Consider the following 144,179-nt stretch of genomic DNA (forward strand, 5'->3'; position numbering starts at 1 on the left):
TAGGCAGATTTTACTAACTATTTTTCTCTTTTGTGCAGATTTAAATTAGATTAAAGAGTAGATTTATATTTTTTACTAACTTGTTTTTGAAGTTGGTTTTAAAAATGAATTCACTTTTTATTTTGGTTTAAAATTAACTTCACATTTCAAATTTGGGCTTTTGAAAAAGAATCACACATTTGTTTGGGGCTCTTAAAAAGAATTTCATTGTTCAAAGGTAAAAAGAACCACAAACTTATACAAAAACAACTTTTTTTTTTTTTTTTTTGCAAGTTAGGAAACAAACTTCGTTTTGGTGCTTAAAATCAACAAGGCAAATTTTATTTCTTGCATCAAGATAAAACTCACAATCCACACTTCCATTTTTGGTGCAAATAAAATTCACAATCAACTTGTCTCATTTTCAAAGCAATTTTACTTCATGCAAACGTGTTTTTCATTAAGTTGACCAGGATTTTCAAATTCTAGTTTACTCAAACAATTGCCTTTGAAAATTAAAAAGAACACCATTGTTGTTGGAGCAACATCTCCAAATAGTTAGATCACATTGCAATGATAGATTAAAAAGAACAAGTGTTTTTCGTGCTTGGCACACTTGTGCAAAGAGTTGGTCGAGTGGTCCTACCTCTAACACACACTATCCTCTCCCTTGGCTCTCGTGGTCCTAGGTGCAAGAGAAAAGTGTTAGTAACACTCAAATTTTATCTTTTTAAGAGAGGCCTGCCAAGGGATCGATACTCTTGGGAACGACCTCGAGCGGTAAATCCTTCGAGCCGCTATAGAAATCAGGTGTGAGCGAAAGCTGTAGCCTTGGGTATAGCTGTTCCTACAGTGTAACTGGCCGAAAGGACAAATGGGCCCCACCACCAGTTACAAGGCTCTTAAGTGAGTCACTGCAGAATGAACTTATGTCCAAAAACATCGAACATGACTAAACACCTTTAAGTAGTAGCCCACCTGTTCTATTGATTGAGGATATTTGAGATATAATTTAGTGCAAGAGCATAGATGGTTTTGCTCCCAAGATACTCACCATACATATTTCCTTGAGTAGAAACATAGCTTTTTGAAAAGTCACTTGTGGCTTGATAAAAGTGGTGACTCCCCCATCATAGGGATCATCTATTTGTTATGCTCGTGAAAGATTTAGTATATCACATCCTTACCTGCCACGGCGGGATTCATAAGGTATGTAGTACCAAAGTCGAAGAAATATCAAGATGTGGGCTAAATTTATCACAACTGGCCATTTGACCATAGGGATAAAGAGTGTTTGAAGTGTGTTCGTTTTACAGACCTAGTGCAAATTGAGCCGACTTCAGGCTTTGGAATTACACCTTAAAATAAATCTAAAGGAAGGGTCAAAAACAAGTCCAAGGATTGGGTTGATCTAGACCCATACTCATTTGTGCCTTTGAGGCAACATTCTTGTGTTTGTGTGCTTGCTTTGTTTCCTTGTCAAAGAAAAATCAGAAAATCAATCCCAAAAACAAAGTATTCATCCAACATCTGTCAACACAACCAAAAATACCAAAAACAAAGTGCAAACAAACAAAGAGTCAAAAATTTATGACCATTCTTCACATCTTGCAAAAGAAGAAGTGTCATCAGAATATTACCTTGAAAAGAAGACCATTAAGCTCAAAGGCTTTGATCAAAAGGAGGAAATTCTTCTATCTCAATAGACAAATCTTTGTCTCACATAGAGTCTTTCTACATCGCATGCGTCTCTATCTTCAAGGTAAAACAAACGAGTTTGATTCCGAATCATTGAACCGCAGAGCTTTTATGCAATATAGAGCTCTGAGTTATCACAAAAATCAAGGAGGAAAGATTAATCCCAACTTCTTCCCAAACATCTGTATCACCTACAACACAGCTCGAGAAATGCCACCAACGCCTGAAAGAGAAGAAGTAGAGTTTGTTCCATTTGTAACACAAAGTTTTTATTAAAGTTGAAAACAAAACATCCATCATCTCATTCATACATCATTTTTCCATCATCAATTCATCCCAAAACTCTCAAAACATTAAGAGGTTCTTGTCCCAAGATTCTTTTTTTAGATATTGCTTGAAATCAAACACATCACATCACTTTTAGATTGTTTCTACATCTAGGATAAGCTCATCCTAAGAGACACATCTACGCAGGTTAAAACTAGTTCATGAGTGAATCCTCTCATTGCTAGGTAGTCAAAATCTGTAACACATCTCAGATTTCTCTACACCTTATCACATCCAAAATCATCAAAACAAACAAGCAATTCAAAGAAAGAATTCTGGTTACATTTACCTTTAGAGTGCTAGAGATCTACAATCCACCAACCATCAATCTTTCATTTCATCACCAACTCATCATCATCTTCAATCAACTTCAAAACAAACTTGCAAACAAAATGGCTCAAACCCGATCACGATCAAGGCAACGAGAAATAGAAATTGAGGAAGAAGAGGACAACCTCAATGAATTTCAAGAAGCACTTGGAGGAAATGTGAATGATGAAAACCCAAGTACTCCCACTCCTTCAACAATTGAAAGGGTTCAGCATAACCCTCATTTTAACAGATTATTTGATGAAATACTAAGGAGCAATGCGGATGCTCACTTCTTAAGACTTGCTCAAGAAGGAGCCAAACTCCCCTCAGACTTTGATCTTGCCCAATTAAGACAAGCATCAGAAAGACAAAGTCACCATGAGGAGGAAAGGCGTAGAGATCCCATCAGATATAACATTCCTCGAGGTAACCCACCACCTCCTCCTCCAAATGAAATAGAGATGTTGCGGCAACAAGTCGAGAATCTCGCCCAACAACTTCATAGTGGTGTTAAGACCAATCAATTCTCACTTAACGACATCTGTCCCTATCCGTTTGACAGGAATCTTTATATGCCACCCTTTCCACGCGGGTTCGAAACACCAAAATTCGAAAAATATAGAGGAAAGGGGGATCCCCGTGATCATGTCCGAGAATTTCATTCTGCTTGTCTTGAAGTAGCTTATGAGGACACATACCTAATGTGCCTTTTTCCCCAAAGCTTGGGAGGAACAACCACATCATGGTTTTCCCGACTTCCAGGTGGCATTAGAACATTTGAGGAACTCATCCAGAAGTTCCTATCTCATTACTCTTATAATATTGAACGCGACATCACCATGGCTGATCTATGCAACACCAAACAAAAACCAGGTGAATTATTCTCAGTATTCCTGCAACGATGGCGCCAAATGTCTAGCAGACGTTCTCTTCAGTTACCTGAACGAGAACTAGTGGAAATTTTCATTTCCAACTTAAACGAAGAAATGGAATTTCACCTGGATGTCAAAGATATAGACTCCTTTAACGATATGATCACCAAGGGTATAAAATGTGAAAGGGCACTCATCAAGAAAGGGCTCATCAAAATCTTTAATGAACCAAAAGATGGTCCTCGCCCGTGCTTCAATAGTGACAAACCAAACTTCTGGAACAAGAATAAGAATATCGTCAATGATGGAGTTGTGGATGCCAGGACTGTCCAAAATGCACAACCTGTGGTTCGGTTTGCAGGACAAAATCCTCCACCTCAAAATAATACACATGGTCCTCCTAATCAAGGTCGCATCACATCTCAGGATGAACCAAGACCTCGTCCACAAAAACAAAAACGCACTTACACTCCCTTAGGGGAACCCATTGAAACAGTGTTGCGACAACTCATTTCTCAGAATTTGATCACTCTACCTAAGCTATCCAACTATGAACCTCAGGTCAAACCGGCATGGTGGAGAGATACTGAATACTGTGAGTTCCATCAAGGAAGAGGACACAAGACAAGTAATTGTCACCGATTGAAAGATCTCATTCAGGATCTCATTGATCGAGGAGAAATTGAGATTGAAGGACATGACCCAAAAACAACCAATAATGATCATCAGATGTTCAAGAATCCACTTCCATCACAAGATCAAAGGGGTCCTTCCACTTCTAGACGAGGTCCTGATACCACTGATTATACGCAGGCTGCGTATAATTACACTGTCAATCACCTGTATGATGCCAGTGAACAAATTGCAACTATCACCTTCAAAAATCCCACCTCAAATTGCAATGTTGTTACACGTCGCGGCAAAGTTACCATAAAGGCAGCTCCACAGGGCACCACCTCTGTCCCAAAGCAGTACAATCTTGTGGAACAATTAGACAAAACGCCTGCGCTTATATCCATTTTAGAGCTATTACGCCTGTCACCATCTCATAAAACTATCTTGGATCAAGCACTCCAAGAGGCATCAGTCCCTGCAAACTTGAATACGGACCAATTTCAAGCCATGGTTGGAAATCTAAAGTCATCACCTTGTCTCACTTTTTCCGAAAGTGACAACTCTTCTTTCCAACAACCTCATAACGCTTCACTACACATTGAAGGCTTTATCAACCAACACAGGATCAAGCGAGTCTTGATAGATAATGGAGCAGGCCTAAACATTTGTACACTACAGTTGGTCACGACATTGGGATATGCACTAGAATCAGTGGATCCTCGCAAGAAGATCACCATCAAGGCCTATGATGATGCAGAGCGTTCATCCAAAGGAGCGGTGGTGCTACCAATCCGAGTGGGCCCTGTGGTAAAACACATAATTTGTCAGGTTCTGGACCTTCCTCTGCCATATAATCTATTATTAGGGAGACCTTGGATACATGCCATGCAAGTCGTTCCATCTACCTACCATCAATGTATCAAGTTCCCACATAATGGTGCAGAGATCACAATCCTGGGCGACGCAAATCCCTTTGCATTTTGCCATAATATCAGCCATCAACCAGAGATTACTGTTCCTAATAATAGGGAAGCCATTTCCTCCACATCATATGTAAATCCCGCCTCTCTTGCCAGTTCAAACACCCCTATGCCCAAGCAAGAAAAGCTAAAGATGAAAGTAGCAGAGGAAGGTCCTGGAGAATATAACTTAAGTCAACTCTTTTGTGTGGGACAAATGCCCACTTCTCCTAGAACACATGGTAAACCACAGCAGTTACTCCAGCAACGACTAATCACGCCAGCATGTGCCTTAACGCCTTTCATCCTTGGAAAGAGTCAAGAGGAAGAAACACAAGATGAGGACCTAGCGGACTGGATCTATAAAGATCCCATCACCACTGACAAACCGCAAGTTACACTTCCTACGGAACAATATGGCAAAGGCCTCCTCATTATGCAAAGAATGGGATATGATGGTCAGAGTGCTTTGGGATACTGCAAACAAGGACGACACGAACCTCTACTACCAGAATTCAAGCCCAAAGGTAATACAGGCCTTGGCTTTGAAAAAGAGATCCTTCCTAAACTCAGATTCAAAGGAAAACCCAGCAAACCATTTTGCCCACCTACTGCAAAGAGGATACCTTTCATAATCAAAGCACCATCAAGCACTATCCCCACTGCCCCCTCAAGGCTCACAACTCCACCATCACCAATGTCACTCATCCCATCAAACGAACCAGTAATCCTATCAGCAACACCATTTGTAGCAGCAACTATATTGGAACCCGCAGCAGCATCTATGGCACCAGTAGTTCCAGCAGAAGCCACTGAGTCACCATTACCGATACTTCCAGTGACAAATCCATTAAACCCCATCACAATTCCTGCAGCACCAATCACCACAAAGATACATAAACCAATCACACCTGCCGTATTTAACTCAAAAGATATCCCAGTATGGTATAGCAATCGGATGCTGGAGAGTGATTCAGAGACCGACTCACATGAGTGGGAATTTGATTCAGTGCAACTTAACACTTCAGATGAGGAAGACACGTCACCACCTCCGCCACGCAAAGACATTCCTGTTTACGGAGAAGCACAGATAAAGACTACTTGGGTACCTGAGCTGGAAACATCTTCCACAGACCCTACGTCTCATCCTACGCCTGATTCTGGCAGGGAAAGTGCCATCAACTACCTTCACCACACTGTCTTAACCCTCACTGATACAGCTCCCGCACTTAACCTAATTGATGACGTAATGCCCATTGTTCACCCTGAACTCATCGAATGGAACCAACCAAATCCCCCATGTCTTGACCTCTTCCAAAACGATGAGGCTATCATTGACTTTTTGGAATTAAGGGATAATCTACCAAGCGGGGATCACAAAGCTGGATTCGCCATTGAACTTAATAGCGCCGCATACTTCGGAGCGGATGCCAAACCCTTCAGCTGCAAAAATATAACAATAAAACATGGATCTTCCAGTGAAAACCACACTGTGGCACTGTTTGATCCAACAAAAGTAAAAAGAAAGAGCGTATCCAACGGTGAAAACCTCTCTGAGGCGCCGGAGGATGAAGGGTTTGACATTCTCCCTGCTAGTACACAACAGGAACGATCGACGATTCTCATTGAGGAGACTAAAGAATACAATGTGGGGACTCCTGAAAACCCTCATATCATACATCTGGCATCTCTTCTCACTCCAGAGGAACAACCTCAATTTATAGAGTTCTTCCAACAGTGTCAGATCAACTTTGCATGGTCATATGCAGACATGCCTGGGCTTGATCCTGATTTAGTCATGCATCATCTCACAGTAGCAAAAGGAGCCAAACCTGTCAAGCAGAAGCTTCGTAAGATGCATCCTCAGATTGCCGTGCTAGTCAAAACAGAACTCAAGAAACTCCTGGATGTTGGTTTCATTAGACCAATTGATTATGCAGAATGGATCTCCAACATTGTACCAGTTGGCAAACCAAAAGGGGGCATCCGCATTTGTACAGACTTCAGAGATCTAAATAAGGCATGTCCTAAGGATGATTTCCCTCTACCAAATATCGACATCATAGTAGATTTGACAGCAGGACATGCCATGCTTTCACTCATGGATGGCTTTTCAGGATACAATCAAATAAAGATCGCACCAGAGGACCAACATAAGACAGCCTTCACATGTCCATGGGGCACATACTGCTGGAATGTAATGCCTTTTGGTCTAAAGAATGCAGGAGCGACCTATCAAAGAGCAATGACCACCATCTTCCATGACATGATGCATACTATAATGGAAGATTATGTGGATGACTTACTAGCAAAATCACTCACTAGAGATGGGCATCTCCACATCTTAGATGAAATCTTTGATAGACTGGAACAATACCATGTTCGACTCAACCCAAAGAAATGTGTCTTTGGAGTGACCTCCGGGAAGCTTCTAGGATACATTGTCTCAAGCAAAGGCATTGAGGTTGACCCAGCAAAGGTAAAAGCTATCATGGACATGCCACCTCTAAAGAATATCAGTCAGCTAAGAACACTACAAGGACGGCTTCAATCTATCCGCAGATTCATTGCACAATTGGCTGATAAGTGTCACCCATTCACACACCTGCTACACAAGAACATCCGCTTTCAGTGGGATGACAGATGCCAGCAAGCATTTCAGGCGCTTAAAGACTATCTCATAAATCCACCATTGCTGATGCCACCAGATCCAAGTAGACCGTTGTTACTTTATATCTCAGCGACAAGTACAGCATTAGGTGTATTACTGGCACAACATAATGCAGAAGGAAAAGAGTGTGCTATTTACTACATCTCTCGCACACTGGTGGGCTATGAACTCAATTACACACCTATTGAGCGAGCTTGCCTAGCAGTAATCTTGGCAGCCACTAAACTGAGGCACTATCTGTTAACACACAAGGTGCAACTCATTGCAAAGATTGATCCACTCAAGTATTTACTCAGCAAAGCAGCATTGACAGGCCGCTTGGCCAAATGGGTGATGATTCTAAGTGAATTTGACATTGAGTATGTGGACCGTAAAGCTATCAAAGGTCAAGTTATTGCAGATCAGTTGGCCGATGCACCTCTCATAGGCGATCATCCTCTCATTTCCAATTTTCCAGATGAAGAGATATTCATGATTACAGAAGCACAGTCATGGAAACTATATTTTGATGGGTCATACACTAGGCACGGCTCGGGGGCAGGCATTCTGTTTATCACACCTCAAGGTGACAGCATCCCAAAGTCTTACAGGCTCACATTTCCATGCACAAACAACATAGCAGAGTATGAGGCCTTGATCACAGGACTCAGGTTAGCCGTACAATGGAAATTAAAAGAATTGCAAGTATATGGCGATTCCCAACTAGTCATTCGACAAGCAACCGATGAATATCAGACCAAGGATGATAAACTCATGCCATACAAGCAAATGGTGGACAATCTAAAGACATCATTTACTACTATCACTTTTGAGCAGATACCAAGAGATCAGAATCGAGCTGCTGACGCTATGGCTACCATCGCATCTCTACTAGATCTTCCACAGAATTCAACACGCTACGAGTTCTTGGTAGAACAACTTTGGATCCCCGCTTATGATATCCCCGAATCTGAAATGATATGTTGCCTTGTTGGTTCTGAATCCCCATGGTACGGTGAGTTCTACACCTATCTCCGCGATCACACCCTTCCTCCCAACCAATCAAATAACCAACGTAAAACCTTCATTCGCCAAACTGCTCGATATACCATTATTGCCGAAACCCTATACCGACGCAGTCTTGATGGTACTCTCCTTCGATGTCTAGAACAAGGTGAGATAACAAAGACTTTGGAAAAGGTACATGAAGGAATTTGCGGGACTCACTCAAGTGGTCCATCACTAGCCAAGAAGATCATGCGAGCTGGATACTATTGGCCATCTATGGAAAAGGATTCCTACTACTTTGTCAGGAAATGCAAGAAATGTCAAGTTCATGGCGACCTAATACATGCACCAGCTCAAGAACTGCAACCAATCACAACACCATGGCCTTTTTGTCAATGGGGTCTTGATCTTGTGGGTAAAATCCATCCATCTTCATCCAATGGCCATAAATTCATTATTACCACCACCGAATATTTCACCAAGTGGATCGAAGCTGTTCCACTTACCCAAGTCACCGGCAAGCAGATCGCCTCATTCATCCTCAACTACATCATCTGCCGGTATGGTGTGCCCATGTCCATTGTCACAGATAACGGTCTTCCTTTCAAAAATCAGGATGTTCGTGAGCTTTGTGAGAAATTTCATATCCAACACCGCTTTTCCACTCCCTATTACCCACAAGGCAATGGTCAGGCCGAAGCATCCAATAAAAACATATTGAGGATCCTAAAGAAGACAGTCAATGATGCCGGCCGTGATTGGCATGTTCAATTGAATCCAGCGCTATGGGCATATCGAACTAGCATTCGGACCCCTACAGGTGCAACTCCTTATTCATTGGTCTATGGTGCTGAAGCTATCTTACCTATTGAGGTCGAGATACCATCCTTACGAGTTTCATTGCACAATCTCATCGATGATGAAGCATACAGAGTATCTCGTCTTCAGGACTTAGAGTTACTAGATGAGAAGCGACAAGCTGCATACAATCACCTCAAAGCCTATCAGCAGCGCATGAGTAGAAGCTACAATCACCGAGTTAGATCTCGTACATTTGAGGTAGGTGATCTTGTTCTTCGAGAAAATCCTCGCAACCAACCAAACAGAGAACATCAAGGCAAGTTTGAATCAAACTGGTTGGGCCCATATGTTGTCACTGCTGTATTCGGGTCCGGGGCATATCAGTTGGCTACATCAGACGGAGAACCGCTCGCAGATCCAATCAATCGCATGCACCTCAAACGGTTTTATACCTAAGGTGTACAAGGCATCAGGCTCCCCTGCATATCAGAAAATACCAAAAACATTCAGAAAAATGTCCTAAAGAAAATACCAAAAACATTCAGAAAAATGTCCTAAAGAAAATACAAAAACATTCAAAAAAGTAAAGAAAAATCATGCATCCAAACGGTGAACAACCACTCCAGTGGCACCTTGGGTAAGTACGATGGCGAAAACCTGGCAAACAGGCGCCACTCGTAAAGGCAATGGCTCCAGTATCTTTCAGGCTCGTTGCGATCACATTCATACATACACACATCCATCCATCTAAGCATGGCTTGTTATTTGATCTGTAATCCAAGAAAGTACTTCATGCGTCTCGCATCCCGCTTTTTCATAAATCATGTCCAACTTGGGGGTAATGCCCTTACAATCTAGATGATGGAAGTGGATTCTACATTACTAGTGATTCATTGGCAAAAACATTCAAAAATGTCTCGCAAAATACAAAAACATTCAAAAATGTCTCGCAAAATACAAAAACATTCAAAAATGTCTCGCAAAATCCAAAAACATTCAAAAATGACTCACAAAATCCAAAAACATTCAAAAACTATTACACAAAATCCAAAAACATCGAAAAACCCATCGAAAATCACACAAAAACATGGCAACTCCTTGTACATATTCATTCAAGTAGATGCAAAACCAACATTAACACAGTACTCACACAATGACCATTTATCAATCGACCACACAATCCACATCCAACAAATCAGAAACTGTCTTTAAAAACAAGGATGCATCCTTCCTTACCAAAACAAAGACAAGATGACATTTTCTTTGACAAGAAAATTCTGTTAGGCTATCAAATACTTGGTTGATTTGTGAGTACAATTGTTTGTTTATCTGTATCAGGATCTTTTAGCATTGTTTTGTATCGTTTGCGCATTATTTCCGATGAAGTTCTGGGGCATGTACTAATGGTGTCTACGTGGGAAGTTCACCAAGCTACGTGATCTTATGCAAAAATATAGTCATAGATCACTACGGCTTGCTGACTACAGCGTATACCTCGACCATATGAGCATGAACCATTACCAAGGATCCTTATTCTTTATTCTTTATGTATATACTGTTTGTTTGCAGGTACAATGCTTTTTCTTTGGTTCCTCCTACCTCATCCAAACTGGATAAAGGTTTTATCTCTTATTACGGTATGCACTTGTCTCAGGATCTGATCAACCTAAGATCAAGGAGGACGATCCAAGTCATGCATGAACGGTGATAATCCTTGTCTGTTCCGCAAGCAATACTCTGGTCGACTTGATCCATTATATCAAGTTGCTTGTATTAACTTGCTATATAAAAATCCATGTAAGAAATACTCTGGTCATCTTGAATCTTTATGTCAAGTTGCTTGTATTTTCTTACAACATTTTAAAGCTCAATGATGAAAAATAATGCACTATGAATCGTCATTTCATCTCATCTGTATATATTGCATTCCGTTGCATTCCATCCATCCATACATTCATAAATAGTTGTATATCATTCATACATAGTAATGACAATGGATACTCTATTTTCCTCTTCTTCCATAGGAATGTAATAGGTCCTCCATTTCTTCTATCTAACATTGCACCCCCCCCCCACCCTCCCCATCTCAATAATCAACATCAGATACCCTACATCGTGTCCCAATCAGCCTAATCAAGCCACGTTCATCACCATCCATCTCTAACTAGGAGGGATTGTGTTTCCTATCCTAAGTCATCCAATAAGTCAAGAAAGTTACTCTATCTACACAGATACATCGACTCCCACACACCTAGACTATCAACAGATACTCTGATCACGTATCTTCGGGTCTCAACAGGTAATCGATCATGGTAATCCTAGACTACATCAGGCATTTATCATAATGACCTAGTCTCAACGGGGCTGCTATGATTCCCCACAACCATCCATCACACGCACATACTATCAATTGATCAACCAATCAAACACAATCCAACGGACAATTACATCAATTGTCTACGTCTCAACGAGTATTTTGCTTCATATACCTTGACTTCATCGGGCAATTACATCAATTGTCTAAGTCACCATCAGGTCACTTTGATTCACTTACTCAGACTTTATCTTGTCCAAGCGACCAACTGACATCAACTGTCACGCTTTGACTTGACCGGGGCAATTAAACCGATTGCACCAGATTGTCCAAACAATTTTGATCAATTGTATAGCATCAATCCAAACCCCACACTACATCTGCTATGTATCTCTTGCATGACCTCAGGGTACTCGTTGGCTTGTTGTTTCTTCATATTCACTCCATTTTCTCCCATTCTTTCATCATTAGTTCTAATTTCTTCTATTCTACCTCCCCTCCGCTTTTCATTCTTTTTCGAGAGATCGCCCGATTTTTCAAAAAAATTCGGCCCATCCCTCGAGGGGGCATACCACCCATTAAATTTACATTTTATGGGGCATTTCTTCACACCTATTTTTCTTTCTTTGAAACGACGCGATAAACCGCACCGTCTCAAAGAGGGGCAAATGTAGTCACATAAATCTGTCCACTTAATTAAATGAATACTTAGTATTTATTTGATTATTTAACCATCAATTAATAATTAATTAAATTAATATTTAATTAATTCATCTTAACCCTATTCTCCTATTAATTAAATAAATTATTCAATTTATTTGATTTAATTCACTTAACCAAATTCAGACCATTAATTAAATAAATAAATCATATTTATTTAATTAAATCTTCTCTCACATTTAAATAAATTAATATTTATTTAAAACCCCCAAAATCCCACCTCTCACATTTAAATAAATAAATCATTTTCACTCCATTTTCTTCATATTCACTCCATTTTCTCCCATTCTTTCATCATTAGTTCTAATTTCTTCTATTCTACCTCCCCTCCACTTTTCATTCTTTTTCGAGAGATCGCCCGATTTTTCAAAAAAATTCGGCCCATCTCTCGAGGGGGCATACCACCCATTAAATTTACATTTTATGGGGCATTTCTTCACACCTATTTTTCTTTCTTTGAAACGATGCGATAAACTGCACCGTCTCAAAGAGGGGCAAATGTAGTCACATAAATCTGTCCACTTGATTAAATGAATACTTAGTATTTATTTGATTATTTAACCATCAATTAATAATTAATTAAATTAATATTTAATTAATTCATCTTAACCCTATTCTCCTATTAATTAAATAAATTATTCAATTTATTTGATTTAATTCACTTAACCAAATTCAGACCATTAATTAAATAAATAAATCATATTTATTTAATTAAATCTTCTCTCACATTTAAATAAATTAATATTTATTTAAAACCCCCAAAATCCCACTTTTCACATTTAAATAAATTAACATTTATTTAAAATCACCTTTATCCTCTACCCACTTGCATTTTCCTACAAAAGCAAGTTGCACAATTATTTTAAATAAATAATTTATTTAAAATCACCTTTATCCTCCACCCACTTGTATTTTCCTACAAAAGCAAGTTGCACAACTATTTTAAATAAATTATTTATTTAAAATCCTATTTATCCTCACCCACTTGAAACCTTTAATGGTTTCCCTTAAAGTATTCAAACTTGATGGCTTTAAAGTCTTCAAACTTGATGGCTTCCTTCTATAGTCTTCTTAAAGACTTTAATGGTTTTCCTTAAAGTCTTCAAGCCTTTAATGGTTTCCCTCAAAGTCTTCAAGCATTTTAATGCTTTATCTTCTTTTTTCTCATTTAAATAAATTAATATTTATTTGAATATTTATCCAAATGCAAATTACACCATTTAATTGAAATAAATGATTTTATTTTAATTGAAAATACCAAAATTTCTCCCACTTGCATTTTCCTACAAAATCCACTTGTATGCCTAAACCCCTTCTAGATTCTTCTAAACCCTTCCTAATTAGCCTAATCCATCCCCTAAATATTGTCACATTCCTAAGCAAATTGGAGTCACTTCTCAAAGACTCCAAAGTCTTTGAAAAGCAATTAATGCTTTGTGTGTTCAACAAATTAACCCTCAAAGTCTTGGATAACCTTTGAAAGCTTCCAACCTTCAACCACTAAATGGCTCAAAGTCTTTGATAACCATTGAAGGCTTTCAACCTTCAACCACTTAATCCCCAAAGTCTCCAATAACCATTAATGGTTACCTCAAACCCTCCCACATGGTTAAAACATTTGTTTTGACTCAACCTCTACCCAACCCAAAGGTCTCATCAAGCCTTTAATGCTTTGACCATGATTATCTCTTAAACATTTGCACAAAGGTTTATCCTTGGATTAACTCTTAATCCAGTGGGTAATCTTAATTTAGACTTGACCCTTACCTTCTAGATAACCATGAGGTCTTCTCAGGCCTTTAATGCCTCCAACCTCTTCTCTCAACCCAATCCTATGTTGAAACTTGTCACCATTTTATTGGTGCCAATTGTGCACATGGATCCCCAACTTTCAATCCTAACCCTTGTTAAGATTGCTCAATCTTAACCCTTCATTTCCCTATTTCTTCTATAAATAGAACCCTTCTCCTCAAGCAAAAGGAGAAGCATTTTAGAGTATTGTTGTTATACTGGCATTAGCATAGAGCTTTTTCATAGCATCACTATCTACTCTTGCATAGTATTTGCTTATCATATTCAACCATCTTGAATCTCCATATGGCATCCATGACTAGTGCTAAAAGCTGAGAGCTACACTCGTTTGGGACTTGGAGAGGAGAGGAACAAGGGAGGAGCAACTATGAGCATCTTGATTAGCTATTTCATTTTATGTTTATATGCTTTCTATTTCATGCTTAATATCTCTCTTGATATGCCTGTTTAGGATAATCTTTTGTTGCTAACACTAACGTTTGTTTCTTGTGCTCTTGTGTGTGTTGCCATCAAACAGATTTTCTAATCCTTTTTGCAGAGCATCAACATTTATCTAGCCAAGTGGGAATGTTTTATTATTATTATAATTTAATGTGTTCATACACCCCACTTAGGAAATGAAAGTCAAACTATTAAATAAACATAAGCTATAAATAAATAATCCAAATGAGGATTAGAATTAAATAAACCAAACGCTAATAAAATAAATTAAAGAAACCCAATAAGTATTAAATATCAAATAAATAATTAAATAATCAAATACCAATAAAGATTAAATCACAAATATAAAATAAATATTAAACAATAATAAATCTCACCAACAAATATTAATCAACATTAAAATATAAAATCACTATTAAACAATAAATAATAAATAATAAATAAATAAACATTAAATACCAAATAAGTAATTAAACCATAAACATTAAATGAATAAATAATTAATTAATTAAATATCAAATAAATGATCAAACCTCAATAAAGATTAAACAATAAATACCAAATAAATATTAAAAGCACACAAAGTAAATAACCATAAAATATCAAATAATTAAATACTCAAAGCCAATAAACTAAATGCATTAAAATAAGCATTATTAATTATAAAATCACACATCAAGGATCACATAATTAATCTAAACAAAATCAAATAAATCAACCATCTCTAAACATACTCACAATACTGAAAAGATCAAACTCACTAACTAACATGGCGAATTACGCCAAGACGCCACGACACATGGTGCACATCTTAGACCTAGAGTAAGTGGAGGGAACTTGTGTCATCTTTGAACCACATAAGCCATTGGAATTAAAGACACGCTCAGACCTGTGAAGCCAGGTGGAGTTGATTTCTGGTACCTGTAAGGTCTTGCAACCACAAAACGATAATACAACATATAAATATATATATCATAACATGCAAGTAATAGAGAGTCGCAATGACACATCCCACTCGCAATGAGTGATGTGGAATCATCTCTATCACAAAGAGATTCAAACAATAGTGAAACACAACTCATAAGCATATCATCAAATGTAATCATGAGATAGGGTAAATGTAATCATAATCAACATCAAATCTATGATCAATATAATCTATTGATAATCTATCACATAGTAAGCATATAATATCCATTAAATCAAATGATCAATAATGATAGTATCAACATCATATAAATCATTGAAAATAGCATATGCCCAATAATGTCTATCATCACAATTGTAACTAAAACACATGAATAACCATAATCAAAATCATCATAAATAGTCGAGATAAGTCTATCATGCATGAAATAAAAGTCAACTCTAATCAAAACAAGTCAAGTCATGGGTGGACACTACAACCGGTAAGATTGTGGAAAGTGCAAATGTCAGAGTATATGAGTTCTCTGAGAAAAATGAATAGGACAACAGGAGTGAACCGGAAGATTATAAAGGATTCAAGTACACTATACTGGTTGAACCTGCTGAAGAGAATCCTATTGTAGTGGAAAATGAAGAAGCTTGTGAAGTAGAACCTGCACAACTGGTAGAAGAATCTCCAAGAAATAAATCGACACTAGCAAAGTATGTCAAAAAAAATCACTCCACTAAAAATATCATTGGTGACAAAGATGTAGGAGTACTAACTAGAAGAAGAGAATGAGAGAATGCATGTCCGCTCTCCATAATTGAGCCCAAAATAACAAATGAGGCTCTAAAAGATGATGACTGGATCAAAGCCATGGAGGAGGAACTGGAGCAAATTGAGAAAAATGAAACTTGGAATCAAGTGCCCAGACCAGAAAAAAGAATGTAATAGGTACCAAACGGGTGTTTAGAAACAAAATGGATGAAATCGTTCAAGTGGTAAGAAACAAAGCAAGATTAGTCTGCAAAGGCTGTGCTCAGGAAGAAGGTTTGGACTATGGAGAAACCTTTGCATTGGTGGCTAGGCTGGAAGGGGTCAGAGTTTTGCTGGTCTATGCTGCTTACAAAAATTTCAAAGTTTACCAAATGGATGTCAAATTGGCATTCTTGAACGATGTTTTAGAGGAAGAAGTATACATAGAGAAACTAGAAGGGTTTGCATCTGAAGATGGAAGAAATATGGTATGCAGGTTGCAGAAGGCTCTAGATGGGCTAAAACAAGCACCAAGAGCTTGGTATGAGAGGTTGCACTCATATCTATTAAGCATATGGTTCAAGAGAACCAGTGATAACTGTAACCTGTATCTAAAGAAAGGAGAAGAAAGAAAACATCTAATTGCTGAAATCTTTGTAGATGATATCATCTTTGGAGGAGATGATGAGATGAGTAGAGGCTTTATAGAACAAATGAAGGAAGAATTTGAGATGTCCATGATCGATGAGATAAAAAATTTCATCAGCCTACAAGTCTCACAGCTAAAGAACGACATATTTATCAGCTAAACTAAGTATACAAGGTAAATTTTGAAGACTTTTGGAATGGAAGATTGCAAACCTATTGAAACTCCAATGGTTATAGGTTGCAAGCTCTCCAAAAATTATGAGGCTCATGAAGTTAATGAGACACTATAATGATCCATGCTCAATAAGTTGCAGTATGCAGTACATAGTAGACTGGACATAGCACAAGTTGTTGGCTTGGTTGCCAGATTTTCTGCAAATCCGAAAGAGACTCATATGGTGGTAGTCAAGAGAATATTTAGATACCTAAAGGGGACTGATGAGTATGGTCTCTGGTATCCACATAAAGGAGACTTCAGCTTAAGTGCCTTCACTAATTCAGATTGGGAAAGGAACATTGATGACAGAAAAAGCACTAGTGGAGGTACATTTTTTCTTGGAGATATGATTGTGTCATGGACAAGCAAGAAAAAAAATTGCATCTCTCAATCCATAGCTGAGGCAGAGTATGTTGTTGTTGCAATCAACTGCACATAGATAGTATGGATCAAGCAATTATTGGAAGGTATCCAAGAAAAGGTGACTGGACTGATAGTGATTCACTATGACAATACCAGTGCCATCGACATATCCAAGAATATGGTGATGCATTCCAAGACAAAGCATATAGTTGTCAAATATCACTATCTCAGGGAAGAGGGTCAAGAAAAGGAAGTGAGGTTGGAGTATATACCAACAAAAGAGAAGGTGGCTGATATCTTCACCAAGCCACTACAAAAGGATACCTTTGAATACCTCAAAGGTAAGCTAGGGGTCATGCCCCTACCTATAGTAAAGTAGGTAAAAAGGGCTCTATATCAATCTGGCATGATTTATTTATAAAAAATATCTAAGACTATATTGATAAGTGTGGACTACTCTGGTTAGGGGGAGTAGTCTTGATCAGTGTACTAAAATACATCTTTGGCATTATTGTCAAAGGGGGAGATATGATTATTGTTTGAGCATTGGTAAGTAGTGATTGAGCTAAAGTTGTTAGAGTAGAAGTATTACCAGTGTTAGAGGGAGATATTCATTACTCAGAGTAGAAGTAATGACTGGTACAAAAATAAAGAAAGAAATGAAGAAACTACATGCAACTGATAAGACAGATTTTGAAGTGTTGCCATCAATGCCAAAGGGGGAGATTGTTGCCATTGATAAAACTGGTTAATCTAGAGAATCAGTATATGCACTGAGATTTTTCATTGATGTCTAACACTGACCGGTGGAGTGCAGTAGTAAACGTGATGACTTGTAAACACATGGAAACAACATAAGAGACTGATGACCAAGGTTCAATTAGCTCAAGGGAAGACAGACTAAGCTAACTGGTCTATCACTCAAGAAGATTGGTGTTGAGGTCAGATCTTTAGGTTGGTCATTCTAATAATGATGAAGTCACAAAAGTGACTTAGGAAATAAGGCTTGAGGTTTTATGAAAACCGAAACCTCATTGGCAAACAGAAAAAGAGACTTGATGTAAGAACAACAAATCGAAAATCAAAGGTTGAACCAGTAATGTAGAGTGCAGTGGTATACTGGTACATCGGTGAGGCAGAAGGAAGATAGGTGATCACCATAAATCTTAGAGTGGTGATCGGTTATTCAGTTGTGGTGGCAAAAGGTGAGTTGATGAGATTATGTCTATGCCAAACTAAAGGTTGATCAAGTCAACTTCAATCATCATGCAATTAAGCCATGATTACTTGTGGATTTTCTGGCTTGCATTTATAAGACTGAACTCGACCGAGAAGTCACTATTTTTTGGGGGATGTGGTGGTAGAATTAGTTGAGAAGGCAGAATTTTTGAATGGCATGCAAAGCAAGAGGAGGAGGATTTGAACTCTAAATCTACCAAAATATGTGATTGCATTGATTAAGGAAACACCTGAAGGTGATGACAAAGAATGTATAAAGTATTTTGAGTTCATTCAAAATATTCTTGATCATAAAATTTGCAAATTATAGATCATGTGCAAGTCGATCCAAAAAGTGCAGAGTGTGAGGAAGTGCTAAAAGATTTTAACAAAGTAGAGAGTGTATGACGTAGACCGATAAAGTGCAGAGCTGAGGGTAAAGAGGACTGGCTAATTGCAGAGCTGAGGGTAAGAGGACCGACAGAGTGCAGAGTCAAGGGTCAAAGAACCGATAGAGTGCAGAGCCAAAGGTACAAGCAAAAATATGGTGTTATGTAGAGCAGACACAACCGGTATGAATAGAATATGATTTTCATTGTGATGTAATCAAGCTATTAGTAGCTACTCCAGTAGATCATCTTTATGTTTCTTTCTAACCATTGCAACTCAAAATCCCTTAACCGGGTGGACTTTAATAGGTCCCATTGTAAAATACCTTAACCAGGTGTCATCTTAATTAATGATCCTAACACCTTTAACAAGGTAAAGGAATTGATAGGCCTTAATTAAAATCCCTTAACCGAGTGGCACCTAATAGTGTCTTTGTAATCTCCTAACAGGGATGGCTCTTTACTGGGTGTACTCCAAAAGAGTACAAATTTTGTGAGTTCCTACTCACACCGTGGTTTTCTCCCATATGGGTTTCCACAAGATAAATCTTGGTGTCACTATGTATATTTTCATTCATGCATATTCTTCTGCAGTAATTGCTTATATTGATGAATGTTGAGTTAGTGCAGACTTGAGTTAAAAATTTTATTTGTGCAAAACTGGTAAAGTGTTGATTCACCCCTCCCCTCTCAACACCAATTGGGACTAACACATATCACCTTCTCTACAATTGGATCCTAATGCTTGTAACCTATAACACTAACAACATAGGCACTAAAGATACACTTAGCCACCCTATTCTCTCATTTTAATATTTTCTCACTCACACATGTATATGCCTCATAACCAAAGTATGAGATATATTAATGAAATGACATGCAATGGCTATAGCTTCAACTTAAAACTTTTGTTCAAGTCTTGCAGCACACAACATACACCTAGCCCTCTCAACAATATTTTTTTGTTCATCCTCTTTGCAACTCCATTTATTTGTGGATTTTATGGATTTGTCTTCTTTCTCTCCATCACATGAACCTTATAGAACTTCTTGAATTGTGTTAAACAAAACTCACCACCAGTATCAGTCCTCAAACATTTAATTTTTTTACTAGTTTGGATTTCAATAAAGGATTTAAATTCCTTAAATTGACTATAAACTTCATACTTATGAGGATATGCACAAATGCTATTATACTATATTTATCTATGAAAGCGACAAAATAGACCAATCTAGATATCTATGTAACATTAATAGGATCAAACATATTTTGATGAATAAAAAAAAACCCAAAAGACTTATGAGAATTGTAATAAAAAGAAACATGGTGTTGGTTACCATTAAAAACAAGTTTTAAAAAATTCAAACTTGAGATTATAGTCATCAAGGCCTTCAACAAGGCACTTATTTTTTAGGGCTATAAGACCCTTCTAACCAATGTTATCAAGTCTTTGGTGATACAATATTATCTTCTCAACTGTGAGATTCTTCTCCAAAGAATTTGTACTCTTAGGTACCCTGAAAGCATGACGATCAGATGTAGAAACAATAGTCTTCTTCTATGCTTGATCCAATGGTGATGATGGAGAATCCAAACCTCTTTTATTGAAATTCACAAAGGCACTATTGAACCCAATTGTGCATGCATATAGCCTATACAAGGTGCAAATCCAAACACTTCTAGCAAGAACTATAAAACCTCTTGTCACATTACATCCACTAATCAAGAAAACAACTTGCACACCCACATCATTTATCTTGATAAATGAAAGTAGGTTTCATGCCAGACCAAGGATATCTAGAACACAATTAGTCCGCTTCACTCTGTTGGAATCAGGAATTACTGAGAGTGGGGGGGGGTGAATCAGTGATCTACCAGTTATCAAATTTTCAAACTTAAGCCATCGGAAGCAAACACTTAAAACTGAAATGCAGAAACATGAAAAAAACAACCACAAGATCATAACACTGATATTTTTACGTGGAAACCCAAATGAGAAAAACCATGATGGGATTTTAACCCACAATATTATTCCACTATGGCCAGTAGTAAAACAATATTATAAAATGGGAATGCATAGGCATTCAGGAACACTACCTAGAGCTCACTGCTCAATCATAATAACTCAGAAGGTTACAACCCTTAAGGAAGTCTCTTTGACTTACAAAGTTGATACAGTGATGAATTACAATAATTGAACTCTGAAATAGCATCTACAATGCCTGGATGAGTTCTAGTTGAGTGTTGAATACACTGACTAGATCACCTTCTTTGTTCTCCTCTTTTCTTCCCTGTTCTTTGTCTTAGTCAACTACGAGATCAAGAATGAGCACATGAAAATGCACCAAAATGGATTCTTGATCACCTCTCACTTGCGTACAATTGCACCATACATCAAAAAGATCACCCACACCAAACTTATATACTGACAACCACAAAATAGGTCATTTACCATGTCAGCTTGACCAGATCCAAAAAGATAAGTGTGGATCACCAAAACAATAATAAAATGATGTGTCTAAGTTGACCCAATCAACCCAAACACACTTCAATGCACCACAATCATTAAAAAGCTTCCAGACCCAAAAATGCTCCATTCTACCTAAAATATTGGTTAATCAGCTACCGGTTAACTTCCGCTTCCGGATAAAGAGAATTACAACTGCCAGATCATATTTCTAAGAAGATTTGCCATCAATGACAACCCTAAACCAATAATTAGCCATCAGAAACCATCAGAGACCACCGAATGAGTGTCAATTGCCAACAATCTCCCCCTTTGGCATTTATGGCAACACTCATGAAAAATGGCTAAGAGTTGAGAATTGTACACCAGTTCAAAAGAACCAAAATAATTTCTAAGGCTCTCCCTTAGACAAAGAATTATAATCTCCAATATTGTACATTTTCCACCATTCCTCTCCCCCTTTGACAACAATGCCAAAGATGGGGTGTTGTCCAAAACTTATGTATAAATATATTTACCAAAATTTTACAAGTATTTAAAGAGGTTAGCATAAACGGTCTTCAAAAATCCTAGGTGAGTATCCCACCCACTCTTCAAGTTATCCAAAACTATGATAAATGCACTAAATATAATAGAATGTATTTCTAATTCCCTTAGGTCAAATTGCACAAGTCGAGTCATTTCCTTCTTACAATCCACCTTATTACTTAATATTGTGTCCAACTGGGTGGGAATTAGGTTTCGGAGTTCACCTATCATTCCCAAAATTTGCTTGGAGGCTTGAGATCTAATCATTTAGAGCCATAATCTGCCCTTCAATAGTTCTAGTTAATGTTACATTAGGATCAAAGGACTAAGAAATGCCAACAAGCTTGCCCTGGAAAACACCTATCTTCTTGTCAATATTTATAGTGAATTTAGGCAAAATTAGGCAAGATTTATACAATCTACCGGCTTCTAACAATGTCTTAGAAAAAATCTATAATCTCTTATTTAGTCTCTCTCTATCATCCTCAATCATCTTTCAGAATGTTTGAATTATAATATCCTTAAATTTATCCAAAACTTTCTATGTAGTTGTCTTCTCCAAAGAATCAAAACTGGTATTTACACTGTTAATTAATTGCAATATTTTATCAGAGGGGCTATTATTGGAATCTATATGTACATTTGGAGTCACCTTCTACAATATATCAATTGACATCAAAATTAGCTTTTTATCTTTTGATTTTGACTTCACCAGATCTTGACTAGGCTAGGCTTGCACATCAACTACAAGCATAAGATTCTCTATAGGAGACATCTTTACCAAATTAATAGAACCATCAAGATTAATAAGGATGTGAGGCGGGGTCCTTGTAACTGAAGGAGTGACAATTGTTGGGTTAGCTACTCCTTTACCTTTATCAACCTTAGAAACCTTGGCCTCTGCACTCTCAGCATCCTTCTTTTCTGACTCATCCCCTTTATCTTTTGCACTAATGTTGCCACTTGGTGCAATATCAACCTACTGGATCTTAGGGGCATCAAGTGTAGTGTTACCTTGGTCTTCTAGATGATCCCCAGTCTGAGTTTCAACCTTCTTACTTCCAAAAACACCTTGCTTCTCTTTCAGATGAGATGGTTTGAATGCATCCTTATACAAAGGGTCATTCTGAATTATCTTTTTCCATATCTCCTTTGTTTCTTTCCTCACCTCTTTCACATTTCCAATCATCAATCTGTTAATTTTGTTCTTACTTTAGAATTCCTTCTTGTTTGACTCCACAATTAGTCTCTTGACTTCATCATGAGTAACACAAGTACAGACATTTACTATCTCTCTCTCCTTGATCTCCCTTTCAATCTTACTTGCAGTCATTCTTATTGCATCTATAAGGCTGCACAAATATTTTGGAATGGCCTTGTCCAATTCAATTAATGTTTTACTAAAATTGTGTAAATATAAGACAACTGCTTCTTCAATCTTTCTTTGATCAACTTCATCTAAATTCTCATAGCAAGCTCCAATATTCGTCACATTTTCATCCATAATTATTTCATCAAATAGCTGATCTGTAGATAGTGGAGGAACAATTGTGTACTTAACTTGTATGTCACTAGACTCAAGGTCTTTGTCAAGTTAAATTTTGACCTATCTACCTCTTTTGGATCTTCTGGTAGGAGTAGGATCAGATTTTGCTTTCTTTCTTTGTTGGGCTCCATTGGATTGTAGATTCCTCACTACTCTGACAAATTCACCCTTCTTCTTTGTCTTTCCTACTTCTTCCTCAAACTCAGTTTCTGAAGCCACCGAAGATACTGCAACATAGGTCCTTTTAGGCTTTTCTTTCTACTTCAACACACCTTTCCTAGATGGGCTAGGTTTTGCAAATTGTTCCACTAGAGTAGGAGAAGACTTAGTCTCTTTAGGTTTGACCTTGTAGGGAACCGGATCAACCTTGGGTTTCTTGGTTTCCTCTTTGGCCACTTTTTGTGCATGACATTCTGTTGCTTTCTTCACCTCCTTCTAGGTGAAACCCATGTTAATTTCCACCACCTCTACCATCTTAGTAACTTTTCTGTTCTTGGAAGGTATAGTAAATTGATTGTGTAGTTCAAGGTCTTTCTCCTTGAAAGTTCCAAATCTATCTTCCTTAGGGTCCACTGGTTTATTCAAAAGATGTTGGGCATATGACTCAAGTGTGACAGAGTCAACTTCATACCCCATGAGCATGATCCACACTATCCTGGGCTCAATTGCTTTCATCAGACACTGATCCTTATCAATCATGAAGCATATGGTTTGTTCATATTTTTCAATAGTTTATTTAGGAATCCTTTCCCTTCTTTTCATTGCTAATTGAAAGGGTTTAAAGTATCCCCAGAAAGTAGATATCCTCATTGTTGAATCACCAACTCCCTATAGACACCTAAAATTAATTAAATTAATATTTAATTAATTTAAGCATGTCAACATAATTAATTGATTTAATTGTGTTATGTTTATTCCTCTCAGTGTTAATTAAATCTAATTTAATTAATCCTGACACTATTCTCCAATAATTAATTTATCAAATAAATTAATTATTTCCCTATTCTTCTAAAGTCCCTCCAATAATTATTTCTTCTAAACCAACTCAGTTGATTAATTTTAATTAATTAACCTAGTCATGTGATTCCTACAAATCACTTTTACTAATCCATCCTTAGCCTAATTAATTCTTCTAGAATCTCTCATAATCCCACTTATCATTATTCTTCAATTTTAAATTCCCCCACTCATGTCACATCAATCTTGAACCTCTCAAAGAAATTCAAATTTCTTTGAATCCCCCTATGCATCCTCACTTTGAAATTCAAATTTCTTTCCCCCCTTTTTTCCCAAGGAATTTTATATTCCTTTTTATTTCTCCAATGCATCCTTGATCCATGTCTACTATCTTGAATCAATCTTAGCCCTTCATAAGAAAATAAATCTTGGCCCTCCATTGGCCTCCTCCAATCTATAAATTGGAGCATCTTTCCTTCTCAAATAAATGAGTCTTCCATTCTTCTATCCTTATGCTGCCAATTTATCCTCCTATCATATTTCCTCATAATCGTCTATCAAATCCTTTTATCCATCATCCAAATCCAAATCCTCAATCCATCAATCTTGTTGAGCACTTGAGAGAAATCCACATCCACAACAAGAAAAAGAGCACATCAAGTGGAGCAATCAAAGGGGTGCCTTCACTTCATCACACTCAATCTGAGGAACAAGTGGAGACTCACAAAGGTATAATGGTGTTTGTTACATTTGTATGATATTTTATGCATATTTATATTCAAACTAACCATTTGCCTCTCAATCCTAGTTTCCATATATTGGCATGTTTGGCATAACTAATGAAGTTGAGATGATGGTGGATGACTGTACCGGTAGAGGAAGATGACATGATCAATTATTTATATTGTCATTGATGACAACCAGGTTCAACTAATGTTTTATGATGTTTAAAATTGGTTTTTGGTGATTGACTTGTTGGCTAAGTGATTTGGCCTACCAGAGTAAGAGTTTGGACAGTTTGACAAAGTTTACTGGGAAGACTGCGAATTAGGACCTTAATTGGTAAAGTAGATAAGTTTTGATCGAATCAGGTGATTGGTGATTTTTGATGACTTGTGGTTTGATACATAAGCTTTTATGATGGATTTGAGTATGTAACCAGAACTGCATCCTATGATGGTTATTGGAAGGCATGTTTTAAATTTTTGATGATGTTTTGCCAGGGTTTAAGAAGGGTTTAAGGACCGGTAAAGAATTCTCTTAACCGGTAATGATTTTTGGTTCGGCAGTGATCTACATCTAGTTCAAATGTTGGTGATAATGCAACAAAAACCACGTGATGAGTTTGAAAGATTTTTTAGCCGCGTTTGGAGAATGAATTTCTTGGGAATGTGCTAAGTGTTTGACTTTGTACCAGATCGACTTGTTGTGACAATTTATGATCATTCAACAACCGATATGATTTGTAATTGATAGTAATTATCCCTATGATGATCATTAATGAGTTGTAAAGATCTGTGATGATCTATGTAGTAAGTCTTAAGGTTTTGATGCCAACCTAGTTGTAAAAAGTTATTTATGTCGGCAAGGTTGATGTTTTGAAGTGTTGGTGATTTTGAGAAGTGTGATAAGCCAAACCAGTGTGTGTGAGAAGATCTGCCAAAGAGATGCAGACTTAGAACTTAATTGGATCTGATCAAGCAAGCAGTAGAGTGCTATACACAGATCATTCACTGTTGTTCTCTAATAGTTACATCATCTAAAATCCCTTAACCAGGTAGGTTCTAACATGCCTTAGATTGTAAAATCTCCTAACCGGCTGACTCAATATCTAATTTATAAATCCTCTTGCAAGGTTGATCCTAACAGATCAAAGATTCTAACAAGGCTAAGGTAGATTCCTTAACCAGGTGACTCCTAACAGGGTCTGCCCCTAACATAGCATCATTGTAAGCTTCTAACCAGGCTTGGCTACTAATAGGACGCATTCTGAAAGAGTGCAAAATATTTGTGGGTACCAATTCCCACCATGGTTTTTTCCCTATTTGGGTTTCCATATGAAAAACATGGTGTTCATGTGTGGTGTGCTTTTCTTGTGATGTTCATGTTTTATTTCTGATAACCGGTAAAGACAGTTTATGTTTGTTTATCAGAGATCTTAAAGTGGTTATTGGTATTGATGATTATATGATTGATGAAGCATTCTGATCAGTTAATAAGTTGGTAACTATGTTTGTTGATTTGATAATGAATTGATGGCTGATCTGATTAATAAGTTGCATAAGAGGAAATGATTATCTAGATTTGATAAGGAAATCTCTTATGAAGATTTGGTTTAAGTGTTGTGTTGGTGTAAATAATTATTCATCATGGATATTATTACACCTAAATTAAGTTTACTTAGGAAATGCATTTCATATTAGTTTGGGAATGAGACACTTGGGTGTTTGTGCCACATTGGGATAGTGTGTGTAGGAAAATTTCCACCTGTATGGTGTTGATCTTATCTTGTTGTTACATTCCACCTCATGTGGAATATTATATTGTTTCTCCTACCTACCCACACCTATTTCCTACCTACCATTGTTTCTTATTGAGTCACATGTCATGTTTGTGTGCTCACATATCCATATAGCCTTTCCTATATAAGAAGGCTCATCTACATTGTTTGGACGGGCAGTCATTGAACATCTTGTAATGATCGAGTTAATCATATTTTGCATCTTGATAGAATACAGTTTATTCCTATCATCTATTTTATTCTCTCTTATTTGTGCTTTCCATTGCCTCTAGATCTTGGAAAAATCTCACATGGTATCAGAGCCATTAGAGTGTTATTGGTTTGCCCATTAAGAGAAATTTGAAGCTATTTCAGGTTGTGTATTTTAGAGCTTTCTATTGCAGGTTATTATTGAAGCTTGATGGGTCAAATATGAGGTTACCATTCGATTGAGGAGATTCAAGAAAGTCAGTTTTGCCTTTTGTTTCATCCAAATCAGACTTTAGAGGCCAAATCTAGAGGCATTTCAAGTTTGAAGCTACGACGGAAAGTTTCCATAAATTATAATTTTGCAGACAATTTTCAAATAGTGATATCTCACTCATCCAGACTCCTTTTTTTGAACAATGTTTTTTGTTATGGGGTAGAATTTTGTGATCTATATAGTGGTGTAGGAGTTTTCTATTTTTCGAATACAAGTTTTTCAGAAATCATGAAATCCCAATTTTTACAACTTTGGAGGCTTCATTTGGACTCATATGGACTCCTTTTCAGGTGCCATTTTTTTTAGAGTGCATAATTTTTTGTCTAATTTCATAATATACCATTAGTTTGCAATGATTTTTAGTAGAAATTGTACTTTTAATATTTGGTCATTTTTTGGCCTATTTGGTACTTGTATTTTGTTTGGATCTCAGTTTAGATCACTAGTAGTATTTGTTGAAGTCTCTTATATCTCATTTTGAGAAGTTATAACAATTGAAATTAGAAGTCCACTTTGCCATTATTTGTAAGTGCCAACATGATCTTCTTATGGGGGGTCAGTTGTTCATTTATATCTCTTGGTGAAATTCCATTCAGAGGCATCTTCATCTGCAGTATTCTACAGGGCTTCTATGTTGGTGGCATCATTTTCATGTTTCCACATTTGAATATTTTATCATGATGTATGCTCTTTCTTGAGAAATGTTTTACTCACACTATCACAAAGTGCCACACCTCTTTGTATCTTGTTATTGCTGACTATTTGATATAAGCCACTTGTACATTTAGATTAGGAATATCTTGTGAGACTTGGTGCATGGCTCTAGTTGAGACTTAGATTGTACACATTTATGCATGGCTCCCATGAGACTTGGATTGTACCAATATTTCTGCTATTTATGAGTATCCAGATGATGCTCAAAGTAGGTTATCTTCATGCATGATCTTCATTTTGTTGCAGTTAGTGATTCATCATCATCGACTTGGTACCTGGTTTTGTCACACTTTGACATAATTGGTACAACATTGGCTCTGTTTCTTCCTAATGGGGAGGTATTTTGATCATCATCATTGGACCATCTTTGCAAGAGATTCGACATTGAGGGAGGGCTTCATGGTCTCTTCTTCTCTATTATGGGGGGGGACATATTTTGTTCTTCTCATTCATCATTGAGAGCATTGTGTGCTTTCATCATCTCTCTTTTGGGTGAGGGTTTTTTCCCATTGGTTTTTTCTCTCTTTCCCTCCTTTGTGAGAGATTTCATTGCATTGATTTACATGCATTTGCATTTGTACATGGGTACCTAACATGGCCTCATAGCTAGGACCCATCTTGCAATGCTTAGTTGCATTGTAGAGTTAAGTGCATTCCCCTAAGTTGCACTTAAGGGGGGGTGTTGGTGTAAATAATTATTCATCATGGATATTATTACACCTTACTTAAGTTTACTTAGGAAATGCATTTCATAGTAGTTTGGGTATGAGACACTTGGGTGTTTGTGCCATATTGGGATAGTGTGTGGAGGAAAATTTCCACTTTTTATGGTGTTGATCTTATCTTGTTGTTACATTCCACCTCATGTGGAATATTATATTGTTTCTCCTACCTACCCTTGTTTCTTATTGAGCCACATGTCATGTTTGTGTGCTCACATATCCATATAGCCTTGCCTATATAAGCAGGCTCATCTACATTGTTTGGACGGGCAATCATTGAACATCTTGTAATGATCCAGTTAATCGTATTTTGCATCTTGATAGAATACAGTTTATTCCTATCATCTATTTTATTCTCTCTTATTTGTGCTTTCCATTGCCTCTAGATCTTGGGAGAATATCATATGTTGAATGTTTTTAGATCAGAGATAAGTTTATTTTGGTGTTGAAAGATTTAGTTTTTGTTAATATTGATTCACCCCCTCTTTAGTATTAACCAGATCCTCTAGGTTTATCACCATCATGTTCATTTTGGCAATGCCCAATGGGATCCACATCCCTAATTTGATGTTTTTGCAAGTTTTTATGTTTTGAAAAGTTGCAAGTTACATTTCCAATGCGAAAGCTCATACAAATTTCTATTGTGCATAGGATGATTATGTTTCATCTACTAATTTTCGTACATGCATGTGGGATGCTCGTACGAGTTTGTTTTGTTTTTGTTTTTTTCTGTTAAAACTCGTAGGAGCTTCTTTCTAATCCTATGTGAGTTTATGTTCTGCATCATATGATTATGTAGTTATTCATATGGGTGCCTGAGAAAACTTGTATGAGTTGTTGCTTTCTTCTTACTCTTATGAAAAACAAAGGAGTTTTGTGATATAAATTTGTTAATACTAATCCTAACCCATCTTTGTTCTCTATTTCTCTAACATTTTGACAGCCTCACTTGTGTTTTTTTAGAATGTTAGTCCAAGATTCCACTTTTCAATGAATCTATTGCTAAAACCATTGGACTACTAATCCATTGTTTTGTAGGTTGCCTAAGGAGATACAAACAAACATTGTGTCTTTTCATTGTTTCCTTAGGAACTTAAATCTAATTGGGTAAAAGAACACTTTGCTTTGTGTGTTTGAGGAAAGAGTAGAGGTAGGAGACTATGGTCTTGTTTATATTAGAAATCCAGACCCTTGAAAATTTTCTTATTTGCTTATATGCTTTTACCCTTAGTGGGCCTGCCCTCCCTATTTGGTGAGAGGGGAGCGATCCAAGTGAGTATGGCTACAACCCAAGCATTTCAACTCACTATAACAAATAGGCCTTTTGAGATGAAAATCTCATTGGATGGAGCTATTTGAGTTTATACTCATATCAATCACTTTGTAGGGCCCCTTGAGGTCTAAATCAAGCTTGCATGACTACCAATATGCTTGGTACTTTGTAGGGCTATATGCCTCAATTGCGCTTGCGTGACTACAAGGGGTAGTCTTCAAACAAAAATCCTTACTAAGAACTCTAGGAATAAGAACTACCAGGTTCACCTCCGAAAGGTGGATAATCTTTGTGCAAGGGAGATAGTAACTCCCCCAAGAGACTTGCCATTTCCTGCCCCCATTAGCATTTGGAGTCGGCTAATACAATGTTGAGAATCCATTGTGTGAGACTCAGTGGCCGTATTTTGATTAGCTATTGGGTGTGTACCAAGGTCAGCAAGAAAAGGTTTTCCTCCTCATCCAACTTCCTACGATAGCGCACTATGTGGCCAACATGTATTCATTGCTTGATATCTCTTGCCAAGTCCATCCTTCCTCTAACCAATCAATGCTCCCTCTTTCCAAATTCCATCTTGTCATCATCAAATCCTTAATCTATTTCTATCTATCCAAGAAATTCTCCAATCTTGAATCCACTTTCATCCATCCAAACAATCATCCTTCCTCAACCAACATTTTTGTCCAAATCATTCATCCAACTTTGGGTAACCTTCCCCTTTCTTATTCTTATTATCTATCCATTCTTCCATAATCATTCTCCTTCTAATCCAATAAAATCTCTAAAATTTCAATCAATCCATATTTCTAATCTGGTAATACAATCCCCATCATTCAATCATCCAATCGTTTAATCCAATCATCCCCCAATCAATCATCAACCCTAATCCAAAGTCAATACCTTGTGAGAGTTTTACTTAGACCTTTATTTTAAATCAAATCAATCATCTTGGCTTATGTTCTTAGGAAATCATCTTGTTAGATAGTTCAATTAATAGAAAGACAACTGAGGGGAGGGGGGGTGAATCAATTATCACCAGATTATCGGAACCTTAAGAAATTTAAAACTTTAATATTGGAACCCAATAGGTCAATATCAGAATGCATAAACCAAATACCAAAATAGCAGATAAACTTGTTAGGGGTCCCACAGATATTGAGAGGGGGGGTGAATCAGTATCTAACCGGTAATAAGAATTTCTTAACTTAAAACATGTAGAACATAATATAACAGTGTACTAGTATGCAAGAAATAATGCAATAAATAGAATCAAGAACATCCACATGAAAAGTACACCTTAACACAAGATGTTAATGAGGAAACCTGGTGTGGGAAAAACCTCAGTGGGATTTGTGACCCACAATACTCACTCACTGGCCAATAAGAGAATATTACTTACAATAGGGGCCTGCACATGCAGGAAGGCCAACAGCCTAGAGCTCACTGCTCAATGGGAAGTCACATTGACTTACAAATAAGGATTATACTAATCCAATAACTTGTACTACTTTACAATAGCATCTTCAATGCCAGATTCAGTACCAGTTCCTGCTTTGTTCTTTACATATACCCTTGACCTATATTTCGCACATTAGATCTGCCTAATATTTTTCTTTTTTTCATCTCCAAAAAAACACATACAAATGTCTACAATGATCTCCTTTATATATAAGAGTCATTTTACAATTTGCCAAGTCAGCTTACAATAATAAACAAAATATTATATAACAAAAATCTTGTTGGCCTTTGTGTGAGTATACTTCTTTTCTTTTGTGTCGGTGCCAGTATCTTGAGTGCCGATGTTGAGTGTGATCTGTTGATGCTGGTGCACTATCTTGCCGGTGTAATGCTTTGTTAGTATAATGTCTTGCCGGTGTCATAGGATTGCAAGGTTGTCATCAATGACAAAACCTTCAATCACATACAATGTCTCATTGGAGTGTGCATATGCCAACAATCTCCCCCTTTGGCATTGATGGCAACACTCATGAGAAATTTCAAAAAGTATCCGAAAATGTGTAGTCCAAAAATGTTACCAAAAATGTGAGAGCTCCCCCTGAGCATATGATTCCTATGTTTTGAATTTTCTCATCCCACTACTCCCCCTTTGGCATCAATGACAAAGGTTGTCAAGATGTCAGTAGAGTTTGTAGTTTCAACTATCCATAACCTCAACCTTGTAGCTGGGTAGTTATAATCTAAAAAAGATCTCCCAAAATCAAGTTTATACTATCCATAAACTTCTTACTATCCTTTATTGCTATCTCAGTTCCTTCACTGTACCAGTGAGATGCTGCAAATGCTCTGCCAGTGTTTTGCTTCCCTGTGTTAATGTCTCAGAAATTTCCTTCCGCAGAGATGCTAAATAGTCCAATCTTGGACTTAGTTTAGATCTCAAATGTTTTGCCTTATTTATTATTCTTTCTTTCTCTCTTTCCAATTTGAGTAGTTCTTCCTCAAAATTTTCTATCTTCTCTTCAAAAACTGATAGTGTATCAGGTGAGTTGACAAAGCTGTCTGCAAGTTTATTTATCTCATCCCATGCCTTGCTCATTTTCTTGTCAATATCTATAGTCAAAAAGTTTTTTTTACAGATATCTTTATACAAATTTTTGTATTCTTTCAACAAATTACATAGTTTCGATAGAAGTGTGTCAAAATCTCTATTACAGTTCTTTATTTCCTCATCAAAGAATTTTTGTTTTTCAATTTCTACCTTATCCTTCACTGACTCTTCCTTTATTTTCTCAATTTTTTCTGAGATATATTTACACAATGTATCCAATTGTCCTAAAGAATCTTTATTATCTATATTACAGTTGGGAGAAATTACCTTCAAAATTGGTATGGAATCATTAATTGCTTTGTAAGCTTGTGAGTCAGTTATTTTCTTGATAGAATCAAGTAATACCTCAGTCACATTTGTTGATTTGTATGCTGATGATGATCCAACAATCTAAGTATCGGTGGAAGTAACCAAGCTTGTATTGACCTCTGGTAGGTTAGTTTGTGTCTGTATTTCTTTAAGCACTGGTTTTCCTACTTCACTAGTTACCGGTGGCACTGTTTCCTTATGTACCTATTCCAGTTGATGTTGTTCCAAAGCCTTTAGCTCTGTTGGTTTCTCTGTATGTTGTATTGCCTCAGTCTATGACTCAGTCTCTACCTTTTTCTCTTTATCTTCTACTAGTTTCTCCGTTTCCCCTGCTACCAGAGGCTCATTAGCCATATCTGACTTATCAGTTGTATCTTTGTCTACAATTTTCTGAGACAACCTTACTCTTTTCTTCATTTTGATCTTTAATGATTGAAAGAAGTCATTAATATTGTTTTCCTTGTTCTCACCCATGTTTTTGAATAGTTCAGTCAATTATTTTCCTATCGGTATGTCATATCCAAGTTCTTTGTAACCTATACCGGGAACCTATTTTTTTATGTGTAGCATTGGGCATACTAATAGATTTCCAAATCTGAAAGTTCCTTTCTTTTCCTTCTTGATATTTCCAAGGTTGTCAATTAATTCATCCTTTAACCATTCACATATGTCAATTTTTGCATTATCTGTTACCATATCATAAGCACTCTTAATGCATAAACTTGAAACTAAATTAAGTCTATTAGCATGAGTAGCTTTATAACCTAATATCATACTGATGAATCTCACATTGATATCTGTTACATCATTAACCCTTAAATACCTCTTGTCGAATGTTGCACTAGTTAGGTTTATAACTGGGTTATTGGGAACCTTCTTGGTTTTATCTGGTCTCTTACCAGTGGTCAATAACCCTATGACAGCTTTCACAGCTTCCTTGGTGATCTTATGGATTGCATCTAACCAAAAAAATTCTCCATGTACCCTACTTAAAACTATCCTAATCACATCCTTTGGAAATTTAGGAATGCCAAGGATCTCTATGAATCCTAGGGTCTCAATGATTTTATGTTCATCCTTTACATTGCCGGTATTATCACATATCACAGTTTTATACATGGTTTTAATTTCCTCATCTCCTAACTCTTCAATGTTGTAGTGGATGTACATTCTGGGGTCTTCAGCATATACAACTCCCTTAGGAATTTGAGAAAAAGCACCTAAGGTATCATCCTTCTTTGCTATTTCGGGAACTAACTAAAATACGGGCCTAGGTCTTTTTATTACTTCAACAACAATAGGGTTTGCTATGTATTCAATTGCAGAGGTGGATGCCATGATTAAATACCTTTTACTGCCTTGGATGGATGATTTCTTGCAGTGTTCTTGCTTCTTGCTCGAAATCTTCGCGCTCTCTAAAAATTTGAAATCATGGTGAAATGAAATGGAGCCAAAACCTTAACTTTATAGTGTCTTTTCACCATCTAGCACATTAATTGCATGCTGGTTAAGTATTCACTTAATAGTGTTTGCTGGTAATAGGTAATTTTCAACTTCTTATCTCTAACCGATGGAATAATTAGCACATGTATCAATAGATTGCCAAAACCTCAAGGAAATTTTCTTCAATTAGATGAAGAACTTCCTACTAGTGGAGCACTACTCTATCCTTCTAGTGAAGCATCACTCTATCCTGTTGGTGAAGCATTGGTTTGTTCTACCTGTGGAGGAGTATTCCCAATATTTAGATCAGCTTTTCTAATCCATTGTTTTCAGAATTCTTGCTTAACCTCTTCAATTTTTTCTTTACCTTTCAATCTAGCACTTTTGTTGTCTATCGGTGTTCCTTTACTTCTACAAAATTTAGCAATATGCCCAATCTTGTTACATGCATAACAAGTTACATTATTCTTCTAAATAGCTTTCCCATAACCTATGCCGGTTTGTGTTCTGCATCGATTTGATAAATGTCCAAATCTTCCACAAACGAACATCTCACATTCATTCTGCAGTTTTTAGAGTTGTGACCAACTTTGTTGCATTTTGAACAATGACTGGTGGGTGTGATTATATTCTGATAATTTCTAGATCTACATATATTTTCTTTATGACCATACTTATTATAGTTAAAGCATTTACCATTGAATTTATTAGGTTGTCTTACTAGTTTGTTGTGATCCTGAGTATTTGCAGTACCAGAGCTTTCACCAACTTCAAAGCCAATTCCAGAAGTGTCACCTTTAGGTTTTTGATTCTTCAGCAAGGTGCCAAGTTCCTCTGAGCTTTTCTTGAATTTTTCTTTGTGTTGATTTGCAGTTTCTAGTTCTCTTTCCAAGATTTCTTTTTGTCTCATCAGATCATTTGAGTCATTTTGAGTATGCATCAGATCTATCTTTAACATGTCATTTTCATAGCTAAGTCTTGTGTTCTCATTTGCTGCATCACTTAGTCTTCTGGTCAATTCTTCTTCATTCTTCTTCCTATCCTCAATCTCTTTGCAAAATCTCATAGTCATATCCTACATTTCATTTTTTGTTGTCATGATCTCTTGTTTCAACTTGCTTATCATATCATTAAGTGATTTATTTTCATCATTCTCATTTTGCAATTTTTCACAAAGTTCTCTTCTCTTATTGCTTGCAACAATAAAATTTTCTTGAAGTGCCTGAATGATATCCTGAGCTACCCTTAAATCATCTTCTAATTTGATATTTTTCAATTTTTCTGCATCATAGTCTATAAGAGCTCCTTCAAGTTGCTTCATTAGATTTTCCATCTTTACCGATGTCAAGATCTTCCTCAAGCTATTAGGCTTCTAAAAATAGAGGACCAGGCTCTGATACCAATTGTTAGGGGTCCCACAGATACTGAGAGGGGGGGGTGAATCAGTATCTAACTGGTAATAAGAATTTCTTAACTTAAAACATGCAGAACATAATATAAGAGTGTATCGATATGCAAGACATAATGCAATAAGCAGAATCAAGAACATCCACATGAAAAGTACACCATAACACAAGATGTTAATGAGGAAACCTCGGTGGGATTTGTGACCCACAATATTCACTCACTGGCCAATAAGAGAAGATTACTTACAATAGGGGCCTGCACATGCAGGAAGGCCAACAGCCTAGAGATCACTGCTCAATGGGAAGTCACACTGACTTACAAATAAGGTTTATACTAATCCAATAACTTGTACTGCTTTACAATAGCATCTTCAATGCCAAATTCAATACCGGTTCCTGCTCTGTTCTTTACATATACCCTTGACCTATATTTCGCACATTAGGTTTGCCTAATATTTTTCTTTTTTTCATCTCCAAAAAAACACATACACATGTCTACAATGATCTCCTTTATATATAAGAGTCATTTTACAATTTGCCAACTCAGCTTACAATTATAAACAAAATATTATATAACAAAAATCATGTTGGCCTTTTTGCCAATATACTTCTTTTCTTCTATGTCGGTGCCGGTATTCTAAGTGCCAATGTTGAGTGTGATCTGCTGATGCCAGTGCACTATCTTGTCGGTGTAATGCTTTACCAGTATAATGTCTTGCCAGTGCCATAGGATTGCAAGGTTGCCATAAATGACAAAACCTTCAATCACATACAATGTCTAATTGGAGTGTTCATATGCCAACAAAACTAATTAAGAATAAACAATAAATAGAGAATAAATACCATCCACATCACACCAAGATTTATACATGGAAAACCTGGTAAAGGGAAAAACCATGGAGGGAAGCCTACCCACAGTCAGATAATACTTCTGCAGTAAGTATGCAAATTATAATTGAGGGGCCTACACATGTAGGAATGCCAACAACCTTAAGCACACTTGTCATCACAAAAGGAGTCTCACTAACTACATATAAATCCAGACTACAATCCGAATAAATGAGTGAACTGCAAAGATAGCATCTCCTATGCCTGAGTATAGTGCCAGTTAAGCTTAATAAAAGAGGACTAAATCCTCTTAAATAAACCTAATTCTATCACCAATGATCAACCAAATCCTCTACCTAAATTATTATTACATTATTCACTCCTTACATAACTGTATCCCATTCCATGATGAGCTACAATGAGGTCTGCCATCATATATATACAAACCCTCAACCATAAACAATATGGTCGGCCACTAGACAATAAAACAAGTACATAATTACAAAACATGTTGGCCTAAGACCAAACAAATAATATCCAACCCATAAGATATCCTAGAAACACATCGCCAGGTCCAATCCACATGTTACATTAAGCCAGTCTATAATCTAGATACATCGGGACCCAATTTAGGTCCACACATGCTAAGGTAATAATCCTAATCAACTAAGTCTCAAACATGATCACCATCAGCATCCTAAATATTCATAGGAAGCCACACAAACACCACTTATTTATGCAAATCCTTACCCACACATGTAAGGATAAGCCCAAAAAAGGTTAGACTTTTGACCCCTCAAATGATCAAAAGGGTCCTGCAAGGAAGGACTCCACACCTTGGATGAATCTACTTGCAAATTCATTAGGCTTGGGCTTACTCAAGATGAGTAAGTGCCTTAATACCTACCATAAACCATCCCATGACATCTTGATGCTAATGGATTTGGAATTGGTTCATTTATTTCCATTAGAGACTGGTTCAATCATTGGTCTTGGGGTTACACTCTAATTCCTTATACCTCCTTTAGAAACCTACCCCCTAGTCTAGTAGCCCTTTTTGGCGATAAAATTGACATTAACTCCAAAATGTTCCACACACTCATAAAAAAAAATTACCAATTGGGATACCCTTTAGGGAGTTACACTTATCCCGAAAATGGTTTTCTCAGATCTGCACTTCCAAGGTCTAAACCCTCTAGAGACCAAGAGACCTAGTTAGGGCAATTAAGCCTATTTTAGAAAGCAACTACCAGTTCTTGAATCCAATCAGGAAAATCAACTTCATTAGAATGTGGGGTATGTTTATTAGCCTCTAATTCTAGGGTTGCATGTCTGGAATCCACCGCTATTATGTTTTGTGATGATTGTCCTAGATTATCCTAAGGTAGTCACATAGAGATGCCTACCTAGTTTTTCTTCTTTCAACTCCCAACCAAGTCTTACCTGCAAAAAACCATGAAAAAAATATTTTAAATTGACCAATCTTCCATTCCACCAAAGGAATTAACTTCTAGAGGCAAAAGATGCAAGATATGGTCATTTTCAAGTAAAACCCTAGGCAAACCCTTATTTTCTGAGTTATAGTAAGAAAAATAGAGGGTTCTCACTACACAAACACAATAAAAGCCTCATATCACCACAAAATAAAATCTAGTTCATTCCTCCATCTACTCCATGAATGGTGTGACTCAATTCAATCCATACAACCACGTACAATCACTACAAACTTAGAATTTTTGGGAAAACTTCAATATTTGAGTGTTTTATTGCCTCACAATTTCAAACCACAACATCAACAACCTTAGGAATAATTTCCACAAGATTTATACAACTCTCCAATGTTTTCCAACCAAATTTGGAGGAGGTTTGATCTATTTAAAGGCTTCCCCCAACCGCATTTTGAAAAGTTGCACTTTTGCACTCAAAAGTTGCATTTTCAAAAGTTGCAATTTTGCACAAAATGTTGTCAAACTTTCTAAGGTTGGGATCCACACACTTGGATCAGCCAAACACCCCTAAAACATGTCAAAAACCTATCAAATGAAAAACTACACCTTCTACTACCCTTATTGACCACATTGTCCCAATTGGCTTAGCAAATTGCCTAATTGGTGACATGGGCTTACATGGTGGGGTTTATTGAATACATGAAACAAACTTGCATAAACACAAGACACACTAAGACACTACAATGATCCTAGTCTTCATCCTTAGAGCCATGATTGGAATGTTGATTAGGTGCCCCTACACCATACTCCCCAAAAGAAGAGATCTCAAGCCCACTTGAGATCAGAGTTTGTAAGTCTGCACCATTGTTGGAATTTTTTTTATCTATCATCCAAACCGCCTCAGAGTCTAGTTTGTCTTCGCAAGCCACCAAGTACTCAATGTACTCCTAGTTCCTTGTTTTCTTTATGACTCTAGTGTCTAACACTTTGCTCAACTTAGGTGATTCATGCCTTGGAATGTCATTATCTACTGCAACCTACATTGGTTCATCCACTTCACTATCACTACCTTTGAAAAGTGTAAGATCACACACATTAAAAATGGCTGATAATCCAAGATCAGGGGGAAGTTGGATTTCATAGGCATTTTGTCCAAATTTCTTCAAAATCTGACATGTTCCAATCTTACTTTGCATGAGTTTGGTATGCTTACCCTTTGGGAGTCTCTCCTTCTTCAAATGTACCCATACCAAATCTCCAACACTAAACTGCACATCCCTCTTTTTCTTATTAGCATAAGCATTTTAATTCACTACAAATTGTTGGAGATGAGACTTCACTTGGTCATGCACATCCTTGATGGCTAATGTAAAAGCTTCACCATCTGCACTAATAGGCTCTTCTTTGGGAAAATACCTTAACTCCAACACTCCCCTTGGGTGGATGCCATACACAATTTGGGAAGGAAACTTCCCTATGCTCCTATTGATAGTCTCATTATATGAGAACTCTTCCTATGACAATATATTGTCCCATTTTTCTCCATGTTTCCTTTTCAAACACCTTAATAGGTTTCCCAATGACCTGTTGACAACTTCAATTTGGCCATCTGTTTGAGGATGGTAGGCTAATGAGAAAGCTCGGTTAGTTCCCAACTTCTTCCAAAGGGTCCTCCAAAAGTGACCTATGAACTTCACATCTGTGTTTGAAACAATTCTTAGAGGCAATCCATGTATCCAAACTATTTCTTTGAAGAATAGGTTTGCAACATATGAGGCATCACAAGAAGTCTTACATGGAAAGAAATGAGCCATTTTACTAAACCTATCCACCACTATAAAGACACTGTCAAATCCCCTCCTTGTCCTAGGCAGACCCAACACAAAATCCATACTTGTGCTCTCCCATGGCCTAGAAGGAATGGGTAAGGGCTGATACAAACTTGCATTAGTGGACTTTCCCTTAGCTTTCTGACATATTACACATGTTTCCAAAAACTTCCTTACATCGGTCTGCAACTTAGGCTAGTAATAGTGTCTCTTCACAAGGTCTAGAGTCTCATCAAGGCTAAAATGACCTATCATAGCTCCATAATGCTTCTCTCTAATGATATTTAACCTCATGGAACACTTAGGAATACACAACTATCCTCCTTTGAATAATAATCCATCTTGTATTAGGTATTCATAAAACTCAATATGATACCTCTCACCAAAAGTTTCACATACCTTGTATATCTCTCCAAAGTCTTCATCACCATCATACATACTCTTCAAGGAATCAATACCAACACTCTCCATCTTGATTTGGTTGACAATTAAGACCCTTATGCTCAAAGCATCTGTAACTTTATTCTTGACCCCCTTCTTGTGTTTGAGGGTGAAGGTGAAGGCTTGTAGGGTATCTATCCACTTCATATGCCAGTGGTTTAGCTTCTCTTGGCTATTTATGGAACTGAGTGCCTGATTATCAACAAAAAAATGAACTCCTTAGGCAATAAATAGTACCTAAACTTCTTCAAGGACTAAACCAAAGCATACATCTCTAAGTCATAAGATGAGTATCTCCTCTTGGCATCATTTATCTTTTCACTAAAAAAAGCAATAGGCCTTCCTTCCTGACTCAGCACTGCCCCAATAGCCATGTGGCTTGCATCACATTCCACCTAAAATATCTTGTTGAAATTTGGTAGGGAAAGGACTGGTTGTTCTGTATCCTTCTTCTTCAATGTTTCAGATGAATCATCTGCCTCTTTGGTCCAACTAAACTTGCACTTTTGTCCTCCTTTTATGGATTCAAGCATGGGTATACAAACATGACTAAATCCTCTTATGAACTTCCTATAAAAAGTTGCTAAACCGTGGAAGCTTCGGACACCATTCATAGTCTTAGGTGTTGGCCAAGATAGTATAGCACTTACTATCTCTTTGTCCATTTTCAACTCACCTTGTGAGATTACAAAGCCCAAGTAGATGATCTCCTCCTGCCTGAACAAACACTTATCCAAATCAATCATTAGTTGCTCCTCATGTAACCTCTTGAGAACCATATCTATATGTTTGAGGTGTTCTTCCCTTGTGTGACTGAAGATCAAGATATCATCTAGGTATACTATGATAAACTTGCCTATAAATTCCACCAACACCTCGTTCATCAACCTCATAAAGGTACTAGGAGCATTGGACAACCCAAATGACATGACTTTCCACTCATATAATCCCTCATTGGTTTTAAAAGTTATTTTCCATTCATCCCTTGGCCTTATTCTAATCTGATGGTATCCAATTTTTAGATCCATTTTGGTGAAATACTTAGCACTCTCCAAGCAATCAAGTAAATCCTCTATCCTAGGGATTGGGAACCTATACCTTATAGTTATTTTTTTGATGGCCCTTGAGTCTATGTAAAGCCTCTAAGTGCCTTCTTTCTTGGGTGCAAGGACAACAGGTACTACACATGGGCTTAAGATCTTGCCAATTAGGCTTGATTCAAGCAACTCTTCAATCTGCCTTTCCATTTTTGCATTATGATTTGGAGTAAGTTTTTAGGCTTCTTTATTTGGGAGAGTAGATCCAGGGATTAGATCTATGTAATGACTGATGTCTCTCACCGATGGTAGGGATCTTGGCATTCCATCTAAAATGATGCCTTGGTACTTATCAAGAAACTGTCTGACTATAGGGTCCATGTACTTCTATCCTCATTCTTTCTCTTCTGCAAACTTCTCTTCTCTTGTCACCTTGGGACTAAGCATGAGGGCATAGCAAATTGCACCTTTCTCTACAATCTCCTTCATGAATTGTTTTCCTTCTACCATCAACACTTTGGAATCTTTCCCTTTTGAATCCATCTCTTCCTCTATCAGAGGTAAGAGTTCTATCACCTTACCATCCTTGGTGACTGAGTAGGTATTTCTCACCCCATCATGGTGATCTTTCAAGTCATACTATCATGGTCTCCCGAATAAGAGATGACATGCATCCATCTTTGCTATATCAAATATCAATCTATCCTTGTATGATCCAATCTGAAACTCCACCCAAGCCTGTTCTTCTACCATGGCTTGTCGACCTTGGGTGAGCCATGAAACCTTGTAGGGGTAAGGATGAGATAGCTTTCTAAGTTTAAACTTTTCTACCATTTCAAGTGTTACAAAATTTTCAGTGGATCCAGAGTCTATCAAAACCTTGCATACCTTTCCTCCTGCCTTGCAAGTGGTTTTGAAAAGAGATTTCTTTTGTGTAGGATCCTTGTTAGGTACCTTCATGGTGGTTACTACTCTCCTCATCATCAAAGACTGTCCTCTTTTAGGATAGCCATAGCTATCAGGAGCATTAACACTTTGATAGGTGTTTGCACATGCCACACTTTGACAATCAGATTCCTACACCAAATTGCTTCTCCTTTCTCCCATGGAGCTAGAAGCCTTCTCTGGACACCTATTGGGCATGCACCCTTCTTGGTTGTAGTTATAGCATCTAGGAGGTCCTTTTCCTTGGGATATTCTTATAGAGGGTGGTCTTCTACCCCTAAAGTTCCCTCTTGGATTGTAGCCCCCTCCTTGGGTGTAACTGCTCCCTCCTCTATTACCTTCTTGGCTTGAGTCACCTTGGTATCCAAAACCATTTCCCCTACCTCTAAAAGGGCCTCTTCCCCCTCTTTGTTGTCTCCCTTTACATCTACCATTTTGTTCCTGCCTTCTCTTCAACTTTTCCTCCACCTTGAGTTCCAATTGAAAGCACTTTTGGACTGTCTTCGGGGTGTGGAGATTCAAATCTTCTTGGATTACAAATCTCAACCCATTGAGATATATTGCCACCTTCTCATCTTCACTCTCTTTCACCTTGGTCCTCACACACAAATTCATCAACTCCTTTGTATAGGAACTCACATCCATCTCCTTCTACTTCAAGTTTTGTCTTCTTTTATGCAATTGAACATTATAGTCCATTTGGACATAGGATTCCTTCACCAAAGCCATAATCTTCTTCCATGTAGCCACTCTTCTCTTCCCCTCTTTCCCTCTTTCACCCTCTCATCTTGGATGAAAGTCCACCAAGTTAGTGCAACCCCTTTCATTTGGATTGGGCCATCTTCACTCTCTGGTGCTCTCGTATGTCTTCACTTTTAGAAAAGTTGTCCAAGGAGTGTATCCACTCCATCACTATATCAAGCTCCATCTTGCCTGCAAAAACTGGGAGATACATCTTCACATCGATTGTTCATCTTTCCATGGACTTGAGGACACTCATCAGTGGTCTCTGGTCTATAGGAACCTCTAGTTATTCCTGCCTATGGATCTCCTCTTCATCCCCTTCTTCTCCAGAGTCTCTCTCTCCCCTCTCCACTCAGTCCTTCAATTGGTCCATTTCATTTCTCAAGGCCTGATTCTCAGCCCTAACTTCTTTGCTCTCTACCATCTACTTCTTCACCAGGACATTCAACTCAATATTTGTCATTCTTGGTGGTACATCTTGGGATGCCTCTTCTTCTGACATCTTGTCTTCTCCTTCTATCCAAAGAACACTCCTATGTTCTGATAGCACTTGATGCAGAGCCCTATCCACACACATAAGGATAAGCCCAACTAAGGCTAGACTTCTGACCCCTCAAATAACCACAAGGGTCCTGCAAGGAAGGACTTTACACCTTGGATGAATCTACTCACAAATTCACTAGGCTTGGGCCTACTCAAGATGAGTAAGTGCCTCAATACCTACCATACACCATCCCATGACATATTTCTCCTAAAGGCATTGGAATTGTTTCATTTATGGCCATTAGAGACTGGTCCAATCATTGGTCTTGGGGTTATATTCCAATTCCTTATACCTCCTTTAGAAACCTACCCCCTAGTCTAGTATCCCTTTTTGGCGATACAATTGACCTTAACTCCAAAATGTTCCACACACTCATACAAAAAAATTACCATTTGAGATACCCTTTGGGGAGTTACACTTATCCCCCAAAATTTTTTCTCATATCTGCACTTTCAGGGTTTGAACCCTCTAGAGACCAAGAGACCTAGTTAGGGCAATTAAGCCTATTTTACAAAGCAACTACCAGTTCTTGAATCCAATCAGGAAAATAAACTTCATGATAATTTTGGTGATGGTGATTAGCCTCTAACTCTAGGGTTGGATGCCCACCGCTATTATGTTTTGTGATGACTATCCTAAATTAGCCTAAGGTAGTCATGTAAAGATGCCTACCTAGTTTTGCTTCTTTCTCCTCCCAACCAAGTCTTCCCTACAAAAACCCATGAAAAAATTAGTGTACATTGAACAATATTGCATTACAGCAAATAAATTAACTTCTAGAGGTGGGAGATGCAAGATATTGGCATTTTCAAGTAAAACCCTACCCAAACCCTTACTTCCCAGGTTAATGTCAGGAAAATGGAGGGTTCTCACTACCCAGACACAATCAAAGCCTCAAATCACCACCAAATAAAATCTCTTTCATTCCTCCATCTACTCCATGAATGGTGTGACTCAATTCAATCCGTACAACCAGGTACAATCACCTCAAACTCAGAATTTCTCAGAAAACTTCAGTATTTGAGTGTTTTATTGCCTCACAATTTCAAACCACAACATCAACAACCTTGGTAATCATGTCCATGAGGTTTATACAACTCTCCAATGGTTTCCAACTAAATTTGGAGGATTTTGAAGCCATTTAAAGGCTTCCCCCAACCACATTTTGAAAAGTTTTACTTTTGCACTCAAAAGTTGCAATTTCAAAAGTTCCAATTTTACACAAAATGTATTGAAAATTTCTAAGGTTGAGATCCACACACTTGGATCAACCAGACACCCCTAAAAAATGTTAAAAACCTATCAAACACAAAACTAAACCTTCTACTACCCCTATTGACCACATTGTCCCAATGGGCTTAGCAAATTGCCTAATTGGGGACATGGGCTTACAAGGTGGGGTTTATTGAATACATGAAATAAACTTGCATAAACACAAGATGCACTAACACACTAAATTGATCCTATTCTTCATCCTTAGAGCCATGATTGGAATTTTGTTGAGGTGTAATGCCCACCAAAATACCCCAGAGAAATATAGCTAAATACACACTAATTTAATTTTTCTTTTACAATACAATACATAAAATCACTTAAGTGATGCAACAAGCACACAACAACATTTAAGCATTATGAACATAGACTAATTCACTCAAACTATTTAAACAATTAAGCAAACGGAATACAATAAATCATTACTACTAACTCCCTAGGGTGTCTCAATGCCATTACTTAATCTACCTACATAAGCAATAAGCATTTACTTTCTTCTAGATCAATTCCTCATAATCTTAATCATTATACACACATAGGTGCATCATAGCAATACCTAACACTCATGATATGCAATCTACTTAATCTTTCATTTAACATGAGATTCTATCTTTCAATGCACATCTATTTCCCTTTTCACTTAGATTCATTTTATACACCAAGTCCAAATGTTTCTATTACCTTTAACCAACCTTCGACTATGAACATCACAATCCATATACCAAGATTAACCCTTACATTGCATTAACATATTTTCCATTTATGATTAACTTCCACATAATCATTTATGATTCTATGCTTCTAGCATACTTATTACTTCACATGAATCCTAAAGTACATAAGGCAATAACCACAAAGAATTCCTAAACATTTAATCAATATCCCATTTAATTCTCATAAATTATCTTACACTATATCAATTAATCAACAATCGTTTTATTACAAATCAGGTAACTACAAAAATTCAACTCAACACAAACTAAGATACTATATCCTAATTCCATAACAACTAATAGCATCCACCTAATAAAGATATAATCTTAAACCATAACATATGATACATTCTAATCCTTTTCTAAAAGACAAGCATTCAATTTTCCATCTACCCATACACTTACTAGAAATTTCCATTAATAAGATTAGTAATCCATTCATTAAGAATTTCCATACAATATTTTCGTAAGGAACATTCAGTCACATCCCAAACAGTTATAAGATTTAAATCCAACCATTAGATCATTGTCTATGAAGCATGATATTATAATTTCAATTTCTTTATTCATCAAACATAAACATGTCCTAAGTTATCTTTCAATATTACTCATACTCATACGTCCTTTTGAGGCATAACACTTCTTCTACTTAAAGCATTAGCTAGAGACATCATTTCAATACTATTACAATTATCATAACATTTAGACCATTTCCTTTTAACATGGCTCATCAAGAATACGAAATGCATCATTGAATTCTAAACCACAATACTTATCCACATCTCATGCATCCATTTCATCTAATATAAATGTGTTACAATACAACTCAAGGTTCATCGGTACAATTATATACCATAATCAAAACTATCACTACAACTAGAACAACATAGTTATTTCTCATAAACATGACTTCTTTTACAACCATTACATAATAATTTCATTACATAATTCAAATCATAATTTACATTCTTTCTGCAATTATTATCCATGAACAATTTGAAGAAGCATCCTCATCCACGCAAGAAGAATCCAAAGATAGGAACATCCCAATGACTAAAAAGCACCAACCACCTGACCATGTGGAACCAAAGGAACCACCCCCTATGCTAGGAGATGAAAGGGGGTCCCAACACACACTCTACATCTAGGTTGAAACTTAATACCAAAAGACAAGATTACAAAAAGTCTCTCAAGTCTGGAGCAAATACAACCAACACAAACAACCATAATAAGGAACTCCCTGAGGCTTTTCAATCAACAAGGCATAGTCATAAGATCATCAAAGGGAACACATGTAGGAGTGGAGTGTCATCGCATGGTACAAGCATCCTTACAAGGAACCTCTAGTTATGTATAAACCCCCAAACATCCTTTCAAGGAACCTCTTGGTAAGTGGCACACATGCAGAACCAACTCAACCTATGAGAGATAAAGGGAGTTTGGATTACCATCTTCATAGCCTTCTCATGCTTATCGTAAAACATCCTCCCTAGGATCAGGTCATGAGGCTCACAACTATTCATTATCTTGTTTTAAATGAGTTATAATTACCCATCCCAATTAATTCATTATCAATGTTATCACTTGTTTACAAATAATGGAAAACTCCAATGTGCCCTAGTGGTCTAGACTTCATGCATCCTTACAAAGAACCTCATGCAAGCCTATCTCTCGTGACCCCGATCATCACAAGGAAGCCCACTCCTCCTAACATGGTCTCAAACATGACAACACAAGAGGCTCTAGAATCATAATTAGATATGAGAACATACATAAATTTGAAATCACAAATAATCCATATGAAAACAACAATCTCATCTCATAATCATGAAACATGTGAAAGTTAACATCATGAGAACCAAAAATCAATGAGCCTCTTGGCCAAATAAACATATCAAGGCCATAAGAAATGCCATCAAATCTGAAATGAATCATCAAATAATCTCAGCAAGGCCTATCCACTTGCTGGCTTATAATCACAAGAATCTCAATCTCTCTCTTGGCATATCAATGAGAGAGGAAATGCAAACAACTTAAATGGTGTAAAATGCATACAAAACTCACAAATAAATCATATGAAGGCATCACCAATCATAAAACAACATTAGACAACATCATAAATGCCCTCAAAAAGCGTCTGGTACGGCCCCAAATCCAACTGACATCAAACAGACTTCAAACTAGACAAAACCTTAAAATTACACATAATGGTGCATACAACCTATAATTTAGCACATCGGGGTGATCTCTTAGTGCATAGAAAAAAAGTGTAAATTTCGGCAAAAAACTACTTAAGAGCGGAATCAAAACTGCTCGAAATATAATTAGCCAAATATGATGTATTTATACTCATTGGAATCGGCACAAAATGAACTATAAGAATATACAAACAAAATAAAATAATAAAATTCAACCAAGAAACTCTAATTCAAAACATAACGCAGACTTTTGGAGGAAGAACATCTCCAACACTATCAAAACTAAGGCAATACTCAACAACCTTGAATCTAAAACATAGCAAGCATAATATATGACTCAAATAAATTTGAAATGACATTGTACATAACAAATAACATCCATACACAAGAGGATGAGTGAAATGAAAAGGGGAAAAAGTCCATTGAGTCTCCCCTATGACAAAGCCAGACTGGGAGCTCACAAAGACTCTCCTCTTTCCCAGATTCACAATCTCCATAAGAACTCATCTACCCAGTTAAAATCTCCTTAATATACAATAGAAAACTATGAAAATAATTCATACAAGACATATACAAAATCTGCAAAATATTCCTCATGTCGAACATTCACGGTAATGCATAGGTAGCATTATTTCCAGAACTATAAACCAAGCAAAGAATCTAGAATCCCATGGCTACCCATTCCAAACATAGGAAGGCTAAAGAGAATGCATAAACCAAATCCCCTTTTTTTTAACCAAATCAAACACAGAGCAAACAAGTTTCAAACCTTTGAAAGCAAAACAAGAAACCAATGGAGAGGCCTCCAACCTACAACCTAAGTGATGGTTTGTAGTTGAAGAAGAGCTCCCACAAGCCAAACCAAAATCCAACCAAGCTCCAGGCAAAACCAAGAGTGAAGAAATCCAAAACCAAGGAAGAAAACTTGCTAGAGAAATTTCCAGAGAATCGCCAACCCGATCGAAAAAACCTCATAGGAATGAAAATAAAAAGAAACAATAATCCAAAAACCCTAGCCTCAATTTTGGCCAATCAAAATATTCCATTTTGGAGTATATTTTACCAACCCACCATATAAATATAATTTATTCACCCATTTTGAATTCAACCAATGAGAGTGAAGGGTAGGTAAAGTAAATAAAATATACTTATTCAACTAAGTGGATTTGTTTTTAGTTCTTTATTTAATTTATTGTGCTCATACATCCCAGTTAGGAATAAAGGTCAAACTATTAAATAAATATAAGGTGAAAATAAATTTAATCTAAAAGGAGATTAAAATCAAATAAACCAAAAGCTAAGAAAATAAATTAAAGAACCAAATAAATATAAGATATCAAATAAATATTAAACCATAGAAAGTCAAATAAATAATTAAATAATCAAATACCATTAAAGATTAAATCACAAATATTAAATAAATATTAAACAACAATAAAGCTTATCAAATATTAAAATAATCATAAAATCAATAAATTATAATTATCAAATAAATATAAATATCAAATAATTAAATATTCAAAACTTATAAATTAAATACATTAAAATAAACATTTCCAAATAGAAAACTACACATCAAGAGCCACATAATTACTCTAACATAATCAAGTAAATCAACCGACATAAACTGGACTCACAATACCAAAGAACCAAGCTTACTAACTGACATGGCGAATTATGCCAAGATGCTAACTACTCACGGTGAACAACTTAGACCTAGAGTATGTGAAGGGAACCCATGTCAACTCTGAAACCACATATTACTATTGAGATAAGGACATGCTCACACCTGTGAAGCCAGGGGAGCTCGCACCTAGGAATTCCAGGAGGAATAAATGTCCAGTACCTGCAAGTCCTGCAACCACCAACAATGATACATGTTTTGTATACATATATATATATATATATATATATAACAGACAAGTGGTAGAATTATGGAGTGGCACATCCCGCTTGCAATGAGTGATGTGACATTTATTCTCCACGAAGACAGACAAACAATAGTCAAACACATCTCATAAGCATCTCATCAAATATAATCATGAAATAGGGTTAGTATAATCATTATCAACATCAAATCCATGATCAATATAATCTTTCGATAATCTATCGCATAGTAAGCATATTGTATCCATCAAATCACATGAATAATCACCATCCAAATCATCATGAATAGTCAAGATAGGTCTATTACGCATGGAATAAAAGTCAACTCTAATCAAAACAAGTCAAGTCAAGGGTGGACACTACATCCTCCCCCCCTTGGACTCGACTTACTCTTGGAAGTCGTAAGAGTTAGGGTGACAACCAGCACACATTAATCAAAAGCTTCCTTTTAACATAAACATGTTGTAATATTTTCTATCTCAAGCAAGATAATGGCAATAGAATTTTCGACCTTATACTTCAATTGCTTGACATAAACACATTACCCAAGGGGTAAAAGAATCACCAATTCTTAATATTTACAATACGTATACTAAATTGTTATAATATTTTCAAGGGAAACTTCATTTTAATCACACTTTGCAAACAAAACTATATTTTAGTCACAGAGTTAAGCATCAATAAGAAAAATCACTATATTTCACACAATATTCATAGTAACACTCCTTCAACATCTAGTTGCATGCAAATAAAGAGAGAGATATATACATTTACACAATACCTTACACATATGCACCTATTATATTATAGAACAAGTCATGTCATAAGCCTAAATGAGTGAAAATTTCTTAGAAATAAGCTTCCTCAAATTAAATGTACTCAAGACATCACACCATAACCAAGCATATGTAACCTATTTATTTTAAAGAACAAATTTCATGGCATTCAAATGTCCTAGTTTCCACCATGCTTACACTGCACTACACTTTATACAAACATCAAATGCAATCCTTATCCAAATCAAATCATTCAAAGGGCATCCTTAATCCACTATGTGTACACAAAGATTTTGAAGGCAAGAAATCAGCAACTGCTTTTTGTTTAACTATTCCATAAATTACAAACTTCACAATTCCAAGGCACTTCTATCTACTATAAAATTCAGAAATTTATTGACACATTTCATCTTATTAACACCTTTAATTTACTCAACTAATATCAACATTATCTAATTGTTTACTTCGTATAGTGCACTTCTCTGCAGTGTCCTCCCTTGCACATACTATTAGAGGTTTGAAATGAACATGATAGAGATAACACTTGACTCAAGATAAGGGCCCACAATACATCGACACTCAGAATGACCACCATAGACAACAATAGAAGGTCAAAAGGAAATATCTTCAAATCAATCCATTAAATTACAAAGAAGAAAAGTTGTCGGCGAAATCAATCAAGAAATTTAAGTGTGACAAGTGCCACCACAAGAGAAAAATAAAAGAAAGAAGAGCTTAGTGGTCATCCCAAGAGTAAATAAATCTCAAAAAATATATTAATCCCAATGATACATCACACAAATCCTAAATTAACTCAAGGAAAAATATACAACTCATCCAACCCACATCACAAGGTGACCAACATTAGTCACACCAAAGGGTGTAACTGTTGCACAACATCCAAGGGTATAATGCCTTGAATATGTTAGGAGAGTGCGCACCATATATTTAAGACCTTTATTTTTATTTTTATATGTCCATCTTCTTTTCATCATCTTTAATGCAATACAATCCTTTATGAAAGTCTTAATGATTACTCTTTTATGGGTGATGACATATGCTAGGAAGAGATAAAGCAACTAATGTACTCATACATGCACATGGAATAAACTCATACTATGACTAGAATTCAAGATATCTCATCTATACCATGATCATATTCACCAAGTTATAACATAAATAGAGGTTAGAGCTTCATTTAATCACTTGATAGTAAACTATAACATGCATCATTTCCATTAATGCACAACTATCAATCTATAGAAGATTAGAAAGTCCTTCACAAGGCCTTTAAGAAATTTAGTCAATCATATATTTAAACAATAAAGATAGGTCTCATTACCAAAAGCCAAAGTTTAATATCAATTTCTACTCTTACCAATAATAATCTTCTGACATACTTCTAGTTATCTAAGTTAAGAATATCTCAATCTCACTTCTAGAACTTAGTTTTCTTTTCATCTAATGCCACTTAAATTCCAATAATACATGCATCATTATATTTAAACTCACTTCCTATTATTAATTGATTACTATCATTCATAGACTATGTATTTTCAACATTTCAAGACAAATTGACATTTAGAATGCCAACACAATTTCATGTAACTAATTACCTTTTTATCTCATTAGAATTCGTTAAGGAAGCACTTCTTAGAATTCAAATAAGGCAATGATATAGTAACCTTTCTTATTTATCCATCTAGTTAAGAGAAATATTTATTCAATGCCACACAATTCCTACAAAACTAAAACTTTTATCTTGCCAAACCAATTAAAGACACAATGGTATCATTATGATTTCTACATACAAAATGCACCAATCCTTTCTTCCATAAACATATTTATCTCCCTTTAGTTTTGCAATACATTTCCTTTTTAAATGATGGGATATTTTGCTTAATCAATTCTTCCCTTTAAAGAACAAGGATGATGAATGCAATATCTAAATTTCAGTTTTCAATACAAATTAATTTCATCTAATCTTCCCTTTAATGTATACGAGTCATATTCATCAATCATTATTCAATCCTTCTACTTAATATCAATAACCCCCAAGTTTTTGAATCTTTTACCCCAAAGAGAGAAGAGAAGGGAAGGTATATTGCCACACAAATCAATACACGCAAATTTATGCAAACTCGGTTCGAATTCCCTAGTCATGCCAACTACAACTACCACTTTTAAAGGTATACAATTTCAACTTCCATAAGATCTCCTACCAATACGCGTGCAACTAGAAATCCCAAATCCTTGATAGCTATGATTTCCTCAAACAATATTTAATTACATATAAATTCACACATACACCACAACAACCAATAGATCTTTGGGGGAAATCAATACATTACTAACTAACTTCCTTACATTTCATATAGGAGATTAGAATTAAGGAAAAAGGGTATTATTAAGTTACTTTTATTAAGCACTACATACAATTTATTTGATTTTCACATCATGATCCATACTAAATTATTCCTAATTGCATAATACAAACACTTCATCTTTCATATTCTTAGGAAGGTCAACATAATAGACTAATTTTATGATCATCACACTAGATAAGAGGATACAAACATTATTTTCTCATTCTACAACATAATTGACGCTCAAATGATTTGGCACAAGGATGATCTCAATTTAAATATTAAAGAGATACTCAGAAAGGACCGCTATATGAGGAGAGAAGGACAATTAAATCATGACAAGTAAAAAGCATCATTTACACCTTGCTGGAAAGGCCATCATTACCTGCTACTATGGTAGATCTCCTACTATCTCCAATAAATTGCCGCATGCTTTGTGGGTTACTCAGTGCAAAAATTTGAGTAGGATCGAGAAAGAAGGTCTCAATTTGCAGAGAAACAGAGTAGATAGCCTATATTCGAAAATGGGAGGAGATCTAAGACGCGAAGAACTTGACAATGCGTCAACCTAGAAAGCAATGCCTAAAGTCTGGGTGAAGCTTAAGAAGGGCTCTCTCACCAGCTTCATGGAAAAGCTTGAGGACTATGACAAAGGTAGGGTTAACTTAGCCGTTTCCAAGATTTCCAAAAACTGGTCTAATGGCTCTTTTAAACTTTACAGAGTTAAATTTAAGCTGGACGCTGGGCTTATTTCAACTGTGACTAGAATGCCCCACACTAGGCTTAACTTCTTTCGAGACCTCAAGGTCTCCAACAATGTGGTTACCTTGTTCCCGTGGAAAGAGAAAGAGTGGGCCAAAATAGGCAAGGCTACCGGGGGCTACTACGATGCTGCAAACATCAAGAAGTTGTGGGGCTGGGTCCTAAATGCAATCATGGAGTATATTATAGTTGAAGGTCATTTCTCCAGGGTCCACACCTACCACTTCATGCTCTTAAACCATTTTAGACATGACAAAAAAGTGTCTCTGCCCTACTACCTTTTTCGATCCCTCTCCAGGTCCCTGAACAAACATAAGACTAACCCTTCCAACCCGATTCTCCACTACAGGCTCTTGCTTCTCATCTATGAGCATTGAAAAACCCTCACTCTATAGGAAAATAAGTGGATTTCCGCTTCCCCGGGTAAAAGGAGGATGGAAGAGGGAGATACTAGCAAGGAGAAGGCGTCATCCAGCAAGAAAAGGAAAAGTGCCCCCGGGTTGGAAACTGAGGACATTGTCAAGGAAAGTAGTGGTATGGAGACAGATGACTCTAATGGTGAAGACAGCTAGAAAGAAGAGGAGCTGGGCAACGAGGAAGAAAGTGGAGATTTCGAGCCTGGTCAAGATAGCCCTATTCTAAGTGATCACCTTGGTAAGGACAATAGCCATCTGATGGAAGAAATGGCTCCCAATGATAATGAGGAAACCAAAGTTAATTCTAAGAAGGAAACAAATAAAGGCTCTGAGAAGAACCTGACTGAGGAAAGGGATAGCAAGGACAAGGAAAGTGCTAGTGAGGGGCTTATCTTGGATAATCTCAAGAAGCTCTCAGAGGCCAGAATGGATTTCAACAGATGGACCTACGAAACCTTGAAAAACTTGGAGAAGAAAGGGATAAATTCGGATAAAAAGAGGGAGGATGAAAACAGAGAGCATATTAATTGAAAGCAAGAAATGGAGAACAAGGTAAAATCGCTGGAAGAGGGAAAAGAAGTGATGAAAAATCTGATGGGAGTTATCCCAAGTTTCCTCTCTACTGTCACCAAAAACCTGGAAGACATTGCCAAGGTTTTTGACCATACTCCTAAACCAGTTGTGGATCTTGACCTAGAGGAGGAGACCATCCAGACTGGAAGTGGTGATACTACCCCGACGGGCGAGACTATGAAGAGAACCAGGGCCAGTATCAAGAAATTTGTGGTTGCTGCTGCTAAGGACCCACCCAACTTCAAAGACAACATCAAAGAGTTGCAAGAAATTAGCAGCACCCTGGCTAAAGCCTTGGAAAAAATTTGATTCCTGGATGGCCTGCTGGCTTTTCGGGGCTTTTGTGGGTTTTCTTTAGTTTTTCGTTGGTTTTTTCTTTTTAATTCTGTTCCTCTCTATTTTTCATGGCTTTTCTATTTAAGTCTTGCTTGTAAAGGGTTTTAGGGCTGCTTCAAAACCTGCTTTTTCATTAATCAAAAACATAATTAATTATGTATAAGGAAAGAAACCTTAATCATTCAAGTACGCACTAGAAATTTACAGGGCAAGTAAGAAACTATAGACACTTTTCTTATTCTGGAGACATGCATATGGAATAAATACACACTTTACTTAAAATATGATTCCTAAAAGGAATTAGAGAGAAACATAAGGCATAGATATCTAGGATTCCAAAAAATTCCAATAACACTTCATCTAACACAAATCTCAAGAGTAACTTGATTCAAACAACATCAAGGCACATTCACAAGACTAATAGCAACATCCTTAACCAGAGATCCGAGCGTTGCAACATGTACTCTGATACTAGATGTAATGCCCGCCAAAATACCCTAGAGAAATATAGCTAAATAAACACTAATGTAATTTTTATTTTTACAATACAACACATAACATAACTTAATCAATACAATGAGCACACAACAACATTTAAGCATTATGAACATAGACCAATTCACTCAATCTATTTAAACAATTAAGCAAGCAGAATACAATAAATCATTACTACTAACTCCCTAGGGTATCTCAACGCCATTACTTAATCTACCTACATAAGCAATAAGCATTTACTTTCTTCTAGATCAATACCTCATAATCTTAATAATTATACACACATAGGTGCATCATAGCAATACCTAACACTCATGATATGCAATATACTTAATCTTTCATTTAACATGATATTCTATCTTTCAATGCACATCTATTTCCCTTTTCACTTAGATTCATTTTATACACAGAGTCCAAATGTTTCTATTACCTTTAACCAACCTTCGACTATGAACATCACCATTCATATACCAAGATTAACCCTTACATTGCATTAACATATTTTCCATTTACGATTAACTTCCACATAATCATTTATGATTCTATGCTTCTAGCATACTTATTACTTCATCATGATTCCTAAAGTACAAAAGGCAATAACCACAAAGAATTCCTAAACATTTAATCCATAGCCCATTTACTCCTCATAAATTCCCTTACACTATATCAATTAATCAAAAATCATATTATTACAAATCAGGTAACTACATGAATTCAACTCAACACAAACTAAGATACAATATCCTAATTCCATAACAACTAATATCATCCACCTAATGAAGATATAATATTAAACCATAACATATGACACATTCTAATACTTTTCTAAAAGACAAGCATTCATTTTTCCATCTACCCATACACTTACTAGAAATTTCCATTAATAAGACTAGTAATCCATTCATTAAGAATCTCCATACAATATTTTTGTAAGGAACATTCAGTCACATCCCAAACAATTATAAGATTTAAATCCAACCATTAGATCATTGTCTATGAAGTATGATACTATAATTTCAATTTCTTTATTCATCAAACATAAACATGACCTTTTATCTTTCAATATTACTCATACTCATACATCCTTTTGAGGCATAACACTTCTTCTACTTAAAGCATTAGCTAGAGACATCATTTCAATACTACTACAATTATCATAAAATTTACACCATTTCCTTTTAACATGGCTCATCAAGAATACGAAATGCATCATTGAATTCTAAACCACAATACTTATCCACATCTCATGCGTCCATTTCATCTAATATAAATGTATTACAATACAACTCAAGGTTCATCATTACAATTATATACCATAATCAAAACTATCACTAAAACTAGAACAACATAGTTATTTCTCATAAACATGACTTCTTTTATAGCTATTACATAATAATTTCATTACATAGTTCACATCATCAGTTACATTCTTGCTACAATTATTATCCATGAACAATTTGAAGAATCATTCCCATCTACACAAGAATAATCCAAAGACAAGAACATCCCAATGGCTAAAAATCACCAACCACCCGACCAGGTGGAACCAAGGGAACGACCCCCCATGCTAGGAGATGACAGCAGGTCCCAACACACACTCTACATCTAGGTTGACACTTAATACCAAATGACAAGATTACAAAAACTCTCTTAAGCATGGAGCAAATAAAACCAACACAAACAACCATAATAGGGAACTCCCAAAGGCTTATCAATCAACAAGGCATATTCATAAGATCATCAAAGGGAACACATGTAGGAGTGGAGTGTCATCGCATGGTACAAGCATCCTTACAAGGAACCTCTTGTTATGTATAAACCCCCAAGCATCCTTTCAAGGAACCTCTTGGTAAGTGACACACATGCCGAACCAACTCAACCTATGAGAGATCAAGGGAGTTTGGTTTACTGTATTCATGGCCTTCTCATGCTTATCCTAAAACATCCTCCCTAGGATCAAGTCATGAGGCTCACAACTAATCATTATCTTGTTTTAAATGAGTTATAATTACCCATCCCAATTAATTCATTATCAATGTTATCACTTGTTTACAAATAATGGAAAACTCCAATGTGCCCTAGTGGTCTAGACTTCATGCGTCCTTACAAGGAAGCTCATGCAAGCCTATATCTCATGACCCTGGTCATCACAAGGAAGCCCACTCCTCCTAACATGGTCTCAAACATGACAACACAAGAGGCTCTAGAATCATAATTAGATCTGAGAACATACATAAATCTGAAATCATAAATAATCCGTATGCAAACAACAATCTCATCTTATAATCATGAAACATGTGAAAGTTAACATCATGAGAACCAAAAATCAATGAGCCTCTTGGCCTAATAAACATATCCAGGCCATAAGAAATACCATCAAATCTGAAATGAATGATCAAATAATCTCAACAAGGCCTATCCACTTGATGGCTCATAATCACAAGAATCTCAATCTCTCTCTTAGCACATCAACAAGAGAGGAAATGCAACCAACTCAAATGGTGTAAAACACATACAAAACTCACAAATAAATCATATGAAGGCATCACCAATCATAAAACAACATTAGACAACATCATACATACCCTCAAAAAGCCTCTAGTACGGTCCCAAATCCAACTGACATCAAACAAACTTCAAACTGGACAAAACCTTAAAATTACACACAATGGTGCATACAACTGATACTTTAGCACATCAGGGTGTTCTCTTGGCAAATAGGGTGATTACCTTAGCGCATGTAGTCATTCCTTTAGCACATAGAAAAAAGTGTAAATTTCGAAAGAAAATTGCTTAAGTGCGGAATCAAAACTGCTCGAAATATAATCAGCCAAATATGACGTATTTAAACTCATTGGAATCAGCACGAAATGAACTATAAGAATATGTGAACAAAATAAAATAATTAAATTTAGCCAAGGAACTCTAATTGAAAACATAATGCAGACTTTTGGAGGAAGAACATCTCTAACACTGTCAAAACTGAGGCAATACTCAACAACCTTGAATCTAAAACATAGCAAGCATAATATATGACTCAAATAAATTTGAAAGGACATTCCACATAACAAATAACATCCATACACAAGAGGATGAATGAAATGAAAAGGGGAAAAAGTCCTGTGAGTCTCCCCTATGATAGTGCCAGACTGGGAGCTCACAAAGACTCTCCTCTTTCCCAGATTCACAATCTCCAGAATAACTCATCTACCAAGTTAAAATATCCTTAATATACAATAAAAAACTATTACAATAATTTATACAAGACATATACAAAATCTGCAAAATATTCCTCATGTTGAACATTCATGGCAGTGCACAGGAAGCATTATTTCTAGAACTATAAACCAAGCAAAGAATCTAGAATCTCATGGCTACCCATTCCATCTATAGGAAGGCTAAAGAGAATGCATAAACCAAATCCCTTTTTTTTTAACCAAATGAAACATGGAGCAAACAAGTTTCAAACCTTTGAAAGCAAAACAAGAAACCAATGGAGAGGCCTCCAACTTGCAACCTATGTGATGGTTTGTAGTTGAAGAACAACTCCCACAAGCCAAACCAAAATCCAACCAAGCTCCATCCAAAACCAAGAGTGAAGAAATCCAAAACCAAGGAGGAAAACTTGGTGGAGCAATTTCCAGAGAATCGCCAACCCAATTGAAAAAACTTCACGGGAATGAAAATAAAAAGAAACAATAATCCAAAAACCCTAGCCTCAATTTCGGCCAATCAAAATATTCCATTTTGGAGTATATTTTGCCAACCCACCATATAATATAATTTATTCACCCATTTTGAATTTAACCAATGAGAGTGAAGGGTAGGTAAAGTAAATAAAATATACTTATTCAACTAAGTGGGATTGTTTTTAGTTCTTTATTTAATTTATTGTGCTCATACACCCCACTTAGGAATAAAAGTCAAACTATTAAATAAATATAAGTTAAAAATAAATTTAATCCAAAAGCAGATTAAAATCAAATAAACCAAAAGCTAAGAAAATAAATTAAAGAACCAAATAAATATAAGATATCGAATAAATATTAAACCATAGAAAGTCAAATAAATAATTAAATAATCAAATACCATTAAAGATTAAATCACAAATATTAAATAAATATTAAACAACAATAAAGCTTATCAAATATTAAAATAATCATAAAATCAATAAATTTTAATTATCAAATAAATATAAATATCAAATAATTAAATATTCAAAACATATAAATTAAATACATTAAAATAAACATTTCCAAATAGAAAACTACACATCAAGAGCCACATAATTACTCTAACATAATCAAGTAAATCAACCGGCATAAACTGGACTCACAATACCGAAGAACCAAGCTTACTAACTGACATGGAAAATCATACCAAGACGCTGACTACTCACAGTGACAAACTTAGACCTAGAGAATGTGAAGGGAACCCATGTCAACTTAGAAACAACATATTACCATTGAGATAAGGACATGCTCGCACCTGGGAATTCCAGGAGGAATAAATGTCCAGTACTTGCAAGTCCTGCAACCACCAACAATGATATATATATATATAACAGACAAGTGGTAGAATTACGTAGTGGCACATCTTGCTTGCAATGAGTGATGTGACATTGATTCTCCACGAAGACAGTAAAACAATGGTCAAACACATCCCATAAGCATCTCATCAAATATAATCATGAAATAGGGTTAGTATAAACATAATCAACATCAAATCCATGATCAATATAATGTTTCAATAATCTATCGCATAGTAAGCATATAGTATCCATCAAATCACATGAATAATTACCATCCAAATCATCATGAATAGTCGAGATAAGTCTATTACACATGGAATAAAAGTCAACTCTAATCCAAACAAGTCAAGTCAAGGGTGGACACTACATGAGGTTCCCCTGCACCACTTATGTATATCATCAAATATCTTCATAAAAAATCTACTAGTGAAACCCTCGCCGGAACAACACACCAAGCTCACTAGTAAATAGGATGGCATCCAATCAACAGAACAAAACCAATGGACTGAACATGAACATGAGTAGCATGAACAAGCCAATTCCAAACCCAAACATAATGGAGCATACCAAATCATAATGATCCAATCCAACCAGAAACCAAACAACCTACTAGGACCAGAAGGATACCAGTAAAAAAACCAAAACAACTAGTATTGACATCAATGACAAAATATCAATGCAACACATAATCAATTCCTCCAAATGGCCAACAATCTCCCCCTTTGGAATTAATAGAAACATTAGCTGTGAAAAACATCCAAGTTCCAAGAAATGCCAAACAAGTCTCCCCCAATGGAAGACAACCAACAATCTCCCATACCAAGATATAGGAATGAAGTTCTAAAACAAAGACCAAACTCCCCCTATGAATGATATCTCTGTAAAGCTCTATTTTTCACATATATCTCTCCCCCTTTGACATCAGTGCCAGAAATCTGACAAAAATATCAAAGCAAAAACAAAAAACCACTGAAACGCAAGGCTAACTACTCCCCCTGAGCAGTAGCATCCTCACATCAATGTAGGAATGAATAATATCTATGATAATACATACCAGACTGATGCCAAATAACATCAATCATTTCTCTGTCGAAGGGGCAAAAACCCCTAATCTATCTCTCCGGTACTCAAATGATTCTTTAGAGAAAGGTTTAGTGAAAATATCTACAATGCGCTCTTTAGTGTTCACATAAACTAGTCTAACTTCATTTTCTTCCACCTTCTCCTTCAAAAAGTTATAACTGATAGATATGTGCTTTGTCTTAGAGTAAAATACTGGATTCTTTGATATGTTAATAGCAGCAAAGTTATCACAATAAATAACTACCAGTCCAATGCAATGCACTTTAATGTCCATCATTTGCTTCATCCATAGAACCTGTGTATAGTTCGTAGCAACAACAATATACTCATCTTCAACAGTAGATAAAGAAGTATATGATTGTTCCTTTCTGATCCTTGAAACCAACTTCTTTCCAAGAAAGAAAGCTCCACTGGAAGTACTTTTCCATTCATCAACATCACCAACCCAATTTACATTTGTATATGCACATAAAGTAAAGTCATCATCTTTAGGGTACCACAAATCATATTCAGATGTACCTTGTAAGTATCTAAAAATTATTTTCACTGCACTCTCATGATTTTCTCTAGAATCACTTTGAAATCTAGATGCAATACAAACAACATTCATTATGTCGAGCCTAGTCTAAGTCAAATATACCAGACCTCCAATCATAGATTTGTATCTTGTAGGATTTACCGGTGCAAAATCATCTTTCCTTGACAATTTCTCACTTGTAACCATAGGAGTAATTACTGGTTCAGAATGTACCATACCAAATTTCTTCAACAATACCCTAGCATACTTAGTTTGATAGATGAAAATACCTTTATCAGTCCGAGTAGTTTGCAAACCTAAGAAAAATTTCATTTCCCCAATCATAGACATTTCAAATTCTTTATCCATAATTTTTGAAAATTCCATGCACAACTTATTTTCACCTCCAAAAATGATGTCATCAACAAAAACTTCAATAATCAATATATCATCATCAATGACTTTATAATATAGATTACTGTTAGCAATCTAACCTTGCATACCAAGCTCTAGGTGCCTGTTTCAATCCATACAAAGCTTTCCTTAATCTACAAACCATGTTTTTATCATCTGAAAGTGAAAAACCATCAGGTTGCTCAATATAAACTTCCTCATCAAGATCCCCATTTAAAAATGCACACTTGACATCTATCTGATAAACCTTGTAGTTCTTATGTGCAGCATAGGCAATAAATAATCTTACAGCTTCAATCCTAGCTACAGGTGCAAAAGTTTCACCATAATCAATTCCTTCCTTCTGAGAATATTCTTTACAAACAAATCTATCTTTCTTCCTTACAACTTGTCCATCTTCATTTAATTTATTCCTAAAAACCCATTTAGTTCCAATAACATTCTTATTTTTAGGTCAGGGAACTAAAGTCCATTTGTTATTCTTCTCTATCTGATCTAATTCTTCTTCCATAGCTTTCATCCAACACTCATCTTTACATGCTTCAATTTCTGATACCGGTTCAACTTCAGAAATTAAACATAGCTCATTGGATGGCAATCTCTTTCTTATCATCACTCCATTGTTCTTATCCCCAATGATCTAATCTTCTAAATGATTCAATCTCATATACCTAGGAGTCATTTGGCTCCTTGTTCCTCTTCTTGGTTCTTCAGTTACTGTTGAATTTTATGATACTGCCAAAGTAACTGGTTCAACATTCTATTCTGGTAAAGGTACTATAGGTTTAGTTATGATCATTTCCACTACTGGTTCTTGCTCATAAACTCTAATTTGACTTCTATTTAGCTCATACACCTTGACATTAGCACTCTCCACAATTCTCTGCAATCTCTTGTTATAACATCTATATGCTTTGTGTTCATTAGAATAACCAAGAAAAATTCCTTCATAACATCTAGGATCAAATTTACTAATGATATCATCTCTCCTGATATATCATTCACTACCAAAAATTCTAAAATACTTAACTGTGGGTGTATTGCCAAACCATAATTCATAAGGTGTCTTACTAGTTTCTCCTTTGATATGTACTTTGTTGAATGTATAAACTATTATGCTCACTACTTCTCTCTAGTAGATATGAGGTAGACTAGCTTCCATCATCATTGTTCTAGCAGCATCCAAGATAGTTCCAATCTTCCTTTCCACAACTCCATTCTGTGGAGGTGTCCGGGGAGTAGAAAATTGTCTCCTTATTCCATGCTCCTCACAAAATTTATTAAACTCATCAGATGTTAATTCTTTGCCATGATCTGACCTTAAACATTTAATCTTCAATCCTATGTTTGTTTCAACTTTAGATTTGAAGATTTTAAACTTTTCATGTGCCTTAAACCTTCAACATAATAAACATTATCAGTATTGTTCTTACCATCCAATGATATAGTTCCTTTTCCCTTGATCATACATGCTTTGTCATCTCCAAATCTAACCAGACTGCCATCAAATTCTTACAAAGATAGAAACTTCCTGTTATCTCCAGTCTTATGATGTGAACATCCTCTATCAATTACCCATTCATCCTTATCTTCAATTTTAGCAACAAGTACCTTCTCTTTAGGTACATTCTCTTCTAGTGCTGAAACATCTTCCTTGATATCCAAGAACACCCATTCCTTTCCATGGCCAGAACCAATATTAGATTCTCCTGCTAGTTCATCATCAGAATTAGTCATACCTTCCTCATCCGCTATGTAGCATGATTTATCTTTGTTTTTCCTGTACTTATACTTGTTCTAATATCCAAGGTTAGGCTTAAAAGATCTTCTACCTCTCTCTTAAAATCTTGAATTCCTTTCAGGACATCTAGATGCAAAATGACCAATCTTATTACTTGCAAAACATTTAAAAGGTTCTTTTCCTTCATACTTACTTCCTACCGGTCCTTTAGGTACTATTCTAGCAAATAGGGCTTCAATTTGCTCAAATTCTTCATCTTCTCTCTTCATATCATCCAATTCCTTTTCATACAAAGCTTTCCAATCTTGCTTGTCAGTTGATGATGTGGATGCATGAAAAGTAGGTTCAGACCTCACAGTTCCAGAAGGTCCAAATTCTTTAAGCTCAAAAGCAGATAATTTCCCAACCAAGGTATCTCTATTGACATAAGTATTAGCCATTGTTCTCAATTCATTAATTGCAGTAGCCTTCATCTTGTAAGCCAGTTGTAAGGCTCTCAGAACTTTAGAAATAATTTCATCTTCACTCAGAGTTCCACCACAACATTAAATTCCTGTAACAATCTCATTTACCCTTTCCATGAAAGCAGCAATCCTTTCATCTTCTTCCATCTTCAATTTTTCATATCTCACCTAGTAACCATCAAGTTTAGCAATCTTCATAGTAGGGTTGCTTTCATTAAGACTCTCCAACTTGTTCCATATAGCCTTTGTAGATGATTTGTCAGTTAATCCCATTATTTGCTAATCAGATAGTGCACACAAGAAGGCTTCTCTTGCTATACAATCATTCACAAGCTCTTTATCCAAGTTTGCTAGAGGAGGGTTGCCAGATGCTAGATTATGAGGTGTAAGACCATTCTATGTGATCTTCCAAATCTCCTTACCGAAACATCTCAGATGAGTCTCCATCTTAATCTTCCATACTATGTAATTTGTTCTATTAAGCCTAGGAATATCTCTCTGAAAGATAGCTCTAGATTAACTAAATGAACTTGAATTGTTAGTTGCCATAGGATCTTCCTCAAGTAGTTAAGCTTCCGCAAAGAGGACTAGAGATCTAAAACCAATTGTTAGACATTTCAAATAACCAGTAGACAACTGAGAGGGGGGGGGTGAATTAGTTGTCACCAGATTACCAGAACCTTAAGAAATTTAAAACTTTAATACCAGAACCCAATAGATCTTACTGAAATGCATAAAACAAATACTGCAATAGTAGATAAACTATTTAGGCATAACCAATAATCAAAGAATAAAGACCATCCATGCATCACACCAATATTTATATGTGTAAAACTCGGTAAAGGGAAAAACCACAGTGGGAAGCCTACCCATAGTCAAATAATACTTCTCTAGTAAGTATGTGAATTACAATTGAGGGTCCTACACTTGCATGAAGGCCAATAGCCTAAAGCGCACTTCTCATCACAAAAGGAGTCTCACTGACTACATATAAATCCACACTACAATCCAGAGAAATGAGTGAACTGCAAAGATAGCATCTACTATGTCTGAGTATAGTTCTAGTTAAGCTCAATATTGGAGGACTAAATCCTCTTACATAAACCCAATTTGATCACCAATGATTGACCAAATCCTCTGCCTGAATGATTATTACATTATTCGCTTCTTACATATCCATATCCCATTCCATGATGATCTACAATGAGATCTTACATCATATATATACAAAACCTCGACCATAAACAATAAGGTTGGCCACCAGATAATAAAACAATTACATAAATACAAAACATGTTGGCCTAAGACCAAACAAATAATATCCAACCCATAAGACATTCCAAAAACACATCGAGAGGTCCAATCCACATGTTACATTAAGCCGATCCATAACTTAGATACATTGGGACCCAATTTAGGTCCACACACGCTAATGAGCCTATAAATTGACCATATTATTTCATGTTTTATGATACTTTACCTCATGTTTATAATGTCCTTCTAAGTCATTACCTTGGTTTTGTGAAGCATTAACTAGGATTAATGGTGTTTGATATGCATATGTGTGTCTAGCTAGTTGATGCTAAATGATGATAAAATATTATAATAAATGGTTGTTATTGAGTGTAAAGTACTTAATAAGGATGAACATGTTGTTTGTGAGTGTTTTGAGTCAATCATATAGCTAGAAGGAAGGAGGAACAAGTTGGCAATTGATAGATGTAACAGTTGACTAAAATTGCAGAAAAAGTCAAAAGACCAGTTTTAGTAAAACGGGCATATCTCACTCTTTTCTTAACAAAATTAAGATTTTCAAACTGATCTAGAAATATTAAAAGGAGTTCTAAAATAGATTTAAACCATTTTATCTAATTCACAATAGTTAATGAGAAGCATTCACCAGAAGTTGACTGAGACAAACTAGCAGATTTTCAAGCAATAGTTAAGGATTGAGTTCTAGTTCAACTTGGACTCTTCTACCTCTTCATGAGTTCTTGTATTTGGAGTTATTAAAGTGAAGAAACATTGGAGAATATTGTAGAAATGATATTTGATGATTCATAACTAATTATAACATGTTTTGTACACATGTTCATCCTATTGTCTTGATGATGATTGTAATGTACTCATAATTTGTTGTCATTGATGAAACACTCTCACACACACATATGATTATATTGACTACCCATGTAACTTAAATTGTTTACTCTCCCAACTGGTATATTAGAGGTTATACTAAGAGTTTTATCTCTAACTGGCACTTTGTTTCAACCGGTAAGTGCATATGAGACAGTCTATGATTATACTAAGTTCGCATCAGGATGTAGATCAAGATGGAGATCAAGCAAAGATTTAAGGACAACGGTTCATATGTTTTATTCAAACCGGTATTTGATTATTCCAACCAGTATTTTCTACTTTTGTGTTGAGTTACCACATTTCATGATGAGTTACTTGCATCGATTGCTTAGCGGGTAATTTTTGCGATGAGTTATGATCACTTTTCTAGATACACTACACCTAGGAAATTGTGTTAAGATTTCTTAAGGCTGACGTGAAATCATAAGGTCTATATATTGACATCGCAATGAATTATTTGATATAGTAAAAAGTATTATGTTATGTACAAAAGGAAAAAGAGTTAAGTTACAGAGTATGAAGGAGAGTAGTGTTGAATATGTTTAGAAGGATCTGATTAAGCAAGTATTGTGCTACTCAAAACAGATCAAACCATTCTTGTTTTTTTATAACCATTACAACAGAGTCAAATCCACTAACCGGGTAAGCTCTAACAAGCTTCAATGTATAGATCCTTTAACAGGGTGATCCATTAGTCTGGATTCAGAAATCCTCCACCAAGGTTACTCCTAACAGGGTACTACCTTTAACAAGGTATAAACTTATAATCAGGCTTTAGGATCTCTAACAAGATTCACTCCTAGCAGAGCACTTTGTAGACCTTAACCGATCATTTATCTATTACTGCAGATAGTTAACTTATGAGTTCCATCTCATCGTGGTTTTTACCTACTTGGGTTTTCCATGTACAAATAGTTGTGTTATGGTGGATTCTGTTATATCATTTTGGATTGCATGCATTGTGTTTAAAAGCTTTGTTAAATTCATCTATCGGTTAGTGTTTGAAGTAGTTTTATTTTTGGTGTCACTGATTCACCCCCCCCTCTTAGTGCTTTTCAAGTCCATCAATTGGTATCAGAGCCTAACTTCTTTGAAGCCTAATCACTTAGAAGGAAGCCTTGAAACCACCATGGGGGACATGAGCTACTTCGAGATGGCTAGAGAGATAGAAGCTAGTAGAAATAAGCTTGAAACCCTTAGGGTCAAACTGAAAGCTTCACAAGTCAAGAGAAGAGAGATAACTGAACAACTATTAGAGATATCTAATAATAGTTCTTCAAATGAAGCAAATATTGATGCTTTAGTAGACGAAGTTGAAAAGTTAAACGATGAAAAACTAAATCTAAGGAGAGAGCTAGAAGGTCTCACTATCCGCATGAGTTAGGAATTGGAAGCTCGAAGAGTTCTTAAAGATCTTATCAAGGAAAGAGATCAATAGATCACAAAGCTCAAATGGGAAAGTGTCACTATGCATGAGCATTTGATTGCTGAAAGAGAAGAAAAGGAGAACCTGTAGCTAGATCTTGAACTGGCATCATCTCTGAGAGAGAACCTATCAAAGCATAATAAAGATCTCATCAAATAGCTTACTGAAGCCAATGAGAAATTGGAGAAGTTCAATAGAAGCTCTACCATGTTGGAAGAACAAATTTAATCACAAAGAATGAAGGGTGATATCTAGACTTGGTTTTCACATAACTGAAAAAAGCAACAGTCCTAAGAATAAATCTGCTCCTAAGATCAACAAGCCTACTGGTAAGAATGTCTTTAAACCTGTTTGTTTTGTTTTCCATAAACCTGGTCACACTGCAAATGTTTGTAGAGACAAACCTAGCATAAATTCAAGTTACATTATTAATGCTAGGTATGTTTCCAAGAAATTTGAAGGTCATTGCTTCACATGTGGAATGTATGGACATAGATCTATTGAGTGTAGATATGGAGCAAACAATCCTGTACCACACATGCATCCAAGACCAAATGGCGATCGGATGAGGAATTTTGACAACTGGGTAAACCTAAACTGGCAAAGACCCTATGACAACCAGTTTAGTCTATTTGAGATGGAAAAGGTAACAAATGTTATTTGCACCATCTGTAATAACTTTGGTCATGTGGCTATGAACTACAAAAGAAGAATAGGAAGAGGAACTGCAAGACCTTGGAGATCATCTGGTATGGCCTGTTATCACTGTAAAAAACTAGGGCGCTTAGCAAAATTTTGTAGATCAAGAAATAGAAAACCGGTCAATTCTTCTAAGGATCAGAAAGGAAAGCAAAAAGTTAATGTTGAAGAAACCAGAGAGGAAATGAATTGGATTTGGAAGAAGAAAAGCGATGACTCACCTGGAGAAGAAACTGTTCCTTCACCCAGTGAAGAGAACCCTGCCCCGGTGACTTAAGCCTTTTAATATGGCTAAGGGGAGCTTAATGGTTAAAATACCTCTGGACCCCTTGAGAAAAATGAGCTGGAAAATAATTTTGAAACATAAAATGTTGATAACTTTTTGTCAATATGTTATCAACTGGTTTTCCCCTTGAGCAGTTAAATTAGGGTTTGTAACCCTAAATGAGCGAGCATTTATTACAGTAGGTAAAATGGATAAAAGCGAGTTTTAATTTGTCATTTTTACCCTAATGCATTCAAGAAATAAATTTGGAGCACTTGCTGAGCTAAGAAAGATTGTTTTGCTATAAATTGCCAAATGGTTTCGTGATTTGTGAAATTTAGCTGAATTGAAGGTTGCAGAAGGTCAAACTAGTGTTCACTTGGGCATTTCAACTGGTAAACGGGGCAACATGTGTGAAACAAGGTATTTCTTTAAACATACTACTTTGAATCTTGTTCATTTGGAATGGCATCAACTTCAAAGACTGTAGAGAGGTTAATGATCACTTCTGATCCTATGGAAGTTGTAGAGGCAGAACAAATTATGTCGTATAATGCATTGTCATAAAATTTTGAGTGGAGTTGTGATCAAAAGTGATTTGACTAGTTACATTGATTGCAAAATAGAAGATTTAGGATCTCTATACATTTATACACAATTGAAATCACTTTGTGATAAGAACGGAAAGATTGAAACAATGTATGCTAGGGTTTTCAAAAAGGGTTTTCATAATGTCGCTTACTTTCTTGAAGATTTTTCAGGATGAGCATATCAAAATCATTTTGACTTGAGTTCATGGAGAGAATATGTATTTAAAGAGAACTCACACAATAACTAAGGAATCCATTCAGGTGGTAACTGGTTATTTCTCAACCGGTGAATTACCTATTCTCAAAAGAATTTCAAAAGACACGGTATTCTTTTTAACTAGTTCTACTTCTGATAAGCATTCCTTTTCTATCAACAATATTAGAGACCCCGTAGTGAAACTATTGTAGCGTCGTAAATTGTACGCACTCGCTAGGGTGGTACAATTTCACACCTAGTTTAGCACCCGCCTTAGTGCATTTTGCATTCTGCATTGCATTTCTCCTTAAGCACTTAATTAATCAAATTAATTAGGTCTAAGGTTCCATTTCATCATTCTTTACATCACAAAGTTGGGCCCTTTCACTAAAGCACGCCCTTCGCATTTTATTCCTTCAATGCATCACTTAATCAAAAACCCTAATTAAGTCCTATTCTGAATTTAGGGGCTTGGTTTTGGGGACAAAACATCTCGAAATCACCTGTAACTTCGGGATTCTCTCTAAAATCATCATATCCGATGGCCCTGAAAATTTGGTGAAAAGTTGCCGGGATCGTGGCGCCCGGTGCACATGGTCCCGGACATTTTTCCTGAAATTTTAGGAGCGCGATCCAATCATAAAATAAAGCTTAACCCCAAAAAATTGGTGGGATATTCAATCTCTAGGTCGGCCAAAATACGAATTTACGACCTAGGGTTTCATACATAAAAGCTCTCTTTCCTCATTTGAAAGGATGGGATTTTTGTTTCCAGGAACTTCATATGCAGCGAAAGAGCAGATCTTTGAGGACTTCAACATCTTACAACATCTTTCTATCAAGCATCTATCAAATTCATTCATTCATTCACTTAGGGCTTGGAAGACATTGAAGAACAATAGGAGATTACCGACTGAAGATTGGCTTGTACTCCTCCCTTGAGGGTTGGGTATGATCTTGTATTGTTTTCATGTCTTTGCATAAGCTTTGATGCATCATTTATTCATGCTTTAGATCACATTGCATCTTGATTTAGAGCATTTACACTATCATTTACAAGCAATTAGGGTTTACTTTCTAGGTTGCTCTAGTTTGCTTTCTTGCATTTTTGGACCTTGCACATACACTAGGTCTGCACACACAATACATTTTACAAAACAACTTGGCTATTCATCGAGGTGGAAATCACCGAAGCGGGGGTTTGACTAAGGCAAAACCCTATATAGCCGCCCCTCCCCCTTTTCAGATATTATTGCAGGTTTCGGGATTCGGATGACGCCACGGGATACAGATTCGGAGAGAGAAAGTTGGGACAGCACTCTGTGTGAAATTGCAGAGCAGGAGACTAGGACAGGGGCGCTGGGCGCCCTGGTCCTACCAAGACAGGGGCGTTGGGTGCCCTGGTCCCTAGGACAGAGGTGCTGGGCGCCCTGGTCCTCTGGACAAACAGTTTGCAGACAGTCTCTAGACAGTGTTTTGGAGTGCAGAACAGTGGTTTCCGGTGCAGTTTTCAGGACAGTGGCGCCCGCGCCCCCGTCCCGAACATTTTCAGTCCGATTTTGACTTCGGGTACATATCTGCATTCTTATTTCATCCTTGTTCTTACAGCTGTTCATTGTTTAATCTCAATTCTGCAATCTTGTTATTAGTTCATACTTGCATTTTGAGATTAGGGTTTGAACTTGCATTACTTGATCTTACAATTTCAACAAGGGAATAGGAATCCTAATAGATATCCCATGGCTCTCTCTTTCACCAAAAGAAGTAGCCAATTGTGCGATATCTCTAGGCTCTTTCATATTCCATAATGTGTGTCAAAGAGTAGGATTAGGGTATGTTGACCTAGTCTCGCTTTTTCCCCCAACACATTTTGGTGAACCCGATGTGAATCTATTATTGCTTCCTCTTACATTACATTTGTTAGATCTAGATCTAGATTTAGTGTGTTTTCATTTTCATTAAAAGAGAAAAGGAAAAAAGAAAAAAAAAAAAAAGAGTGCGTTTCTTTGCATTGGGTGTTTAAATTTTATGCAATCTTTTCAAAATGTCAGATTTTTATTTACAAAATGTTCATGCTTTTGATGATTATTATGAGTATAGCCAAGATGAATTAGATGAAGCTTTAGATGAGTTTTTAAACCCTAAGGATGCTAAACCTTCATTTTACCAAAAACTCATAAACCTTGTTACTATGCCATTTAGGTGTGATGAGAAAGATAAGTCGAATGATTCCTCTCAAGGATACATTCCTATCAACTCTTCCCCTAAATCTAGTAACATGGTTGTCTTCAATAATCCCCTATATGAGGAGATGTCTCCTTTTGAATCAAAAAACAAACCTTTTAACCGATATGATCATGCCTTGTTGGATGATGCTCTTGATGACTTTGTGGCTTTGTCGAAACCTATAAACAAAAACAAGACCTCTAAATGGGTTAACATGATAAATTTGAATGAACATAATAAGCCTCTCTTTGAAGTCCAAGGTGCTTATCCTTCTCCTACCTTTCAAATTCCTAAATCACCCCTCCTTATTGTCCAAGGGAGGTATGATCATGATTCCTTTCATACCCCGAATAAACCAATCATCACTGTACAAGGGAGAAAACCTATAAGTCCTTACAATTATGCTAAACAAATAACTAGAGAGAGTTATCATGCGGTTGCCCATACTTATCATACTAGAAATAATAGGCAACCTAATCCTCCTCCTGTTATTCCAGTTTCCCTTCCTAATCCTCAACCAATTCTTCCTCAAGCTCCCCGTATTTCGCAAGTTATGGGTAAGGAATATGATCTTATAGATCAACTTAAAGCTACCCCTGCTAAGATATCCCTATGGGATTTGATTCAAACTTCTTCCGCCCATCATGGAATGTTACAAGATGCCTTGAAAGATTTGAATGTTCCTCCACCGAACACATCTAGTAATATAACATCTTTTGTTAACTCTGTGATGAATCATAAAGCTCAAATTGTGTTTTCTCAAGATGAGTTGCCTACTAGTGAAATCCAACAACAATATGATCCCTTGATGATTGTGGTTGTCATGAAAGACACGGCTATAAGACGAACACTAGTAGATAATGGCTCTGGCCTCAATGTGTGTAGCATTAATTTATTGCATAAGATGAATGTGGATACGTCTCTTATGGAGCCTGACTCTCGTCCCATTCGTGGCTTTGACAATGTGGCTAAGACTTCATTATGTATCATCACCTTACCTCTCACAGTGGGACCTGTTACTTTGCCTACTCCTATCCATGTTATGCCGGGAAATTTAACATATAACTTGTTATTAGGGAGGCCTTCGATTCACAGCATGCAAGCTGTCCCCTCTACATTGCATAGACAAGTTAAATTCGTTTATAACAATAAGACATACACTTTGATGGGTGATACTAATTTTCAAGCTTGTCTACAAACATCTAATTCCAAAGGAGATTCTTCTAAGCCACCCTCGTCTAGTAATGACTCTTTAAACAAGAAACCTATCGCTGAGTCCTCGCTCTCTGAGGATCAAAATCCTTTGGATGAGCCTGGAACTCCTAAAGAAGATCCTTCTCGACTTGAAAATACACATAAAAAGGATTTTGATCCTGAGAAGGTCCTCGCAGAAGATGATTGGGGATCTCTTGATTTTAACCCTACCTTTGTGGGTGAATATAAGGTTCCTTCTAGAGAAATTAAAATTGAAAAGAAGGAAGAAGCTGAAAATCATAAAGTTGAAAAGAAAGAAGAAACTAAAAATCAATCAACCTTACCTGAATCTATGAGTAATAATTTTGTCGCTGCTTCTCAAACTTCTTCTCCTCACATCTATAATTATGAAGAGTTTGATTCTTTGTCTTATGAAAAACCACCTTCTCTTCCTGAAATGGCTGATTGTTATGGTCGTGGTTTTCGCATTTTTGCTAAGCATGGGTATCATGGAAAAGGTTGTGGTGCTCATGAACAAGGGATAAGAGTTCCTCTAGAGACTAATTTTCACAATTATGCCTTTGGACTTGGCTTTAATCCCTGCAGACGTACTAAAGCTTCTAAAAGACCATGCATTAGTGTTAATGCTATCTCTACATCTTTATCAATACAACATCCTGAGTATATTGATGGGGATCCTTCATGTGCCTGTGCTTTGGATATCTTCCCTACCGACGATGCTTTAGCTGAGTTCTTGGGAGCTTATGACACTCTTCCTCATTATCATCACAATAGGGGACTCCCTTATTGTTTGAACACCAAAGCCTATTTTGGAAAAGAGATTGATAATGATGAGATTGTGAAAGAATTCCCTCAGTTAAAGGATACTCCTCAACAAAGTAATCTTCTCATAAGTGACACCATTGATGTTAAGATGGATCCTTGCAACAAAGAGAAAGTTATTAAAATTGGGAAATGTTTGGATGAAGAGGAACAAAAACAATATGAAGAACTATTGCATGAATTCCCTGAGATCTTTGCTTGGGCATATTCTGACATGCCTGGTATAGATCCTAAGATCGTTACTCATAATATTGTCTTAGTTCCTGACGCTAAGCCCATGAAACAAAAGATTCAAAAAATGAATCCTAAGGTGGCTCTGCTTGTTAAAGCTGAGATTGAAAAACTATTGGAGGCTGGATTTATCCACCCTATTGACTATTCCCCATGGATTTCAAATATTGTCGCTGTGGCTAAACCAGATAACAAAATAAGGATGTGTACCGACTTTCGGGATCTAAATAAGGCTTCTTTAAAAGACGATTTCCCTCTTCCAAACATTGACATGATAGTTGACTCTACGGCAGGACATGCCTTGCTATCCTTCATGGATGGTTTTTCAGGCTACAATCAAATTTTCATAAACCCTCAAGATCAATTCAAAACTGCTTTCACTACTCCTTGGGGTACGTTTTGTTGGATAATGATGCCTTTTGGACTTAAAAACGCTGGTGCAACTTATCAACGAGCGATGACCCTTATCTTTCATGATTATATGCATAAGATTTTAGAGGATTATGTTGATGATATTTTGGCCAAATCCTTTCTTCGCATGGATCATGTTAAAGTCCTTCATCAAATCTTTGAAAGAATTCGTAAATATCACATGCGCTTGAATCCCTGAAAATGTGTTTTTGGTGTGGATAGTGGAAAACTATTAGGGTTCATAGTTTCGCATCGTGGGATTGAGGTGGATACTAAGAAAATAGATGCTATTGTTAACATGCCACCTCCTCGAAATGTGTCTCAACTTAAAATCTTACAAGGAAAGATTCAAGCTATTCATAGGTTTGTGTCTCAACTTGCGGATCGTACTTTTCCTTTTACTCAACTTCTTAAAAAGGATATCACTTTTCAATGGAATGAGGTTTGTTAGCAAGCATTTGAAGATTTAAAAGTGTATTTGGCTAGTCCTCCTATTCTTCAACCGGCCGAACCTTCTAAACCCTTTCTTTTGTATACAGCTGCTTCTTCTCATGCTCTCGCAGCATTGTTAGCACAACATGATAAAGATGGTAAGGAATGTCCAGTTTATTACATAAGTCGTACCTTACTCGATTATGAGACCCGATATTCTGCGATAGAAAGACAATGCTTGGCCGTGGTGTTTGCGACTCAGAAATTGAGACATTTTCTTTTAAATTCATAAGTCCACGTCATGGTTAAGTTTGATCCTTTGAAGCATCTTTTCTCTAAAACTGATTTATCAGGACGTCTAGCTAAGTGGGTTATGATGTTAACTGAGTTTGACCTTAAATTTGTTTCACAAAGAGCAATTAAAGGACAAGCGCTGACCGATCACTTAGTTGAGGCCCCTTCGCCTTTCTCCTTCCCTAACCCTGAGTCCTTTCTCGATGACTTCATTCTTTCTATAGAGAAAGATGAAACTTGGGAGTTATACTTTGATGGCTCTAAGTGTCGTACGGGATCAGGGGTAGGTGTTGTTCTGATTTCGCCTACAAAGAAACCCATTCCTTTATCATATCGTCTAAATTTCCTGTGTACCAATAACATTGCTGAGTATGAGGCTCTTATAGCAGGAATAAAAGCAGCCTTAGCTCTGAATATAAAACACATACATATCTATGGAGATTTGCAATTGATTATAAGACAAGTAACAGGAATATATCAAGCAAAACAAGACAAATTATCACAATATAAAGATCTTGCTATCTCTTTATTACAAAATTTTGATTCTTATACCATGGATCCCGTTCCTCGAAAAGATAATCGACATGCGGATGCAATGGCATGTGTGGCTTCTCTAGTATCTTTAGAAGACCCTATGGTTGATCTTAATTTCGTTATTCACAATCTTATTTCTCCGGCTATTGAAGATGATTCTAGCTTGATAATATGTTGTGACTTTGTAGACTCAGATGAATGGTTCTCGCATATCATAAGATATTTGACTGATGGTACCTTTCCTGATTCCGCTAATAGGAACACTAGGGATAGAATCCGCAAGCTGTCTGCTAGATATATCATCCTTTCTAATGTCCTTTATCGAAGGGGTTATGATGGTCTTCTCCTTCGTTGTCTTAACAAGTCAGAAATCCCCGTTGCTCTTGAAGAGGCACATTCAGGTGCCTGTGGGGGGCATTTTGGGGGCAAATCCCTGGTTCATAGGTTGCTTCGTATGGGATACTATTGGCAAACTATGCAGAAGGATTCCTTTTCATTTGTTAAAAAATGTCATCAATGTCAACAACACAATAATCTGATTCATGCTCCGGCCCAAGAACTTCGTTCTCAAGTAGCTTCTTGGCCTTTCTCCGCATGGGGTTTGGATCTTATTGGAAAAATTTCTCCTCCTTCATCTCAAGGACACACCTTCATTATAACTGCAACAGATTACTTTACGAAGTGGGTAGAAGCTATTCCTTTTCGCTCTACTACTGCTGAAGTGATTTGTCAATTTCTTCTAGAAAACATCATTTCTCGATTTGGGATACCTTCCACTATTATCTCAGATAATGGGACATCATTTAAAAACAAGGATGTGAAGAAATTCCTCGAGAAGTATCATATCAAACATCGATTTTCTACACCATATTATCCTCAATCAAATGGCCAAGACGAATCATCCAATAAGATAATTGAACAAATTCTTCGTAAAATCATGAATAAGCATGGTAAGGATTGGAGTAACCAGCTGATCTATGCTCTTTGGGCCTACCGAACGAGTGTACAAATTGCTACGGGAACTACTCCTTATAATCTTGTTTATGGTGCTGATGCTATTATGCCCTTAGAATTAGAGATTCCATCACTTAGGGTTTCTCTCAAAGGTATAGTAGATGATGATTCGTATAGGGAACAACGACTTCAACAGCTTGAGATGCTTGATGAACAGCGCATAAACACTCTTGAGCATATTCAAGCGTATCACAAAATTCTACAACGAAGCTATAATGACAAGGTTATTCAATGTTCCTTCTCAGTAGGTGACTTAGTCCTTTATGAGAATCAGCGCAATGTGAATGCCTTGCCTGCAGAAAAGGGAAAATTCAGTCCTAATTGGCTTGGACCATACATCGTTATTGAGGATTATGGATCAGGTGCTTACAAAATAGCGGATGTAGATGGTACGCCTCTTAAAGAACCTATAAATGCTATGCACTTGCGTAGATATTATGCTTAATTCTTCATTCTTCATCTATCTTCTTTTTCAATTCTTCAACATTGGATAATATGTTAGTATCTCTTAATTAAAGCAAAATAGAATTAAAAGTTATGTTGTTTAATCTATATTGCTTCGTTCCTGACAAGCGTGTCTCCTTACTTTATAGTTTGTCTTGAATTCATTAATGTAAATTGTAAAAGGTTTACATTTCTCATTATGCTAGCATATTATACAAGGTCTTTATGTATTAAGTAGAATCGTATCATGTTGTGTTTAAATTCAGAATTAAATCACATTAGTTATATGATTCTTAGGCTTAATGCATATTTCTTCCTTATTATCAATGTAGTACTTAATTAAACATTTAATTAAGTCACACATGTATCAATTTAATCATGGAGCATTGAGAAGTCAATCACATGGAAATTAAATTCTAAACATACATGTACATTTACCAAATGTATTCGATTTAATCAAAACAAAATATACATTGTTTTAAGCATTAAAGATAACACATTTGAGACAAAAGAGAAGCAGGTATATATACATATATATGTGTGGATCGTATACAAATCTAGGTCACTGTACATCTAAAATGTGACCTCTCTTTTACATCATAAAATCATCTCCTATCCCTAGGGCTAGTGGCTGGAGAGTGTCGACTGGACGCTCCCTCCTGATCTGGCCGTGAAGGTGGACCCATGGGTGTGTAGCATGATACAGATCGTGAGTGACTCCGAGAGGAACTCCTCCGATCCCTATCCATAAGGATCGCGCGATAGGTGGTAGCCTTGGTCTGAGCCGCTGCTAGATCTCGCCGCGCCTACTGGAGGTCCTCTGATAGGACTCTCTCTCTCTGCCGCACTTGCTGAAGGTCCTCTGATAGGACTCTCTCTCTCTGCCGTGCCTGCTGAAGGTCCTCTGATAGGACTCTCTCTCTCTCCCTCCATATATCTACCTATACTCGGAATGGGAAAAACAAATCCCCATGCCAACCCGCATTCCCCTGAGGCCTATAGGCAATCTGTGAGGAACTGGGGATCTGTGCTATCATGGAAATGTCTGTCATTGCCTGCTGAATCAGGGAACGCCATTCCTGCACATTAGCTGTGGCAGTAGAACAGATTTTTGTTAGTACCATTCTATGTCATCAAAACATTAATCGATCAATATAAACCTACTATACCTGGATCTCCCTCGCGCCAGTAGGGATCATGATATGGTAGTATCTGCGACTGAGAACTGCTAGGCTCCCCTCCCTCGTATACTCTATCCATGATGGGTGTAGGCTGGACGGTACTGGTGACAGGTCTCCGTATCGCCTCCTGTTCCCCCTGTTGGGGAATAAGAGGTGGATCCAGAGCTATGGTATCGTCTCCTGAATGGTGGGGAGCTGCATCCGACTCCTCCTCATCATCTCGATCCTCCTCCTCATCGTCCTCCTCGTCATCATCATCCTCATCCTCATCCACATCATCACCTGCATCCTCCTCGTCCTCCTCTCTATCTGCATCCTCATCCTCCTCCTCCTCGTCACTGGGCTGATCGCCTGTAGGTGGATCAGGATCTCCCGCCTCCTCGTGACCCTCTCCCTCCTTTGACTCCTCTGACCTGGATCCCTCATCCTTGTCTCGGTCTCCATGTCTCCATGGGCCTGGATAGCCTGTCGGATGATCTGGTGGAAAGATAGGACCTGGATATGATCTCATGAACCATGAAATATATCTACACTGTGCTCCAGGCTCTGCAGAATAGTCAGTGACTACATCTTGATCAGATCCCTCTAAGTCTATCGTCTCAATATCATCTACCATCGGTCTCGCTACTGCTCCAGGTCTGGGAAGGACCTGTGAGTGTCGAGTATAGATGGGCACATCGGCTGGAACACACTGCTCTAGTCCGAACTGCCTCCGTACTCGGTCAAAGTAGAAAGGGACTATGATGTGTGCATATCGTCCTCGCAGTAGGCGGTTCCTCTGTAGACATGCTAACTGTCTCTCCATACCATCCCATCTGTGCATCAGTAGGTAAGGTCTCCACACTATCACCTCGGATGTCAGTCTGTCAATAATCACTCTCCAATACAACAAATCACCAAATCTCCACTCTCTGGTAAGTGGATAAGCGAACACCCTAGGTCGCTCACTCGCTGTACTCAGTGGAAAGCCGACGGGCCTGGTGCATGTGAGATGCTCTAAAATCCACACCTGTAGAAGTGTGCATGTCATCAAACTGCAACCCTGTCCGAATACATACTCCTCAAGGTCGTGATAGAGATGTGCAAGCATACTTCGACCCCATGCATACACTCTCCCGTGTCTCTCCATTGCTCTGATACACCATGTGAGGCCCCCATGCATGTGTGTCCCTCGCCCATTAGGGCAGACGGCTAGTGCTATGATGGCTATCATAAGGCGTCTCAGAAGTGGTACCTCCCCTGTAGGATGTAAGAGCCAGCTGACCATGATGCGACCTCTCATCTCGCTCGGCATGGCTCTCCCTATGCAATACACTTGCTCTCTCTGATGATCCTCCGCTGACCGATCAGTCGTGTATGTAACCGTCGCTCCTCTAATAGGAAGACAAAGTATACGGTACACATCCTCGAGTGTGACCGTCAGCTCTCCTACTAGAAGGTGAAAGGTGCATGTGTCAGGATCCCATCGCTCCATCAAGGCCATCAGCATCGCAGGATGAAAGCGAATGGCTGGCATCAGAATCATGTACCACAATCCTACAATAGATAGAGTGTCTCTCTCTGACTGAGTCAGCCGTGGAATCTGATCTCGCAAAGTGCGAAGAATATGTCCCGCTGTGTGCTCTCTCATGTACGGGAGACCTTGCAACACGAAAACATGACGATAATCAGTACTCGATCATCGAAATCACAAATGCAAACCGTCGCACATCGTATGCAAGCCCCGCACCCCTCGCCAGGCCCTGATTGGGGACCATGGCGCCCTGATGGGGACCATGGCGCCCTGTCAGGGACCATGGCGCCCTGAGGGGACCATGGCGCCCTGCAGGGACCATGGCACCCCTCAGGGACCATGGCACCCTGGGTGGGCCCCGGTCAGCCTTCGAGGCCCACATACGATCACGGAAAAGTCAAACATGCGAAAAATCAAAAGTCAAACATTCAGTCAACTCACCTCGTCCAGTGGCTCGTCGTCGATCACGGCCTGGCGTAGGCTCTCAATCCTTGTAGGATGCTCCGGTCATCGTGAAGGCATAATGATGGCTAGGTGGGCTCCGCTACACTGAATAGTATCCTGAAATCGACAAAGTGACGAATACAAGTGTCACTTTCGGAGTATATACTCTTGTTCGTTTATTCTTACTTTGTGAAACCCTAATTTTTTTCCTCTGTCATTCATTATATCATAACTTGAGTTTGGGAGATGCGATTTTCGAGCCATTCGTTGCATTGGAATCGTATTTTCCTTCTCTTACTCCCGGGATGTTCCAAAAAAGTGCTCTGATGAAGCCTATTTCGCGAACACCCCTCATCAACACTCTCTTACACAATTTGTTGCAAGTAAACATGCTACCCTGTTTCACCTCCCTAAATAAGCAAGTCGAAACAGGGGGGGGCATATAGCTACTCACAGATTTCATCACTTTCCCTAGTAAGCATTAGGTGATTTTGTGATCTAACGTTTGTTTTCTAGGGTGCGGTTCCTAACTGTGTACTGCAGATACCACTGGGGGCTTCGTCCGACAACTTATGGATATATCCTTTTTTCAAATGATGTTTACTTTTCTGTACTTTAGCTTGCATATGCACGTAGTACTCATATGACCGCTAAAGTGGGGGCTAAATGTAGCGTCGTAAATTGTACGCACTCGCTAGGGTGGTACAATTTCACACCTAGTTTAGCACCCGCCTTAGTGCATTTTGAATTCTGCATTGCATTTCTCCTTAAGAACTTAATTAATCAAATTAATTAGGTCTAAGGTTCCATTTCATCATTCTTTACATCACAAAGTTGGGCCCTTTCACTAAAGCACGCCCTTCGCATTTTATTCCTTCAATGCATCACTTAATCAAAAACCCTAATTAAGTCCTATTCCGAATTTGGGGGCTTGGTTTCGGGGTCAAAACATCTCGAAATCACTTGTAACTTCGGGATTCTCTCTAAAATCATCATATCCGACGCCCCTGAAAATTTGGTGAAAAGTTGTCGGGACCGTGGAGCCCGGTGCACATGGTCTCGGACATTTTTCCCGAAATTTTAGGAGCGCGATCCAATCATAAAATAAAGCTTAACCCCAAGAAATTGGTGGGATATTCAATCTCTAGGTCGGCCAAAATACGAATTTATGACCTAGGGTTTCATACATAAAAGCTCTCTTTCCTCATTTGAAAGGATGGGATTTTTGTTTCCAGGAACTTCATATGCAGCAAAAGAGTAGATCTTTGAGGACTTCAACATCTTACAACATCTTTCTATCAAGCATCTATAAAATTCATTCATTCATTCACTTAGGGCTTGGAAGACATTGAAGAACAATAGGAGATTACCAACTGAAGATTGGCTTGTACTCCTCCCTTGAGGGTTGGGTATGATCTTGTATTGTTTTCATGTCTTTGCATAAGCTTTGATGCATCATTTATTCATGCTTTAGATCACATTGCATCTTGATTTAGAGCATTTACACTATCATTTACAAGCAATTAGGGTTTACTTTCTAGGTTGCTCTAGTTTGCTTTCTTGCATTTTTGGACCTTGCACACACACTAGGTCTGCACACACAATACATTTTACAAAACAACTTGGCTATTCGTGGAGGTGGAAATCACCGAAGCGGGGGTTTGACTAAGGCAAAACCCTATATAGCCGCCCCTCCCCCTTTTCAAATATTATTGCAGGTTTCGGGATTCGGACGATGCCGCGGGATACAGATCCGGAGAGAGAAAGTTGGGACAGCACTCTGTGTGAAATTGCAGAGCAGGAGACCGGGACAGGGGCGCTGGGCGCCCTGGTCCTGCCAGGACAGGGGCGCTAGGCGCCTTGGTCCCTAGGACAGAGGCGCTGGGCGCCCTGGTCCTCCGGACAGACAGTTTGCAGACAGTCTCTAGACAGTTTTCGGAGTGCAGAACAGTGGTTTCCAGTGCAGTTTTCAGGACAGTGGCGCCCGTGCCCCTGTCCCGAACATTTTCAGTCTGATTTTGACTCCGGGTACATATCTGCATTCTTATTTCATCCTTGTACTTATAGCTGTTCATTGTTTAATCTCAATTCTGCAATCTTGTTATTAGTTCGTACTTGCATTTTGAGATTAGGGTTTGAACTTGCATTACTTGATCTTACAATTTCAACAAGGGAATAGGAATCCTAATAGATATCCCGTGGCTCTCTCTTTCACCAAAAGAAGTAGCCAATTGTGCGATATCTCTAGGCTCCTTCGTATTCCGTAATGTGTGTCAAAGAGTAGGATTAGGGTATGTTGACCTAGTCGCGCTTTTTCCCCCAACACAACTATTAGCAATGGTAATAGGCTACTGAGTATTTTACTCTAGTAGACTTAATAGTGTTCCATCTACAACAATTCATACTGCTCATAGAATGATTGTTGATAATGCAAATTATGATCTCTGTGAAGCCATCAGAAGGCAATTATTTCAAAATTTGCAATCAGTTAAAAAGGATAACAGTAAAAAATTCAAGTATGGTCAGCTATTGGTTGGATTATTCTTCTATTTTCAGAACTTTCTACTAGGAATTGGAGACATTGAGTAGTCAAAGGACTCACCTATCTCAGCACAAATTAATAACAACATCAAGAATGTAAAGAATACTTTCCCTGTTGCTATGAACAAATATTTTAATGAGTTCCAAAAGAAAATGAGTATGAGAATGAGACTATCAGAAGAAGTGGTAAAGAACTTTGAAAAGGATATAATCTTCACCATTACCACGGATTTTTGCCTGATGCAAGCAATTGAGCCAAGAGAGGAAGAAATGGATGACATGTTATGAGGTAAACTATGATCTACTGGTTGGTTATGCTAATACCCTATTAGCATCACCTAAAGTCAAAAAGAAGGCAAAATTGGACATTTTGGCAGTCCAAGATGAACCTGCACAAACTAGGACTGCACCTATTAAAAGTGCAAAAGGAAATTTTAAAAAATATGATGAAGCATCTCCAGCAAAAAAGAGTACTAGGGTTACTCAGAGTGTCCTAACCAAAAAGGAACCAAAACCCAAAGTATATACTAAGAAGGAGACAAAGAAGAGAGGTAGAAAATTAATTTTGCAACCAGAGTCTGAGGGAATGGATTCTGATGAAGAACCAAAGAAGGCTAAATCAACCGACAGAATATCCAAGAAGGTTAAGGAAGTGCCAAAGGAAACTGAACCTATTGATATAGCATCCTTCAAACCATAAACCCATTTTGAAAGAATAATGAAGACACTAAGGAGGAATAGGTTTGAGAATGTAAAAGAGCATTTTGATTCCTTCACTAAGAATGAGAAAGAGCAAGTGATTCAATAGGTAGTCACTCATTTGTGTCATTACAATAGATATCCACATGAATTAGAAAAGGATATCTCAAATTCTTTGTACACTATTCTTTTGAATAAATGGGAGGAAGCTATTAAATTAGAAAAAGAAATCATTAATGAGGTATTTCTACAATATTTCTCTGAATTTTCTAAAGATGATATTAGTGTCTTAGTTGCTCGATACAAATATCAGTTTACATTCAAAGAAAGAAGACTAAAGTTACTCAGTGGAAAGAACACAATTGTTGAAACTGAGACCCATCAAATTTCCTGTGAAATCAGAAGGATGGAAGAACTCATCCAATCCTCTATGAATGAGGATATTGTTGTCGGTGATGTTAATATACCAAAAATGGATGAAGAGGAGATTATTCAACCTAATGAGGTCTATCCTCTCAAGAAAAAGGATGAATCCATTATTCATGTTGTTGATGATATTCAAGACACAATTGACCTATCTGGAGATAACACTAGACCAGATATGGAGCCTCCTACAAATGTTGATATACAGGTTACCTTAGTTGAACAACTGGCAACTCAACTAAAAGTGGACAATCCACTGACAATAGAACAACTAGAGAAACCCCAATCTCCACTGATCATTCAAGCTATTCACAAGGAGCCTACTGAAAATGTTGTCACATAGTCCTCTGAAAAGGAAACAGAGAAGAATACAAAGAAAGAAATCATTAAGGTTGTATCCCGTGAACTAACAAAGCAAAAATAACTTGAAGAAGATGAAGATGATTCTCTAAGTATCTAAGGACCTATCGATATGAACAATTTGAGCACATTAGAAATGATGAATATTACAAATGTCATGCAATATAGAGCGGATAAGAATAGATTAAAAGAGCAAAGGGTTGAGGATGAAACAATTCGGACTGTAGTAGATATTTTATCTGGTCTACTACTGGAAACATCTACAACATCTATCTACACCTATTAGCAAACTTGGTCATTTAGTTGCAGATGCATCTGATCAAATCAAGTCACTAGAAGATGTTGCCTAACTGTATGCTGAAAAGAGTCACAAGAAGAAATATGGAGAAAAATTGGCAAAGGATATTGATAGTGGAAAAATGGCTCTATCACACAATAAAAATCTGTTGAGTAAAGTTACTGAAATAGGAGGAAAGTATCTTTCTTCTACCTCCAATGTTACTTTCTTTTATTCTAACATTTCAAAAAGTCAAATTGAAACAAAGAAAGAAATGGAAAGGATATGCAAAGTATATGTCCCACTCCAAGACTCCATACATGCCTTTAACAAATCTATAGATGATTTGCATAATAGACTGGACATCTATGATAATGAGAAGGAAAAGTGACTCTGATCTCTTAAAGAACTCAAAAGTCATCTCACATCACAAGTAGACATACTTCAGAGAGCCCACTCCAATGTAGAAGCTATTCTTGCAATGCCTGAAACCTGCACACTGGACTCAATGGAAGAATTTCATTCACAACTGTTGTCTATATTTGAGTATACTGAGAACATATTGGAATCATGGGAAAATGCTTTGTCATAGATGAAGAAGAGCTACAATGCTATTTTTATGAGATTAGCTAATGCATGAACTTTTAAGTTATTATTGTATATGTTGAACACTTTGATACAAATTTTCTCTCTCTCTCTCCCTCTCTCTCTCTCTCTCTCTCTCTCTCTATATATATATATATATATATATATATATATATTTGTTACTTTATCAATTTGAAATTATTGTCAAAGGGGGAGTAGAAATATGTATGTGTGTTTTTGAAAAGTTTGTATAATAATTTTGTATAATGTATGCATTAAGGGGGAGCATGAGTATATGTGTAAATTTGTTGTGTATGCACACTTAGTGATATTACTGTAAAATTTTCTAAGTGTTGCCATCAATGCCAAAGGGGGAGATTGTTAGCTTGATGATGATTGTAATGTACTCATCATTTGTTGTCATTGATGAAACACTCACACACACACATGATTATATTGACTACCGGTGTAACTTCAATTATTTACTTTGCCAACCAATATGTTAGAGGTTATACCAAGAGGTTTATCTCTAACCGGTACATTGTGTCAACCGGTATGTGCATATGAGACAATATGTGATTATACTAAGTCGACATCAAGACAAAGATCAAGATGCAGATCAAGAGGAGATTTAAGGACAACAGTTCATATGCTTTATTCAAATTGGTATTTGATTGTTCCAACTGGTATTTGGTAATTTTGTGATTAGTTACCACATTTCGTGATAAGTTACTTGCACTGACTGCTCGGTGGTAATTTTTGTGATGAGTTATGATCACTTGTCCAGATACACTACACCTACGAAATTGTGTTAAGATTTCTTAAGGCCGACATGAAATCATAAGGTCTATATATTGAATTCGCAATGAATTATTTGATATAGTGAAAAGTGTTATGTTATGTGCAAAAGGAAAAAGAATTAAGTTATAGAGTATGAAGGAGAGAAGTGTTGAATATGTTTAGAAGGATCTGATTAAGCAAGTATTGTGCTACTCAGAATAGATCAAACCATTCTTGTTGTTTTCAAACCATTACAACATAATCAAATCCCGTAACTGGGTAAGCTCTAACAAGCTTCAATGTATAAATCCTTTAATAGGGTGATCCATTAGTTTGGATTCATAAATCCTCCACTGAGGTTACTCCTAACATGGTATTACCTTTAACAAGGTATAAGCTTCTAATCAAACTTTGGGATCTCTAACAAGATTCACTCCTAGCAGAGCACTTTGTAGACCTTAACCAGTCAGTTATCTATTACTGCAGATAGTTAACTTGTGAGTTCCATCTCACCATGGTTTTTACCTACTTGGGTTTTCCACGTACAAACACTTGTGTTATGTTGGATGATTTACTTTTTGTGGATGTTGTTATATCATTTTGGATTGCATGCATTGTGTTTAAAATCTTTGTTAAGTTCATGTACTGGTTAGTGTTTGAAGTACTTTTATTTTTGGTGTCACTGATTCACCCCCACCCCCCCTCTCAGTGCTTTTCAAGCCCATCATAGCCATGACTATACTTTATAGTTGTAGAGTTTGAGGAGGATTAAAACTCTCTCAAATCTTGTTAGTGTAATCTTTATTATCAATCGTGAATAGAATAAGTCATCTCCTTGTTGTCAGAGGAGAAATGACATTTTTATTAAGTTGTTGAGTTTGTAATTACTTCAACTCTCAAGCCTCAAGCATTAATCTGAGATTTTGTTGAGTTGTGAGTAAGTAGTGTTGAAAGTAGTGTTGAGAATAGTGTAGAGGGTATCCAGTTAGTGTTGAGTCTTCTTAATGGTGTCCAATTTCAATCAGCAAGTCTGATATATGTCCATGTAATATTTGATTTGCAATAAGAAGATTATTTGAGCATTGAAGCATGTCTATTGAAGATGGAATGATAATGATAGATTGAAGCAATTCAAGCAAGGGCCACTTGAGGAACTATGATTTCATCATAGTTTAGATTTGAAATATTTTAGATTTTTATTCATTATGATTTACTTTAATTAGTGACTTGGTTATGATAGGTTTTGTTTTCAACATATTTGATTTGACTAGTTTTAGAACAGTTGTCCTGCAACCACTGCTATTGCAAATAACCAGTCTTCCTGCAGCCACTGCTATTGTAAATAACTAGACATCCTATAGCCACTGTTGTTGCAAATAACCAGTCATCCTACAGTCACTATTGTTGCAAATAATCAGTCATCCTGCAGGCACTGCTATTGCAAATAACCCATCTTCCTGCAACCACTATTGTGTAGTTAGTTTTATTTCTAGCATTGTCATGTTTTCAATGCAGTTTATTATTCTAAGTTGTTTTTGATATACACAATTGAAATAATAACTTAGAAGGCTTCCATAGTGCATATACAGTGATGTCTCATTTTAAGTTCACATCCCTAGGTTGATAATAAAATATAGCTTATAGTTCATGAAGGGTTGCTTAGTGTGGATAAAATCCCTAAGTTATGAATTAGTATTTCAACCTCAATTGTAATTAAAAAGCTCAACACATGCTAAAGCAATAATCCCAATCAACTAAGTCTTGAACATGATCACCATTAGCATCCTGAATCTTCACCAGAAGCTACACCAACACCACTTATGTATATCATCAAAGATCTTCATCAAACCTCTGCCACTGAAACCCTCACTGGAACAACACACCAAGCTCACTAGTAAATAGGATAGCATCTGATCACCAGAACAAAACTAACTGACTCAACATGAACATGAGTAGCATGAATAAGCCAATTCCATAACCCTAACATACCAAAGCATACCAAATCATAATTATCCAATCCAACCTGAAACCAAACAACCTACCGAAACCAGAAGGATACTGATAAACAACCAAAATAACTAGTGTTGACATCAATGACAAAACATCAATGCAACACATAATCAATTTCTCCAAATGGATAACACATCTCCCCAAGCATATTTGCTCAATCCTTTTGTGGTCGATTTAGACCACTACCCTTTCATATCCTCTTTACTTAGGGTCAAGTCTATCCTTACTAGAGGGAGATTTGATCAATCTTCATAAGGTATAAATTCTACCCTACCTTGGTCGTCATCTAGGTTTCTGGTCTTTATCATTAATCCTCCACCCAAAATCCTAATCTAAGGACTAGGGTACAATCTTCATCAATCCCCGATCAAGACATAAACCAATCTAATACAATAAAATCAAATTCAATCCAATCCAAATCCAATCAAATCCAATGCATCATCATTCTAAGCCAAGTCCTAATCCTCATCTTCATCATCTTTCCAATCTAGTCCCTCATTCTCAACATGGCTACCCATAATTTCAAGGATTACTATGAGAATATTCTCATAGAGGCTCACAAGCCACCTCAACCTACCTACCAAGTTAGTCCTATAACCTCCCATCCATCTATCATATCCCCATCCATTTCATCCCAACACACTATATCCAATCCCAATCCATATCATATCTCTTATCCTTTCTCTACCTTTGACAAGGGAAATCCATCTTATTCCCCATCTGTATCTCTGTATTATCCCTCATCTACATATATACCTCCATCTATCCTCCCATTTGTATCCAAATCCCCATTCTTTTACAACACCTTCATTACCTCTACTCCCCATCCAAATCCTTTACTCCATAATCCTCCAAGCATTAATCCTAATTCCCCAATCCATTATCCAAATCCTCCATCCAATCCCAATCCTCCATCTAATCCTAATCCCCCAAAATCCATATTATCCACATCCTCCAAGTCCATCATCGATAATCTTATCCAAGACATGTTAGCAAAGGAGACAAAATCCCCACCTCAAAACAAAGTTGCCAAATCTCCTCAAGTCCTCCATCCACCTCCATCACCTCCACCTTAAAATATATCTAAATCCCCCACACGTCATGATACCCCCATTCCTCCATCTACTCACATCAAAGCTTTTGTATCCTCCTCCATCACACAATCCCCACAACCCCGAACATGCGAAGGGCTTGTTCTAAAGCATGATAGCATAAAATCCTCTCCATCTCATGATGCATCTCCCTCCACTCCATCTAATTATCTCATCCCCTCCACCTCATCTCATGATCATATGATCCCTACATCCAATTGTCTCCCACCATCACATGATCCTCTTGCATCTCATGATCCAATCACCCCTCCCACTCCATCTCATGATACCCTTCCTAGTCAAGATCAAAGTATCCCAATCCATCTCACATTCCTGATCCTTCACATAATCCTGACCCTCTGCATAATCCCGATCCCCCACATGAACCCTAATCCTCCTCTAGTTCCCATCACTCTCATCCAAGATGGTTCTCTTCAAGCACCTACAACTCCTTCCACCTCCTGTCCCCCTCAAAATGGACTCGCATCTGGTTCCCAAAATAATAAGGGTCCTCAAGTTAATTCTCAAGATGTTGGTATATCCTCTATTCCTCCTAAATCCAAAAACCCTTCATATAAATTAAAATCCCACCATCCCCCATCATCCACATCCATCTTAGGACCCTATGTTCCAAAGTTAAATACTCCATTTCTTCCATCCATTTTGGGTCCTTACATCCCTCCATCCACCCCCATCACCTCAAATAATCCCTAAGCAAGATCAACAAAGGCACACATCATTGAATCCCTCCCAACACTTTCCCTCCATCATCCCACCATCCATAAAATCCCTAAGTCATCCATCCTCATGCACCCATCCCATTTCTGTTGGAATAAATTTGGGTGCCCAATCTAAATAGTATAAAGCTCAAAATCCACAAAAATTAAAGGATCAAAATGTCCCCTCAAAACAACATGCTCAAAAGAAAAATATGATCTGAAAGAAAGGACAATCCAAAAGACCGCAAAGGCCCCAAAATGAAAAATAAAAAACTATGTGGATTCCTAAGATACTTCTAGAAGTAGAACAATCAAAATTGGCATTCAAACTCACTAATCCAAAAGCTCCATCAATTCATATGTCCTCCAATCCTCCACCTAACACTCCCCCATCTTCAAAAATCCATTTTGCGTCCTTATGTCCCAAAATCCACCATCCTAACCCCATTATCCCATTCTTCTATTTTGGGTCTTCATGTCCCAAAATCCACACTTTATCCTCCATCCAATTCAAAATCCTCTCCTCCACTACTCCACCACCCTTCAAGGTGTGTGCCAATGTTGATCTTCCACAAATTTTTCAAAACCCCATCCATTATCCACCATCCATTTTTCACAATCCCATTCCGTTAGTCCAATCCTTTGCAAATCCTTATCTTCCATCCCCTATCCATTTCATCTCTCCAATTATTTTTACCAACATCTATGAGCATACCTCTAGTTCAAAGAAATAATAAGGGATACCATCCATGGAACTAGATTCTTGAGTCCTCCCTTCCTCCTTCATGCATCCACTTTCATCCTTATCCATCCAAACTATTCAAAAAATTCAAACATTCAAAAATTCAAAAAATCAAGAAAAGTACAAAAAAAAAAGTAAAAGAAAATCAGAAAAAGTAAAGAAAAATCATTTCATCCAATGGTGAAAACTAGTTCTTGTGGCTCCTTGGGTAATACCATTATTAAAACTTTGTAAACAAGTGTCATGTGTAATCCCCTCATCCTCTTGCACTCTTCACTTGGGGGCAAGCTTCATCCATGCAATCCTACCATCCACATTCCTTATCTTCTATCTACATCCTATCTAAGTCTATCCTCCTTTCTTATATTTGATCTTGACTATCCTATCCATATCCTCCATCTCATATCCCTCAAGATTCATCCAAATGTAATCCTCCATTCTTATATTTGGTCTTGATCATGTTAGAGGAAAAATAATGTATATGCATGCTTTGGAACACACAATCCTTAATTCCTCCTCCATTCATATCCACCACATATTATCCTTCAATCTCATACATTATAATCCACCATATTTCCTATCCTTCATTCCACCACCCATAGTGTGGGTAATTCCACTCCTTTGTAACATAGTCCTTGGGTCTCTATCATCCAACCCTCCATCCTTTATTCCTCCATAACCTATCCATATCCATCCACTCGATCCTTCTATCTCGTATCCAAACAATATCTCTCTCCATTCATCCATAATAAAATCTGATCCATTCTGTTAGGTCCCGGAGACAACTAAGAGGGGGAGGTGAATCAGTTGTCTAATAAATTCAAACCAAAAACAACTTAACCAATTTAATGCTTAATACCAGTAAACCAATCTAATATGCCGGTAGATAGTTTTAATAGTGAATTGCAATACCGATAAGGATTAATGCATGAAACAAAAGACAAAGTCATCCACAACACATAACACCAATATTTGTACGTGGAAACCTTGTAAGGGGAAAAAACACGATGGGAAACCTTACCCACAATTAGATGATACTATTGTAGATAGTAAGTGTATACAAATGGGGTCTGCACATGCAGAAAGGCCAAGCACCTAGAGCTCACTGCTCAATCACAAAATGGGAGTCACACTGACTATAATTGGATGGTTAAATCCAATAAGAATGTACTACTCAAAATAGCATCTTCATATGCTGGATTCAGTACCGGTGTAGTTCTTATTGTCTTCACAAAAACCCTCCTTCAATCTTCAAATGATGTTTGCATGTATAGCTCTTCTTATTCTCGCATATACCTTCACACAATCCTTTTTCGCATTCCACATTTGATCTTACAAATAAGATCTTACATTTATACCAACCCTAAGACCAATTTTAGTAGGTCGGAAAATTAATTTACATATCAATTAATACCTGATGCAATAACTGATTCAATATGTCGACTTAATGCATTTACAACAATAATAAGTCATCTCCAAAGCGTGCCATGCTGATCTAGAAAAGATAAACCTGTCGGTGTAACCTGGACCTATTTGTTGGTAACAACAAATATGCAAATGCTAATATACCAATAAACAAAACTCCAAGACAAGGTGTCCACACAATGTCTTTGACATAACTAAGTGTTTTCCATATCATTCCAAGTGTCGGTGATCATTATATCTTGTCGATGTACCAAATATCGGTGACTGTGCATGAGTCACTTGCTTGCCAGTGAATGTTGTTGATTCTCCAAAGTGCCAGAGTTGATAAGTGTTTAGTAGGTGTTGATATCAATGACAAAACCATATCAAAATACCAACAATCTCCCCCTTTGGCATTGATGGCAACACAAGATGGAAAAACCATCAAAGTGCCAAAAAAGAAATGCCAAATACCAAAAACCAACACATTCAACCATATTCCACAATCTCATCCAATCCAATACAATCACATTTTCCATCCCATCCAATCCTATTCAATCATTAATCTACCTCCCATATTATCCAATCCATTTTCTCCATCAAACTAAACTTTTCCCATCTACCTAAGCTTACACTGACTTGTGCCTAATCCGAACACCCCATACTATGGTAATCAAATCCAAGAAATAATTCTCTCATCTACAAACCTTTTCTTTTTCCAATAATCAACCTATATCCAAATCCATCACCTTCCCAATGGGATGCATCCTTCCCTAGTCCGACGGTTTATCCAAATCCATGTCCTACTCTTGGCAAGATATGCCAGTTGGTCATGTGCATTTTGTTTGCATGCTTGAGCTTTTCACTTTAATGTTCATCTTGTGTCCCAGGACTATTCTTGCTCATGGTTGCCTTGATCATCCTATATCTTGGTATGTCTTGGCTGATGTATAATGGGGCATAGTTTTCATGGCATGGTGTGTTTGAAGGTTTTCCTTGTACAAACCGACAACCCTGCATTAGTGTTTATCAACACTTGCATGGTTGTGTGCAAGGCATACCTATTTGACTGAGAGTTAGTCAACACCTCAAATCTTTATATCATCATGGTTCTCATAATCAGTGGTGTAGACTATCCATGGCAATATCAAACCTGGGTTTGCTCTCTATATTTTCTCAATAAGAAATCCCATCCATTTATCATTTCTTTATCTCATTTCATTCACAAGACTCCAATCCATCCTCTTTCCCTCTTCATCACTCTCATTCTCTTATCACCTCATCTTCTCATCTATTTCGAGAGCACACCCGTGTTCTTCGAACCTGTATGTCCTCTCCAGGGGGCATACAACTACTTCCTCATCATTCTTCCTCATCTTATGACTGGGGCATCATGCTGCTAGTCCTTATCCTTTTCTTCCACTATGTTTTGTTCTTCTTTGATATAACATCACTTCATGATGATATATCAAAGAGGGGCAAAATGTAGACACCTAAAATTAATAAAGCAATTTAAGTCTATCAACATAATTAATTGATTTAATTGTGTTATCCTTATTCCTCTCAGTGCTAATTAAATCTAATTTAATTAATCTTGTCACTATTCTCCAATAATTAATTTATCAAATAAATTAATTATTTCCCTATTCTTCTAAAGTCCCTCCAATAATTATTCCTTTTAAACCCACTCAGTTAATTAATTTTAATTAATTAACCTAGTCATGTGATTCCTACAAATCACTTTTCCTAATCCATCATTACCCTAATTAATTCTTCTAGAATCTCTCATAATCCCACTTATGATTATTCTCCAATTTTAAATTCCCCCACTCATGTCACATCAATCTTGAACCTCTCAAATAAATTCAAATTTCTTTGAGTCCCCCTATGCATCCTAAATTCAAATTTCTTTCCCCCTCTTTTTCCAAAAGAATTTTATATTCCTTTTTATTTCTCCAATGCATCCTTGATCCATGTCTACTATCTTGAATCAATCTTATCCCTTCATAAGAAAATAAATCTTGGCCCTCCATTGGCCTCCTCCAATCTATAAATTGGAGCATCTTTCCTTCTCAAATAAATGAGTCTTCCATTCTTCTATCTTTATGCTTCCAATTTATCCTCATATCATATTTCCTCATAATCCTCTATCAAATCCTTTTATCCATCATCCAAATCCAAATCCTCAATCCATCAATCTTGTTGAGAACTTAAGAGAAATCCACGTCCACAACAAGCAAAAGACCACATAAAGTGGAGCAATCAAAGGGGTGCCTTCACTTCATCACGCTCAATCTGAGGAACAAGTGGAGACTCACAAAGGTATAATGGTGTTTGTTGCATTTTTTTGATGCTTTATGCATATTTCTATGTAAACTAACCATTTGCCTCTCAATCCTGGTTTCCATCATGTTGACTCCCCATAATCCTTCTTTGATCTGCATGGCTACTAGTCTGTCATAGGCCCATTGGACGTTTCCTTTTACACTGGGTATCTCATTTAAGAAGTATAAGGAAAGGAAAATAAGAAGTGTACCATATTTGAATGTGTGCTTTTTATCCCACTTGATCTTCTTCAAGCTACATAATAATTCAATCAGGAGGGTTGTACAAAGATCATAACTTTTGTCATCTTTGAGCATCTGGTATGCAGAGTAAATGGCAATACTGGAGATAGAGTTGTACCTTCTTGATTGGTAAACCTTCTAACCGACCACCATTGATGCAAATTTCACATCATTCTCTAGAATATCATTTATGGTCATTGATCTGCTATCAAATTTGGAGGCTGTGGTGGTTGTCACTGTGTCATTTGAGACTTTCCTCAAGCTGGGTACATCATCGGTTTTAGCTAAGCTTGTCACTGCTCAAATCGTATGTTTGGTGATTTTTTGTGGCCTATAAAGCCATATGAGTTCATCATGAACATGACTAATAATGTACTGGATCCACTCTACTTCATCAAACAACAGAAAGTGAACGAACTATGAGAAACCCTTGTCCTAAAGCACCATGTACTTGGATTTGAGATTTCCCAAACCGTCAGCCAAATGTTTGTTGTACAGGTCTAGCATGTCCGCATTTCCAAGCTCCTCAAGATCATAGTGAATGTAAGCCCTAATATCTTCATTATGAAGCATGTCATAGGGCACCAATGAAAATACACCTTTCAAATCATCCTCAATCAACTTGAAAGGGTGTTTCATGAGAATAGGTTAGGCCCTACCCTTAATCTCAACCACCAATGGGGTAGAAAAACAGAAAATGGAAGCCATTTCAAATGCTAGGGTTTGTGAAATAAGAAAGCCTGAATATATAAATACCTTACTTCACAACCAGGCACTGAAATTCACTTTGGAGTTGTTGAAATTGTTGTTGAAATCACCAAATCGCTTTTCTCTCTTCTCTGCTCTATTTGCTTGATTATATTGTGACAAATGAAACTTTAAAATGCACTTTTATCCTTTGAAAACCTTTTTTTTCATTGTAATAAATGCAACAACTGGTTACCATGAGTTTCATGAAGTCACATACTAGAGCATCAAATCATTATTGAAACTTCTGGATATCATCTGTATACTTCATTCAATCCTTCTCCAACCTTTTTGAATCTATTGTAGACCACCGAAGATGGGGTTCTTAGAATCTACATGAAAATCTCCCCCTAAGGCATAAAGCTCTAGTTACCGGATGAAGATCCTACACCGGATTCGGGTGTAGACCCATTGTTAGCTTTAGATTCATCTTTTCTAACCCACATCTTCTCATTTTTTATCTCTAATTTCTTATACCTTCGCTTTTCCCTTCTCAACTAATTTGTTCCTTTCTACTGAAACATTGTTGTTGCTTTTGCAATACTTTGCAATGTGATCAGTTTTGTTGTATGCATGACAAACAACATTATTCTGTATAGGTCAGAAGTTCATCTGATTTTGTCTCATCCTGCACTAGTTAGAAATATGTCCAAACATCCCACATGCATAGCATGTCTTGTTTTGAAAGTTATTCACTACTGTTCTACACATTTTTGACTTGTGTCCAAAACCATTGCATATGAAACACTGACTGATAAAGGTAGGAACATTAAATTCATGTTGTTCATTCCATTATTCATCCTAGTTCTATATTGATTTGCCATATGACCAAACTTATTGCAAGTAAAGAATCTACCATTGAATTTGTGAGAATTAGGTTGTCCTACTGGAGGATTCTTTCTCTATTTCTGATCAATTTTTGCATTGCCTTGTCCAGATCCAGAGGATTCACCTTTCTCAAATCCAAGTCCTTGCATGTCCTTTCCATGTCTCAGACTCTTCAGCATCTCATCAAGCCTTGATGAATTATCTTTGAATTTTTCTTTGTATTCATTAGCAGTAGCAAGTTCATTCCTTAAGGTAACAATCTGTCTTTCAAGTTCTTGACCATTATTCCTTGACTCTGTCAATTCAAGCTTCGACTGATCACTCTCATAGGTAAGCCTGAAGCATTCATAAGCTATTTTTTGGTAATTTGGAGGAATCGATTATGTGTTGCATTGATGTTTTGTCATTGATGTCAACACTAACTGCTTTGGCTGTTTACTGATATCCTTTAGGTCCTGGTAGGATGTTTGGTTTCTAGTTGGTTAGATCATGATGATCAGATATGCTTTAGCTTATGGAATTGGCTTAGATCTCCTATTCATGCTACTCAGATACTTGTTCAGTTAGTTGGTTTTGATTTGGTGATCAAATGCTATCTTATATGCTAGTAAGCATGGTTTGTTGATCCAGTGAGGGTTTCAATGGCATAGCTTTGTTGAAGATCTTTTGATGTTATGCATAAGTGGTGTTGGTGTGGCTTCTAGTATAGTTTTAGGATGCTAATGGTGATCGTGTTCAAGACTTGACTGATTGGGATCATTTCTTTAGCATGTGTGGACCTAAATTGGGTTCGGTTCTAACTAGGTTATGGACCGGCTTAATGTAACATGTTGTTTGGTCTTCTCGATGTGTTTTTGGGATGTCTTATGGGTTGGATGATATTTGTTTGGTATCAGGCCAACATGTTTTATAATTATGTAATAGGTTTTATTGTCTTGTGGCCGACCTTATTGATTAAGGTTTAGGGTTTGTATATATATGTGTATGATCTCATTGTAAATAATAAGAAATATGGTATGCAAGTGAATAATTTATAATCATTCATGCAGAGGATTTAGTCAATCATTGGTGATCAAGTTGGGTTTATGTAAGAGGATTAAGTCCTTTGGTATTGAGCTTAACCGAAACTGTACTTAGGCATAGGAGATGATATTATTGCAATTCATTCTTCCTTCCAGATTGTAGTTTAGATTTCTATGTAGTGAGTGAGACTCCTTTCGTAATGAGCAGTGTCCTCTAGGATATTGGCCTTCCTGAAAGTGCAGGACCCTCAATTTGTAATCACCATGGTTTTTCCCTTTATCGGGTTTTCTAGGTATAAATCTTGGTGTAATGTGGATGGTAACTATTCTCTAATTGTTGGTTGTGCTTAATTGGTATTTCTGCTATTTTGGTAATTGGTTTATGTATTTCGGTATTGATCTTATGTGTTCCGGTATTAAATTTTTAATTTCTTAAGGTTCCGGTAATCTGGTGACACCTGATTCACCCTCCCTCTAAGTTGTCCTTTGGTTATTTGAACTATCTAACAATTGGTATTAGAGCTCTGGTCCTCTCTGCAGAAGCTTAACCACTTGAGGAAGATCCTATGGCATCTAACAGTTCAAGTTCATCTAGTTCATCTGCAACTGTCTTTCGGAGAGAAATTCCTAGGCTTGATGGAACAAATTACAGAGTATGGAAGATTCAGATGGAGACTCATCTAAGATGTCTTGGTAAGAAAAACTAGGAGATCATTGAGAAAGCAGTAACACCTTTTAATATGACATTTATGAATCCTCCTCCAACAAACTTGGATAAAGAGCTTGAGAATGATTGTAGAGCTAGAGAAGCCCTCTTGTGTGCACTATCTGATCAACAAATAATGGGATTGATAGACAAATCATCAGCAAAACCTATATGCGATAAATTGGAGACTCTAATTGAAGATGACCCTATTATTAATATTGCTAAACTTAATGGGTACTGGGTGAGATATGAAAATTTAAAGATGGAAGAAGATGAAAGGATTGTTGCATTCATGGAAAGGGCAAATGAAATTGTTATGGGAATTCAACGTTATGGTGGATCTCTGAGTGAAGATGAAATAATTTCTAAAGTTTTGAGAGCTTTACCACTGGCTTATAAGATGAAGGATACTTCAACTAATGAATTGAGAACAATGGCTAATACTTATATTAATAGAGATACCTTGGTTGGGAAATTATCTACTTTTGAGCTTGAAGAATTTGGACCTTCTGGAGCTGTGAAGTCTGAAACTTCTTTTCATGCATTTACATCATCAACCAACAAGAAAGATTGGAAAGCTTTGTATGCGAAGGAATTGGATGAAATGAGGAGAGAAGATGAAGAGTTTGAGCAACTTGAAGTCCTATTTGCTAGAAGAGTACCTAAAGGACTAGTAGGAAGTAAGTATGAAGAAAAATCACCTTTTAAATGTTTTAAATGTAATAAGATAGGTCATTTTGCATCTAGATGTCTTGAAAGGAATTCAAGATTTGAAGAAAGAGCTAGAAGATCTTTTAAGCCTAACCCTGGATATTAGAACAAGCATAAGTACAAGAAAAACAAAGACAAATCATGTTACTTTGCGGATGACGAAGGTGTGACTGATTCAAAATGATGAACTAGCAGAAGACTCTAATAGTGGTTCTGACAATCGAAAGGAATGGGTGTTCCTAGCTATCAAGGAAGATGATCTGGTACTAGAAGAGAATGTATTTGAAGTAAAGGCCCTTGCTGCTAAAATTGAAGATAAGGATGAATGGGTAATTGACAGTGGATGTTCACATTATATGACTGGAGATAAAAGGAAGTTTCTATCTTTTCAAGAATTTGATGGTGGTCTAGTTATATTTGGAGATGACAAAGCATGCATGATCAAAGGAAGAGGAACCATATCATTAGATGATAAGAACAATACTGGTAATGTTTATTTTGTTGATAGTTTAAGGCATAATATTTTGAGTGTAGGATAGTTGGTGGATAAGGGATTTCAATTACAATTCAAGGATGGAAAATGCAAAATCATTAACAGATCTAGATTGGAGATTACAACCGGTACTCAGACAAAACGTAATATATTTCATTTGAATTCTGGTGAGAAGACATGTTTGATTGTAGAAATTGATGAGAGTTGGATTTGGCATAAAAGGCTATGTCATGTGAATTTTGATTGCATGGTAAAGATCAGTTCAACTAAGGTAGTTAGAGATATATCTAAGATTGTAAAGCCCTATAATACGGTATGTAAGGAATGTCAAATGGGAAAATAGGTCAGAACCTCTTTTAAAAGTATACAAAACAAATCTAATGATGTTCTTGATCTTATTCATACTGATTTGTGTGGTCCTGCTAGAATCAAAATTTTGCAAGGTGATAGATATTTTATGCTAATCATTGATGATTATTCTAGAATAATGTGGGTTACTTTTCTAAGGGAGAAATTTGAGGCTTTTGAAAAGTTTAAAATCTTTAAAGCTAAGGTTGAAACTGAGACAGGATTGAAGATTAAGTGCTTAAGGTCAGATGATGGTGGATAATTAACTTCCGGTGAGTTTAATAACTTTTGTGAGAAGCATGGCATAAGGAGACAATTTTTTTCTCCCTGGACACCTTAGTAGAATGGAGTTGTGGAAAGAAAGAATAGAACTATCTTGGATGTTGCTAGAACCATGATGATGGAAGCTAATCTATCTCATATCTACTGGAGAGAAGCAGTGAGCATAATAGTTTATACATTCAATAAACTTAATATCAAAGGAGAAATCGATAAGATACCTTATGAATTATGGTTTCACAATACACCTACAGTTAAGTATTTCAGAATCTTTGGTAGTAAATGTTATATCAAGAGAGATGATTTCATTGGCAAGTTTGATCCTAGATGTGATGAAGGAATATTTCTTGGTTATTCTAATGAAATCAAAACATATAGATGTTATAACAAGAGATTGTAGAGAATTGTGGAGAGTGCTAATGTCAAGGTGGGTAAGCAAAATAGAAGTCAAATAAGAATTTATGAGAAAGAACCGACAGTAGAAATGATCATAACTAAATGGATAACACCTTTATCAAAATAAAATGCTGAACTAGTTACACTGACAGTATCAAAAAATTCAATAGTAACTAAAGATCATGGAAGAGGAACAAAGAGTCAGAAGACTCCTAGGTATGTAAGGTTGAATCATTCAAAAGATCAGATTATTGGGGATAAGAACAAAGGAGTGATGACAAGAAGAAGATTGGAAACTAATGAGGTATGTTTAATTTCTCAAATTGAACCAGTATTAGTAACTAAAGAATGTAAAGATGAATTTTGGATGAAAGCTATGGAAGAAGAACTAGATAAGATAGAAAAGAATAACACATGGATTTTAGTTCCACGGCCTAAAAATAAGAATGTTACTGGAACTAAATGGGTTTTTAGGAATAAATTAAATGAAGATGGTGTTGTTCTCAAATTTTGATTCCCTTCTCTCCTCCCTGTTAGGAATACAATAAACTCTATTTACAAATGAGGAGGACACCGAGGAAGAACAAAACTCTAGAAAAACATATAACAAGGTTTTAATAAAACCTTCTACACTTCAAACTTATCCAAAGTTCAAGTGGGTATACCTTCTGTGAAAACTTTCACACTCTTAAAATTTGAGATCCATAGTAAACCAATGCTAGAAACCTATGGACTTCATCACCTTAATAGAACTGAAACATTAATAGAAAAGCTTATACTCATTTTCAGTATTGATCTCCAAGAGAAATATAAAGAAAACCACAACTGGATACCAGTGCCTTATTCGGGCTACAAAAATTAGAATTCCAAAACTGAACAATTGCACACATTTCACCACCTCGGCCTTAATTAACCCCATACATGCCTAACATATACATGAGTTTTATCCTCTTAAAACTAAAACCGTTCATCAAATTCAAAATGAGAAAAAAATTGATTTACTGATAGAGATATTTCATGCATATTTAATTCCTCTCCCTTGAAGAGAAATGCTAGAAACACATCCATATGATTGCCTTACAATCCATGTTCAATCACAATAACCCTAGACTATTCAAATGAAACCAGCAAATTAACGAGTGCACACCAGAAGACAACACACATTTAGGCCTGAAAAGTGTTGATCTGTATCTTTATATTCATTTTTAAAAAATAATCTCACATGATTCAAAATATTCTCTGTGGTAGCTATAAAAAACCAAGATATATTTCTGCAGAGTTTCTTTACAAAAATTCTTGTGATCCCTTTTCTAATAGTCCTAGTATCCATTTATAACATTATGGATGCATACAAGCTTTAGACAATCCTAAAAAAAGTTTGTTAGAAACCGCAATCTCCTCCAAGAAATAGTTACAAGTCCTTTTTAGTATCAACAACCTCTTCAGTTTGTTGCTCCTCTGTAACATCTTCTAATTGCTCTGCAATTCCTTCTTCTTGCACCGCATACTTCTTGGTCCACTCTTGGAATATGTCATCATCAAGCCATGAGAAGCTAAAATTTTTTTCCTTCAACTTAACCAACCTTTCCCAAGAGTTTATCACTTTGTTAACTTCTAAATTCAAAAAGCCATAATGTGACTTTATCTTTTCTAACTCTTCAACTGTCTTAACAAATAAGGATGTGTCATCTGTATTAATAATTCTATTCACCCTTAGAGACAAGTTAGCTCCTAATTCATCAACCCATGCTTGTTTGTCTTTTAGCTGATTTGGGTTAACAAAACCCCTAGGAAATGATTCAAACTTGTGCTCAGTATATTCTTTCTTATAGCTGATTTGGGTTAACAAATCCCCCCGGAAATAATTCAAACTTGTGCTCACTATATTCTTTCTTATACAAGTTGATTCTTGTCATGCCCAAAATTTAGGGCAAGAATGGGATAATTTTTTTTTAAAATCACAAATTAAAACATTAAATTGACAAATATAAAATGCGATAACATGTCTTGTCTTAACTATGTTTAGAGTTAACTATATCTACTAGCTCAAGTAATTAAATAATTAAGAATTAAATACGAAATTCTAATTGAATAGTTTTATTGTCACATCGTTCTTAATCAATATCTAAATTAAATCAAGTAATTAACGTAGCAAAAGATTAGTCTCCAATATCCATTAATTGTTCTTAGGATCTAAATAAACTAGTCCTAGCACTTAGTTTTATAAGTGTCTTTATTTTACTTAACAATAAATAAATAGTAGATTAAACTAAATCAACTAAAGGGTCGATTATATTCTCAAATGAATATTTTTTTTTTATAAAAATTAAATCACATGCATCTACGTCTAGGTGGGCTAAAATTTAAACTCTATAGTCAAATAATTTACCCCAAAATTTAAACTCCTTAACATTCAATTTAATACATCTTAAGTATTTAAGTTAAAACAATATTTAGCTTATTTTAAAACACCTTAATTATTCTATTAATATCTTTTTTTTTTGTTAGTTCATAATTTTATTTTTTTTATTTAAGCTTCTCAATCCATCTAACTCAAATTAAATATTAACTTCATAAATATTTAATTTAAAAACGTCTCTATATACATTATCCTATTTATATATCTATAAATCTTAACTACTATAATGTCTTCCACAAATTAATAAAAATATCCTCATGCAAACCCTAACTAATAATGCCTATTATAAAATACCTCATATTTTATATTAACCCTACTTTTTTTTTGTTTACTACCCTAGCCCTACCCGAGCTAGGGTTTTATATTTTTTTCTATACTAATCCTTAGGGTTATGCAGGGGGGTCGAATGCCGCAAAGGAGTGGCAGCCATGTTTGTAGGTTCGGGCGTTTTGGGGAGACGGCAAAGACATCATGAGCGGCGCCGACCAAGGCCGCCCACTGTGTAGTGCACAATGTTCGGCCCGCCATATATATATATATATATATATATATATATATTTGTATATATAATTATATATCTAAATCTGAATGTTTTTTTTTCTTGAAAAAGGCCCATTTTATCATTATTAAATGTAACTAAATTTATTTCTATAGGTATAAATCTATTTTAATTGTGTTTTAGATCTAGGGTATTTTCCTTGCAAATAAAAGATGAAATACCTTTATTTTAACTATGTATTAAATTTAGAGCATCCTTGAAAACCTATGCTATTATTTTGTATATTTTAAAACTATTTTAACAGATAAATCAAAGGCTTCAGATTTAAATAACGGTATAAATATCCCTTAAATTTGAATGCCAAGCAGCTAAAATTAAGTAGGATAGTTTGTTGATTTCTCAGATTTGCTTTCTACGAGTAATTAAAATTGACAGTAATATATAAACTTAAAATGCTACTATTTAGATCTACAAATTATTTATTTCCAATTAATCTATTTAACCTTAGATTTTATTTTCCTCATGCAAACAAATGATAGAATTTAAATGAACTCTAACAGCAGCTTTATCCAACTAGAAATTGTTAAAATAAAACTATGGAAATTGGTTATTTTAACTTTAGGCTTTATTTTCTACAATAAAATAAAATCACAGATAAAATAAAATCACATAATTAAATAAAATAACTTTTACATTTCCATGAATTGATCTAAATGCTTTTATTTTCAGCCTCCTGCATACATGCAAATCTAATTCATTTCTTTTCTAATATTTTGTTTTAAATGCATAAAAGGAATAAATAAATGACTTTCTTATCAAAATATCCTAAAACACAACAATGTTATCTTTCATAAATTTAGAAAACTAAAACCAAAGTTACTCCTTTCTTTCCTATAGTATTGCATAAATAAATATTACATATATTTAAAACATATTCCCAAGTCTTTATTGTCACTTTATAAATAGGTCTCTCTTTTCAGACAAGTGAGGACTTTCAAAGAATATTAATTACATTTACAACATTTTTCTACAACAAACAACTCCAGCCATATCTACATGTCCTATTCATTTCTTCCAACAACCTGCATTAAATCAAAAACTATGACCATGGAGAGCTCACCTCCTAGCCTAGGCTAAACAGTAGCCACCCCTGAGCTTGGAGAACCAAGCCTTAGACAGGTAACACACATGCAAACACAAAAGACAAGGGAAAACACAATCTCGAACACAATCCCAACCCAGGCTACACTACACCATACATTGTGATGTGTTTTAAAGGGTGGTAGTGGACCAAGTACCCTGAGGAGATTGCAGGTATTGTAAAATATATAGCCACCTCATGGAAAATCAAATACATCAAGAATAACAACCTCACATTCCTTATGCCCCCCAAGGAATTCATGCCTTATTTCCCTCGTTATGACCCCCAATGCATAAACAAGACATGCAACAAGGGTCACATAAAATCCCTTGTGATCACTCTCATAACAAGAGCCTCTTACTTGAGGGTTGTCACTTCTACCACCCACAAGACCATCCTCTCTCCCAAGAGTAGGAGGTCTTGATTACTCCCAAAACACATAAATTGCATAAGCACAAAAAACCAAATAAATTTCTAAGGAATACATGCAAGGAAAACTAGCCTTTAACACAAGTAATTCTTTCAATACAACATGCAATAGGAAAACATTACAAGAAAGGTAGAACCAACCTTAAACTGCCCAAAGGTAAGCTAGTTTTGTTGAGGATGAGCAGCCCAATTCCACAAGTCTTTCCCTTCCACCCTTAGCCAAATTCTTAATTCAAAAATCTTTTTTTTTTCCTTTCAAAAATTCCTTGTCTCCAAAAATGGAGAGTGGGTGATTACCCACTAATTTTCTAATTCTTGCTAAAGAAGCCCTTTGTGAGAAATCTCACAAGTTTATAAAAATTGAAAAGGAAGGTAAGGTCAAATGGGAAAGGGAACTCTCATTCAAAAAGGAAGGTTCACAACTTAGTTCAAGTCTTCTAATTTCAATTTTCGCACAACTTAGAAAAGTCACTTTTTAGGGTGTCTAAAAGGTCACATGGGAGTAGAAACTTGCCTAAAATTACCCCTAACCCTTAGGTATACCTTATGGGCTTTAGGAAACCCAATTAAACTACCCCTAGGTGTCCATTTAACCCTTTTTTAACCCCTCTAAAGTTTATTTTCGGGTCAAACCTATGTTGACCATCCCAAAGATTTTTTACCCAAGGCATTTATGGAATCATATTAAATTAATTGAAAAAGCTATAGTTAAACAACTCCCTCCAAGAGACAAATTTAAAAACTCAAACATAAATCAAAACATGTGTCAAGTGACACAAAGAAAATACTTTTACACAATTATACATGAAATCTTGTCTCTCGTTGGATTTACACAAATAATCAAAATTCAATTTAACATTCATGCAACAATCACTTTCACGAATAAAATACGATACAAATGGGGTGTTGTCTCTCCAAATAGACAAACCTTGGTTTTACGAACACACATAGGTCTAGGTTTTGTTCTCCATAATATTTCCATGGTCACATGGATAATTTTCCTGCGCATCTCAATTACACATTAGTAATTTCAAATAACCTCATATAATGTAAAACAGATGATTAAGATTACACATCAAGCACTCTACATACAATATACATTTAAATCAATACATCTTGCATCCAAATAACTCAACATAAGCAATTTTCATAATTCTCATAATTTTGATCCACACATAAAACGTACATCCTATTTCTATCATCATAGTAAAGTCCTGCGAATCCAATAATGACATATATCATCGCAAATTCATCCTATTCAAAAATCATGTAGAGTTCTATATCATAAAGCATATAAATGAAGCATCAACTTATAGCAATGTTATCCAAATCATGGAATCATATAAGTTCTAAATCCATAATGCATAAAAATAAAGCATCCATAATAGTTTCAACATAAAAATCACTAAAATGCTAGACCGAGTCGGGGTAGGGCCTCACACCCTCCCCCTCTAGTCATGAACTTCCTCTTGGAGTTCATCAAAATGATGGGGATACTCTGATCTCATACGTGCTGCATCCTCCCATGAAGTTGTAACCTCATCATAGAAATCCCACTGGACCCTAACCTGGTCCAGCTCTCGACCTCGAAGGGCCAGCGTCCGGCATGCCAAAATGCGAATGGTCTCCAAAGCTAGCTACCCATCTGACTCCACCTACAAGGCATCCCAATCTAAAATATGAGACTCATCATAGATATAATTCCTCAAAACTGATGCATGAAACACATCGTGGATGCGTGACAGGCTAGGTGGCAAAGCTAAATGGTAGGCAACTGGGCCTATCCTCTCAAGGATCTCAAAAGGTCCTACAAAGCAAGGTGCGAGCTTAGAACCCTTTCTGTAATGGATTGGACTCTTATGTAGTCACACTCTCAAGAAAACTCGGTCTCCAACCAAGTAGCTATGATCTATCCTCTTCGCATCTGCATATTTCTTTTGTCTATCCTATGCCTCTCTAAGATGTTGCCTAATCAAATCCACCTACCGTTCCATATCCCGAACTATCTCAGGACTAATAGCACTTCTGTCCTCTATGCGGTCCCAACTCAATGGTGTCCTACAAGGCCTGCCGTATAATGCCTGATAGGGTGGCTTCCCCAAAGAAGTGTGATGCCCATTGTTATAGGCAAACTCCCCTAAGGGAAGGTACTCTTCCCATCTGGTCTGATGATCCATGACGTACATGTGAAGAATATCCTCTAACACCTGATTAACCCACTCTGTCTAACCATGCATTTCTGAGTGATAGGCTGTATTGAAATTGAGCTTAGTGCCCATAGCTGCCTGTAATGCCTTCCAAAAGGAAGAAGTGAAGAGGGAATCCCTGTTATAAATAATCTTGCATGGAACGCCATGAAGTTTGACAATGTCTTGCAAGAACACCTGTGCTACCGCTGGTGCTGTGAAGGTAGTCTGAACTGGTGAAAAGTGAGCCACTTTGGTCAACTTGTCAACTGTCACCAAGATGGCATCATGGCGACGAGAAGACATAGGAAGACCAATGATGAAATCCATGGATATAGTATCCCACTTCCACTCTGGTATAGCATGAGACTGGAGCAACCCACCTGGATGGCGGTGCTCCACCTTGACTCTCTGACACTCAAGACATTGAGCTACTAACTCAGCAATGATCTGCCACATTCCTGGCCAATGATATAGCTACCTCAAGTCAGCATACATCTTCTTAACTCCGAGATGTGCTGCATAAGGAGTTCTATGAGCCTCCATGACAATGAACTCTCACAATCCCCCAGAAGAAGGTACATAGATGCACCCTCTATGGCATAATAGTCCATCGGACTCCAAAGAATAATCCACATATTTCCCCTCTAGAGTATCCTGAGATTGTATTACCTGACAAACCTTTGAATACCATCCATCCTCTAGCAATTGTTGTAGTATACGATCTCTCAAATCCATGCCCATAGATTTGGTGTATACCTCGCGACATCTCCTACTCAAAGAATCTGCAACTATGTTTTCCTTTCCTTTGATGTAGTGAACGTCAAAATCATATTTGCACAAGAACTCCATCCATCTCCTCTGACATGCATTAAGGTTCGGTTGAGTGAAAATGTACTAAAGACTCTGATGATCTGAATGCAGCTCGAAGTGATGACCCAAAAGGAAGTTTCTTCACCTCACAAGTGCATGCACTACTATTGCAAGCTCAAGGTAATGAGTAGGATAATTAAGTTCATGAGTCTTAAGTTTCCTAGACTCAAAAGCTATAGCCCTACCATCCTACATAAGAACTACTCCTAAACCCTCTAGTGAAACATCTGTACAAACCATGAAGTTAGCTGAGGGATCTAGTACAACAAGGATAGGTGCGCTAGTAAGTGCCTTTTTTGAGTTCCTAAAAGGCCTTCTCGCACTTCTTTATCCACTCAAACTTCTTCCCTTTATGCTGAAGAGAAGTAATAGGATGTGTGACTCTGGAGAATCCCTCAACAAAACGTTGGTAATAGCCTGCTAAGCCCATGAACCTCCTGACCTCAGTCACACTAGTTAGCGCTAGCCAATCCATAATAGCTCTGATCTTTGATGGGTCAATTGAGATCCCATCACCAGAAATAACGTGCCCAAGGTACTTGATCTTTGATCAAAAGAAAGCACACTTCGACAAACTACCATACAACTAATTGTCCCGTAAACACTACAATGCCTATTTCAGGTGCTCCTCATGCTCCTTCTCATTCTGAGAATATATCAATATATCATCAAGGAACACAATCACAAAGTGGTCCAAAAATGTGTGGAATACCCCATTCATGAGGCTCATGAAAACAGTTGGAGCATTCGTAAGACCAAATGGAACACGGTGAACTCATAGTGGCCATATCTAGTGCGAAATGTAGTCTTGTGGATATCACTTTCCACTATTCTCAGCTGATGGTGTCCTGACTTCAAATCAATCTTGCAAAAGTCTTTGGCACCCTGAAGTTGGTCAAATAAATGATCAATTCTGGGTAATGGATATCAATTCTTGATAGTTACTTTGTTTAACTGATGATAATCCATGCATAATCAGAGAGATCTATCCTTCTTCTTTATGAAGATGACCGGTGCACCCTATGGGGATACGCTAGGATGAATGTGCCCCTTCTCAAGGAGTTCCTCAAGCTACATCTTGAGCTCATTAAGCTCATTTGTGGTCATCATGTAAGGTGCTCTTGAACCTGGCTCGGCTCCTAGTACAAGGTCTATATGAAAGTCAATCTCTCTACGAGGTGGCATTCCAGGTAGTTCCAAAGGAAACACGTCTGAATATCCCTTAAGGATAGGATAGTCATCAATCGATTTTTCCTTTTCATCCTCTTCTCCTCTGTCACTGATAGTGATGTCAAAAAGCTGACATCCCATTTGTATCCTCCGCTTAAGCTACATTGCGGAGATCATAGGAAGAGACACAGGTCTCTGAATCTCGGTGATAACTATGGGCGAACCATGATCATCCTCACACTTGATCTTTTTCAGGTGGCAATCCATCTTGGCTCTGTGGGCATAAAGCCAATCCATGCCAAGTACGATACCATAAGATCCAAGTGGTGTCACTCTAAGGTCTACTAGAGTGGTGGTCTTGCCAATTTGCAGCTGACATGCCCTAACCTTTGATTCCACTGACACTCTAGCCCCTAAAGCTAACTCCACTTCCCAACTGACACCCTATCTAGTTGCTACTAGCCCACAATGCTCCAAAACCAATGGAGAAATGAAGGAGTTAGTAGCTCGTGAATCAAATAAAATAGATACATTGTTACCTTTGATCATACGTGCAGCCTCGATGACCATGGCCTGGCGCTCAGCCTAGCAGTTGTCAACCACTATGAATACTCTATGGGACCTGCCCATAACACCAACTGTAGGCTATGAAGCGGCCATCCGTTGATTCCCTACCATCTGACCCTGAGGACAATCCCTCGCCATATGCCCCATGGCTCCACAAGTAAAGAAAGTACCCCGTGCCTGAAACTAGGCGCCCTGAGGCCTAGAGAAAGCCTGTCCTCTTGTCCTGCTAGGAAAGCCTGTCCTCCTGTCCACTGTACCCACCCCTGGAGGACTACTGAGTCCTCGCCAGAGGTGTGTAAGGTACCTACACTCTCTAATATCACCTCTAACCCTGAGACTGCCACTGCTTGGGCTTTGTGTCCTCCTCATACTGTGGAGGCTTCTGCCTCTGGTTCTATTGTGACTGTTGCGGAGGAGGGGGTTTGGAGAACCCCTGTGAGTTTTGATTATTTCCTTTCCAATGGGGTTTCTGAAATTCATAAGTCTGGGGTGTAGGGTTTAGGTTCTGAAACAGATCCCTAGTGTCTTGTGGTCTGACCTGAATCTCCTCTACTATCAGTGCCTTCTCCACCGCAATGTGAAGGCTCTTTGGAGCGGAAATCCTCACTGGCCCTACTATGTCGGCATTCAGCCCTCTGATGAAGCAGTTGATGAGAAGTTTCTCATCCTTTAGATAATCCACGTAAGGCAAGAGCTCAAAGAATTTGCTCTCGTATTGGGTCACTGATAAGCCCTTTTGTTAGAGGTCGTGAAACTTGTCTATCTGATGCTATCTATAATGTTCTGACAGGTACCTCTCCCTAAACCTCTTTGTAAATATCTCCCAAGTGAGAGTATCAGGAACTAATTCGCACTTGTACTCCTCGTGTTTCCACCATGTGGAAGTCGTTCCTCTCAATAGATGGACTACGACACATGCTTTTAGATTGCTCTCGTAAGAGTGTAATGCAAAGAACCTCTCAAGGCTCAAAATCCATGCGTCAGCTTCTACCCCGTCGGTAGAACCCCTAAAAGACGGTGGCTGGAGGCACATAACCTCCCTGATAAGATCCCCTAGCTCCCGATGAGCTCTCTCATAATATACCGGCCCTGCCACTGGAGGTGGTCTTGGTAGGTGCACAGACTCTAGCTCATTCCCACCCTGACTCTTTATGGGAATAGGAGGTGGACTCCTACTTCGTTCCCTATCAGCTGATCTATGACTCCCAGAGTTCTGATTTCCAACATGATGGTCCTCTGCTAGAAGCCTTTCCTGAACTATACCAATTAGGTTCTGGATTGCTTCTAAGAGGTTTTGGTTTGGATCATTTGGTTGTTCGGGAGGAGCCTCTGGGTTCTCTTCCAGAACCGATTCCTCCCTATCTACCTCTTCGTGTGCTATGCGTACATGCCTAGGACCCCTTCCGCGCTTGTGAGCTTGTCGCGTAGTCGGAGGCATCCTAAGAGAATAAATGAAATTAAATAAATTAAATAACTAATTTCTTTGGAGTAATATTTTATTATTTAAATTTAAATATCCTAGAAAAATTAATTAAATTAATTAAATAATCTAAAGCGAAACGTAATGCAGAAAGGTTCCTAGTGTTAGAAACCTTGCTCTGATACCAAAATGTCATGCCCAAAATTTAGGGCAAGAACGGGATAATTTTTTTTTTAAATCACAAATTAAAACATTAAATTGACAAATATAAAATGCGATAACATGTCTTGTCTTAACTATGTTTAGAGCTAACTGTATCTACTAGCTCAAGTAATTAAATAATTAAGAATTAAATGTGGAATTCTAATTGAATAGTTTTATTGTCGCATCATTCTTAATCAATATCTAAATTAAATCAAGTAATTAACATGCAAAAGATTAGTCTCCAATATCCATTTATTGTTCTTAGGATCTAAATAAACTAGTCCTAGCACTTAGTTTTATAAGTGTCTTTATTTTACTTAACAATAAATAAATAGTAGATTAAACTAAATCAACTAAAGGGTCGATTATATTCTCAAATGAATATTTTTTTTTTATAAAAATTAAATCACATGTATCTACGTCTAGGTGGGCTAAAATTTAAACTCTATAGTCAAATAATTTACCCCAAAAATTTAAACTCCCTAACGTTCAATTTAATAGATCTTAAGTATTTAAGTTAAAACAATATTTAGCTTATTTTAAAACACCTTAATTATTCTATTAATATCTTCTTTTTTTTTGTTACTTCATGTAGCGTCCTAAAATTGCGACACTTGCAATTTCGACTGCATTTCGGTCTTCACGATGGCGACGCAACACGCAACCTGAATGGAGACCCCAAAACTTGCTCACGACACCAAAAACTGCATTTTTCAAGCACCTTGGCCTGAACCTCCTTGCACCCCGCTGTCTCGGAGGTGGGACCAGAGCGCCCAGCGCCCTGGTCCCTCAGGACTAGGGCGCCCAGCGCCCTGGTCCCTGGGTCCTAATTTGGGCCCGGTTTCCTAAGTGATATCGGGTCTTTTTGATTGCAATTTGGAAATATACTTCCCTAGTCGGCCTAAGGTCGGGAAAATCAGTCTATCAGCCCTAATTGACAAGTATATAAACTACATTTTCCTCTTTCATTTGATATGATGGAAAAAGCGTGGAAACTATACTCAAGCATTCAAGTAATCAATCATTTCAAGTCTCCATTCAAGGCTAAGTGTTGCATTCAAGACAAGGATTCAACCATTGAAGAGGAGATCACTTATTACATGCTACATACAACATACTACATACTACAACATACAACATCTAAACCTTCGCACATAAGGATACCAACATCCTTAGAACAAGGTATTAGTACTTGTTTACATTACAGTCATTTACATTTACAGCTCTTGCTCATTTCTTGGTTAATTCCAAAACCGGGGTTTGACCTAAAGGCAAACCCCTAATCCCTAACCCCCCAATCATCTTCGCTTTTCTATGTGTAGGTTGCAGGTACGCGGCTGAGATTGAAGATCTGGAATCCTTGTGCAAAGACGAACCGATCCCCCTTCGTTTGACGGATTTTTCGGAGGACCATGGCGCCGAGCGCCATCGTCCTGACAACTTTTGCTCAAATTTGCAGGACAGCGCCGTATCGACATTTTACTGCTAATTCCAGGTCCGCAGCTTCATCCTATATCTCTATCTCAGTTTATAAGCGAATCTTTGTCACTTTCTATGCATGCTTAGCTTAATTCTTCTATCAACATTCTTTACAAAAGAGGGTAGCCTTGCTGTCATAACCCTTGAAATTCATTTAGCATCCAATCTTGCATTGTGTGGGATTGGATCTTGTGGGTTTCAACCCCTCTTTTGAATGTAAAGTCTCTCCCCTAAGTGAAAACCCATCGAATCCTAGCGAACCTCCCTTCTCTCTCCTCGGAGTCAGAAGAGGGGAGAATAACTAGGGTTCGATAACGATTTTCCACTTTACATTTTGGTGAACCCGACGTGAACATCTTTTCTGATTTTTCATGCTTAAATCTGAAAAGCTGATTACATTTCCATGTTTGATCTTTTGCAAAATTTTGGAGGTGATTGCATAAAAACCCTAAATTTTCTTTTTGAACATTGAACTTGCGAAATGTTTAATTGTTAATGCTTGCTTCAGATCTGCTTTTCTATTACAAATTATCAATTCATGTCTATACTTTAATTTTGAAAATTAAGTGGTTAAAAGTCAAAACCCTAATTTTTGAAACCCTCTTGATTCAACCTTTGTCCGACAATTTCACCGATCAAAACATCTCCAAATCAGCTGTAACTTTGGATTCTGCAATAAAATCACATTATCCTTCATCCCTGAAAATTTGGAAAAAAGTTATGAGGACCGTGTTGCACTCCGAGCGCCATCGTCCCCGACATTTTTTCCGAAATTTCGGGAGCGACATCTTACTGTGTTTTTCTGCTAAAATCCAGAATTTTGGCTGATTTTATCAATTATAACACCTTCAAAATTACAGTCAAAGTTGGTCTTGCGATTGCTTGGTCTAAGGCTCCTAATCATTCAAAAATCGTCGAAATCAAAATTTTGTGTCAAAATTGCGTTTTTATTATCATAAATCTGAAAAGTGTGTCTACATTCATTCGAAATTTCAGTGCTTTATTCAAATTCTTGCAATTTATGACTTTTGAAATTAAGTGCTTAATTACAACAACTTTGATTTCCACTTTCAAAATTGAATTTTGCGTGAAATTGAGTCAATTTTTAAATTTCAAAATTTGCATTGCTTTTGACATTCCCTCTAAAATCATAAAATTCAAAATTTTAGTTTCCCTCTCTTTTTCAAAATTCAAAATTTTGCATTTTTCGACAATCTTGATAGGGTTCAATTTTGAGATTGCAACTTTAATTTGGCCTATCTACAGATCATAAAATCCTTCAATTTTTTCAGATTAGCTCTAAAATCATCATACCTTTCATCCCTGCAAATTTTGAAAAAAGTTGCAAGGACCGTGTTGCACTCCGAGCGCCACGGTCCCGGACATTTTTTCTGAAATTTCGGGAGACTGTTGTGATTGCATTTAACAGCTTAAATCTGGAAGATTGGCTGGTTTTACTGAAAATTGCTACCTCTAAGATCAAAATCTTTTCTCTCTCTCTAGTGCATGAGTTTTACAACAGTAAGCCCTACTTACACTATTCCCGTTAGACGAAGCCGTAGAATTAAGTCTTTCCAAGGTTTAACTACCGAGGAGATGGAACCTAATTTGAGTAGCCTTTTTAACGAGGATATGGGTAATTCCTCTAATCCTCCTAATGATGAAGAAGCTCCCCATGAAGTTTCCGTTGAACAACTTTCCAAATTGGATAACCAATTTGATGATTTTCACCAATGGATGTCTCATGAGTATCCCGATAGTCAAGCTCTTCCTTTAATTGAGGGTCTAAAATGCATGCTTCAAAGTGATAAGAATGGAATTGATGTTTTACGTGGTATTTCACACATTGTGAATTCGAATGTGATGCCTATGAAGAGTTGTGCTGAATCTTTAGGTTATACACAACCTCCTACACAAGTCAATCATTCTATTCCTTTGACTACTCCTATTGCTAGCATACCTACCTTTACATCAAACATCATGGCTACTTCTATACAAGACATTCCTCCTGTGATCACTGGTCATGGGGGCAATCCTCCCCCTTCTTCAATTAATCCTCTTCCTTCATTCAATCCAACTTCTTCGTACATTCCTTCAATGAATGTTCCTATTACATCTTCACAAATGAACATGACGCAAGGGGGCAATTCATTTAACCATTCCATTCCTCCTTGTAGTGTTCCTCCTATCCAATCATCCCCTATGGTTGACTATCATAGGGTCCCACCACCTTACTCTCTACCTTCTTTCAATAACATCACACCTCCATCTCAATCTAACACACCTAATATGAACTCTTCGACTGAAGCGACCATTAACAATCTTGCACAAACTGTCTCTTCTTTACAGCAACAAATTGCCTCTATGAATCAATCTAAGTTTAGTGTGCCCACATTTGACGTTGCGAGCCCACTTTCTAAACATGTTGAAATCCCGCATTTGGAGCTTTATAATGGTAAAGGAGATCCTCTAACACATGTTAAGACTTTTCAAACAATTTGTACTGATTTTGCTTATGACTCAAGGTTGCTTGCAAAACTATTCACTAGAACATTAAGAGACAAAGCCCTACAAATGGTATTGCTCGTTGCCTTCTTATTCTATTACTTCTTTCGAACAACTTGCAAATGCTTTCATTCAACAATTTCAAAACAATATAAGTCCTAAAGTTACTTTGATTGATTTAATGCATTGTAAACAAGGTGTTAAAGAAAAAGTGACTAATTTTATTGGTAGATATAAGCATTTGTATGCTCAAATTTCTTTTCCAGTGCCTGATAATGATATTCAAAGAATCTTTATTTCTAATTTACAAAAAGATATTCGAGACAAACTTCTGTTTTCTGAGTTTACTTCTTTCCAACAGTTGTGTGCCACTCTTCACAATTATCAACTGACTGTGAGTCAAATGGAACAATCACATCCTATGGCTCCGAGTGATAAGGGTGATAGTAGTCAACAACCATTTGGGAAGTTTAAACTGAACAGAGATTCCATCAAATTCAATGAAAACATCATCAACGGCAATGTGAATGCAGCATCAGGTGTGCCTCCTATTTCTAAATTTTTCAGGAAAGAAAGAAAGTATACTCCTTTGAATGAATCATTGCATGATATTATGAATAAGTTATTGGGACAAAATGTGCTTACTCTTCCTCCTGTACGACAAATTGATCCTGCAAAAATTACTTCACCTTATTTTGATCACAAAGCTTTTTGTCATTTTCATCGTCAGCCTGGTCATGATACTGAAAAATGTTTTTCTTTAAAGGGTAAAATTCAGGATTTGATTGATAATAATACTATTTCTATTTCTGGAGTGAATGATAAAGGCAACACATCTGTAGCTCCTCCTAACCAAAATCTTCAAATTTTCACTGATCCATTGCCTTCTCATACCTCTAATGCAATTGAGGCTAATGATTCCTCTCTTTCATCTGATGATCTTGTGTCTATGACTCCGAATGTGATTAACTTTGTAGAGCAGCAAGAAATCCCTAAAGAACCTTCCATCACATTTGATTCTAGTGAAACCATTAGAGCACCTGATGGTCCTTTATACATAGTTGCAAAAGTCAAGAATACACCTTGCCGTGGAGTGCTTATTGATCCTTCATGCATGGTTAATGTTATTACTAAAGAATTTCTTATTACTTTGCAATTGAATCAAGTGATCTATGACAAAACAGATGTGATTGTGAAACTATTTGATGCATTTTCTTCTCCTGCAATTGGTTCTATTACATTGCCTATTGAGGTCCATAATAAATCTCTTGATGTGAACTTTGCTATTATTCCTTCTTCCGAACAATTTCGTGTGAAGCTTGGCTATCCTTGGCTATCTTCCATGAAGGCTATTGCTTCTCCTATACATAAGTGTTTGAAATTTCCCCATAATGGTGAAGTTGTTACTATCAATCATAGTCTCTTTAAACCAGCTGAAAGAACCTCTAGTGTTCCTATTGATTACTTTTGGCCTAAACAATTCCACTCTCTTCCTCCGCGAAGTGATCATCTTTTCAAATCTTATCAAAAGTGGAAAACAGATATGATCCTATCTTTAAGTGAACCTAGAACACCTAAACTTGACATTCCTATCATTCTTGAGAAGGAAATTCTTCCTTTGAAAGATAAAACTAATGTCTTTCCTCAAGAAGATTCCCAACCCGTCCCCATGGATGTGACTATGTCTATGCCTGATAAATCTTCTAAGAGTAGATCTATACCTCCTCGTCATGATGGACTTGGTCTTCTCCCTAAACCAAAAATTCCTACTTTATATGGAGCAGTTCCTCCTCCTGCCTTTTATAGAGAAAAGAGACCTTCTTCTTCTCCTATTATCCAGCCTAAGAGACCACAACCTAAACACCCAAGTGCTAACGATGAGAACATTCCTCCTCCTCAATCTTCTACACTTCCTACTCAAACTAGACGTAATCGTTCTGCACGCGAACGCCGACGAAAACGTCGTCTTAGGGCTCAAGCAGCCGCTTCTCAAAATTTACAATCTCCAAAAACACCTTCAACAAGCATTATTCCATTTTCTCCTCAGCCGGATATTGAGCCTAAATCTCCTAAACATAAGATGCATGATGGTCTTGATCCTGTGCGAGTTAAAAATCCTATTTTTATAAATCTTGATGATGATATGGATGAAAATGTTATGCATGATGAAAATGTTACTCCTCTTGCTTCTGATAGTGAATATGAACTTGTTGATGTTGATAACCATTTATCTAATGAATTTTCTAAAGCACTTATCCTAGCTCCTAGACAAGAACAATGTGGCTCGGAACATGAACATAGCCCTTGTTTGGATCTTGTGATAGCTCCATCTGCTGTGTTGGATGTTCCTCCTCTAGCGTGTTCCCTGCCTTCCCGAAACATTGATCAGCAAGATCGGGGGGTAGATGACATGCTAGACTAGTTACATTAGCATGGCAGATTCTCTCCCCCTCCCTTTTGTTACTTCTTCTATATGTTATTCTCATTCTTCTATTTGTCGTCCTTAGTGTTGTCTACTTGAGGATGATGCAAAGCATTGAGATCTCTTTGGTCTCTCTCATGTTGACTCAAAAGACACATGTGTTCCCTTCTTCTAGGTGACCTTCCTTGATTGGGGAATGAAGAACAATTATGCATACATACATATGATATATACATGACTTATCATACAGCATACTGACCCCGAGGAAAGCGAAGTCACCTCGTGCTTTGTGTTTTGTGTCTATTATCCTTGGGTTTATCTCACACTTGGGGGCTAAATCCTTGCGATAACGTGCTCCTTTCTTTTCTCATGTCTTATGTGTATCACTACGTTAAAACAATCACCCCCGTTGAGGCGCGTGCGATCGCTTTAACGTAGGGGGGCATACACCCTGACTATCCCTTCACGATACTTGAAAATTTCTTGGAGAACTTAGCTTTGCCTTGAAAATTTTCGGTATTTCTCTTACATGACTCATAGTGAGGGAACCTTACTACTGACAGTCATGGTTCTCCCTCGTGATCTTCCCTTTTACTTTGTCATTCGAAGTCGTAAGATCCTTAGTCCACTGGGGGCTTGGTGTATCTTGCCTCCTTGACGTGGTGAAAGTCTTTTAATGTTGTTTCCTTGTACTTTACCGGAAGTATGAGCATACATACTCCCGCTAAAGTGGGGGCTAAATGTAGCATCCTAAAATTGTGACACTTGCAATTTCGACTGCATTTCGGTCTTCATGATGGCGACGCAACACGCAACCTGAATGGAGACCCCAAAACTTTCTCACGACACCAAAAACTGCACTTTTCAAGCACCTTGGCCTGAACCTCCTTGCACCCCGCTATCCCGGAGGTGGGACCAGAGCGCCCAGCGCCCTGGTCCCTCAGGACCAGGGCGCCGAGTGCCCTGGTCCCTGGGTCCTATTTTGGGCCCGGTTTCCTAAGTGATATCGGGTCTTTTTTATTGCAATTTGGAAATATACTTCCCTGGTCGGCCTAAGGTCGGGAAAATCAGTCTATCAGCCCTAATTGACAAGTATATAAACTACATTTTCCTCTTTCATTTGATATGATGGAAAAAGCGTGGAAACTATACTCAAGCATTCAAGTAATCAATCATTTCAAGTCTCCATTCAAGGCTAAGTGTTGCATTCAAGACAAGGATTCAACCATTGAAGAGGAGATCACTTATTACATGCTACATACAACATCTAAACCTTCGCACATAAGGATACCAACATCCTTAGAACAAGGTATTAGTACTTGTTTACATTACAGTCATTTACATTTACAGCTCTTGCTCATTTCTTGGTTAATTCCAAAACCGGGGTTTGACCTAAAGGCAAACCCCTAATCCCTAACCCCCCAATCGTCTTCGCTTTTTTGTGTGTAGGTTGTAGGTACGCGGCTGAGATTGAAGATCTGGAATCCTTGTGCAGAGACGAACCGATCCCCCTTCGTTTGACGGATTTTTTGGAGGACTGTGGCGCCGGGCGCCATCGTCCCGACAACTTTTGCTCAAATTTGCAGGACAGTGCCGTATGGACATTTTACTGCTAATTCCAGGTCTGCAGCTTCATCCTATATCTCTATCTCAATTTATAAGCGAATCTTTGTCACTTTCTATGCATGCTTAGCTTAATTCTTCTATCAACATTCTTTACAAAAGAGGGTAGCCTTGCTGTCATAACCCTTGAAATTCATTTAGCATCCAATCTTGCATTGTGTGGGATTGGATCTTGTGGGTTTCAACCCCTCTTTTGAATGTAAAGTCTCTCCCCTAAGTGAAAACCCATCGAATCCTAGCGAACCTCCCTTCTCTCTCCTCGGAGTCAGAAGAGGGGAGAACAACTAGGGTTCGACAGCGATTTTCCGCTTTACACTTCATAATTTTATTTTTTTATTTTTTTTATTTAAGCTTCTCAATCCATCTAACTTAAATTAAATATTAACTTCATAAATATTTAATTTAAAAACATCTCTATATACATTATCCCATTTATATATATATAAATCTTAACTACTATAATGTTTTCCACAAATTAATAAAAATATCCTCATGCAAACCCTAACTAATAATGTCTATTATAAAATACCTCATATTTTATATTAACCCTACTTTTTTTTTGTTTACAACCCTAGCCCTACCCGAGCTAGGGTTTTATATTGTTTTCTACACTAATCCTTAGGGTTGTCCAGGGGAGTCGAATGCCACAAAGGAGTGGCGGCCATGTTTGCAATGCACAGTGTTCAGCCCCCCCATTCACTATGCATTGCACAATGTATGCCCCACCCCCCCCATTAATAATTTTTTTTTTTTTTGTGTTGTTATTTTAAAAAAAAGATTGATTTATTTATTTATTTTTATTTAAGAAATATATATATATATATATTTGTATATATAATTATATATCTAAATCTGAATGTTTTTTTTTTCTTGAAAAAGGCCCATTTTATCATTATTAAATGTAACTAAATTTATTTCTATAGGTATAAATCTATTTTAATTGAGTTTTAGATCAAGGGCATTTTCTTTGCGAATAAAAGATGAAATACCTTTATTTTAACTACGTATTAAATATAGAGCATCCTTGAAAACCTATGCTGTTATTTTGTATATTTTAAAACCATTTTAACAGATAAATCAAAAGCTCCAGATTTAAATAACGGTATAAATATCCCTTAAATTTGAATGCCAAGCAGCTAAAATTAAGTAGGATAGTTTGTTGATTTCTCATATTTGCTTTCCACAAGTAATTAAAATTGACAGTAATATATAAACTTAAAACACTACTATTTAGATCTAGAAATTATTTATTTCCAATTAATCTATTTAACCTTAGATTTTATTTTCTTCATGCTAATAAATGATAGAATTTAAATGAACTCTAACAGCAGCTTTATCCAACTAGAAATTGTTAAAATAAAACTATGGAAATTGGTTATTTAAACTTTAGGCTTTATTTTCTGCAATAAAATAAAATCACAGATAAAATAAAATCACAAAATTAAATAAAATAACTTTTACATTTCCATGAATTGATCTAAATGCTTTTATTTTCAGCCTCCTACATGCATGCAAATCTAATTCATTTCTTTTCTAATATTTTGTTTTAAATGCATAAAAGGAATAAATAAATGACTTTCTTATCAAAATATCCTAAAACACAACAATGTTATCTTTCGGAAATTTAGAAAACTAAAACCAAAGTTACTCCTTTCTTTTCTGTAGTATTGCATAAATAAATATTACATATCTTTAAAACATATTCCCAAGTCTTTATTGTCACTTTACAAATAGGTCTCTCTTGTCAGATAAATGAGGACTTGCAAAGAATATTAATTACATTTACAACATTGTTCTGCAACAAATAACTCCAGCCATATCTACATGTCATATTCCTTTCTTCCAACAACCTGCATTAAATCAAAAGCTATGACCATGGAGAGCTCACCTCCCAGCATAGGCTAACTAGTAGCCATCCCCGAGCTTGGAGAACCAAGCCTTAGACAGGTAACACACATGCAAATACAAAAGATAAGGGAAAACACAATCTCAAACACAATCCCAACCCAGGCTACACTGCACCATACATTGTGATGTCTTTTCAAGGGTGGTAGTGGATGAAGTACCCTGAGGAGGCTGCAAGTATGGTAAAACATATAGCCACCTCATGACAAACCAAATACATCAAGAATAACAACCCCACATTCCTTATGCCCCCAATGGCATTCATGCCTTATTTCCCTCCTTATCACCCCCAATGCATAAACAAGTCATGCAGTAAGGGTCACATAAAATCCCTTGTGATCACTCTCATAATGAGAGCCTCTCACTCAAGGGCTGTCACTTCTACCACCCACAAGACCATCCTCTCTCCCAAGAGTAGGAGGTCTTGATTACTCCCAAAACACATAAATAGCATAAGCACAAAACACCAAATAAATTTCTAAGGAATACATGCAAGGAAAACTAGCCTTTAACACAAGCAATTCTTTCAATACAACATGCAATAAGAAAACATTACAAGAAAGGTAGAACCAACCTTAAACTGCCCAAAGGTATGCTAGTTTTGTTGAGGATGAGCAGCCCAATTCCACAAGTCTTTCCCTTCCACCCTTAGCCAAATTCTTAATTTAAAAATCTTTTTTTTTTTTCCTCTCAAAAATTCCTTGTCTCCAAAAATGGAGAGTGGGTGATTACCAACTAATTTTCTAATTCTTTCTTAAGAATCCCTTTATGAGAGTTCTCACAAGTTTCTAAAAACTGAAAAGGAAGGTAACGTAAAATGGGAAAGGGAACTCTCATTCGAAAAGGAAGGTTCACAACTTAGTTCAAGCCTTCTAATTTCAATTTTCGCACAACTTAGAAAAGTCATTTTTTAGGGTGTCTAAAAGGTCACATGGGAGTAGAAACTTGCCTAAAATTACCCCTAACCCTTAGGTATACCTTATGGGCTTTAGGAAACCCTATTAAACTACCCCTAGGTGTCCATTTAACCCTTTTTTAACCCCTCTGAAGTTTATTTTTGGGTCAAACTTATGTTGACCATCCCAAAGATTCTTTACCCAAGGCATTTATGGAATCATATTAAATTAATTGAAAAAGCTATAGTTAAACAACTCCCTCCAAGAGACAAATTTAAAAACTCAAACATAAATCAAAACATGTGTCAAGTGACACAAAGAAAATATTTTTACACAATTATACATGAAATATTGTCTCTTGTTGGATTTACACAAATAATCAAAATTCAATTTAACATTCATGCAACAATCACTTTCACGAATAAAATACGATACAAATGGGGTGTTGTCTCTCCAAATAGACAAACCCTGGTTTTACGAACACACATAGGTCTAGGTTTTGTTCTCCATAATATTTCCATGGTCACATGGATAATTTTCCTGCGCATCTCAATTACACATTAGTAATTTCAAATAACCTCATATAATGTAAAACAGATGATTAAGAATACACATCAAGCACTCTGCATACAATATACATTTAAATCAATACATCTTGCATCCAAATAACTCAATATAAGCAATTTTTATAATTCTCATAATTTTGATCCACACATAAAATGTACATCCTATTTCTATCATCATAGTAAAGTCTTGCAAATCCAATAATGACATATATCATCACAAATTCATCCTATTCAAAAATCATGTAGAGTTCTATATCATAAAGCATATAAATGAAGCATCAACATATAGAAATGTTATCCAAATCATGGAATCATATAAGTTCTAAATCCATAATGCATAAAAATAAAGCATCCATAATAGTCTCAACATAAAAATCACTGAAATGCTAGACCGAATCGACGTAGGGCCTCATAATTCTCCTTTCTATACCAGCTCTTGCTTTTGTCAACTTTGTCATACCTTTTTCCATGTCACAAGTGGATTTAATAATACCAATGGATCCTGCCTCATCATAGGATGCACACATAAGTTCTAGATCCACTTCCCTAGGAATCCACTTATCCAAAATTGGCTCCAGAATAGCCTTGTCTTCATTCAACTCATTCCAAATATAAAAAATCTTCTTTATGCTATTGTGCACCATGGAAGACCCTATTGTGTTAGCAAAGCTCAAAATTATGGCCTTTACCCTTTCCTCATATTTATTTGCAAACAAGATCTGAGCCTATTTTAACTTCTCCAATTCATGTTGAATGGTCTCAGCTAGTTGAAAACTAGAAGGCATAGGAGAAGGGGCAAATTCTATAATAGGACTAGTAGGTGGAGGTTGTGTAGGAGAAGAAGCTATCATTAGAGTAGAGGACTCACCTTGATGGTACTGTCCTATAAATTGATGCTTCAATTCAGCAATGATGTTATCTCAGTTAGCTATTCCTTCTTTGGCCTCATTATAAGCCTTCAAGATTGTTTCTAATTTCAACTGGAGATTAGATTTCTCCTTTGCCTCCTTTTCTACTACTACTACATTTAATTTTGTAGTTTCTAAAACTGTGCTAGTAGCCTCTACCACTGTTGTATCCTGAACTCTTTTTACTATCATGCCTCCTAGAAAACTTGATGTTGAGGTATCCTTCCTTTTTCTACTTTCGTCCCTCTTTAGGGACCACATGACTAGAGAAACATTATCTTTGTTGAATGCCACTCCCTCCATAGGCTTGGTCTCTTTCCTGACTACTTCAAGTACCAAGGCATCTTCTATATCCCATTTAGGGAGAAGTAGAACACCAACCTTTGACACCATTTCCCTTCCCGCTTCACGAGTGATGGCTTTGAATTAAACCATCATTTCTTGTTTAACTTCTTCCTCCACTAAGGTTGTATCTTTGTGAGGCTTCTCACTCATTCCCTTTTCAGATCTTGCCTTGAATTGTTCAATGTTTTGTTTCCATACAAATTGCATGAATGCCCCTGTTGTGACAAAATTGTTGTCGGCTAGGAACTCTTCACTAGCTTGCTTGACAGCCAGGTCTAACTCTTTACCTTTGAACTCATCTTCAGTTAAGATCATTTTGGCACTAGGTGGCTCTTCTGGCATTCCCTCTTATGTCTCTTCATAGGTGTAAGCAATCTCTTCGAGGCTTCCTAACTACAACAACTATTTTGCTACTGCTTGTTCATCTTCTATATGGATAGGGGATTGAGATGGAGAGTACAAATATTCACCTGTATGCACTTCTTTCCCCACCCTCTTCCTTTTAGGGGATTCTTGGATGTTAATGACATCTTCAATTGGTCTCTTCCCTCTTGAAGTGGAGGGCTCACCTGTTACTAGCATCAATACACTATATTTTGACTTTTTGTGCATCACATAATCACCGGGAGGGATGGCTTTAACAAAATCAGGCTTAGCTAGAATTAACTTAGCCTTTCCAGGGTTATCTCTTATTATAGCCTCCCTCTTTTCTTTCAAAGTTTGCATTTAATCTTCAAAGTAAAGTATTAAGAATTTGATCTTTTCCTCAAAGGGGTTGAAGCTACATAGAGGGTCATAACTGCTATCAAATTGATGAATATAATCCAGACCCTTTTTGTATGCCACCCACTTTTCTTTCCTCAATTCTAGCTCATCCAAGCTAAATTCATTTCTAATTAGGTCCTCAGGGAAATGAAATTGGTGTGGCCTACCTTTGCATACTGCTCTTCTCCTAAACATACCATTGAAAAAATCCTCAGGGTTAGCAAACTTGGTTACTCCAGTAGACAAACTATATGGTTGAAAAAAGTCATCAAAGAATTTTCAACCACCTTTGGTGATCAGGAATTGATGGGCCATGGTAACAGTCCAGAAAATAGTCCCTTTACCCCTATTTGTCAGCTCTGCCTCTTGCACACCTCCAATTTGCCCTCTTGCACACCTCCAATTTGCCTTAAGACCTTTGCAATCCCTATTTTCACTAGGACTTGATAAGGAAATAAATATGGAGTGCCTCTGAAACCATAAACTCTAAAAACTATAGAAACAGGGTACAAATAGATATCACCCCAATTACGAACAATCTTAATACCTTCAGCAAACTCCTTAGGCCTAAGGAAATCCAAAAGAGCCTTTGGGATCCTAGGTTTCTGTTGGCATAGAAAAATCCTAAGCCTAGATGCAAAGCATCTATCAAACTTCAAATAACTGGCATCCTCTCTGTCCCAAGACATAATTGTGCTCCACAGTTGCATAGGCATCTCCTCACTATCCTTTTCTTTGATCAAATCCATTTCCTTAGCAAAATAATCAGATGCTTTGAACAAAAACATGTGCATTAGAAGAGAATACCATCCAAAAGGTCTATCCACCTTACCATTTTTTTATCCCTACAAGCCCTGCATGAATTGCATCAGTGAGGTGAGGTGCATAATCAAATGTCACTGCTAGAGAGGGGTTCAGAATCTATGCCATCATTAACATATAATGGGTTGGCATGGTTGTTTCAACACCTTCCCCAAAGATCTGACATAGTGCCCAATACATGCCTTTTTCCCTTAAATTGAACAAATTCAAGGAGAAGGGTTCCATGGTGATAGGGCCTACTACAGTTAACCCTCTTATTTTAACAAAAAACTCCTTCAAAGGGTCACTCCTAAGGTGATCTTTCTGCACATCATAAACTTGGGCCAATGTCTCAAAATCAATAGGCTCTAATAAATTTGATGCCTCACTGAGCTTAAAAACATTCCTGAATTGATCATCATTGATTTCTATCAGGGCTCCTCCATTGACATTCTTCACACATCTAGCAACAAGATCATAATTGTGTGCGATCTAGGTTAGCAAGTCCACATCCATAAAAACCCCAGGGACTATGAGCTTCCCTATGTCTAGTTCCCATATGCTATTCATTGGGGCACTGGCATGTCTCTGACTAAATCCCACTTTAAAAAGACCCAGCCCTAAAATCCCTATTCGTGAATCCCTTAACCATCTACCCTTGTCAAATAAACCATCTCCAATCCTTAGACGGGGGGCTTTAGGAACCAATTCTTTGATTTTGGCCACAACATTTGAGGACATGGTCAATTATTTTAAGAATTCATCACATATATTCCTATCTCGATAATTGTGAACTCCCTTCTTGGTGCCATCCCGTTAATGCAATTATATCAATTAAGATTCAAACAAAACTCTGATAAGGCAAGCACACAGTAAAGTACTGATTTTCAAACTGTAATTAACAAGCAAGATACAAAAAACCTGTTACTCTCCTAAAGAAATTCGCTCTTCACCAACTCCTCTGCAACAAACTTGTCGAAATAGTGCCAATATTCAATTTAATATGGCAACTTGGCATTGAATTGAGACATTAATCCCGCATGCTCTGGCCATCAACTCAGAATTGAATTCACAAATTGAATTCAAAAATGGGCTCCAACGGATCACAAGTTTTCTGAGTATTTCCCTGTTTCATTGTTTTCCCATTTCGTGAAGTTTAAAACCCCTGCACCTTTCCTTCGTGAAGAAATGACATTCGTTAGATCCTTGGAAACTTGCACTGCCTTTACTCCTTCCGGTCCATCTGTATTAGTAATGGGCCCCACCTTCTTTTCACTCTTTCATGAACACTATACCTTGTGCACTTCAATCGCACGAAACAACATTGGCCGTCTGATCAATATCCACTCGCACTATCTATACTGCTTACGGTGACCACCAGTCTTTTCTGCTAACTGCAAACCACCATTACTCCTTGCGGTCTTCGCCACTTCGAGAAAGATAACCACCCTACATCTTCGGGCTACAAAACAACACCTATTGTTGGATCCAATACAAGATGTACACCATTTAATGTACTCAAACCTTTAAAGTAGGCCCTCGGCTTGGAAACCACTTGCTTTGTTTCATCACCAGCGAATGAATCTTATGTGTCAGTCTCCTTTTCACTCAAGAATTCCAGCAAACTCCATTCTAAGACTTCCATGTATTCTACTTCACCATGGGTTTCAACACTTTCATCAATTAAATCAAAGTGGGCCCTCAAGTAATCCTTTGGAGCCACGTGCATCTGACAAGTCATCATTTCCCTCAACCAAGTGACCCACCTGTCCTACCATGTCACCCACCGTGTGACTACCATGTCAGTTCAGTACTTCACGAATGGTAATCTTCATTTGATTTGAGGTTGCGAATCCATGCGAGCCATCTGATCAACTCCAAGTTGATCGATCTTTAAAATCATGACTGGATTATCTTTTGGACCCACCAACCCTTTCGTTACTTCACAAACACTAAACCTTAGGCAACTCTTCTTCGTGAAGAAGCAACCATCATTGGATCTTTGGAAACTACTCACCTATTAACCTTTTTGTGACCTCCTTTCTCAAGCCCTCAACCTTTTCGCTACTTCACGAAAGGTAAAACACGAATATCTTTTGGCTGTGAATCTACGTGCACCGTTGGATCAACTCCACACCGATTGTCCTTTAACCAAAGGAGTCACTTACCTTTGGGACCCTCCAACTCTTTTACTATTTCCAAGAGGGTAAATCACATGCATCTTGGGATAGTGAAGCAACGCGAGCCATTGGATCCAATACAAGATACATTCCTTTTACCTGATGAACAATCCTTTGGCCAGGCCCACTTACCCCTTTCACCACTTTGCGAACACTAAAATGCAGGTATCTTTGAGCTACGAAACAAGGCACACTGCAGGATCAACCTTGACTTGCACGATAGTTAAGAAGCCCGACAAAGATTACAACAAGACATAGGAAAAGGCGCAAAAATTGAAAATATTTAAAAGATCGTGTAGGGAGAACCTAAAGGGGGGACACTTTCATGACAAAGAGACCCTTCCACTTAAGTGGAAAAAGTAATGCAAGAATAGAACATGAGGTTTTTTCAAAACATAGGGAGGGTTAAATCTTTCAAAAACCTTAAACCCTCTTTAACCCAAAAAACACAGAGGCAACAAGGTTATGCCAAACACACCTTTGCAAATTTTAGCCGATTATGGGACAAGAATACCCAATTTTCAAAATAGTGATAATAGCGGCTCTAATTGGGGATGGTTGATTGCAAGATCAACACAAGAATCTAGAAACTCTGGAGAATAGACAACGCACAAGCCCAAAAACAACCAACAGAACAAACCTAAATATATACAAACTAAGACCTATTGTGCAAAGACTTAAGAGAAGTAATGCTTCAGGAATTGTCCATGCACTAGAAATTCATGTACCTCACCATTCATTTTCTGCAAAAAATATGAATCCTTTCCATTAAGATCATAAACCACAAAGGGGCCTATCCATAGTGACTCAATTTTTTTGTGTTTTCCTTTATCTTGCTCTTTTACATTCCATTGAAGCACCATGTCGCCAATTTGAAATTTTCTTAACAAGGTTCTTTTGTCAAATAGATATTTGGACTGCACCTGGATCTTCAAATTCCTCTTATGGGCCAAAGTTATAATTTCTTCCACCTCCACCATCTGAATCATTTTGTCTTCCATAGGTTCAGATAACTCCATGTCTTTAGCTTGTAGGATCTTGTATATTGGAAGAAGATTATTGACTGGCACCCTAGATTGTGTGCCATAGACCAATTGAAAAGGTGAATCCCTAATTGCTTTCTTGACAGTAACCCTATCTGCCCATAGGGCCAACTTTAACTTCTAGTCCCAAGACCATTTGTTCTCCTCCAGGATTTTCTTAATAATGTTCAAAAGGCTCTTATTGCTGGATTCGGCTTGCCCATTACCCTAAGGATGATATGGTGAAGAGTAGGACATAACTATTCCATGGCTGGTACAAAATTCAATGAACTCCTCTGACCTAAAACTCATGGCATTATCCATCACCAGTTTCACAGGAACACCAAACCTAGTTATAACATTATCCACCAGGAAGTCAATAACAACCTTACTTGTAGCTCTTATAGTGGGTATAGCTTCAATCCATGTAGTGAAATAATCAGTAACCACTATAATCCACCTATGACCTCTTCCTGATTTCTCAACTATTTCTCCAATAAAATCAATGCCCTATTAGACAAAAGGGGCTTCCATTGTGACTGGGTTGAGGGGTAAAGCTCCCTCATACCTCAATTTGGATGAAAATTTCTAGCATGGGTCACATCTCTAGACACATTCATGGGCATCTTTAAATAAAATAGGCCAATAATATCCAGCTCGAACTATCTTACTAGCAGTTGTTTTGGTAGAGTAGTGACCTCCACATACTCCATCATGCATTTCAGTTAACATCTTTCTAGCCTGGGACTTATCCAAACACATCAGCAATGCCCCATCTCTATTCCGCCAATGTAGATCACCCTGAATAAGGACATATTTTTGAGATTTTAGTCTCAGTGTCCTTCTCTGGTTGTGGGTCATTCCCTCTGAATATGTTGCATTCCTTAAAAACCGCACTATCTCTGAGTACCACGGCTGTGTCTCAATACTTGTGACCAAGATGTTCTCAATTTCAACATTATTCACTTTAACATCAAGAAAGTTTGATTTAGCCATCATCTTAGCAAGGCCTAAACCTCTCACCAATTTAGTGATCTTAATCCCTAAATCAAACTCCTAAATTCTGGTTATCCATCTGCATCTTTTACCAGTGACCTCAGACTGAGATAAAATATCTTTTACAGCCGCATGTGGGACATAAGCAATTATAATTGCATTTACAAGATATGGCCTAAATTCTTTAATAGGCTTGACTAAAGCATATGCTTGTTTCTCCATGATTTCATATTTTAACTCTACACCCTGTAAAGATTTGCTATAAAAAGCTATAGGATGTTCATATCCTTCATTATCTTTTTGTAGAAGAACTACAGCCACTATATGATATGAAGAAAAAGAAAATAGAGAGAGAGGCTTACTGTAGTCAGGGGACTTCAACACTAGTGCCTCCTGAATAGCCTTTTTTATTTCAGCAAAATCCTTTGAAGCTTCTTCATCCCAGCAGAACTTTGTATCCTTCTTAAGCAATCTAACAATGGGCTTAACCATCTCTACAAAATTTGCAATGAATCTTCTAACAAAATTTACCTTGCCCAAGAAAGATTGGATACCTTTAACACTCTTTGGCTTAGGTACATTATTTATAGCTTCAATTCTTTTAGGGTCTATTCTAACCCCTTCCTAGGAGACAATATGCCCGAGTAGATTCCCTTTAGTGACAACAAAATGACACTTTTTTGGATTTAAGGAGACACCAAATTCCAGAGCTTTATTGAAAACCTTTTCCAAATGCCCACAGTGGCCATCCGCTCTTTTGGAGAAACATGTTAAATCATCTTGATACACTACCATGATAATGTTAATGAGTTCCTTGAAAGCTACATCCATTGCTCTTTGAAAAGTAGCTCTAGCATTTTTCAAACCAAAAGGCATTCTTACATATACATATGTTCCCCAAGGGGTGGTAAAAGTTGTCTTGAATTGTTCATATTCTTTCACTAACACCTGGTTATATCCTAAGAACCCATCCATCATAGACAATAGGTCACAACCAGTTACTCTCTGCAACATTGTTTCCATATTAGGAGAAGAATAATTGTCTTTCAAGGAAGCAACATTTAGGTTCCTAAAATCAACACAGAGTCTTATGTCCCCATTCTTCTTCCTAACTGGGACCAAATTAGAGACCCGTGATGAATGCCTTATAGGATTAATGATCCCCGCTTCCCTTAACTTGGTTAATTCTTGCTGCATTTTAGATTCCAATAGGGGGTTGATAGGTCTTTGTTTCTATCTAAAAGGCTTAGCATCTGGAAGCAAAGAGACTTCATGTTGAAATAGATCTTGTCTATACACCTTTAGATCTTCATAAGACCAAGAAAAAACATGCTTATATTTCTTCAATAAATTAATAAGGTTAACTCTAACATGAGGAGACAATTTTTTTCCAATATACACCAACTTAGGGGATGATTATGTCCCCAAGTTCACTTCCTCTAATTCATCTAACTTGGTGGTTGACTGCTGATGCAAATGACTGTCACTGTAACTGAACATACCTTCCAACTCTACTAACCCTTTAGGTATTTCATTAGTTTCCAAATGAACCATGTCATTTCCAAACATAGTTTCTCTATCTTCAACCACTTCTACCAGGGCATTGCAATCAATTTTTTGTCCATCATAGTCATCAATGCATAGTATGAATCTGAGAATGTCTTCATCATCAGTAAACACTTGCCAATTATACACATTATCAAGAATGGCCGGCCTAGCTTTTATCTCAACTGTGGATATACCAGTTAGTGTTATATCATCATTTTTTAATGCGACATTTGCTAAGAAATCAATCATGATATTCTTTGATCTTTCTATCCAATTAATAGAAAATGCATTAAAATATTCAATCACATACCAAACTACATGTTTGTATCTTTTCAAATGATCATTTTTAGATGCATACTTAGATCTAACCTGATAAATAACCAACTCTGAATCCCCTAGTACTCTTAGCAATTGAATCCCATGCCCTTTTGCAACTTCAAGCCCCAATAACAAGGCTTCATATTAGGCAGTGTTATTTGTGCACTAGAAGGCTAGAAGAAAAGAATATTTGAGGGTCTATAGCGTCCTAAAATTGTGACACTTGCAATTTCGACTGCATTTGGGTCTTCACAATGGTAGCGCAATGTTGAACCTGAATGGAGACCCCGAAACCTGTTTACGACACCAAAACTGCATCTTTTTGCACCTTGGCCTGATCCTTCCTTGCACCCTACTGTCCAGGGAGGTGGGACCATGGCGCCCAGCGCCCTGGTCCTTCAGGACCATGGCACCCAGTACCCTAGTCCCTTAGGACCATGGCGCCCAGCGCCCTAGTCCCTAGCCCTATTTTGGGCCCGATCTCTTTTGGGCATCGGGTCTTTAAGTTTGCAATTCGGGAAATAATGTTTCCAGGTCGGCCTAAGGTCGGAAAAATTAGTCTATCAACCCTAATTGACAAGTATATAAACTACATTTCCCCTCCCATTTGGAAAGGCAAGAGAAAAAGAGGAAAATATATGCAAGCAAGAGGTGGAAGCGATATTCAAACATTCAAACATTCAAGCATTCAAGCATTCCTTCAAGCAATTGAGCATTCTAAGTCTCCATTCAAGGCTAAGTGTTGCATTCAAGACAAGGATTCAACCATTGAAGAGGAGATCACTTACAACATACAAAATACAACATTCATTACACCTTCGCATGTAAGAATACAAACATTCTTACAACAAGGTATCAGTACTTGTTTACATTACAAACATTTACATTTACAGCATTCTCATTTCTTGGTTAATTCCAAAACCGGGGTTTGACCTAAAGGAAAACCCCTAATCCCTAACCCCCCAATCGTCCTCTCTTTTCTGTGTGTAGGTTGGAGGTACGCGGCTGTAATTGAAGATCTGGAATCCTTGTGCAGAGACGAACAGATCCCCCTTCGTTTCGCGGATTTTTCGGAGGACCGTGTGCACGCCGGGCGCCATCGTCCTGTCAACTTTCACTCAAATTTGCAGGATAGCATCGTCTTGACATTTTACTGCTAATTCCAGGTCCGTAGCTTCATCCTATATTCCTATCTCTGTTTATAAGTGAATCTTTCTCACTTTACATGCATTCCTAGCTCAATCCTTCTATCTACATTCTTTACAAAAGAGGGTAGCCTTGCTATCTTAACCCTTGAAACTCATTTAGAATCCAATCTTGCATTGTGTGGGATTGGATCTTGTGGGTTTCAACCCCTCTTTTGAATGTAAAGTCTCTCCTAAGTGAAAACCGTCAACCCTACTGACCTCCCTTCTCTCTCCTTGGAGTGGTGGGGGGAACACTTAGGGTTCGATCGCAATTTTCCGCTTTACATTTTGGTGAACCCGACGTGAACATCCTTTTTGATTATCCATGGTTAGATCTGAAAATTGAATGCCTTGATTACATTTCCATGTTTGATCTTTTGCAAATTTTAGACGTTAATTGCATAAAAACCCTAAATTTTCTTTTTAGTAATTGAGCTTGTGAAATGTTTAATTGTTAATGCTTGTTTTAGATCTACCCTTCTATTGCAAATTATTAGTTCATATTTGTGTTTTAATTTTGAAAATTAAGTGGTTAAGTGTCAAAACCCTAATTTTTAAAACCCTCTTGATTCAACCTTTGACCGATGATTTCACTGATCAAAACATCTCCAAATCGGTTGTAACTTTGGATTCTGCAACAAAATCATAATATCTTTCATCCCTGAAAATTTGGAAAAAAGTTGCGAGGACCATGTGCACCCCGAGCGCCATCGTCCCCGACATTTTCTTCGAAATTTCGGGAGTTAGATCTTATTGTATTTTTCTGCTAAAATCCAGAATTTTGGCTGATTTTATCAATTACAACACTTTCAAAATTAAAGTCAAAGTTGGTCTAGTGATTGCTTGGATTGAGGCTTCTAATCATTCAAAAATTGTTGAAATTGAAATTCATGTCAAAATTGTGCTTCTTACTATCCTAAATCTGAAAAGTGTGTTGGCATTCATTCAAAATTTCAGTGTTTTATTCAAATTTTTCCAGTTTGTGACTTTTGAAATTAAATGTTTAATTGCAACAACCTTGGTTTCCACTTTCAAAATTGAATTTTGTGTGAAACTGAGTAAATTTTTAAATTTCAAAACCTGCATTGCTTTTAGTATTCCCTATAAAATCATAAAATTCAAAATTTCAGTTTCCCTCTCTTTTTCAAAATTCAAATTTTGCATTTTTCAACAATCTTGGTAGGGTTCAATTTTGAGATTGCAACTTTAATTTGGCCTATCTATAGATCGTAAAATCACTCAATTTTTTTTCAGATTAGCTTTAAAATCATCATAACTTTCATCCCTGAAAATTTCGAAAAAAGTTGCGAGGACTGTGTGCACTCCGTTCGCCATGGTCCCTGACATTTTTTCCGAAATTTCGGGAGATTGTCCTGATTGTATTTAACAGCTTAAATCTAGGAGATTGGCTGATTTTACTGAAATTTGCTACCTCTAAAATTCAAAATCTTCTCTCTCTCTTTAGTGCATGAGTTTTACAACAATAAGCCCTACTTACACTATTCTTGTTAGGCGAAGCCTTAGAATTAAGTCTTTCCAAGGTTTAATCACCGAGGAGATGGAACCTAATTTGAATGGCCTATTTAACAAGGACACGGGTAATTCCTCTAATCCTCCTAATGATGAAGAAGCTCTCCATGAGGTTTCTGTAGAACAACTTTCGAAATTGGATAACCAATTTGATGATTTTCGACAATGGATGTCTCAAGAATACCCCGATAGTCAAGCTCTTCCCTTAATTGAGGGTCTAAAACGTATGGTTCAAAATGATAAGAATGGAATTGATATTTTGTGTGGTATTGCACACATTGTAGATTCGAATGTGATGCCTGTAAAGCGGAAAATCGCAATCGAACCCTAGTTGTTCTCCCCTCTTCCAACTCCGAGGAGAGAGAAGGGAGGTTCGCTAGGATTCGATGGTTTTCACTTAGGGGAGAGACTTTACATTCAAAAGAGGGGTTGAAACTCATAAGATCCAATCCCACATAATGCAAGATTGGATGCTAGATGAATTTCAAGGGTCAAGACAGCAAGGCTACCCTCTTTTGTAAAGAATATTGATAAAGGAATTGAGCTAGGAATGCATAGAAAGTGACAAAGATTTGCTTATAAACTGAGTTCGGATTATAGGATGAAACTACGGACCTAGAATTAGCAGTAAAATGTCGATACGGCGCTATCCTGCAAATTTGAGCAAAAGTTGTCAGGACGATGGCGCCCGGCGCCACGGTCCTCCAAAAAATCCGCGAAACGAAGGGGGATCTGTTCGTCTCTGCACAAGGATTCCAGATCTTCAATTTCAGCTGCGTACCTGCAACCTACACATAGAAAAGCGAAGACGATTGGGGGGTTAGGGATTAGGGGTTTGCCTTTAGGTCAAACCCCGGTTTTGGAATTAACCAAGAAATGAGCAAGAGCTGTAAATGTAAATGACTGTAAAACAAGTACTAATACCTTGTTCTAAGGATGTTTGTATCCTTATGTGCGAAGGTTTAGATGTTGTATGTTGTATGTTGTAGTAGTATGTGGTAAGTGATCTCCTCTTCAATGGTTGAATCCTTGTCTTGAATGCAACACTTAGCCTTGAATGGAGACTTGAAATGATCAATTGCTTGAAGGAATGCTTGAATGCTTGAGTACTTAAGTATAGTTTCCACGATTTTTCCATCATATCGAATGAAAGAGGAAAATGTAGTTTATATACTTGTCAATTAGGGCTGATAGACTGATTTTCCCGACCTTAGGCTGACCAGGAAAGTTTATTTTCCAAATTGCAAACAAAAAGACCCGAAGTCCAAAGGAGACCGGGCCCAAAATAGGACCCAGGGACCAGGGCGCTGGGCGCCCTGGTCCTGAGGGACCAGGGCGCTGGGCGCTCTGGTCCCACCTCCCGGGACAGCAGGGTGTAAGGAGGTTCAGGCCAGGATGCTTGAAAAATGCAGTTTTCAGTGTCATAATCAGGTTTCGGGGTCTCCATTCAGGTTGCGTGTTGCGTCGCCATCGTGAAGACCGAAATGCAGTCGAAATTGTAAGTGTCGCAATTTTAGGACGCTACAATGCCTATGAAGAGTTGTGCTGAAACTTTGGGTTATACACAACCTCCTACTCAAGTCAATCATTCTATCCCTTTGACAACTTCTATTGCTAGTATACCTACTTTTACATCAAACATAATGACTACTTCAATACAAGACATTCCACCTATGATCACCAGTCATGGGGGCAATCCTTCTTCTTCAATTAACCCTCTTCCTTTATTTAATCTGACTTCTTCATTCATTCCTTCAATGAGTGTTCCTATTACATCTTCACAAATGAACCTGGCGCAAGGGGGCAATTCATTTAACCATTTCATTCGTCCTTGTTGTGTTCCTCCTTTCCAATCATCTCCTATGACTAACTATCATAGTGTCCCACCACCTTACTCTCAATCAATACCTTCTTTCAATAACATAATACCTCCTTCACAATCTAACACGTCTAATATGAAATCTTCGACTGAAGAGACCATTAATAATCTTGCACAAACTGTCTCTTCTTTACAGCAACAAATTGCCTCTATGAATCAATCTAAGTTTAGTGTGCCCACATTTGATGTTGCAAGCCCACTTTCTCTTGACATTGTTCAAGCTATTCCCCCTAAGCATGTTGAAATCCCACAGTTGGAGCTTTATAATGGTAAAGGTGATCCTCTAACACATGTTAAGACCTTTCAAACAATATGTACCGATTTTGCTCATGAACAAAGGTTGCTTGCAAAACTGTTTACTAGAACATTAAGATACAAGGCTCTACAATGGTATTTCTCATTGCCTTCCTATTCTATTACTTCTTTCCAACAACTTGCAAATGCTTTTATTCAACAATTTCAAAACAATATAAGTCCTAAAGTTACTTTGATTGACTTAATGCATTGTAAACAAGGTGTTAAAGAAAAAGTGACTGATTTCATTGGTAGATATAAGCATTTGTATGCTCAAATTTCTTTTCCAGTACCTGACAATGATATTCAAAGAATCTTTATTTCTAATTTACAAAAAGATATTAGAGAAAAACTTTTGTTTTCTGTGTTTACTTCTTTCCAACAGTTGTGTGCAACTCTTTACAATTATCAACTGACTGTGAGTCAAATGGAACAAGCAAATCCTATGGCTCCGAGTGATAAGGGTGATAGTAGTCAACAACCATTTGGGAAGTTTAAACCAAACAGAGAGTCCATTAAATTCAATGAAAACATCATCAACAACAATGTGAATGCAGCATCAGGTGTGCCTCCTATTTCTAAGTTTTTCAAGAAAGAAAGAAAGTTTACTCCTTTGAATGAATCATTGCATAGTATTATGAATAAGTTATTGGAACAAAATGTGCTTACTCTTCCTCCTATAAGGCAAATAGACCCTACAAATATTAATTCACCCTATTTTGATGACAAATCTTTTTGTCAATTTCATCGTCAACCTGGGCATGATACTGAAAAGTGTTTTGCTTTAAAGGGTAAAATTCAAGATTTGATTGATAATAATACTATCTCTATTTCTAGTGTGAATGATAAAGGCAACACATCTGTAGCTCATCCTAACCAAAATCTTAAGATTTTTACTAATCCATTACCTTCTCATACCTCTAATGTGATTGATACTAATGATTCCTCTGTCTCACCTGATGATCTTGTGTCTATGACTCCGAATGTGATTAACTTTGTAGAGCAGTAGAAAATCCCTAAAGAACCTTCTATCACCTTTGATTCCAGTGAAACTATTAGGGCACCTGATGGTCCTTTATATATAGTTGCAAAAGTCAAGAATACACCTTGCCATGGAGTGCTTATTGATCCTTCTTGCATGGTTAATATCATTACTGAAGAATTTCTTTTTACTTTGCAATTGAATCAAGTGATCTATGACCAAACAAATGTGGTTGTGAAATTATTTGATGCATTTTCTTCTCCTGCAATTGGTTCTATTACATTACCTATTGAGATCCATAACAAATCCCTTGATGTAAGTTTTGCTATTATTCCATCATTCGAACAATTTCGTGTGAAGCTAGGCTATCCTTGGCTATCTTCCATGAAAGCTATTGCTTCTCCTATTCACAAGTGTTTGAAATTTCCCCATAATGGTGAAGTTGTTACTGTCAATCATAGTCTCTTTAAACCAGCTGAAAGAACTTCTAGCTTTCCTATTGATTACTTTTGGCCTAAACAATTCCAATCTCTTCCACCGCGAAGTGATCATCTTTTCAAATCTTATCAAAAGTGGAAAAAAGATATGATCCTATCTCTAAGTGAACCGAGAACACCCAAGCTTGATATTCCTATCATTCTTGAGAAGGAAGTTCTTCCTTTGAAAGATAAAACTAATGTCTTTCCTCAAGAAGATTCCCAACCCATCCCTATGGATGTGACTATGTCTATATCTAATAAACTTTCTAAAAGTAGACCTATACCTCCTCGTCATGATGGACTTGGTCTCCTTCCTAAACCAAATATTCTTCCTTTATATGGAGTAGTTCCTCCTCCTTCCTCTTATAGAGAGAAGAGACCTTCTTCTTCTCCTATTATCCAACCTAAGAGATCACAACCCAAACACCCAAGTGATAAGGATGAGAATATTCCTCCTCCTCAATCTTCTCAACTTCCTACTAAGACTAGATGAAATCGTTCTGCATGTGAATGCCGATGAAAGCGTCGTCTTAGAGCTTAGGCAGTTGCTTCTCAAACTTTGCAATCCCCAAAAACACCTTCAGCTAGCATTATTCCATTTTCTCCTCAGCCGGAAATTGAGCCAAAATCTCCTAAACATAAGATGCATGATGGTCTTGATCCTGTGTGAGTTAAAGATCCTATTTTTATAAATCTTGATGATGATATAGATGAAAATGTTATTCATGATGAAAATGTTACTTCTTTTCATTCTGATAGTGAATATGAATATGTTGATGTTGATAACCATTTATCTAACGAATTTTCTAAAGCACTTATCCTAGCTCCTAGACAAGAACAACGTGGCTTGGAACATGAACATAGCCCTTGTTTGGATCTTGTGATAGCTCCGTGTGCTATGTTGGATGTTCCTCCTCTAGCGTGTTTCCTACCTTCCCGAAATATTGATCAGCAAGATCGGGGGGTAGATGACGTGCTAGACTAGTTCATTAGCATAGCAGACTCTCTCCTCCTCTCTTTATCTTTTTTGTTACTTCTTCTATGTGTTATTCTCATTCTTCTATTTGTTGTCCTTAGTGTTGTCTACTTGAGGACGATGCAAAGCATTGAGATATCTTTTGGTCTCTCTCATGTTGACTCAAAAGACACATATGTTCCCTTCTTCTAGGTGACCTTCCTTGATTGGGGAATGAAGAACAATTATGCATACATACATATGATATACATGAATTATCATACAGCATATTGACCCCAAGGAAAGCGAAGTCACCTCGTGCTTTGTGTTTTGTGTCTATTATCCTTGGGCTTATCTCACACTTGGGGGCTAAATCCTTGTGATAACATTCTCCTTTCCTTTCTCATTTCCTATATGTATCACTACCTTAAAGCAATCACCCCCGATGAGGCATGTGCGATCGCTTTAACGTAGGGGGGCATACACCCCGTTCATATCTCTTCAAGATACTTGAAAATTTCTTGGCAAATTTAGCTTTGCCTTGAAAAATTTTTATATTTTTTGCATGACTCATAGTGAGGGAACCTTACTACTGATAGTCATGGTTCTCCCTCGTGATCTTCCCTTTTACTTTGTCAATTGAAGTCATAAGATCCTTAGTCCACTGGGGGCTTGGTGTATCTTGCCTCCTTGACGTGGTGAAAGTCTTTCAATGTTATTTCCTTGTACTTTACCGGAAGTATGGGCGTACGCTTATACTCCTGCTAAAGTGGGGGCTAAATGTAGTGTCCTAAAATTGTGACACTTGCAATTTCGACTGCATTTGGGTCTTCACGATGGCGGCACAACGTTGAACCTGAATGGAGACCCTGAAACCTATTTACGACACCAAAACTGCATCTTTTTGCACCTTGGCCTAATCCTTCCTTGCACCCTACTGTCCCGGGAGGTGGGACCATGGCGCCCAACGCCCTGGTCCTTCAGGACCATGGCGCCTAGCACCCTAGTCCCTTAGGACCATGGCACCTAGCGCCCTGGTCCCTAGCCCTATTTTGGGCCCGGTCTCTTTTGGGCATCGGGTCTTTAAGTTTGCAATTCGGGAAATAATGTTTCCAGGTCGGCCTAAGGTCAGAAAAATCAGTCTATCAACCCTAATTGACAAGTATATAAACTACATTTCCCCTCCCATTTGGAAAGGCAAGACAAAAAGAGGAAAATATATGCAAGCAAGAGGTGGAAGCGATATTCAAACATTCAAACATTCAAGCATTCAAGCATTCCTTCAAGCAATTGAGCATTCTAAGTCTCCATTCAAGGCTAAGTGTTGCATTCAAGACAAGGATTCAACCATTGAAGAGGAGATCACTTACAACATACAAAATACAACATTCATTACACCTTCGCATGTAAGAATACAAACATTCTTACAACAAGGTATCAGTACTTGTTTACATTACAAACATTTACATTTACAACATTCTCATTTCTTGGTTAATTCCAAAACTGGGGTTTGACCTAAAGGCAAACCCCTAATCCCTAACCCCCCAATCATCCTCTCTTTTCTGTGTGTAGGTTGCAGGTATGCGGCTGTAATTGAAGATCTGGAATCCTTGTGCAGAGACGAACAGATCCCCCTTCGTTTTGTGGATTTTTCGGAGGACCTTGTGCACGCCGGGTGCCATCGTCCCATCAACTTTCACTCAAATTTGTAGGAAAGCATCGTCTCAACATTTTACTGCTAATTCCAGGTCCACAGCTTCATCCTATATTCCTATCTCTGTTTATAAGTGAATCTTTCTCACTTTACATGCATTCCTAGCTCAATCCTTCTATCTACATTCTTTACAAAAGAGGGTAGCCTTGCTGTCTTAACCCTTGAAACTCATTTAGAATCCAATCTTGCATTGTGTGGGATTGGATCTTGTGGGTTTCAACCCCTCTTTTGAATGTAAAGTCTCTCCTAAGTGAAAACCGTCAACCCTAGTGACCTCCCTTCTCTCTCCTTGGAGTGTTGGGGGGAACACTTAGGGTTCGATCGCGATTTTCCACTTTACAAGGTCATACCTAATGGAGACACAATAAGAACTCCTGCTCCAAATCCTTCTTTAGAGAAATCTCCATCAAAATACATGTACCATAAACTATGTTGTTAAGATTCCAATTCAATCACAATAGACTCAGTATTTTTTAATTGAGGCAAAATCGGTTGTATTCTAAAATTGTCAAGATCCACATCAATCATACAGTTTAACATACTAGGGTCTATCTTCTCGATTACCCTAGGGGCACGTGGTTCTCTATACAACTTAACCTAGATCCCATTGATTAGGATAGTGGCATATTATAGATCCAACTAAACATTTTCACCTACTGCTGCAGCCCATTGTCTAGATAAAAGAATACCATACTGAGGTTTTGTGTCAGTTACTATGACATCCATCTTATATGTTGCTTCAGGCAATGCTGCTATTTTTACTTCCACATCTTTCATTGTACCTATCACTGGCACTTCTCTATTGTCCATAGCATAACACTTCCCATATACTATACTTACTGACAACCCTAATTCTTTCATGACACCATATGGCATCACATTTGCAGCTACACCAGAATCTATCATACAGTTCTTAATTAACTGGTTATTTACTAACAATGTAACATAGAAAGGATCAACCTGTGAAGGCTCTTGTGTAATAGTTGTTCCAACATATACCTTTGGGGTTTGTAGCTCATGATCCTTTTCATCCTTGATTGAACCTGAAGGCAAAGTTGTGCTACTGTCAAATATATTAGAAAATAAAGATAAAGCAACTTCTCTATGTTCCTTTATTTTTAATAATTCTATTAATGGGACTGTGACCTTGATCTAGGTAAGAGCCTAAGTCATATCAAAAGTTGAATTATTAATCAACTCAGTATTAGTCTTAACTTTCTCTGTCTTAGGCTGACTTGCCTTCTTCATTGTGGCAGTTCCTTATATATCACCAGTAGCATTATTATCCATACCTTTGGCTATATCTTTCAATTGGTCATTCTTTTTCTAACCATCTTGAGACAAAGTGCCATTACTTGCTGCTTTCTTCTGGGATACTTCTTTTATGAACATTGAGCCAGGTTCACCTTGATCCCCATCCTTCTTACTACTTCTCAAGTTGTAATTATGCTTGGCTTTGGCTATGGCAGCCTTAGTAAGATTTCTTAATTCTTCATCACTGGGTCTTTGGAGATGAACTTCTTCATCTTCAATAGTCACCACATTCAAAGTGGGATGTCAATCAAGTGTCAAATGTCCTTGGTAAGATCTATTACTATTTAGCACATCGCATTCACTAAATTCACTTTGTAATGACTCATCATCACTTTCAATAATAGTTTCAAACATATTAATATCAAACTTAGCCTCTTTTTGTTGGTATTTTGGTATGGTTTTGTCATTGATTTTAACACCTACTGAAACACTAGCACTTTGGAAATCCAACAACATTCACTAGAAAGCAAGTAACTATTGCACAGTTACTGGTATATGGTTCACCGGCAGGATATAATGTTCACTGACACTTGGAATGATATGGAAGACACTTGGTAATGTCGAAGACATCATGTGGACACTTTGTTTGAAGAATTAATCATTGGTATATTCATATTTGCATATTTGCTTTTACCAACAAATAGGTCCAGGGTTATCTAGGGTTTCACTGGCAGGTTTATCTTTTCCAGATCAGCATGGCACACTATGGAGATGATTTATTATTGTTGTAAATGCACTAAGCCGACATGTTTAACCGGTTATTACATCAGATATTATATTGTATGTAAAATGTCTTTTATTGTAACATCTTGTAGAGCCAACCTAATAAAATTGGTCTTAGGTTATGTTATAAATGTAAGATCTTATTTGTAAGATCGAGTGTGGAATGCAAAAAAAGAATTATGTGAAGGTATATGCGAGATTAAGCAGAGGTATACACAAAGACATCATTTGAAGGTGAAGCTAGGTTTTTGTAGAAGCATATCAGCATTACACCGGTACTGAATCCAGCATATGAAGATGTTATTTTGTGCAGTACATTTTTATTGGATTTAACTATCCAACTATAGTTAGTGTGACTCCCATTCTGTGATTAAGCAGTGAGCTCTAGGCTATTGGCCTTTCTGCATGTGCAGACCCCATTTTTGTACACCTACTATCTATAGTAGTATCATCTGGTTTTGGGTAAGGTTTCCCACTGTGGTTTTTCCCCTTATAGGGTTTCCACGTACAAATATTGGTGTTATGTGATGTGGATGACTCTATGTTTATGTTTCATGCATTAATCTCTACCAATATAGCAATTTACTATTACCACTATCTACCGGCACACTTAACTGGTTTACCGGTATTAAGCATTAAGTAGGTTAATTGGTTTTTGGTTTGAATTTATTAGACAACTAATTCAATCCCCACCTCTCAGTTGTCTCCAGGACCTAACAATTGGTATCAGAGCCTAGTCCTCTTTTGCAAAAGTTTAACAACTTGAGGAGATCCAATGTCTACTAATTACTTAAGGAAGGATAGTCCTAAACTTGATGGAACCAACTATGGGATATGGAAGACTAGGATGGAGACACATCTAAATTGCATCGGTAAAGACATCTGGTAAGTTACAAAGAATGGTTATACTACTGCTATAGTTGGTCAGATTGCTCCAACTACCTTAGCTAAAGATGAAGAGAACGATTGTAAAGCAAGAGAAGCACTTTTGAGCACATTATCAGATCAACAAATCATGGGATTATCAGATAGGTCTACTGCTAAAGCTATTTGGGATCATTTGGAAACACTAAATGAAGGAGATTCCATAGTCAAGATTGCAAAACTTGAAAGCTTCCGAATCAGGTATGAACATCTGAAAATGGAAGAAGATGAAAGGATTTCTACTTTTATGGAAAGAGTAAATGAAATTGTTTTGGGTATTAAATGATGTGAAGGAACCTTGAGTGGGGATGAAATTTTTTCAAAAATCTTAAGAGGATTGCCACCAGCATATAAAATGAAGGTTACTACTATAAATGAGTTGAGAACAATGCCTAATACATCAGTAACTAGGGATACATTGATTGGAAAACTTTCAGCCTTTGAAATTGAGGAATTTGGTCATGTCGCTACTATAAAGACTGATTTAGCCTTTAAAGCATCAACATCATCTGCTCCATCATTTGACAAATCAGACTAGAAATCCTTTTATGCAAGAGAACTTGAAGAAACCAGGAAGGAGAATGAAGAGCTTGAAGAACTTGAAGCATTATTTGCAAGAAAAATGCCAAAAGGTCCAATTGGAAGTAAGTATGAAGGTAAAGCACCCTTTAAATGTTTCAACTGCAATAAGATTGGTCATATGGCTTCGAGATGCCCTGATAGACATGCTAGACTAAGAGAAGAAGCTAGAAGAACATACAAGCCTAATCCTGAATATCAGAGATACATATTTAAGAAGAACAAAGACAAATCCTGTTATATTGTTGATGAAGGTGTGACTGATGATTCTGATGAGGATCTAGCAGATAATGGATGGTTTTTTGTTTCTATAACAGAAGATCAACCGACACCTACTGCTCAAC

This window comes from Cryptomeria japonica, chromosome 3, assembly GCF_030272615.1.
Source record: "Cryptomeria japonica chromosome 3, Sugi_1.0, whole genome shotgun sequence".
NCBI lineage: Eukaryota > Viridiplantae > Streptophyta > Pinopsida > Cupressales > Cupressaceae > Cryptomeria > Cryptomeria japonica.